Source organism: Canis lupus, chromosome 26 (assembly GCF_048164855.1).
Source record: "Canis lupus baileyi chromosome 26, mCanLup2.hap1, whole genome shotgun sequence".
In the NCBI taxonomy this organism is placed as follows: Eukaryota; Metazoa; Chordata; class Mammalia; order Carnivora; family Canidae; genus Canis; species Canis lupus.
Genome location: NC_132863.1, coordinates 38269464 through 38403463, shown reverse-complemented (window position 1 = coordinate 38403463; position 134000 = coordinate 38269464). Strand labels below are relative to the sequence as shown.

The 134000-nt window shown below is 42.8% G+C and overlaps 1 protein-coding gene and 1 pseudogene across 2 annotated transcripts; one reads left to right on the top strand and one right to left on the bottom strand.

The window, feature by feature from the left end:
* Positions 1-14233: 14233 nt before the first annotated feature.
* LOC140617799 (glutathione S-transferase P pseudogene) lies at positions 14234-18296 on the bottom strand (annotated as a pseudogene).
* A 39223-nt stretch (positions 18297-57519) lies between these two features.
* Positions 57520-133479, top strand: B4GALT5 (beta-1,4-galactosyltransferase 5). 2 transcript variants are annotated; one of them, XM_072801427.1, is made up of 9 exons: positions 57520-57679; positions 113358-113492; positions 123060-123173; positions 123991-124115; positions 125133-125249; positions 125880-126067; positions 126767-126889; positions 129280-129381; positions 130274-133479. In XM_072801427.1, exons 1-9 carry the CDS (start codon positions 57565-57567, stop codon positions 130419-130421), a joined length of 1167 nt encoding a protein of 388 aa, XP_072657528.1. In that variant the 5' UTR covers positions 57520-57564; the 3' UTR covers positions 130422-133479. The 2 variants fall into 2 exon arrangements, with proteins under 2 accessions (XP_072657528.1, XP_072657529.1); XM_072801428.1 differs by lacking the exon at positions 57520-57679 and adding an exon at positions 71801-71825.
* The last annotated feature ends 521 nt before the right edge of the window (positions 133480-134000 follow it).

Genomic DNA, 134000 nt, shown 5'->3' with positions numbered 1-134000 from the left:
AGACGTATCAAATAACCATGGCCTTGACTTCTTGTTTTTAAATAAATATGACAAGCTGGCATATTGCTAATTTATGAAAGCTGACTGGCAGTTCCTGAGTGTTTCCAGTCTTGGGCACAGTGTCAAAGGGCTTTGCTTACATTTTCTGCCTCTATTCTCACTTGTCTGCTATTTACTTTACGTAGCTGTCCTTTGGAAGCATTTATCAGATCAAGTTACTCTCCTGCTCGAACCATTCCATGGCTCCTCATTTTACTGGGAACAAAACCCAAACTCTTCTTAGTGGCTCTCAGGGCCTGGTTTGGCCTGCTTCCTGGCCCTGCAGGAGTCTCTGATACCCCCTCTTATACCCTTTCTACCAAACCCAACTCACTGGGCTCCAGCTCCACTCGCTCAGCTGCTCCTTGAACATGCCAAACTTGTCCCTGCCTCAGGACCTTTGCACAAACTGATCCTTCACCTATCTTCTTCCAGATACTTTTAGAACTGCCTCCTAGTCATAATTCAGGTCCCATCACCACTGTCACTCCCTCAAAGGGGCCTTCAGCAACCACCTTGCCACCTTGCCCCAACCAGTTATTATTTTTCTCTCTTGGCCTCATTGCACATAGCACTATGCATCATATATGCTGCTTCTTTCACTTTTTAAAAATGTTTTAAGGGCAGCCCAGGTGGCTCAATGATTTAGCGCCACCTTTGGCTCAGGGCGTGATCCTGGAGACCCGGGATCAAGTCCCACGTCGGGCTCCCTGCATGGAGCCTGCTTCTTCTCCCTCTGTCTGTCTCTGCCTCTCTTTCTCTTTGTGTCTCTCATGAATAAATAAATAAAATCTTTTTTAAAAATTAAAATGTTTTAAGAATTATTATTTTGACATAATTCGCTTAGTGTAAACTTTACCCTTTACAAGTGTACAATTCAATGGCATTTACTATATTTGTTATATTGTGCGTTCACAATGTTATCTGATTCCCAAATGTTTCCACTGCCCCATCAATAAATCCTGTGCCCGTTAGCAGTCATCCTCACTCCCCAATTCCTGTGGCAAGCACTAATCTATTTCTGTCTGTATGGATTTGCCTGTCTGAACATTTCATAGAAATGGAATCATGTATGTGGCATTTTGTGTCTGGCTTCTTTCTCTTAGCATAAGATTCTGTTTCTTTTTAAAAACTTACTTCCTTATTCATCCCCATTAAACTCTCAGGAGCTCTAATACCTAGAAGAGTGTCCAGCATAAGTCATTAAATATGGATTAAGCATCTCTTATGGGCTATGCACACAGTTGCACAAAAAATCCTCTCCAGGGAAACTTTCTCTACCCTCTGTTTATCTCCCAGTAATCTTCAAGTCTCCCCTAGTACCTCCCCAGGGTGGGTGATGGGCTAAGGGTTAGTGGGCTGGTTTGGGGAAAGTCTACCCTTTCCTGGCTCGGGAGACATGGTCGAGCTCTTCTAGAAAGCAACACTTCACACCAGCACGGTGGTCCCCACCAAGACTGAAACAAAAGAAAAATCCCATTGAATACCTGTTTCTAAGGGGGTTCCCTGTCCTTTTGGTTCTTATTCAAGACAAATCTGTGCAGTTAAGATACTCATCTCCACCAACAGCAAGCAAGGAAACGTCTCGGATCTTGGTCCTATGATCACAGGAAATTGAATTTTCCCAACCACCTGGATGAACCTGGAAGAGGATTCTTCCCAGAGCTTCCAGATGAGGAACAGACAGACAGAAAGCTGCCATCTTGACCTCAGCCTGTGAGACCCAAGGCATAGAACACAGCAGAGCCTGCATGGGCTTAGGACCTAAGAATTCTGGGCTGGATGTTTAAGGAAAAAATCTGCCTTGTGCTTCCAGTCCCCAGCTGAAGGCAGGCTTGCTTTGAGGACCCCAGGACTGGCTGGCTGAGATGGACCAATGGGTAGATAGAGAGGACCATTAGAATAAGAGCGGAGAATCCAGACAGTGCAGCTGGTTCAAATCCCAGCACTGAGGCTTATGACCTCACCTTGTCATCTTGGGCAAGTTAGCCCTCTAGTGCCTCAGTTTCCCCAGGTATGTATTTCAGGATATCATTTTGGATTAAGTCAGCCTCCTATTCATAGTGTTTAGAAGCATGCCTGGCATATGATAAATACTTTATAGATGTTTTGCAAATAAAAGTAACCCCCTAGACCAATATTTGTGTACATAATGGGGTGACTACTTCCAAGTGGTGCTGGAACCCTTTACTGCTTCTCTTTGATTAGAAATACTGGTTGGGAGGGGCACCTGGGTGGCTCAGTTGGTTAAGCCTCCAACTCTTGATTTCAGCTCAGGTCATGATCTCAGGGTTGTGAGATCAAGCCCTGTGTTGAGCTCCCCGTTTAGTAGGGAGCCTGCTTAAAAATTCTCTCTCCCTCTCCTGCCCCTCTCCCTGCTTCTCTCTCTCTCTTCTTCTCTCAAAATAACTACACCTTTAAGAAAAGAAAAGAAAGAAATGCTGGTTGTGGTGATATCTTACCTCATTTGAAGACCAAAAGGGAAATTCTTCTCTATTTCCTAAATAGGGGAGAATTAGAAAAATCCCAATTATCCATTAATAGACAGTAAATACAGATACTGAAAATGATGATTCATATCATCATCAGTGATGATGTTGAAAGAAGCCTGCCCTCTGCCTTGACCATGTAGTGTAGTAGTTAGATTCACAGGCCTTGAAGCTAGACCCCAGCTTGGCCACCTACAGCTGTGTGAACTTGGCTGAATCACTTAATTGCTCTGTGTTTCAGTTTCCCCCTCTGTAAAATGGGGTTGATCATAGTGCTTATCACACAGAACTATTAGGATAACATGAGTTAATACACAGAGAGCAATGAAAACATTCATTGTAGATACTTAATAAATTTTAGTGATTACTGTTGAATAAGAATAGCACAAATTCACACTAGTGTTTAAATATATGTCTGAGTTGAAAAAAATCTACGAGATAATTTATAAAATGCTCTAAGATCGACTGTTTATCACTTTTCATGCTTTTCTGTATTGTCTGAAATTGTAAAATAATAACAATTCAATACTACTTTTGTAATTAGAAAAAAAAGCTTTTAATTCCATTTGGGAGTGGAGCGCTTAATTAACAACTCCGCACTCCAGAGTTGAGGTGATCACTGCATTATTATTATTTATTTATTTTTTTTGTCCTCACCTTTGTGTGTTTGAGGACTGTTTTCCTGGGAAATTCTTGCTAGAACATGAAGTCACCCATGTCTGCTCACATCCTCTCTCTGTGAATCGGGATGAACCTGTTAAAGCCTGGGAGGTTCTCCATCCCCATGCCCGACTCTGTGTCACGGGGGAGGAGGTACTGACCCACCCAAACCCTGGTTCATTTGGCCCACTTGCCCTTCCTTCCTTCCTTCCTTCCTTCCTTCCTTCCTTCCTTCCTTCCTTCCTTCCTTCCCCGCTTCCTCCCTTCCTTCCTTTCTTCCTTCCTTCCTTCTTTCCTTCCTTCCTCTCTCTCTCTCTCTTTTTTATAAATATTTTATATATGTATCTATTTGAGAGACAGAGTGGGGCAAGGGGCACAGGAAGAGAGAGATAGAGAGAGAGACAAGCAGACTCCCCCCCCGAGCCGTGAGTCCAATCCAGGCTCGACCTGGGGCTTGACTCCAGGACCCTGAGATGGTGACCTGAAGTCAGACGCTTAACCCAACTGAACCACCCAGGCAGCCCCATTTGGCTTTTTATTTCATTCACAATTATTCAACAGGGCTTGAAAGCAAACATGGCCCACCCAATCAATAGTATTCCATGCATTTGAATAAAAGATTGAGGCAGATTCATTATCTATTACCCTGAAAAGAAGTTTGTGATCAGACTGTTCAGTTAAATGAACCAACTATAGAATATTTATTCAACAAATAGATATTGAGTATTTAGCTACTCTGTTCAAGGCACTGGAGACACAGCACTTATAAGTAGAGAAAAGTCCCTGCTCTCATAGAGCTGACAATCTACAAGAAGAGAAAGACAGTGTACAAATAAACAAAATAAGTTAATTTGGGTAATGAAAAATGCTGTGATGCAAGAAAGTAGGACAAAGGTGGAACTACTAAGTGGGGTGATCATGGAAGGCCTCTCTGAGGAGGTGGCATTTGAATTGAAAATGTACAGTGTGATTCCATTTTCATAAAAGTATTCCTCTATGTATGTGTATATGTCTGTTTATTAAAACATAGGAAAAAATAGTCTGGAGGGACACTCACCAGACTGTTTGCACCTTTAGCTCATTACTTCTAGAGTTCTATTCTATTTGTTGACCTGAACAAAATTCTCAGGACACCAAGCTTATTTGGACAGGCATGGTCCTACCCTCAGAGGACTACCTCTTTCTCTGATTCTCCAACTTAACGGGGCTAGACTGCACTATGAACTCATCATTGCAAGTAACAGAACCTCCTAGTTTAAAGCAGAAATGGTGTACCTGGTTCAGGCATGGTTGGATTCAGGAGCTCTGCAGTGTCAACAGGCCTCTGCCTCTCTCATCTTCCATCTCTGCTCCCTCTTCTGTTGGTTTCAATTTCAGTCAGGCTCTTCCCAAAAGGTGACCAAGAATCTCCAGCACTTCCTAGCTTCTGCTCTAGCCCAGCAATCCTAGAGACAAAAGAGAGCACCCATTTCCTGGGCAAAACCATCAGAATTCTGGAGCTGCCTATCATTGATATATTTTGCATCACATGTGTTCCCTGAACCAATCACACTGGCCTGGTTGGGGGTGATGCAGGAATCTAGGTGAGGATAGCACATCTCCACCTGGAGTCAGAAGGAGGAATATCCCTCACTTGGACCACATCTACTGGAAGGAAAAGGTCTACCCAAATTGCTACTGGAAAGTCAAAAACAAAACACAACAAAACAAACAAAAAAACTCCAGCACAGATTGAGCATTAACTATTTGCCACACAATAATGACATGGCATAGGAGCTCTTATAATTTCCATTTTACATAGTACAATTGAAGGTCAGCAACTTTTATAAGGTCACACTGCTGAGAAGTGGAGAAACTGTTTAATTGAAATCTGTCTGATGTCCAAGACCTCAAATGGTGATGACGATAATTATAGTAATAAGGACTACTGTTTATTGAATATCCAGTGTGTGCTAAGCTTTGCAAGCATGATCTCATTCCATTCCCTCTGTAACTCTTTAAGGTTGGGAGGACTGTGCAGGTGATTCCTTGACCTCCGTTTCCACCCAACCTAGTACCCAATTAGTCTGAGCCAATCATAGAATTGCATCCCTTTGCCAGAGACAGGTTCAAAAATGGGCATGTGACCCAAATCTGGCCAATGCAAAACAAGGAGACGTCTGCCAGGAAAGTTCTTCCTTGTTCTTCCAGCAAAGGATCTGAAAGGGAACCTATTTTGCAACTGGACATGAAAGAGGATGCCTGCGACCCTGATAGCTCTTGGCAAGTCATCCTGTGCTCACGAGGCAGAGCAACCTTAGAATGATACCAACTTGGGTCAGCAGAACAAAGAGATGGAGAGAACCTGGGTCCTTGATGATAGCATTAGGCTGCTAGATCTATCACTGTCTTGTAGTTGGCCTGAGCTGGATATCCTGTAAGGAGTGGCAGGGTAGCCTGTCCTGGCTAGGATACTTTGAATTTAATTAGCTGCTTCTTTCTAGTGAAAGGCATTCTAATTGGTTTAGTATGGATTTTTATTTTTTATTTTTTTTTTTAATTTTTATTTATTCATGATAGGCACACAGTGAGAGAGAGAGAGGCAGAGACACAGGCAGAGGGAGAAGCAGGCTCCATGCACCGGGAGCCTGACGTGGGATTCGATCCCGGATCTCCAGGATTGCGCCCTGGGCCAAAGGCAGGCGCCAAACTGCTGCGCCACCCAAGGATCCCAGTATGGATTTTTAAAATCTGTATTAAACAGATGGGGAAACAGAGGCTAAGAGAGATCAAGTGAGTTGCCCAAGGTAGCACAGGGAGTAGGCTCTGAGCCAGGGTTTGTCTGATTCCAAACTCATCAAGCAGTCGTTTCCCATACAGTAGTAGCTTTCCTTCTGCTGGATGCTTTTTAAGTGCCCTAACACTGAATCCTCATAACCACCCTGTGAAGTAAGTGCTTTTATTATTCCCATTTTGCTGATCGGAAACATCCGTGGGAGAAGGGAGGCTGTTTAGCAGATAGGCTTTTGGATCTGAAGCTTTGCTTTTAGGTTTATGATTCAGAGCCAAGGGCAGACAGTAGTCAGGTGGAAGGGAATGGGGGTAGGAGTGGGGAGTAAGGAAATCCTGGAGGTTGCAAAATGCTGGGGTCTTGTTTCAATCCTGCTGAAGTGTTGAACCAGGAGGATTGGAAAATAGAGCCTCAAACTCACCTGTCCTCTCTCAGGGTTGGCTCCTAATTTTAAATTTGAGTAAAAAAAAAAAAAATACATGTAGGGAATACATCACCACTTCAGAAAAAATGGCAATATAGTCACATAGTAAGCTAACAAAATTCAAAAATCTTACCCATACTCCAGCTGTGTAAGCTGGATAGTCCATGGCTAGTCAGGAAAGCCTCTCTGAGGAGGTGGCATTTGAGCTGAGGCCTGAAGAATGAGATGGAGTTGCCATGGGAAGAGTGTTCCAGGCAGAGGTAATAGCACGTGCAAAGACCCTGAGATGAGAGTGAAGTTGGCTGACTAAAGGGACAGGAGGGCGCCCAGTGGAGTTCACAAGAAGCAAGGAGAGGATATAGGGGAGATAAACCATAGTTAGATCACAGAGGAGAAAGTGGGTTTGGGGCCAGGGAGCACACAGATGACAGGCCAATAATATAAGCAGATGTATTAGTAATCACCATGAAGCTTCTGGGAGGAGAAGAGGGTGTGGGACTCTGCCAGTTTGGTCCAGGACATTGTTACCAAGAGCCTATCCTCTGCCAAGCTCTGCCTGGAGTTCTGGACTCCAGGATCATCTGCTTCAAAGATCAGAAATTCAGGAGCAGCCAAGGCTAAAAAAGGCATTTTTTCCCCCAAAGAGGACACCTGACTCGCCAACAAATGGATGGAAAGATCCTCAAGGTCTCTCCAAAGTAGGCAATGAAAGTTCAAAAACTTACTGATGTTTCACAGCCAGAGACAAGAATTTGAAAATTAAAAAATACCAAAGGACAGAAGAGTGGTTAACGGCCTCTCTGGGTTCACACCACACTCTGGCCATTCCTAGCTGAGTGACTTGGGGCTAGTTACTCCACTTCTCTGTGCCTCCATTTCTCTATCTATCAAATGGGAATGATAATTGTTTTTACCTCAAAATTTCCTGGGAGGGTTACAGGAGTTATTTCATGTTAAATGCCAGAGAGTGTCTGGCACATAATCAGTGCCATATATGATAGTGGTGTATTATTATTGGTGAGGAAGTGGGGAAATGGGAACTCTCGTACACTGTGGTTTGGCACACTGAAATGCATGCTCTGTGTGAAAGTCACCCCATTTCCAGATATCCACCCTAGAGAAGCTCTAGAAGAAGATGGGTGTGGGTGTGGTAGCTTCACCCCATGATAGGCCAGAAGTGGAGTCAACTGGATAGGTGTCAGTGGGTAAGTAAACAGTGACATACTCCCGTAAAGGAATTCCAGTGAGCAGTAAAATGAATAATCTAGATTGAAATAGGTCTTTATGATGTTGAATGAGAAAAAAAACTTTCAAAAGCAAATTCTTAGTACAAGACTGTTTATGTAAATGGTAAAGCCACAAGACATTTTATTTCATGTCTATGTAATAGCAGGGGTGATTTTGAAAGATTTATCAATTGGCACGATCCAGGCACCCACCAGTCAGAACAGAGAGTGACCATGGGGATCCCGATGGGCAGGCCATGGTTCCCATTGGTCCTAGGATAAAGATGTAGCTCCTCTGTCCTCACCAGCTCTCCTATCCTCCTGTCCCTTTTCTGACCATTCTGTTGCTTATAAACTCTGTGACATCAGGCAAGTTGATTAATCTCTCTGGGCTTCAGCTTTTTCATGTGTACGATGAGAATAATGGTTGAAAAAGCATAGTTTCCCACGTGCCAAATATTCAGTATAATCCTCATAATAACACTTTGTGGTAAGTTCTCTTATTAGCCCCATTGTGCATATGTGGAAGCTGAGGCATAGAGAGAAGTCTGAGAAACTTGCTCTTGTTCCGTAGAGCTTGATTTATAGAATTGTTTCAAATAGATACTAAGTGATAATGTCAAGAGCTTAGAAAAAGGTCTGTCATGAATAAGTGTTCAATAAATGTTAGCAGTTGTTATTATGTCACTGCCCTGCTCATGTGTCTTTGGTGGGTCACATTGCCCTTAGAAGACAGTTGAACTTCTTGACATGGACTACAAAGTCAGGGGCTGTTCCCTTCTCACCCATCTACCTCTTACCCCCCTGTTTCCCCTTGTTCACTGTCCTCCAGCCATCTGGCCTTCTCTCAATTCCTCCCACAACTCTCACCTTTCCTGCCACTGGACCTTTGCACAAGATGTTGCCCCTTGCCTGAAATGCTGTTCCCTCCTGCTCTTCTTTTACCTGGTTAGCCCTTCACAAGTGACATACAGTGAGACCTCTTTCAGGAGACCCTACTGGAAAGGATTAAATCTTCCTAGTCTATGTTCTCATAATTTCTAAAATTTCCCTTAAATAATGCTTTCCCCTCCTGGAATTATTTCATTCATGTTGACTTTATCATTGTTGTGAGCCTATGACAGGCACTACAGACCTGCCTATCCTACTCTATCCCAATCCCATTCTAACATGGTTTCCTGTACTACAAAGGGTAAAAAGTGAAAAAATATATTTCCCAGACATCCTTGCAACAAACAGGAGTGATTTATGTGACCTAGGATACCCTGGTGAAGCCCTAGAGACAAACACAAGCTTTGGGATGCCAAGTTGTGACATCTTCAGGCAAGCACAATGGTAGGAGTATCTGGTCCTTCTAGGGAATAGTGGGGGGGGGGGGGGGTCCCATCAGCCAATCCCTAGCTGCTTGAGTCCTGAGTTGAGGTAGCAGGCAGTAGTGACATTTCTGTTGGAACAGCTCAGCAATGAGAGTGGGTATTTCTCCTGGCTCTGGTGCTTCTATCTATGCCATTTATGGTTGTTTGGCATCAGGGTACTTCTTGAAACCTTTAATAAATCCCTTTCTGCTTAAGCTGGCTCTAATTGATTCTATTGTTTTCAATTCAGTACATAAGCACTCCATGGATATTGGTTGAATGAATGAATGAATGAATGGTGACCTCTTAAGAACCTTCCTGTTCCCGTTGCTTTTATCCCCAGAGGTAACGTGACAGGCCTTGGATGTGTACTGTTCCTACAAAGGTCAGGGGCGTGAAGACCGTAGAATGTCTTATCACTGGCAGGACAGAACAGTGAGGTCTTACACATGAAAGAGAGTCTGCGAGGGAGCTGGGACCCTATCTGGGGCGGCGGGGAGGAGGGAGAGGAGGGGTGGGGGTGCGGGTGCGGTGGGGCTGGCTAGGGCCTCAGCATGCATGGGCTCAGGGAAAGGCTGAAGTGAGAAGGGAACAGGCGAGATGGGTCACTGAGCTGTCCCAGGGCCAGCCAGGGGCATTTTTTTTCTTCTCAGGGCCCTTTCTGCTTTGTATACCAGCAGGCCAGTGTGTGCGCTGCTTAACAGCTGAAAAAAGCAAGTTGTTAAGAGGCAAATGTGTCCAAAGAATGCTTGAACTATGTGTCAGCCAGAGCACTTTTGACTGTGAGTACAGAAAGTGATTTTTTTTTTAATTTTTTATTTATGATAGGCACACAGTGAGAGAGAGAGAGGCAGAGACACAGGCAGAGGGAGAAGCAGGCTCCATGCACCGGGAGCCCGACGTGGGACTCCATCCCGGGTCTCCAGGATCGCGCCCTGGGCCAAAGGCAGGCACTAAACCGCTGCGCCACCCAGGGATCCCCAGAAAGTGATTTTAGGAAATGCTGAGGTTGGGTTCCCACAGAAGCAGATCTGAGACAAGGATGTGTGTGCGAAGAATTTATTTACAACATGATCATCGCAGGTGGGATCCCTGGTGGGGGAAGCAGGGAGTGAGACAGGGCAGAGAAGAAGCAATAATGAGGTAGGTTACTGAAGCTCAAGCCCCTCTGTGGAACTCCAGGACTCAGAGTAGAATGGTCCTCAGAATCATCCACCCGAGGCTCAGGGGAATAGGGGTATTTATCCACCAGCTCCTGTCAGTCCTGGTAAGGCTGCTCATAGGGACAGTGGGCCCCCCGCATTCTTAGCCTGTTAATATTATTCTCATGTGGGAACAAAGGCCTCTGACAGAGAGCCCCGGGGTTGGAGATTGGCAGCCGCCAGGTCGTTGAGCATCACCATGACAAGTGCCAAGGGGATTTGGGCAGAGGACCAACATCATCTGCTATGCAACATCATCTGCCATGGTGACGTCAGCCAAAACAGAGCCATATGGACTCCGGGAGAATAACATGTACAAGGATGCTCTGGCTTCAGGTACAGCTAGCTAGACTCAGGGGTTCGTCAGTTCTCAGAGCTGAGTCTCACTGTCTCCCTAGTGGTCACCTTGAACTTCAGGCCCTCATCACACTCTTCCAGAACAGCAGAAAGAAAACAGGGCAATGCCAGTGATTCTAAAACCCGAGGACTGGCTTACTGGTCCACGTGGGGTGTGTGCCCATCCCTGAACCAATCCCTGTGGGCAGAGGGGTGAGGTGTTGTTTGGCCAGCTTAGGGCACCTGGCCTGCCCTGGAGCCAAGGATGGAGTTTGCCCCACATGCTTCACAGGGTTAGGGAGTAGAGAAGGGGGCTTTTGGGTGCTGTTACCAGAGATTGGGAATTTGATTCTGAGTAGATAACACCAAGAGGACAGATGTCGTCCAACACTCTCCCACCACCATGCAGAGATGAGAACCACACCCCAGACGGGTAGGAATTTGTCCAAGGTCACTCATTCTGACAACGGCAACCTGGCTTCTGTCTTTATTTATTTATTTGAAAGAGAGAGAGAGAGAGAGAGAAAGTGAGCACAAGCACCAGGGGAGTGGCAGAGGGAGGGGGAGACGCAGGCTCCCTGCTGAGCAGCGAGCCCAGCTCGGGGCTCAATCTTAGGACCCTGAGATCATGACCTGAACCAAAGGCAGACGGCTTAATCACTTAACTGATTGAGCCACCCAGGCGCCCTCTCAGTAGTTATATTTGAAAGATGCACATAAATGCTAGGTCCTGACACCACCCTGCACTGGACTTTGGAATCAATACAGTAAAGTTTGTTTTTTGCTTTTATTTTAAAGATTTCATTTATTTATTCACGAGAGACACACAGACAGAGGCAGACACAGGCAGAGGGAGAAGCAGGCTCCTCGCAGGGAGCCCGATGTGATGAGAGATGAGACTCCATCCCAGACCCGGATCATGCCCTGAGCCAAAGGTAGACACTCAAACACTGAGCCACCCAGGTGCCCTACCTGCACCTAGGAATAAAGTTTAAATCTTTATTCTCGTGCCTTCCTGGGCTGTGCAACTTTAGATAAGTTACTTAACCTCCCTGAATCCCGCCTTCATCATCTGTGAAGCAGGGATAAAGGTATATTCCTCATTCAAGGGCTGGGAAAATCAAATAAAGCACAAGCACAATGTTCAGCTTAAGCGAGTGTTCAATAAATGGTCATTTTATCAATAAGAAATGTGTAGGTAACATATAAGAAAATGACTCAGAGGTCAGATAGACCTGGGCTCAAATACAGACTCTTCACTTCGTAGCTGAACAAATTATTTAAGCTCTCCGTGCCTTAGTCTGTGACTTGGAAGCAATAACAGTTGCATCCCACAGAATGGTTTTGAGGCTTCAAGGAATGGCTGGTACGCTGAAACCAGCCAAACAGAGTTATTAGGTTCCCCTTTCACATGGAGTTTCTGGAGAAGAGGTGAGGTCAAAAGGCCATTGCTGCAAACATAATGTCATGCAAAGAAGTAATAAAAGAACTAGTGCTGGATGATGCCATTACGTGAAGTGAAAAAACAGGCAAAAATAACCATTGGTGTTGGAAATCAGGGTTATAGTTACTGTTGAGGGTGGTGGCAGAGACTGGAAAGGGTCTTCTAAGGAACCAGGTATATTCTGTTCCTTGGTCTAGGGACTGGTTACCTTAGTGCACTGCCTTTGTGAAGGTGTATTGAGCTATCACTTATGTGTGCATTTTTCTGTATGTATATTACATTTCAACAAAAAGTTTCTTCCATAAGGCATCTGTGGTCTATTGGAAGCCGTTGGTGGCTGAGGGGTCAAGGGGCAGAGGTGAAGGCATCCTTCCTTGCCAGCCACTGCAGTTTCTGTTTCGTTCCAAGGTACAGGCATCAGCTTCCCCAAATGCTCCACTCCTGGAACCTCTGGCCAAAAAATCCCCCTTCCCCCTGTGATGTGGCCTGATAACCACATCTGGGGCCAATCTGGTCCCAGCCAGCCTGACTGCCCATGTTATCAGCTCCTGGACTGTAGGACAGACTTATTTAGACAGGGAAATTTCAATAAGTCACTATGAACAGCAGCCTCAAATCACTGATCTCATAAGTGGGATTAATGCTATTCATTTTTTATTTCATGAATTCAAACTCATTTTGGGTGCCCACTATACATATAGCTCTAGGCAAGTTTGTGTTTGGTACAAAGATGCTACATTCTTCATTTATTCATTTAGGCAATAAATATTAACCGAGCACCTTCCAGGCACTGTGCTAGGTACTGGGGGTGCCCAGTGTAGAAACAGAGGTATTCTCCACTCTCTCTGAGCTGACTTGTTAGTGGAGGTTTAGATGGTGATCAGTGCTATGGAGAAAAATGAAGCAGAGATGGGGGTATGGAATGTAAGGCATGTTTGGGGAGGTTGCAATTTTTGTTCAGGGAATGCCTCCCTGAGGAGGGGATATTTAAGCAATGACCTGAAGAAGGAGAAGATATGGGCCATGTAGGAGAAAACATTCCAGCCAGAGAGGAGTGGTGAGCTCAGGTCAGAGAAGTTGCAGGGCATCAGATCCCTCAAGTCCTCGTGGGCCAAGGTGAGGATTTTGGCTTCTTCTCCAAGTGAGATGGCAGCTATTAGAGGGATTTAAGCAGGGAAGGGATGTGGCCTGGTTCTACCTTAATGTTGGCTTTTGATTTGAGAGTAAGTTACTGAGGAAAAAAAAGCAATGAGACTAGTGAGCAGGCTGCTGGAATAAATCCCGATGGAAAATGATAGTGGTTTGGCCAGAAATGGTGTCAGTAGAGACATGTTGATTCTGGATGTATTTTGAAGATGGTATCAAAAAGATGGGTTGGGATGGATGTGAGGGAAGAGAGACAGAGAGGAGTCCAGCATGGTGCTCAGATTTTTGGCCTGCCCAAATAGGATGAGACATTAAGAAGGGACTGGCCAGGTGAGAGAAGGTCAGAATTTGGATTTGGGGTGTGTTTTTTGAGATGGCTGCTAGATATCTAAGTGGAGATGTGGAAGAGGTAGATGAATATCTGATCCTGAAGTTCAGGAGAGAGGTTTGGGCTGAAAACATGCATCCCAGGATGTCATGTTGAGATGCCACTTGAAGCCAGGAGTCTGGCTGGGGGAAGGTGTCTGAGAACTGAGCTGTGGAACACGTTCAACATGATCAAGGTCAGAGAGATGAGGAGAAGCAGCAAAGGAGCTTGAGCAGCAGCAACCATCACTAAAATTATACTGACCCATCATTATAAGAATAAAAAATAACCTTGGAAAATATTGTACCAAGATGGGATGCAGCCTAAGATACTCCTTTACAAGAAAACAAAACAAACAAATGTGTATATTTCTATAAACAAAAATATATAGCATATATTTTTAAATTTTTATTTATTTGTTTATTTGAGAGACAGGGCATGTGCACACAAGTAGGGGGAGGGGCAGAGGGAGAAGCAGACTCCCCACCGAGCACAGAGCCTGCTGAGGGGCTCTGTTTCAGGACCTCGGGATCATGACCTAAGCCAAAGGCAGATGCCTAACCAACTGAGCCACCCAGGTGCCCCGAAAAGTATATATAATATTTTAAAAGCATCACAGACTGATTCAGGCAAAAAATTAACAATGAATGCTTAATCTTAGAGCTCAGAGAAATTTATGAGGAACAAAATATTTTATTGATCTTCTACATTTCCCCCCAACAGCTTATGTATCAATTTTTTTTTTCTCACTTGAAAATTTTATTGGTCAGGGAGAAAGGAAGTCAGGCAGCTCCCCCAGCTTCCTGCCCAGGGTTCCACAAGCTCTCACTGCTTCCTGTTGCCATTGATGGGGTGGTTCACGTGCTCGGGGGACAACAGGAATGCCTTGAGCTTGGGTCTGGCGCTGAGGTGCGCCACATAGGCCGAGAGCAGGGGGAAGGAGTCTAGGCAGCTGGGGGCCAGGACCTGGTGAATCAGCAGCAAGTCCAGCAGGTTGTAGTCCACGAAGGAGATCTGGTTGCCCACGATGAAGGCCTGGCCCCCCTCATTCTGGGACAACAGCATTTCAAAAGGCTTCAGGTAACCTGGTAGTGCCTTCACATACTCCTCCTTTCCTGCCTCATAATTAGTGTAGATGAGGAGGGCATATTTGCAGCGGAGATCCTCCACACCATCATTCACTACATCCAGCAAGGCCGCCTCCTGCTGGTCCTTCCCGTAGAGCCCAAGGGAGCGGCCCAGGTGTCGCAGGATGGCATTGGACTGGTACAGGGTGAGGTCTCCATCCTGGAACTTGGGGAGCTGCCCGTATAGACAGGAGGCCTTGAGTGAGCCGTTCATCCAGGTCTCCATGGTCACCACCTCCTCCTTCCAGCTCTGGCCCTGGTCAGCCAGCAGCATGTGCATGGCCTCACAGCGCCCTCGAACAGGGAAGTAGATGATGGTGTAGGGTGGCCTGGTTGCAGCGCGGGTGGCGGTGGCGGTGGTGGCGGCGGTAGCAGTGGCAGCGGCGGCGGCAGCAGAGCTCTTATGTATCAATTTTAACGAGAGCTATACCTTCACCAGGAGATCAAAAGCCACATCATCAAGGAGAGGTGAAGGACATGTCTCCCCAAATGTGACTCCCTGAGAAAGACACACCACTTAAGTCATATTTCAGTTGGGGATGCATAACCTGAATCAAACTGGAGCAGATTTTGCAAAAATGATCACACCAATCATTTGCAAAAATGATTTTGTATTTTGCAAAAATGATCACACCAGTATTTATCCCTCCCAAGTGCTTTTCTTACGCTGTGACATTGACATGCCTCCTGCAGAAGTGGAGTCCATGTTCCCTGCCCTTGAACCTGGGCCGAACACAATAATTTTCTCAACTAATAGAAGGCAGTGAAAGTGCTAGTGCATGACCTCCAAGACTAGGTCATAAAAGGCAATATAGCTCCTTCCATTCTTTCTCTCTTACTTGGATGCTTGCCTTTTCCAGCCCAGCCACCATATTGTGAGGAAGCTCAGGACACATGGAGATGCCCTATGTGGATGTTCAGACCAAAACCCAGCTAAGCCCCAGCCAGCAGCCAGCATCAACAGCTGGACAGATGAATGAATAAGCCTGATATTATTACAGGCTTCTCCACTATGCCCTTTCTGAATTCTTGTTCCGTAGGAATTTGGGGTAATTTGTTTCACAGCAATGTGAAGCAGACAAATCCTAAATGAGGAACATTCTATGCAATAATTGGACTGTATTCTTAAAACATGTTAATGTCATAGAAGACAAAGAAAAGCTGAGGAATCATTCCAGACTAAAGAAAACTGAAGAGACATAATAACACAGTGCAAAACATGGTCTTGAGCTGGATCCTGTCCTAGAGGGAAATAATCATGTAAAGGACATTATTGCATCAGTTGACAAAACTGGAATATGGGTGGTAGATTACAGGATTATATCAAGGTTAAATTTCTTGAATTTGGTAACCATGCTTAGTTATATAAAATAATACCTTGTTCTTAGGAAGTATTATGCTGAAATTTTAAGGGGTAAATGGTGCATGATATATGTAATCTATTTGCAAATGGAAAAAAATAAATACATTTTAAAAGATTTTATTTATTTATTTGAGAAAGAGATTGAGAATGAGTGGGGGGAAGAGCAGAGGGAAAGAGACAAGCAGACTCCCTGCTGAGTGCAGAGGCTGTTGAGGGGCTTGACCCCACTGCCCTGAGATCAAGACCTGAGCCCGAATCAAGAGTTGGACACCTGGGACACCTGGGTGGCTCAGTGCTTGAGTGCCTTGTCTTTGGCTCAGGGCATGATCCTGGGGTCCTGAGATCCAGTCCCGCATCAGGCTCCCTGCAGGGAGCCTGCTTCTCCCTCTGCCTATGTCTCTGTGACTCTCTCTGTGTCTTTCATGAATAAATAAAGTCTATTTAAAAAAAAAAGAGTTGGACACCTAACTGACTGACCCACCTTAGGCGCCCCCAGAAAAATAATTTTTTTCAGAAAAATAAATATTAATAATGAATACATATATTCACATGAAGAAAGAGAGGATGATAAAACACACATGGCAAAATATTTTCAAAATTGGTGAATGTGAATAATGGGTATACTGGAATTCTTAGAATTATTCTTGCAATGTTTCTGTAAATTTGAAACTATTTTGCAACCCACAATTGTGGTGTGTCTCGGGGAGAGGAGGTGGTTGGGGAAAGGAACAAGGGAAAGAGAGACTGATTTTTCAACCTTGTGTAGTTTTTATAAGTATGACCTAGCCCCATAAATAAGTGAAGAGTAAAAAAACAACAGAAGTTCATGTATTAGACACCTATTCTAGGCATTGTGTGAAACCACTTACATGGTTGAGATGATTCTCATTTATTCCTTTCAATGATGCCCATTGTGTAGAGGAGGAAACAGGCTCAGGGAAGGGAGGTAATTTGACCAGAACCAGACATTAATCCAGGTCATCTCATTTCAGAGGCCTCAAAATCAGGTGGGCGGGATCTTTGCCTTTAAGGAGAGGAGATTTCTCAAAACCTTTGTTGTTTAAAGGAAATAAAAAAGCATATGGCGTTTAGCCCTATGGGTGTGTATTGTCCGTCGTGAAGATTATTAATTTGGGGTGTAGTTATTTGACCAATTAGTCACTCAGCAGACATTTATTGAAAATCTTTACTGGGTCCAAAGGCAGGTTTACCATGATTTACCAGTACTGGGAGGTATTAGGAGTTCTAGAGTGCTTCAGGGTCAGTGAGGGGCAACAAGGGTACCATCCGGAAGCTTTTCTATGTAAATTGTCTAAAGAGATCTCAGAAGTAAGGGTCCTGACTCTCCAAGCATCCAGTAATTTGAGATGAGCTATTTTTTCCCCTCTGTCAATAAATACTTTAACTATTTAATATTTACAGCTTTGTATTCTTTTTCTAAAATTGCCTGAACTTCAGAACCCATAACCACCAAGAGTCAGAGACGGAGCTTATAGTGTGGGGTTGAGCAATTATAATTTAGTGACGGATGCTCTGATGGGAGAAGTAGAGGCACTGCGGATGTTCATGAGCTAGTCACCCGAGAAGACCCAGGGCTGTCTCTTCCTCTTCATGGTTGCTTCCACACTCCTGTTAGGCCAGCAATTCATGTTTTTATTATCTGTTTTCCTGCTGTCCCCAAAGTGGCATGGGTAACGAGATGGCTCAGCAGCACATGTGTGATCATAGTGGTAATTTAATGACTGCTGATGGTGCACTAGGCACCCCTCTAAGCACTTCACCAGATTCATCTCATTTACACCACTGAACAGCCCAGGGAGGGACATAGGACTGTTATTGTGATCAGTATAAAATGGAGGTTTTACATGTATTAAGACATGTGGAAAGGTTTAATACTTGGCCAAGGTCACAGAGCTAGCAAGTGAAGGAAGCAAGAATCAAACCTAGGCAGTTGGTCCATGGTCCCCCAATTGTGGCTTGCACCTGTCCAGAATTCCAACTATCTTTTGGGGACCGACTCACCCCCAGTTCTGACCATGTGGTTTGGGTGGAGCTGACCATATTTTTTGGTTCTAGGGTGAATCATGTCACACCCAGTCCTGGATCATCAGAACAACAACTTGTCCTGACATAGTGAGTAGTGCAAAGGCCATCCAGGCCAGGTCAATGAGGACTCTCCCCCAAGCCTTTGCTGAAACTCCGCAGTACTCCCCAGGGTGGCGGGGGTGTTTAAGAGTCAGGCAGCCTGGAGCAACAAGGCCATCTTTGTCACCTGCTTGAAAGGAAGGTAACACAGGCAAATCTGAGCATGACTCCATTGATAATTCTGGAGCTTCTGGTTCCGCCATGCCTGAAATGTCTGTGAGCCTTTCCATTCTGCTCCCTTCTCCTTCGGTTGGCTCAAGCTAGTTAAGCACAGAGTAGCAGATATTCAGCCTGTGGGCCGCCTGGGTGGCTCAGTGGTTGAGCCTCTGCCTTCAGCTCAGGTTGTGATCCTGGGGTCCTGAGATCCAGTCCCGCATCAGGCTCCCTGCAGGGAGCCTGCTTCTCCCTCTGTGTCTCTGCCTCTCTCTCTCTCTCATGAATAAATAAATAAAATCCTAAAAAAAAAAAAATTCAGTCTGTCCTCTCTTTTTTTTTTTTTTTAATTTTTATTTATTTATGATAGTCACACACAGAGAGAGAGAGGCAGAGACATAGGCAGAGGGAGAAGCAGGCTCCATGCACTGGGAGCCCCCCATGGGATTCGATTCCGGGTCTCCAGGATTACACCCGGGGCCAAAGGCAGGCGCTAAATAGCTGTGCCACCCAGGGATCCCTGTCCTCTCTTCTTAAAAAACATTTTCTTTAAAAGCTTTATTGAGATATAATGCACATGCAATATAATTCACTCATTTCAAGTGTACAATTCAAGGGTTTTCTATATATTCAGAGCTGCACAGCCACCACCCTAAGAAGAATATTTTCATCAACCTAAAAAGAAACCTTGTACCCATTATCAGTCACTCCCCATTCCCCTCTAACCCCCACCCCAGCCCAGCCCCTAGCAATCACTAATTTACTTTCTGTCTCTAGATGTGTCCATTCTGGACATTTCATATAAATGGAACCACAGAATATGTGCTTCTTTGGGGCTTGCTTTCACTTTGCACATCTTCAGGGGCCCTCCATGGTGTAGCTTTGTGTCACAATTTCATTCCTTCTCACGGCTGAATAGGATCCCTTTGTATGAATAAACCACATTTTTGTGGGGGTGGGGGGCATCCATCAGCTGTTGAACATTTGGGTTGTTTCTACCTTGGGCTATATATAATAAATAATGCCACTGTAAACCTACATGTGCATGTTTTTGTGTGGACATACAGTTTCCATTCTTGGGTTTATACCTGAGAGTGGAATTGCGGTGTGCTATTGTTGGTAATGCTATGTTTAACCTTTGCAGGAAATGCCAAACTGTTTCCCAAAGAGGCTGTGCCATTTTACATTCCTATACAGCAACAGATTCTTGCTGTGTGACTCACTTTTGCTGAGTGACCCTGGTTAAGTTGTATCAATTCTCTGGGTTTTGGTTTCCTCTTTTCTGAAATGGCATGCCCTATAGTGAGGATGAAAAAGAGATCGTGTGTGTATAGAGCAAGTGTCCTAAATCTGGGCCTCAGTTCTCATCTGTGAAATGGGGATAACCAAAGCACTTCTCATGGATTCTTCTCAGGAGGAAAGGAGACTCAGCTGCTAGGGACAGGACACACTCACCAAAAGGTGGTTGTAGATCTGGTTTTAAAGGGATTCCCTCTTCCCAATTGAACAAAACTCCCGAACATCTGTGTGCTATACACCCGGCTTGTGGCTTGTATTAATGCTCCTTTGATTTTCAAGTTGGAATTCCTTTGCCTTATGAAACTCTGGAAGAGTTGTTGTCTAATCTGTGACGATCAGCTGACATTCAGGAACCCACACAGTGGATCAGTGGGATGACATGATCTGCTGATGAATGACACATTCGCTGAGATATAGAAACTGTGCCAAGCTTGAAGCCAGAGAGTGTGAAAACCCCATGACTGAGTCATGATCCTGGGACTGGGATGGGGGTGGAGAGGTGGGGGTGGGGGTGGGGGTGGGGGTGGGGAGGAGCCTGGCTAAAATTGCAATTCCCTGAAGGCATTCCGCCTTTCTCTCTGACCTCATCACTTCCTCTCCCCTTCCCACAATACTTATGGGTCAAACTCAATCACTCACATTTTCTGGAAGCAATGTTCTTCAGACCTTTGTACATGCTGTTCCCTCTGCCAGGTGCTCCCTTTCTGTTCCTTTTCTCCCTGTCACCTGCATAGTCCCCGCCATTCTTGAGTTTTCAGGTTAGAGGTCAACTTCTCCAGGACGCTTTCTTTCTATCCTGGGGATCTTTTATCTTGCCTGTATTGATTTTCTCTGGATCCGAAAACAGCATCTCAATTTCCTGTTGGGGAACCAATACTCCGTCCCCCAGCGCTTACCCCTGGGGTTCAAGGAGTCCCTGGCTCTATGGGTGAGCCTGGCCAATCAGCATATCCCGCCCCTCACCCCCCAGGGATTGGTTCCTCAAGGGGCACAACATTCCTGCAACAAAGGACACTTGGGGGCACCTGGATGGTTCAGTGGGTGAGCATCTGCCTTTGGCTCTCAGGTCATGATCCCGGGGTCCTGGGATCAAGCTCCGCATTGGGTTCCCCATGGGGAGCCTGCTTCTCCCTCTGCCTACATCTGCCTCTATTGTTAGTAAATAAATAAAATCTTTAATAATAATTTTTAAAAAGGACCCTTGGAGGTTCCCCCTGGCTGTCTTTGCCAACAAGTGCAGAAAGCCTCTGGAGGAAGGCTGAGCAGAAAGATGGTGAGAGAGAATGAGAAAGAGATAGAAGAGATAGATACATATTTTGACATCATTTGAGCCCCTGGATCCAGTCACATGTGAAGGTAGTTTGGCATCATGATTTCTCATAAACCAATGACTCACTTTCCCCTTCTTTATTTCACTAGTTAGTGGAAATTCTGTCACTTATAAAGCCTAAGTCCACCTGACTAGCAGTCCCGGGCCCCCAGCACTCCCTGGGCCACAGTGGGTGCCCTTCTGGATTTTCTTTCTTTCTTTCTTTCTTTCTTTCTTTCTTTCTTTCTTTCTTTCTTTCTTTCTTTCTTTCTTTTCTTTCTTTCTTTCTTTCTTTCTTTTTAGATTTATTTATTTATTCATGAGAGACACACAGAGAGAGGCAGAGACACAGGCAGAGAGAGAGAGGCAGGCTCCATGCAGGGAGCCCGATGGGGGACTCGATCTTGGGACCCCAGGATCACACCCTGGACTGAAGGCAGGCGCTAAACCTCTGAGCTACCCAGGGATCCCCCTTCTGGATTTTCAAAACAGCCCCTGTTTCTCCATTTTCATTGCACTTACTAGATTATGTTCTAATGATCTCTTTGGTTGTAGTGCCCATGACACTCAAGGAGCAGCTGTCCCTTGTTTGCTGTTGTATCACTAGCACCTAGTCATGCCTGGCACATAACAGCATCTCAGTAAATTTGATTTTAATTCCTTTTTAAAAAATCGCAAACTAGTTCACGATGGCATACATGCAAATATGCACAAAACAATTCAAAACTTTTCTATGGATCTGCATGAATACGCACCGAAGAAGCCTGGAAAGAAACCACCCATGAGTCACAGTGTGAGTTACCTTGCATCTTGGTGGTTACCAGAGGAATGTACTTGGTATCACTCCTTATTAAAAATTAATTTAGGGCAGCCCGGGTGGCTCAGTGGTTTAGCGCCGCCTTGGGCCCAGGGTGTGGTCCTGGAGACCGGGGATCGAGTCCCACGTCGGGCTCCATGCTTGGAGCCTGCTTCTTCTCCCTCTGCCTGTATCTCTGCCTCTCTCTCTGTGTCTCTCATGAATAAATACATAAAATCTTTAAAAAATTTTTAATTTAAAAACAAAGCTGAACAAAGGAGCATGTGCTGTTTGCAATATTGAAGGTATACAATTCAAAAGGGTATTGTTGAAGAGTTACCTTGCCCCTCCCAATAATCTTTGTTGACTAAAGGAATCAAAAGCATAACTATAAATAGTTGATGAATAAACGATGGAATAAGAAAATGGTTCTGTTCAGATAAACCTCAGTTCAAGATGATCCTCCCTAGCCCCCAGCCCAGTGGGCCAGCTGGTTTCCCTGAAAGTCTGGGCCTTGGGCCAATGTTTTATTTCTTCCTGGGATGGGCCCCTGTCTGGGAGTCCTTTTTCCCTGGAGCTTTGAGAATGGCTCACAGGGTTTTGCACGGACAAGGAGTCCCCTAGCGACCCCGGAGGGTCGCTTTCCGTACCTTAAGCTGGTGGATTCTGGATAGAGGCTCCAGTGGGTGGGTTGTCAGGGGGAAGGAGGGCTCCTGTGTGTCTGTGTGGCCCGTGGCTGATTGCTGTTCCCCAGGAAACAGCCTCCAGCAGAGACATTCAGTCCCCAGCTGTAACAGTGTAGAGAGTCTGCTGGCCCAGACTATGGGCTCAAGGTCCAGTCTTGCCAATTAAGCTGCTGTGGGGCCTTTCCTATCTATAAAATGAGGGAGATATGTACAGACTCTGATGGGTACCTATCTACTAACCCATCCTGCCCCTTCTTTCTTGCTTAGAGAACCTCAATTTGAGAGTGGGAGCTTTGGATGGCCATGGGTTTAAGGGAGAAGGCTGGGTCTGTCTCCAGCCCTAATTTTCTGTGTCTGAATGCACATACATATGAATCTTATATAGCCTAAGAGAATCACAGTAATGCCAGGACACCTCCTTGCTAGTCATGGGTTTAATTAAACATGTAATAACATTCTTCTCATTCTCTGTGGCTTTGGGCTTAATTTCACTTAAATTTTTCCTGCATCAGTTTCTTCTTTAAAATGGGAATGGTTCTCACTCTAATGTTTGCTGTGGGCCTTAAAAATAACCCAGCTAGGGCAGCCCGGGTGGCTCAGTGGTTTAGCACCTGCCTTTGGCCCGGGTGTAATCCCGGAGACCCAGGATCGAGTCCCACGTCAGGCTCCCTGCATGGAGCCTGCTTCTCCCTCTACCTATGTCTCTGCCTCTCTCTCTCTCTCTCTCTGTCAAATAAGTAAATAAGATCTTAAAAAAAATAATAACCCAGCTAAAAGACCCAAGGTACAGCAAAAGTTAGAGTAACAGTTCTTAGACACACTGTCAGCTTCATTCTGTTTGAGGACACCTTGGATTTTTTCATAGGCACTCAGTGAGTGACAGTTTATTCACTCTATTTGCTAACCCAGCTAATTCCATCTGGAAAAGGTATGAATCATTATGATAAAAGCAGATTTTGTTTGATAAACAAGGTAATTTCAAAATGTTGGGGGTGCATATGAGGCAAAAAGCTATACAGACAGAGGACAGGACCTATGAGTTACTGAGAGCTGCTGGTGTCTGGAAGTTGTTGATATCTGGAAAGCCACCTTGTGGGAAATATGGAATTGCTGGCTCCATCTCTAAAGATTCGGACGCGAGGGATCCCTGGGTGGTGCAGCGGTTTGGCACCTGCCTTTGGCCCAGGGCACGATCCTGGAGACCCGGGATCGAATCCCACGTCGGGCTCCCGGTGCATGGCGCCTGCTTCTCCCTCTGCCTGTGTCTCTGCCTCTCTCTCTCTGTGTGTGACTATCATAAATAAATTAAAAAATTAAAAAAAAAAAAGATTCAGACGCGATGGGTCTGAGAAGGAGCTGAGACCTAACAAGGATTTTAACAGCTGGAGAGTTTGGGACTCACTGTTTTTAGTGAGTTTTTTTAGAAGACTTATTCATTTATTATTTTAGAGGTGGGGAGGAGTCAAGGGAGAGGAACGAAAGGGAATCTCAAGCACAGAGCATGACATGGGGTTTGATCTCATGACCCTGAGCTGAGATCATGACTTGAGCTGAAATCAAGAGCCGGGTGCTTAACCTACTGAGCCACCCACACACCCTGTGAATCACTTGTTTTGGACATTAACTCTAATCCCCGACTTTGCCCTTTACCATTTAGACAAATCCTCCTATTTCCATACCCTGGTTTTCTCATCCGTTAAATGATGGTGATATTACCAGCCTTAGGGGTTTGTAGGACAGATTAACAACTGTGGTTCTCAACTGGAGTGATTTTGTACCCCAAAGGACATACAGTGGTGTCTAGAAACAGTGTTGGTTGTCTTAATTGGGGGAGGGCACTACTAGTGGGTACAGGCCAGGGATGTTGCCAAACATCAGTGCACAGGATGGGCCCTACAACAGAGAATTATCCAGCCCTAAGTGTTAATAGTGCTAAGGTCAAGAAACTCAGGTTAAATATATTAATGTGCCATGAGTTGGAGGCCAAAGAGACTATTCTATTGCCTTAGCATAAACACAGTTGCCCGCAACATAAGAAGGCCTTCTCTAGTGCAGGAAAATAGAGTTAAGTGGGTGTGTGGAGAAGGTTGGAGAGCCAAAGAGAGATCTATTGTTCTGTGAGTGGTGTGTGTATGGGGAATAGTGACAGTGATGCCAGAATCCGTGTATGACCCACTGGGAGAAGCCAACTGGCTGGCAGAGGATGCCAGGGCCTTCACTGCAAGCTGCATTTGTGTGATGAACTTGAGGTTTTTATGTAGATGATATTTACAGCTCAATGAGAATGACTATATTTTCCAAATTGCTTATTGCTATGCTTTATATAATATTAAGAAAACATCAATGGTCTCTATCAGTGGACCTGAACCAGGGGTGATTTTGTCTCCTAGGGGACATGTGGCAGCGTCAGAAACATTTGCAATTGTCACAACCGTGGGGCAGGCTGCTGATGTTGAGTGGATAAAGGCCAAAGGACGCTGCTGAACATCCCACAATGCCCAGGATATGACCACCCCCACAATATTATTTGGCCTAATATGTCAATTGTGCAGATGTTGAGAAACCCTAGTTTATACTAGGATACTATTGTTATTGGGGTCTAAAAGCCATCCCCAGATATCAGGGGATGATGGGGGACAGGTTTAGGGGATGGAAGTGGTAACTTGTTTTCAGACAGGTCAAGCAGTCCCTGAAATCATTTGGGAGCTGGAAGGGAACCCTAGAGGTAGTTCAGAGTGTTTCTTGAGACCACAATACATGCCATGCCCTCTGCCCTCTGCTGACCATAAGAGTGAGTTAGAGGGAGTTTCTCTCAGCTCTGAAGAAATGTCCAGTTAGCTGCATGACAGACACTAAGGATTCTGAGGGGTCCAGAGTCCTGACTTTGTTCCTGTGAGACCAGCAAGTGCTTTCTCTACTCTGGTCCTTCATTTCTAGCTCTGTAAGCCCTGGACGCCCAGGGCTAAGATGATCAAGAAACAAGACAGTAAGACATGGGGGGATTCTGGGAGCAGGACAGTTCTGGCATCACTGGGGTTCCCAGTGGAGGACCAAGGAGGTCCAACAAGGAGGACAGAACATAGGCAGAAGGCCTGACCTCCTTTTATCCAAAGAGGAGGCGGTGAAGGGAAAGAGAAGGTTATTAGGAGGAGGAAACAGTACAGAGGATGCACTTCTCAAACTAGGGTCTCAAGTGACATGGGGGATGGAAGCATTGACCAGAACCCTTTTGACCCAAACCGGGATGGTCAGTTACTGTGCACAGTTACTGTGCTCGAACTGCCCATGTCCAATCTCCTGACCTGGCCATCGTCTGAACCTTCGATGTATGCTGGCCCAGACTTTATCTCTTTGAGGACTTAGGTCGCCAGGGACCAGACCAGTTTGCTTTTGCATACTTACTCCTGGGAGCAGCTCTCAGATGAGGATTAGCAGGAGCTGTGCCTTCAACCCTACAATGGGATAACTCCAAGATGCCTGTTCTACACTAGCTCCCAGAGACTCCTGATGGGATTAAGCTTCAATTGCCCACAGTGTTTCTTGTTCCAAGACACAATGACTGCTTTCCTTTCTCTGTTTCATTCCCTCATGCCCCTAATGGTGCTACCTGGGATCATCTCCCAAAGAATCTCCTTGCACTTGAAATTCTTGTCTTGGGGTCTCCTTGCAGGGGAGCCCAAGCTAAGGGATGCAACTAACTTCCCCATTCCCAGGTCTTGGTATATATGATTGAACTTCACTCCTGCAACTCCAGGGTGGGCATGTGACTCGAATCTGACCAGTAACACCACTGGATGTCTTTGGCTACAGTGGTTGGTTCAGGGATAGCCATGTAAACCCTACCCTTCCAACCCCCTCAGGCCAATGGCAGCTTCTTCCTGGACTTCTGGTGAAACAATGGAGAATGAGAACATTCTTCTGCTGTGGTTCCTAAATTGTTAGGGTACCGGCTTGGGGAGCTAACGTCCTCTGATGATGACGCCATCATAGAGAACAGTGGCACTAAGATGAGGAAGAGAAGTCAGATCCTGGTGGCCATGTGTGCATCCCTGGTTCTAGTGCCGTGTAGAAATAATTTTACATGTCATTTATAGCGTGGGGCATCCTGAGCCCTCCTGTTCCCCACAGGCAGGCCTGCTTCCCATTGCTTCACAGATTTGCTCTCCCTCTCTGGCCCCTCAAGTGACAGGGTTTGTAGTCCCTGGGTTTGGCTGGGAAATAGTTCTTGCCCGAATGTTCTGAGTTGCTTTAGCAACACTGTGGAGCAAGGGGAGTTACCAAAGTTTACAGTGGCAAATAACTTGATTGAGAAATCAACTACTTTTCATTTCCTCCACTCCAGAGTCATTGGGAAAGAATGAAAGGTATTTCCCCTACTCTTTGCCAAAAAGGTAGCTGGATTTTGTGATCGGAAGGTCTGGATTGCTTTTACCCCCAATTAGAATAACAGACCATCCTTCCCCAAGGTCCTAGAGTCTCAGATTGTGGGGGGTAGGACCACCTACACCGTGGGACTTGGAGGAACTTGTTCCAAAGTAGAGTCTCAGGCCCCAGGCCCAGGGGCCTCGGTCATAAATTTTTGGAGACCAGACCAAGGAATTTACCTTTCAAATATGCTTCTCCAAACATTGAGAAACTTAGAATTCTTTTATTTATAAATGACAGAAAACCCATTTGAAACTGGCTTTTGCAAAAGAGGCAATGTATTGGCATAAATAACTGAAAAAGGATTGGCTGAAGTAACTGAAGAGCTCTGGCTTTAGGCCTGGCTGGATCCATGAACTCAAATGGGGTTGCCAGACACAGTTTCTTGCCATCTCTTGCCTTTGCTCTTCAGTGTGTTGGCTCCATTCTCAGACTCCACTTGACAAGATGGCAACCAGTAGCTCTAGGCCTGCATTCTGTTGGGTACAAGTCTAATGGCAAAAAAGAGGGTTATTTCCTGAAAACTCTGCTGTAGTTCCAGCCTCCACTCTGATTGGACAAATTTAGGTCATGGTCTGTCTCTGAACATTGAAGGCAATGTTCTGATTGTCCAGGCCTGGTCACATGCCTATTGAGGTAGAGATAGCTCCACCTGAACTACAGGGACTAGACATTGGAAGGGAAAGTTCCCCAAAGAAATACTGAGTGCTGTGAGCAAACATGGGAGAATGAATACTGGACAGGCAAGACAATGGTGTCCAGTATAGAGTCCCTGGTATAGGCCATGTATCTCAAGGACTCTGGGCTTCTTGGTACTTTTTTTTAAAGATTCTACTTTTTTAAAGATTCACATATTTATTAGAGAGAGAGAGTGCTCACATAAGCAGGGGGAGGAGCAGAAGGAGAGGGAAACAAGCAGACTCTTAGCTAAGCGGGGAGCCCAATGCTGGCTCTGATCCCAGGACCCTGAGATTATGACCTGAGCTGAAATCAAGAGTTGGACACTCAACCAAATGGGCCACCCAGGCACCCCAAAAGATTGTATTTTTAAGTAATTTCTATACCTAATGCAGAGCTTGAACTCACGACCCTGAGATCAAGAGTTGCCCACTCCACTAACTAAGCCAATCGAGTACTCCTCAACCCTGATACTTTAACACTGATCAAGTCTTTTAGTCTAGGGTTGCCTGGGTGACTCAGCGGTTGGGCAGCTGCCTTCAGCTCAAGTCGTGATCCTGGAATCCGGGATCAAGTCCCCTCATAGGACTTCTCGTGGGGAGCCTGCTTCTCCCTCTACCTTTGTCTCTGCCTCTCTCTCTGTCTCTCATGAATAAACAAATAAATCTTAAAAAAAAAAGTTCTTTAGCCTATTTCTGCCATTTGTATTAAAATACAATAAAATACAAATTTTGCCAACTGCATACCAATTTTACTAATTGATCCAATAATGTCCTATAGTGTTCTTTTTCTCCTCCAGCGCAAGATCCTGTTAGTTTAGGGTCAGATATTCCATTTAGTTGTCACTCCTCTTCAGTTTCCTTTAATCTGGAACATTCAGTCTTTGTCTTTTATGACATTGACATTTTTTTTGACATTGACATTTTTGAATAATACTCACACCCCTTGTCTTTGTTTAAAAAAATAATATATTTTTTTGGAATTGTCTGATATTTTCTCATGATCAGATTCAGATTGTGCATTCTCGATCTAACAGAACCTGGCCATAAGACCCTGAGCAAGCTGTATTGCTTCTTTGAGCCTCAGTTGTTTCCCTATCTGTAATAAAAAAGGATTGGATTAAATGATGATTAGAACTCTTTCCTTGGGGATGCCTGAGTGGTTCAGTGGTTGAGTGTCCACTTTCAGCTCAGGTCATGATCCTGGGGTTCTGGGATCAAGTCCCATATCAGGCTCCCTGCGGGAAGCCTGCTTCTCTCTCTGCCATGTCTCTGCTTTTCTCTGTGTCTCTCATGAATGAATAAATAAATAAATCTTAAAAAAAGAGAGAGAGAGAGGAACCCCTTCCTAAGGAGTCTACTATCATTTTTATATGACACAAGCCCTCTAAATTCCTTTCTTGCTTCTTGGGGCATACAGGTGGCTCGGTCAGTTAAGCATTGGCTCTTGATCTCAGCTCAGGTCTTGACTTCAGTGTCTGAGTTCAAGCTGCACAAGAAAAATTCTTTTCTTGATTCTAAAAAGAAAAAAATTAATATGAAGAATAAATAGTAGCATAAATAGCCATTGTCAATTTGAGAGCTATTCATAGATATTTACTCTTCATCGATATTAGCCAAGACTCTTTCAGTTGGGAGTTTAGCTCAGACTTCTGCTGACTTGAGCTACAAAAGAAAAAATCCAGAGATAGGGTTAGCTTCAAGCAAAGCTAGATACAGATGCTCCAGTGATGATATATGGAATCTGTGCCTCTTTCTTTCTTCAACATGTCTTCCTCTCTGGTGGCCTCCTTCTTTGCCAGGCCCATTCCACATTATGGCAAGATGATCACCAGCAGCTCCAGGCGTCCAAACAAACAGCTCAATGACAGCAGTGGAAAGATTGCTTCCACTCACCACAATAGTCCAGCAAAAATCCTGGGGCAGGCTCTCATTGGCCAGGATGCATATGTCCATGCCTGTGGACAGGAAAGTAGAAATCTCTGGATAGGGGGTCTGGATCATGTCTCTACTTCCACAGCCAGGAGAAAGTGTGTGCCCCTGGACTGTGGGTGAGTCAGGGGAGCAGAGTCACTGTGGATGACTGTCCTATAGGATAAGACATATATTACAGGAAGTGGACCACCCACTGAGAGGAGTGTGTGTGTGTGTGTGTGTGTGTGTGTGTGTGTGTGTGTGTGTTGGGGGGCGGAGCGAAGGTTTGGAAGGGGACTTGAAGGATCAGAAAAGAGTCACCAGTCAAACTGAGAAAGTGTGTCTAGCTGCAGATGTAAAACTGATTTGGGTGGATCATGTGCCCATTCTGGACCAATCATTGCTGAAGGGGAATGGGATCACTGCTTCTAGCTTCTACTTAAGATGGGTCATTATTTATCGGCTGTGGCTGGAGAGCAACCCACCCTCCAAAGATCAAGGGATTTCTACCCCTCAGCTGAGCTCCAAATCAACAGAGTGAATGGAGAGGAGAGATCTATGGGAAGCAGTTGCCTCTGTGAATCTACAGCCAAGCATCTGGCCATTTCAGTCAATGAGACTAAAAGGAAAAAGAGCTGGAAGTGGCATTGTAAGGAGCAAAGGCAAATTCACCAGTCATGAGAACAGACAATTACAATCAAGTTTGATAAAGGTTTTTCTTTTTTAAATTTATTTGTTTTAGTAGTCTCTATATCCATTGTGGGGCTTGAACTCATGAGCTGGAGATCAAGCATCGCATGTTCTTCTGACTGAGCCAGCCAGGCTCCCCTTAAAAAGTGTTTTAATAGAGGCAAGCATACGGTACAATAAGACATGTAAGAAATCAAGGAAGTCTTCCTGGAGGAGACAATGTTTGAATTGAGACCTGAAGAGAAAGGGAGCCAGATGATGTGGGGAAGAGTAGAGGAATTAGCACACGCAAACACCTAGAGGTGAGATAGGATATTAGAGGACTAAAAGTAGGTCAGTCTGGCTGGGGCCTAAGTATGAGATAAAGAGGGTCAGAGTGATGGCAGGGTACTTGCAAGTCTTTATAATGAGGAGTTTCAACGCTGTCCTAAGAGCAATGGGAAGTCATGGAAGGATTTGAAGCAGGGGAGAGGTAAGTGTCATATGTAGGTGTTAGCAATTTGGAGACGGAAGGATTTTCTGAATGTCTCCCTTCCAGGAAAAGTCCAAATACCTCTACTGGAACTCTGAACTCTGCGCCTTCAAAGGTTTGCTAGCTGTGGTTTCCTTCCTTTCCTTCTATTCCCCCAGGCAATCTGGATAATAGAGAATCAGGAAAGTGACCACATTAGTTAAGATACTTTCAAACTGCAAGTGATAGCATGCCTGACTAATAGTGGCTTAAGCGAAGAAGAAATGTAATTATCTTTTATAACAAAAAGCCTGGAGGTCGGCTTCTCCGAAGCTGTTGAAGTGGCTCGATGGTGTTGTCATGGACCCAGGTAGGCTCTTCTTCTTCTTTCTGCTCTGTCATCTCCAGTGCTTGGCTTTGGCCTCAGACCCATTGCCCATCACACCTATGGCAGCATCGCCTGCCATTTGATCACAGGACACAGATCAAAGCAAGAAGGAAGGGACCGGGGCAAGAGGTTTTCACCCCCTGAAGCTCTATCTGATTAATGAAGTGAACCCCCAGATTTCCCTTGACCTTTCATTGGCTAAGAGCTGGATCATGTGCCCATTCTGGATCAATCACCGCCAAAGGGGAATGGGATCACTGCTTTTATTAAAGATGAATCATGATTTTATCTTCTGGGGCTGGAGAGCAACCTACGCTCCAAAGATCAAGGGATTTCTACTTCTTCATTTAGCCCCAAATCAAGTTCTTTGGGCAGGAAGATGTGGACGTGGGATGGGAATGCCAGTGGGGCAGGAAGGGGCAGTGTGTCAGTTCACACTCTCTTGGGAAGCAGATGCTAAGATGGAGTGAAGTTTATAGGGGGTAGGAGAGGTGTTATGCTTGTGAAAAATAAATATGAGAGAAAGCAGAATTGATAGAGGGAACCTCAGACTGCAATGTAGATCTGCAAAGTCTTTGTCAACTCTGTGGGGGCTCCAGAGCAAAGATTGTTGGTTAGAGGAGGCCCATGTTGGGCAGAGATGGCCAACCCTGGAACCGTACCATACTCAGTCATTGATCTGGGGCTACATGGCATTGCTTGGTAGGTGGGCCAGATCCCAGAGATGCTGCAGCTAGAGGCTGTCAGCTAATTGCATTCTTCATAGGAGGGCAGCATGTTCCTGAAGCTGTGCCCCTCCAGGACTGTCACAGAGTGTCTAGTGTCTGGCCTGGCTATGCCCAAGGAAGTCAATTTGAGGTGACAAATTCATGTTTGCCCCAGGGCCTGCATCGAGTTTAACAAAAGGAGTCAGAAGACTCTCTCTCAATTGAGAGATTAGGCTCAATTCAGAAATTGAATTTCATTTTTAGAAAAACATTTTTTCCCACACAGAATATTTTCATTACAGTAAAATTGGAAATTGCACATATGCTCAAAGAAGACAAAAATCAATCATAAATCTTCCACCATTGGTAAGGATGATATTATTAAGACAATAATAGCTGTTATTTATAAAATGGTAATTATGTGCCAGGCACTGTTATATACCATACATATTGATCCTCTCATTTAATCCCAGCTCTGCTCTGCTGCTTGACTGAGTTACTTACCCCCTCTATGCCTCAGTTTTCTCATCTGCCTAATGGGGAGATTCAATAGTATCTATCACTTGGGATTATTCTGTGGATTCAATGAAGTGAATCCATGTGAAGTGCTTGGAACGTTGCCTGGTTCAAATAAATGCTCAATAAATATTAGTTATTATTTTTATTACAAGCCCCCATTCCTTTATCTACAATTCTGAAAATTTTTTTAAAAAAGCTGTGAAAACCAACATTTTCCCAAAAGTCTGGCACCAAAACTCATTTAGGAGCAAACCCTGACTTGATCTGTGGTTATTTATAATCTTGTCAAACTCTCTTCATGTGAATCTACATTCATATGTTTCAAATCATCGTGTTTGATTACAGGATGCTATAAAATATATGGAATATAAACCACATTACTTTTCTAAAATCTATAAATTCCTGTATTTTGAAACACTGGTCATCCTCATGACAACTCTGAGACGGGCACTATTAATATCCTCGTTTTATTGATGAGGAAATCGAAGGTCCAAGTCACTGTGTGCTTTCCCCAGGGCCACTCAGCTGGGAGGTGGAAGAGCGAGGTTTTGAAACCAAGTAGACTGATTTCAGAGCTTCTGCTTGGGTTTTTTTTTTTTTTTTTTTAAGTAGTTTCCTTTAAAATAGGACTTTCCAGAGGCTTTGATCTGCTCACATGCTCTATAAATTTCCAGAAAGGGGTTATAGAATGCAGCATTCTCCAGACTCCTGGACTTTGAATGTCAAGGTCATTTTTTCACAGCGATCCTCCCATTGCAAACACGGGGAATCAGGAAAGCCCCTTCGAGGTGATAAGGAACCTCAGGCAGATCAGGAGCATGAAGTGGCCAAACTAAATACACTCAGGCAGGCAGTGGAATCCTTGTTACTCCCTCCCCGTCATCAGTTAGACCAAGTTGTGTGACCTTGAAAAAAATTTCCACCTCCTGACGTTTAAAGCGGATGGCAAAATCAGTTTGAGGTCCCTTAGCTCGTCAGCAACATTTTCTTTAAAGAGGAAGCAGGCGGATGCATTTGATAGTCATTCAAAAGAATTTCAAGGGGGTGTGGCTGGTGTTAGTTTCCTGGAAATCCTTTGGAACATCAGGCTGGGCTGCCTTGAGTGGCTCAGTGGTGGGGAAAAAGCAGGCAGGAAAAATTCTCAATGTCCCTCGAGCTCTACGTGCTTGGTCCCAGATCACCTTCTGACCCTTAAGTAACTGAACTTGCCAACATTTCTTCTTTTGCCATCCTAATGGCCTCTCAGAGACTATTTCAGCAAAGACCAAGCTTGCCAGATTACATTTATTTATTTCATGCACTTAAAAGGAATGTAAACCTCAATTGTTCCACTGACTTTTGAAGTTTTATTTTCTAGTTTTTGGAATAGGAAAAGCTGGCTCAAGGTAAACAAAATTCAAGTAGAATAAAAGTATCCAGAAAAAGTGAGTCTCCCTCTTACCGACTTCTCACTGCCTCGGATCCCCTTCCCAGGTGGCATCCACCAGTTCCACATCCCCTTCTAGGTAAACCTCAGATAAGCCTATATTGTTGTATCTGTTGAGATTCTTTTGACTTCAAGTACAACACAATACCCAAAGTACAAATGTATGCCTTAATTATATGCTGCCTGGATGTAGGGGCGCCTGGGTGGCTCAGTGGTTGAGCAGCTGCCTTTGGCTCAGGTTGTGATCCCGGGGTCCTGGGATGGAGTCCCACATTGAACTCTGCAGGGAGCCTGCTTCTCCCTCAGTCTATGTCTCTGCCACTCTCATGAATAAATAAAATCTTTTTTTTTCAATAAATAAAATCTTAAAAAAAAAAAAAGAAAGAAAAAGCCTGGATGTAGAACAGTTTCAGAGTTTGTTCCTTTAGGTGAGCAATGATATCATCAAAGATCCAGATTCTATCTTTCTCTCTGCTCCAGCCTCCTTAGCAATATGACCTTTATCTCTGCACCTTTGTGTCTCGATATTAGGTAAGTCAGTATGTGGGCTGTAGGAGTGTTCTGGAAGCCACTGCTATGCCAGAACAGCAGGCCGTAACTTCACTGTGCTTAGAAGAGATACACAGCTTTGTGTTCATACCCACTAAACACAAACTGAACGGATTCCCCAATTTAGCTTCTTTGGCTGATCCCTCCTAAGTGTCCATGGCTCCCCATTGTCACCTGACACCAAGGGAGGGGATGTAGGGGAGTTGGATTAGAGACAGCAGACTTGATGATTACAGTTAGAATAACTTACCTTGCAGGTAAGTTACAGGTGTTACAGGTGTTAACACCTACAGGTGTTAACCTTGCAGGTGTTACAGGACCATATACTCCTGTGGCCCCGTTGAAAGCGCTGTCCAAATGAGGGACCCTGGGTTTACAGGAAAGCCAAGCAGGACTGGATGATGGACTGGATATAACAAGTGAGTGAAAGAGAGAAATCAAGGGACTCTTGATTTCAGCTCCGGTCATGATCTCCAGGTATCGAGATCAAGCCCCAGCGTCAGTCTCTGTGATCAGTGGGGAGTCCACTTGGGGTTTTCTCTCTCCCCACCCATTCCTCTCCCCACTCACTCTCTCTAAAAATAAATAAATAAATCTTTAAAAAAATAAATCAAATATGGGACGCCTGAGTGGCTCAGTGGTTGGCTCAGGGAGTGATCCCAGGTCCCGGGATCAAGTCCCATCGGGCTCCCTGCATGGAGCCTCCTTCTCCCTCTGCCTGTGTCTCTGCCTCTCTCTGTGTCTCTCATGCATAAATAAATAAAATCTTAAAAAAATAAAATAATAAAATAAAATAAAATAAAATAAAATTTATCTGGAAGGTGATATATAAACCTAATAATGATGAATGCATTCTGGGGATGAGGTCACTGGGTGCAGTGGGGTGGCGGAGAGAGAGAATGATACTTTTCAGATACTTTAAGTCGCTTGTTGGAGGAAATGGAGGCTCAAATATATAACACACCTAAGGCCACACAGTGTGTGGGTGATGGAGCTGCCATTTGAAACAGGTTGGCCTAGCCCCAGAGTCCAAGCTCCTTCTATTCTAAGCAGACTCACTCCTAATGGAAAGGGAAATGAGCCACTCCAGGATGAATGCTGGTCTTCTCACCATCCTCTCCCTGGGCTGGCTCCTCCATGTGTCTCCCTGTGGCATCTCCTATAACTGAATATCAATAATTGCCTGAAAGGATTCCTGTCTGTGGCTGGGAAAGGCTGTGTGCACTCTTCTCACCTCTGTGATGGAAACCACAAATCCTGTGGCTATGGCCACAAGTACGAATAGTCCTGCAAGGCCCCCAGACTACACACCTGCCCCCAGTGGAATATTTCTTTCCTTTCCTTACCTGAGAATTAGAACTGCTTGGTATTCCAGTTGAAGAGGCCTGGGTTCCAACTCTAGTTCTACTACTGCTGATGGAGCTGTGTATCCTTGGGCAAGTTACTTACCTTCTCTGTACCTCAGTCTACTCATCTGAAAAAGTGATGTTAAAAATCTTGCAGGATTGTTATTTTTTTTTTTTAATTTTATTTATTCATAGAGACAGAGACACAGGCAGAAAGAGAAGCAGGCTCCATACAGGAAGCCCGACGTGGGACTTGATCCCGGGTCTCCAGGATCACACCCCAGGCTGCAGGCGGCGCTAAACCACTGTGCCACAGGGGCTGCCCTTGCAGGATTGTTATAAGGGTTCAATGAATCAGAAGATGTAAATTGCTTGTTTCTCTGTCTACCTGCATTGTCCGTGCATCACACACTCCCTCCCCCCTACAGGGCCCTTAGCACATGCTCTTCCCTCTACCTAGAATGCTGCTCCCTTCCCTCTTTGTCTAATTAATGGCAATCGGTCCTTCAGACCTCCAACCCTTGATTATAACCTTTGTGAGGGCAGGATCATTTTTGTTCTCCACAGTGGTCCCAACACCCAGCACACACATGTATGGCATACAGTTAGGGTTCATTAGTATTTGTTCAGGGAGTGAGTGAAAATGAACACATGAGATAAGTGATCTGTTAATGCTAAGTCATTCAACAAGTGTTCTGTAATGAGGATAATAAGTACCTACTTCATGGTATCATCGTGAGGATTAAAAACATTATGTATTTAAAATATCTGGAGTGAAGCCTGGTAGTACCACTGAATAAGGATTATGATGAGCACTCTTTCATATTATTATTATGATTGTTATTTCCTTCAGGTGTTCTCGTGGCTTCCTGGTGGGAGAAGGCTCTGCTGGTCTGGTCTGGCTGGATGCTCCTCCAGGGCCTGCAGAGCTCCACCCGACTTCCGGGTCTGCTTATTCATGGAAGCCTCAGCCTTCGTCCCCCAGAGGCAAGACTTGGTCCTGTCCTGAGGAAGCAGATTCCTGGCTTCTGGCACAGCTTCTACAACTTGGCTTTGGTCTCTTTGTAGATTACCTCATTCAGGTAGAGCTTCGGGGACACATTATGTGGGGCTTGGCCAGTCCATTGGTGACCCCATTCTTTGCAACAGGTGTGGACACTCTAGGAAGCCATGCTTACAACTACACAACCCAGCCAGAGTTGAGGGCCTGATTAAATGAGTCAAGCAGATCCTCTCTCCTGAGATTTTGGCATTATGCTCTAGTGATTTTTGTCAGCTTTTGCCTAAGGAAGGGGTTGCATGCTTAGGTGCTGTGAGGCAGCCATATTTGGTCAGGGGCTTGGGGAAGGAGAGAGAGACAGAGAAGAGAAGCAGAGATGAAGGAATCCGCGTGCAGAATGATAAAGGGACGCAGAATATGGATGCCACAATTCCAGGTGACTTTTCAAATGCTAGTTCCCAGAAATGTCTGAAGCGTCTGCACTTCCTGCCCTTGTGTTTGGCACGATAATAGCAGTTCTCACGTAAAGACAGCTGGGTGGTATGTGGACACCTACTATCTTTGCTTTTCAAGCATCCTGGCTTCTGAGTTCAGGGCGTGACCACTGGGCCAGAGCCCTTCCTGAGAACTGTCTCTGTGCCTGAGACTTGCCCTGGGAATCCCTGTCAGCCTGGCTACAGCAAAGGCTGGTCCAGCATGAGAGACTGCAGTGTCTCTCCTCAGATGGCCTCACAGGGCACCTTGCCAGGCCCTTTTTTCCTCTGGAGCCTGGCCTAGCTCACACAGGCCGCTCTGTGAGGCTGTGGGCAGGAGGCCTCTCTTGCCAGGAGTGTTCAGTTACCCCAGTGACATTCAATTGTTCCTAAGAGAAGAGGCCTGTTTTTGGCAGCTCCTAGACCTGGATTCCAGGAAGCTCTGCCTGACTCCTTTCCTGTTTGTTTCCAATCAGCCAGTCGGCCTATATCACTTTCCACTGCGTTGCGTAAGTCCGCCCACTGCTCACACTCTCTCTCTCTTGCTGTTGTCTCCCAACTGCTCTGAGCTCACACCAGCCTGGGAGGAAGACGCAGGGCAGATCAGCAGGAGTTTGGTGCTGCCCAGATGGACCCAAATAGCAGCCTGGCCCTGCCAAGTTTCCAGTTTCCAGGGATGTGTGACTTACCCTAGAACGAGGATCCCAGGGTCTCAGCCCAGAAAAGAGATCCCTAGGGTAGCATTTCAGCCCTGTGGGAGGGACCCATGGCTGAGCGTACACTGGCACAGTCCCTCCATCCTCTGCAGAATCGTTGGTCAGGAGCTAGGAAACCTGATATTGGACATGCAACTCTGGAAGCAACTGCTTGAGCTCACATCCTGGCTCTGCTACTTACGGCTATGCAACTTCAGGCAAATTACTGAACCTCTCTGTGCTCAGTGTCTGCATCTGTAGAGATATTATCATGGAGATAATAGCAAAACCTCCCTTATTAGACTATAATAAGTCTTAAACCATTTAACCCACGTAAAGGGCCCAGTACAATGGCTGGCACATAACAAAGGCTGAAGAAATTCAAGAAATTATTGTTATAACAATAACTATCGTTAATATTTATGAGAGAAAGGTCATACATATGACCAAGGAGATATGGATAGTAACATTCATTGCAGCACAATTTTTAATAGGGACAGATTGAAAACCATCTGAATATCTCTCAGTAGGAAATGGCTAAACCAATTATGATACATCCACACTACAGATTTCTGTGCAGCAGTTGAAAAGAATGGGACAGAGGCACCTGGGTGGCTCAGTTGGTTAAGGGTCTGCCTTTGGCTCAGGTCATGATCCCAGGGTCCTGGAATGGAGCCCTATATCAGGCTTCCTGCTCAGCAGGGGAGTCTGCTTCTCCCTCTCCCTCTGCCCCTGCTCATGTGCTCTCTCTCTCACAAATAAATATATAAATCTCTCTAAAAAAAAAACAAAAAACAAAACAAAACAAAAAAAATGGAGCAGAGCTATATGGACTGATATGAAAGGACTTCCAAAATATAGTGTTCAGCAAAAAAAAAAAAAAAAAAAAAGCAAGAAGCAGAAGGATACAAAGAGCATGAAAACTTATGTAAAATACAAAAATGCAAAACAGTCTTTCAGTAACATACATATGTAAATGCATAGGAAAAAAAACGTCTAGAACAGTACTGTCTGATACAGTTGTCACTAGCCATATGTAGCTATTTACATTTAAATGTAAATTCATTAACATTTAAAATTCAGTTCCTCAGTGGTATCAGCCACACTTCACATGCTCAGTAGCCACATGTGGCCAGTGGCTAGCAACTAGTGTATCGGACGGTGGAGATATAGCCTATCTCCATCATTATGGTACATTCTGTTGGATGGTGCTGGTCTGGTTGGGTAAAAAAATTGAGAAAAACTGCATAATAAAATAACTAACTTGGAACAAACAAACAAACAAAGCCAAATTGATAATAGCAATTCCTTTGGCATTGAGGGAGGAAGGATGGCACGATATCGTTTATTCTTTTAGCAGGTGTTTATTGAGCACTTGCTCTGTGCCAGGCACTGTCCTCAGTGCTCTGTGCCAGGCATGGGGACCTCAGCTGTGAATACAACAGACTTGACGCCCTGCCCTTTGGAAGTTTTTGTTCAGTGGATGGTATGCCTAGTGGAAACAGGAGCTTTGGTGAAAAATAGAGCAGAGGGTGTGGATAAAGAATGCTGGCTGATGGCACAGGGTGACCATTTTTTTTTTTAATTTATTTATTCATGATGGACACAGAGAGAGAGAGAGGCAGAGACACAGGCAGAGGGAGAAGCAGGCTCCATGCACCGGGAGCCCGACGTGGGATTCGATCCCAGGTCTCCAGGATCGCGCCCTGGGCCAAAGGCAGGCGCCAAACCGCTGCGCCACCCAGGGATCCCCCCAGGGTGACCATTAAAGACATTTTTTACACTTACCTGCATTTTTTTTTTAATGAGGAGACTGCCTTACTTGTGTAATTAAAAATTTATAAAGGGAAACAAAAGTACCTCAGCCCTGCAGAGAGGAAACCTGGAATCCTGCCCCGGTTCTGTTCCTGACTCATGCACCCCATGCCTAGCAGCTTGACCATTCCGATCCTCCGTTTCTTTACCTTGCTGCACAGCCGACCAGGGCTCTCAGCCCACCATCCTGTAAATGAATGCCTCCACCAGCACGTCCACCTGTCCAGAAAGCCCATGGATCACTGGATGGAGTTATTTGGAAGTGTTAACAGGTAAAAGACTCTGCAGGAACCTGTTGCAAGAATCACAACAAACTGGGATACCTGGGTGGCTAGGCCGGTTAAGCATCCACCTCTTAACTTTGGCTCAGGTCATGATCTCAGGGTCATGAGATCAAACCTCATGTCAGGGTTCTGGGCTCAGCGGGAGTCTGCTTGAGATTCTCTCTCTCCCTCTGCCCCTCCCCCTGCTAACATGCTCTCTCTCTCCGGCTCTAAAAAAGTAAATCTTAGAAAAAAAGAAAAAAAAGAATCACAACAAACCAAGGAAGATGGGTCAGAGGGGAAGACCTGCAGTGAGCAGGGGTTTGAAGCCCCACCAAACTTTACATGACAACTGACTCTGGGCACCCAGGCTAAATCAACGCAGAGATCTTGAGAAATTTTTGTTATAGTCATGCAGACAGACACTGTGTAATAATAACTAATATTTACTGAGCCCTAACCATGCTCTTGGCATCCTTCACGTAGATTAACTCATTTAATCCTCTCAACTCTGTGGAGGTTGGTGCAATTCATCAACCCCATTTTACAGAAAAAAACCCCTGAGATCCCAACAAAACTAAATCAACACTGGAGTGTTAGGTGTGGAGCCTGGGCTTCAACCAAAGGGCCAGCCTCCAGAGCCCTTGGTCTTAACCACTGTGCTTTGCACTTGCTTATAAATAGCTAGAATATAAAACAAAAGAAATAGGGGCTTTTGCTTGTCGAAAGCAGTTCATGTATGGGTTCTGGGTACACAGACCAAGTGGGCATTAATTCTGACTCCCAAGTTGGGTCTTCTTGCTTTTGCTCTCAACATCTATTCTCCAGAATCCAAGCATATCCTAAATCACTCTATGTCCCTCTGCTCAAAACACCCATGAAACTCATTTGGAGTAAAAGCCTTCCTATGATTGATAAGGCCTTCTGTGATCACACCCCCCTCCCTGCAGGACCTCGGATCTCTTTCCTCCAGCTCCCTCCCCCAACTCCACTCCTTCCTGCAGCCCCAACTCCCCCACCTTGGTCCCTCCCCTGGGCTCTTATGTGAGCTGGAACCTCTACCAAGGAGGCTTCCTGGGGGAGGTCAAGTCTGAGCTGAGCCTGGTAGGTGTGTAGGTGTATGTGAGCCTAAGAGAGTGGGAGGCGGGAGGATTTCAGGGAAACAGTGTGTGTGTGTGAGGGGGCGGGGAATAGAGAAAGAGAGACAGAGAGAGAGAGAGAGGAGGGGAAAGAGTCAATGAGAGAGAGAGAAAGGGAAATGTTTCATTCAAGCAACATAAAAGCAAACAACCAGTGAGATCTACGTTCCTGAGAAAAGAAACTGAGAGAAAAATAGAATCAGCTCCTCCAGAGCCTGGTAAACACAGGGCATTTGGATTTTCTCTTGCGGGCCAGTTGGGAGCTATGGAAGTTTTGAGCAAAGAAAGGACACATTTGGATTTGCTTTTCCCCAGCCCACTCAGTCTTTCCGGGGGCACTCTGCTAGTCTTGGTTGCCATCTGCTTTGGCTACAGGTGACCGTCAGCCTCATTCCCATCACTAACTCATTCAATAACTTTTAAAAAATTATGTCTTTTTCTGTTCTGGTGTGTGTGTGTGTGTGTGTGTGTGTGTGTGTGTGTGTTCTTAAAATCCTGTTTTTTCTTTTTTTTTTTTTTAAGATTTTATTTTTAAATAATGTCTACACTGCAGGGCTCAAACTCATGACCCCAAGGTCAAGAGTCACATACTTCACCAACTGAGCCAGCCAGGCACCCTAAGATCCTGTTTTTTTAAGAGCAGTTTTAGGTTTACAACAAAATTGAAAGGGAGGTACAGAGACTTCCATATATCTGCTCCTCCCTCTCATGCATAGCCTCTGCCATCATCAACATCTCTCACCAGAATGGCACATTTTTTAGCAAGGAGGAATCTGTACTGACACATCACAGTCACCCAGAGTCCCCAGTTTACCTCAGAGTTGTGTATTCACTCTTGGTGTTGTATATTCTATGGGTTTGGACAAGAGTATAATGGCCTATACCCATCATTAACATGCAGAGTATTTTCTCTGCCCTAAAAACCCTTCAGGGCAGCCCGGGTGGCTCAGTGGTTTAGCACTGCCTTCCTCCCAGGGTGTGATCCTGGAGACCTGGGATCGAGTCCCACGTCAGGCTCCCTGCATGGAGACTGCTTCTCCCTCTGCCTGTGTCTCTGCCTCTCTCTCTCTCTCTCTCTCTCTCTCTCTGTGTGTGTCTCCCATGAGTAAATAAATAAAATCTTAAAAACAAAAACAAAAAAACCCTCCACACTCTGCCTCTTCATCTCCCCTACTCCACGTCCCTGGCAACCACTGATCTTTATATTGTCTCCATAATTTTGCCTTTTCTGGAATGTCAGAAAAATGGAATCATATAGTATACAGGCCTTTTCAGATTGGCTTCTTTCACTTAGTAATTTCCACTTAAGGTTTCCACGCTGGGGCCCTTATGACTAATGCTGCTATGAACATCTGTGTACAAGTTTTTGTGTGCAGGCTTATTTCCAATCCTTTTGGGTATATTTGGGTATATACCTAGGAGTGAAATCTCTGGGTCATTTGGTAACTCAATCTTTAACCATCAGAGTAACTGCCACGTTGCTTACCAAAGTTACTGCACCATTTTATATTCCCACCAGCCATGTAGGAGGGTTCCAAGTCTTGGATACCTTCTTATATCTTTTGTATACCATGTGAGCATCTAGGAAGAAGGTGAAGAAAGGTGAGCATAGTGTGACAGGATGGGGTTGGAGGAGAAGGCTAGTACCTGATTATGCAGGGCTTATAGGCCTCCATCAGGTGTAGGGCTTTATTGTGATTTCAGGGGGCAGCTCTGGGAGCCTTTTGAGCAGAGAAGAAATACGAACTGATTTACATGTGTGTGTAATGTGTATTTTCATTGTTTTTACATTTAATCCCCAAATGGGTATATGATTCATATGTTTTCTTCTCCCTGAAAGAGGTAACTACTGTTCTAATTTCTTATGCGTTCATTTGGAGTTTCTTTTGGCATACATAAGCAAATACAAACATACGTTTTTGTTTTCCTACTGTTTCTATACAAGGTGGATACTACCATACTTGCTTTTCCACATGGCAGTGTATCTTAAAGACTTTTCTGTACCAATCTGTAGAAAACATTGTCATTCTTTTTTTTAAAAAAAGATTTTATTTATTTATTCATGAGATACAGAGAGAGAGAGAGGCAGAGACACAGGCAGAGGGAGAAGTAGGCTCCCAGGACCCTAGGATCACGACCTGAGCTGAAGGCAGATGCTCAACCACTGAACCATCCAGATGTCCAGAACATTGTCATTTCTTTTTTTTTTTTTAATTTTTATTTATTTATGACAGTCACACACACACACACACACACACACACACACACACACACAGAGGCAGAGAGAGGCAGAGACATAGGCAGAGGGAGAAGCAGGCTCCATGCACCGGGAGCCCAACGTGGGATTCGATCCCGGGTCTCCAGGATCGCGCCCTGGGCCAAAGGCAGGCGCCAAACCGCTGTGCCACCCAGGGATCCCCTCATTTCTTTTGACTACTGCTGCATACTATTCAGTGATTTGATGGATCACAATTTATGCTACCAGTCTCTTCATAGCAGACAATGGGGTTGTTTTCCTTTTTTTTATTTATTTATTTATTTTTTTTTTTAGCTATTACAACCTATGCTTTCCATAAACAATTGCATACAAATATCATCTCACACACAAGGAGGACAAATTCCCGGAAATGCTATGGCTGGATCAAAAGATCTATGCATTTATTATTTTGATAGATTTTGCCAAATTGCCATTCAGAGAGGTTGGGCCAATGTATACCCCACTGGGAATCCTGAAGGTGCCCTATGGCCTCAAACTCTTATCAGATTTCTGGAACTTTGCCAGCATGATAGATGGAGCAAGGTGGTTTGCATTTGCATTTCTTAGAATGAGATCAGAGGAGTGGTTTTTCCGTCTGTTTAACAGCCATTTGAGTCTCCTTATTTATGAACTGTCTGTTTGCATCCTTTGTCCGTTTTTCTATTGGCTGTTGTCCATTTTTCTTATCTGTCTCTAAGAGCTCTTCTTATATGAAGGAGAGTAGCTCTTTGTGGTATGAGCTGCAGGATTTTTTCTGTGGTTTGTCATGTGTGTTTTGACTTTGTATATGGTGGGTTTTTTTTCTCTCTTACTCTGTTTTTATCATAAAGGTTTTTTTAATGTAGTCAAATTTGTTAATCTTTTCTTTTATGGCTTCTGGATTTTTTTAAGATTTTATTTTATTTGAGAGAGAGAGAGAGAGTGTTGTGTGTGCACGTAAGTGCACAGGAGCAGGGCAGAAGGAGAGGGAGAGAAAATCTAAAGCAGACTCCCTGCTGAGTGCAGAGTCAGCCACTGGCTTGATCCCACCACCCTGAGATCATGACCTGAGCATCAATCAAGAATCTGACGCCTAACCAACTGAGCCACCCAGGTACCCTTATAGCTTCTGAACTTTTAATCATAGTTAGAAGGCCCTCTTTCATATTTTCTTGTAATATTTATGGTTCCATTGTTTATAAGTTTTACAATTAGGCCAAATGTTATCCTGCTGTATGTGTGATTCTGCAGCTTTGCTGTTTTCTCATATTGGTACATAGAGAAGCTTTAGTTCAGTCATTTTAACTGGTGTATAGTGTGTCATCATGTGACCAGTAAAACCATATTTTATTCGCCTACTCCTCTAATAACAGAATTTAGTTTGCCTGCAAATGTTCACAGTTAGACTGAATGCTGTAATGAACACCCTGTATACATGTCCTTATGCTCACTTGCCAAAATTTCTTTGGAGCACATACGTAGAAATAGAATTTCTGTCAATCTCTGGATGTAAAGCAGTATCTGATTCTGGTTTTAATTTGCATTTCCCTGGTTAATCTGGATATAGAGCATCTTTTCATGTTTCCCATTCTCACAGAAATGCCATTCAAATCCTTCAGTCCTTTTTCATTGGGATGATTATCTTTTCTTCCATATTGATCTATAAGAGTTCTTTAGAAATTCTGGATTTAATTCCTTTGTTATATTGGTTGTGATTATCTTCTTCCAGCTTGTCACTTGTTTTTCCCTTTTGTGAGGTCTTTTGCTGCAGAGGAAATATTCAATTTTGATGTACTCCTATATATTAATCTTTTCCTTTATAGTTTGTGCTTTTTAAAAAAATATATATATTTTTTTTATTTGACAGAGAGAACACAAGCAGAGGGAGTGGCAGGCACAGGGAAAGGGAGAAGCAGATTCCCTGCCCAGCATGGAGCCAGACTCAGGGCTTGAACCCAGGGTTCTGGGATCATGACCTGAGCCGAAGGTAGATGCTTGACCTACTGATCCACGCAGGCACCCCTAGTTTGTGCTTTTTGTGCCTGGTTTAGGAAATCTCTTTCTCTCTAAATAAAGATATTCTTCTATGTGTTCCTTTTATCATTGTAGAGTTTTGAAGAAAAAAAAATTTATAATCTAAAATGATGCCGAAGGAGACCAAGTTGCTTTCATGTTCATTGAAATGGGGTATAGGTTAAGAAAACTGAGAAACATAACTATAACCTCTGCCCATCCTGTGGCCTCTAGCTCAGGGCAATATAACATTTGCTGTCGTCTGGGTTGATTGATTATGGCCAGGCTCTGGGATATTAAGACCCTAGACTCAGATTTTCCCTCAATGTCTTTGATCAACACTCCTCTTTCCTGCCTGTGGCTCTGGAGTTTAGCTATGGCCTATGGCTGTAGCTCCTTGCTCTGGCCCTCATTATTCTGCTCCAAGTACTGCCACTAACTCAAAGCCCTCCCCTGAGAGGATGTGTAGTGGGAGGAAGGCGGAGAAACAGAAACAGCTGTTTTTCCTTCCTGAGACCATGACAGTATCTGATTCTTCCAGACACCTGCCACAATGTAATTTCCTTGGCTAATTGGCTTTCCCTGTTGTCGTCATGGGTGTCCTTTCCCCTAATCAGCGGTGATATTTGGAGCCCTGTCCATCTCTTGGGAGATTCCCAGCTTTGGAATGTTAGTGTTCTGTTCAGGAGCTGGGCTTGGAGATAGGAGTCCTCTGACCTTCCCATAGGAACTATCCAGCACCTTCCCCATCTAGGGCCATTTTAGGATCTTTCCGAGCTTCTGGCATTACTTTTTAAGGCCCACGCATATCCCATTAAGTATAACAAAATGCACTCCCATGGCCTACTAGATACAATTAAATGTAATTATGTGAATTCAGAGGCAGTTGACTAGTTGCCCTAATAGTATATTTTGTAGATATTTTAATTAAGCTGATTAATTTCAATTTTTGCAGTTTCCTTTTTATATTCTGTAGTCAACATTGTTTTTATATTCTGTAGTCAACATTGTTTTTATATTCTGTAGTCAACATTGTTTTTTAGGTCTAAAACATTTTTATGTGCACTTGAAATATTTTGAGCCTCTGGCCTCTGGAGTCCATTGATAAAACTGCCCAGCCCCCAGCTTTCCTTCATAAGACCAGATTTGCCAAGGCCCCTGCAGCCCACAAAATCCCCAAGCTTTTGCCAAGCACTCTCCTGTGTATTAAATCATGAACTGCTTCCAAATCTTCTTATATATAACACTGGAGGATATTTGCAGAGATTCTTTGTCCTCTTGGTCTAATCAAGGAGTGTTTGCTGGACCCTCTTCATCTGCATAAGATCTTGGAATGTGTTCTGAACCCTCTCCTACATATCAAATCATGAGTTATTTGCTGAATACCACTTTGTGCATAGTCATGGCCTCTGTGCACTGCTGCCTCCTCTGTGTGAAATTGAGAAATATTTTCACCTGCCTACCTGTAGCAGCACTAACTTCATGCAGAGTTTCCTCTGATTAGAACCTTTATAGAATCTTTATAGAGCACCTCTGTTCTAGGCAGGATCAGGGGAATAAACACTTTCCTCCATGTAGAATCATTAATTGTTTGCAGATCCCTCTCCAGGATCACTAACTGTTTGCAAAGCATATTGGGAAACCAAGGAAGATCTATGTGGCCTTATTCTTCCTACAGAATTATGAAATATTTATGGTCTCCTCCTAGGTATAAAATCCTAAAATGTTTACAGAGCACTCCTTGTATCTGGAATTTTAGGGTGTTTGAACAACTTTTCCTTCCTGTATATAGAATTATGAACTGTCTTTGAGGAATACCCTCATGTATACAGAATCATGAAATGTTTGCAGAGCTACTTTTTGTGGCTTGAATCTCATATTATTTACAGAACGCTTGTCTCTATAAAATCATTGAGTGTTTGCAGACCTCTTTGCTTGTCATTATGGAATGTCTATAGAGCTTCCTTGTCTGTAGAGACGTAGGAATGTTAGCTGAACCCCTTTCTTCTGTGTAGAATCATGGAATGTTGTCTGAGTATGCTACAGTATAGAATCATAGAATATTACTAAGCACACTCCTCACCCATAGAATGTTACTAAGCACACTCCTTGAGATGTTTACATCCTCGCTTACGTGTTGGAAAGAAGAGATACAAAGGGTCATGATCAGATCACAGAAGGTCTTAAAGGTCAAATGAAGATTAGACTTTATCCTATAAGTGATAAGGAGCCCCCAACGTTTTTTTGATAAGTAAAGTGATATGATGAATATAGTGTTCTCGAAGCTTAATATAGTGAAGGAAGTACATGGGATCGACCAAAGGGTAGTGGCTGAAGAATAATTTTTAAAACAAAGCAAAAATTAAGGTACTGATTGCTTTTACTAACTACAACAATCTGTAGTAAATACTTTGATAAAATGAAGACTCATTCTCTAGTGCAGGGGTTAGCACACGCAAGTCTGGCCCACTACTTGTCTGAAAATAACCTTTAACTGGAATACAGCCACGTTAGCTGTTGTACAATAGCAGCATGAAGTGGTTGTGACAGAGCCTGCAAAACCAAAAACATCTGGCCCTTTACAAAAGAAGTCTGCTTTTCTGTGCATTAGTGGGAGAAGAAACACCCTGATAACTTTTTTTTTTACTATTTGGATTTTTGGGAGAGATGTTTAAAATTTTTCCCATAGCAGGCTTAGTTGAATTCATAAAGTTTCATTCAAAGATCTACATTGTGCCAGGCCCTCATTTATGCACCGGGGTGCAAAGGTGAAAAAGAGACAACCCTTGCCCTCAAAGAAATGTGTAATATTTCTTTAATGTTATATTTAGCACTTAATCATATTATGTGTCACGTAATTTATAAGAAACCAGCTGTGTGACTTTGGGCAAGTTCCTTAATCTTTCTAGATTTCAGTTTCCTTATCCACACATCTGATAGTACACACCTTGAATGTTTTTGTAAGGATTAAGTAAGTTACTATGTATAAAGTGCTTAGAACAATGCTGGACACTGAGTAAGTACTATATAAGTGCGTCTTTAAGTCTTTAACTATATACATACACTCGAACATACGTCCTTGTGTACATATGTAAAATAGTGTAACTAGTGCTCTAATAGAAGTGTCTAGAGTTACTCTACATAGGAGAGCTATACACTTGTGATATGTGAATGTTTCTGTACTTAAACTATGCTTCAATTCAAAACAAAGCAGGGGCACCTGGGTGGCTCAGTCAGTTAAGTGTCCGACTCTTGATTTTGGCTCAGGTCATGAATCTCAGGGTCATGAGATCGAGCCTTGCTTTGGGCTCCACACTGGGTATAGAGACTGCTTAAGATTCTCTCTCCCTCTCCCTTCTTGCCTCCCCACTGCCCGTGCACTCTCTCTCTAAAATAAAACAAAACAGAAAATCTCAGCAGATACAAAACTGAGGGGTAAAATGATGGCCACCAGAACTAACTGGATTCAGGACTCAAATTATGTCATTAGGACTCAATTTCTCATTGTGGCTCACATCAATCTCTCTTCATATGTCAGTTTCATTCCCAGGTTCCACATGTTGATAAAATGGTTGCCTTGCTCCAGCCTCACAAGCCTTCATATTTATGTCTAGCACGACAGAGAAGGTTGGCTTCTCCATATGCACCCACTTAAATAACTGGGAGTTGAGTCTCATTGGCTCTGACCAGTCTGTCCAACCCCAAACCGATCACTATTACCAGAGGATTACTGTGTTCTGACTGACCAGACTGGCTCACATAACAAGTCTAAAGATGGAAATGGAGTCAGCAACCCCAGAGAACCACATGGAATGAAAGCAAGGGAAGGAAATTAGAGCTGTTGTGGAAGGTGAATGAAGTGGCTAAAGAAGTTTAATAAATGGGGACGCCTGGGTGGCTCATCGGTTGAGTGTCTGCCTTTTGCTCAGGGTGTGATCCTGGGGTCCTGGGATCGAGTCCCACATCGGGCTCCCTGCATGGAGTCTGCTTCTCCCTCTGCCTGTGTCTCTGCCTCTCTTTCTCTGCGTCTCTCATGAATAAATAAATAAAATCTTTAAAAAAAAAAAAGAAGCTTAATAAATGCCTGGTACCTAGACATCATCATCATCATTATTTCTGTTAGTTTTTAAATTTATAAAAATGCCTGGCACATAGTTTGGTACTTGATAAATATTTGTTGAATGAGAAAATTACTTCTTCGGGTGCCTGAGTGGCTAAGTCAGTTGAATGTCTGACTCTTGATCTCAGCTCACATCTTGATGTCAGGGTCATAAATTCAATTCCCACATTGGGCTCCATGCTGGGCATGGAGTCTACTTGAAAAGAAAAGAAAAGAAAAGAAAAGAAAAGAAAAGAAAAAAGAAAAGAAAAAAGAAAAGAAAGGAAAGAAGGAAAGGAAAGGAAAGGAAAGGAAAGGAAAGGAAAGGAAAGGAAAGAAAGGAAAGGAAAAGAAATAAAATAAAATTACTTCTATCAGTTAATACTCCCAGGAGCAGCCCTTACGCCTTAGGCTTTTCTGTCCAGGATAGAAAAACAGTGGTAGAGTTTTTATTTTTATTTTTTTAATTTTTAAAATTTAAATTCAATTTGCCAACATATAGTATGACAGCCAGTGCTTATCCCATCAGATGCCCTCCTTTAGTGCCCATCACCCAGTTAGTTCCCATGGTAGAATTTCTAAAAGAGTTGTAAATCAGTCTTTGACTGCAAAGACGTAGCCCTCTATAGAAATGGTGCTTTTAAAGGACTTTTTTTTTTTAAGATTTACTTATTTATTTATTTATTCATGATAGACACAGAGAGAGAGAGAGGCAGAGACACAGGCAGAGGGAGAAACAGGCTCCATGCTGGAGCCTGACGCGGGACTTGATCCCGGGACTCCAGGATCGCGCCCTGGCCCAAAGGCAGGTGCCAAACCGCCGAGCCACCCAGGGATCCCCCTCTTAGAGGACTTTTGCTGACTCTTTTATACAAGTTCCTCATATCTTTCTCTCTACAGAAGAGTTTCATGGCAGAGGGACAGAGCTTTGGAAAAATCAGATCATAGCAACTGTGGGCGAGGCAGGAAGTCATGGGAACCCTCATTCACTGCTGCAGGGAGTGTAAATCGGTATACCCATTTTGTAAAACAAATTAAAAACAGTTAAGCAGAAGATGTGCAAACCCTATTGGTCAGCAAATCCACTCTAGTATATATGTGCTCTGGAGAACCCTTTGCCCATATACACGTATATGTATATGATATGTATAGATATGGTGTTACAGTTAATATCTCTATGTAGCAAACCACTCTAAACTTAGTGTGTAAACAATAACTATTTTATTATGCTCATGGACTTGGAAAGGGCACAGTGGGGACAGCAAGTCTGGGGCTTCAACTGAGAAGACTGGAAGGGCTAGGATAACTTCACGGGGGCGGGGGTGGGTGGCTGGAATATCTAAGGGTTTGTCCTCTCTCATGTCTGGTGATTGATGCTGGCTGTTGGCTGAGGGATCTTCACTGGGGCTGTTGGCCAGAGCACCTGTATGTGGCTACTCCATATGGCTTCCTCATAGCATGATGGCTAAAGGTTCCAAAGGTGTGTGTCCCAACCAAAAAGTCAGACGCTCTGTAGTCACTTCCACATCTTTTTATCGGCTATAAATGATTCACAATCCCACCCAGATTCAAAGAAAAGGGAATTAAAGAAAGTTCTAGAAGAGCATGGAGATGGGAAATATTAGAGACCATCTTTGGAAAACATATTCCTCCACAGATGCTCATTGCAGCACTGTTTGTATTGGGCCACTGTCCCTTATCCAAATCCCTTGGGGCCAGATGTGTATTGAAATTGTGAAAATCACAGAATTTTGAAAGGTTACATGATACACTGAATATTTATATACTCTTGACAGGGATGGGTCACTTTTTTTTTGTTTTTTAAGATTTATTTATTTATTCATGATAGGCATAGAGAGAGAGAAAGAGGCAGAGACACAGGCAGAGGGAGAAGCAGGCTCCATGCCGGGAGCCCAACGTGGGACTGGATCCCGGGTCTCCAGGATCACGCCCTGGGCCAAAGGCAGGTGCCAAACCGCTGAGCCACCCAGGGATCCCCATCACTTTGTAAATAAAAATCTACACATTTCCTCAGTGGAACATATGAATATTCACAATGAGATAAAGATTATAGACAGCTTTCTGTCTATCAAGGTGAAGTTTTGTCACTAAAGTCGTTCAGGTCAGGTCAGGTGTTGCTGCCAAATAAATTACGAAAAAGCTTTTAGGTCTTAGGGGTTTTTTTTTGTTGTTGTTTGTTTGTTTGTTTGTTTTTGTTTTTTTAAATCTTAGCTAAGGATTGATGGACCAGCAATAACAAAAAAGGAAACAACCTGAATAGATATCATCAGGAAGGAAGACTTAAAAAGTGTGGCCTAGAAATGCCATATACCTTGAAAATGAATAAAGTCAAGCTACCTGCGTCACGGTGGATATAGCTCATGAAAATAATGTCGAGAGAAAGCATGTTGCAGAAATGTATATTCGTGATCGGTTAGGATAAGCCAGGTAGTGCCATAGTAACAAACAGTCCCTGCATCTCAGAGGCTTAAAACAAAGTTTTATTTCTTGATCATGATGGAATTGAGGAATTTTCTCACTCTGGAACTCAGCTGGTGGGGCATCAGCTCTGCAGAACATTGATGACCATTATGGCAGAGGGACAAGAGTGGCAAAGGATAGACTGGCTCTGAAAGCTGCTGGCAGAAAGGAATACCTGTCACTTCTGCTTCTGAACTTTGGTTGCCTCTAAAAGAGGCTGATTAACCACTGCCTGGCTAAAGGTTACCAGGGTGAACCTCCCCAGTTAATGTTTATCAACAAACATTCCTGGCACTGGAAGCATTCCATGCCAAGGTTCCTCGGACATGGAGAGCAGTTATGCACACGTCAAGAATCTTCATCTGCTCATGCCTCTGGGAGTTGGAACTGAGATAGTCATTGCTCTGTGATGTTATCACACTACTGGTGATTAGTGTTCTTGGATTGAGCAACAACTTCCTCAGGGAGGGTTTCTGGAACCTCCTCTAGTAGAGTAGGTGAGGGAAGGAAGGACATGGTGTCACTTGTGACCTTTTACTTGCGATCTTTTACCATAGGCTGTGGGGCCCTTTCTTGGGCAAGCCTGTTAATTGGGTGCTGACAAGCACACAGGAGGCCCAACTTGTGCTCTCTGGGATTTCTCCAGGGACCTCCCTTTCTTTAGGATACTCTCATCCTCTAAAACCTTCAATGGTTCCCTATGGCCTGCAGGAAAAAATGTGAGAACAGCAACAGTGATTGAATACCTGCTGTGTGCCAGATACTCTATTCATACTATCTCAAGTCTTCATAGAAACCCCTGGAAGAAGGAACCAAATGTGGAAATGGAAGCTCACAAAGGTGAAATGCCTTGCCCAGATCACAGGGTAAGAACAAGGAAGAGGCAGGACTGGCTGGCTGGTCTCCATATCTTTTTGACTCAGGGAGGGGTCCCCGCTGAGCCACAGGGTCAAGCCACCTCTAGCCTTGCCCTCTGTCATTTCCTTGTCCTTGGACTGACCGGCTGCTCCAGCCAAGCAGGCCTCCTCTCACTGCCGCTTGAGCAAGCCTATCTCAGCTCCCTTTCAAAGACCATCTCATAGGACGCCCCCCGCCCCCCTCCCCGACTGCTGGCACGGGAGTCCAGTCATTATTACCTTGTACCACAGTTACCCACTCTCCTGTCTGCTGTCTCCTGTGCTGCTGCTGCATTCCAAGAACCTCATCTTAAGCACCTGTGTATCTGCCATGCCCAGCACGCTCAGTGTGGACCTGCTATTTCTTCAGCATCTCTCCAACAATTATTGAGCACCTGTTGGGTCCTGGGCACTGTGCGAGAGGCAAGGATGCAGCAGAAAAGAAAACAAAATCCCTGACATCATAGAGCATATGTTCTGGTATGGGAGATGGAAAATGAACAAATAAACACATACATCTATAATATAATGTTGGGGATGAAAAGTACAATGAAGATAAGAAAAGCCAGGTAAGGAAAGAAAGAATTCTGGGGTGAGGAGAATTTTATTTTTATTTTGTTTTTCAACATCAAATTACCTTTACTCAGAAGAATGTATAAATAATACTTAAATTCTAGTTACTTTTTTTATAAATTTATTTTTTTATTGGTGTTCAATTTGCTAACATATAGAATAACACCCAGTGCTCATCCCTTCAAGTGCCCCCCCTCAGTGCCTGTCACCTAGTCACCCCCACCCCCTGCCCACCTCCCCTTCCCCCACCCCTAGTTCATTTCGGTGGGGAGAATTTTAAAGGAAATTTCTTTCAGAGGAGGTCACCTTTCAGTAGAGATCAGAGTGCAGTGACCTTGTTTGACTGAGGGGCTAATAGTAAATGAAGGATGAATGAATGGGTGCATGTTTGAGTGAGCTAGAAACCTAACATGAGCTGAAAAGGTTGAAAAAAAAATCCCAATTTCTTTCAATACATTGTTATTTCAGATGGGACAGGAGTAGAGTTTGGTCATCAGTACCTAGTCCAGATGTGGGAAGGCTTCTCTTTCTCTTTTCAGAAGGGAACAGCAGAATTCCTTGCCCACATAGGCTAGGGTGGAGGTGGATGGTGAGGGAATACAATTGTCAAGGACATTTGTTTTGAGTTGGTGAGATGGCCACCACCGCCTTCCTCCTTGGAGCCCATTTTCTGTCCTCCAGAGGGGCTAGACCCTCTTTTTCTTTGCCCCAGCATGTTCAGAAGAGCATAAATCCCTGAGGTATTTCCACACACCCTTGCCCCCCACACGCTGAGATAGTCGTCTCCTAGGAGTGCCATTTTACAGATGGGAAATGGTGGAGTGTGGATTCCAAAAGAGACATTCAAAACCGGATTGGCCTACTCACAAGGACAGAGGCACCTCTTCCCTTGCCTTCTAGAGTGCTCACTCCTGGCTTTGCCTCCTGCCTCTCTGTCTGCTTGGCCCAGAGTCATACTTTCATATTACTCTGCCGTTCAAAGTTTGACTTCCTCAAGCCTTGGCTGGAAGCTCTCCCTCTCTTCCTTGGAACCAACAGCCCACAGATGGTATAGAGGTGTGGTTTTCCTTTGCATTTTTCAGAAGATGTAATGCTTACGGGTGATTTAGGTACTTTCTTTTATGAAATGCTTGTTCAAGTCTTTTTTCCCCCTTATTTGATTGTTAATCTTTGTAAGTCCGTGGGTTTTTAAAAAATTCTGTATGAGTTCTTTATAAGCTATGTATTTCTATTTCTTCTTTTACTGTGCTCCTGTGATTTTCCTTATTCGTGTCTTTTGATGAAGACAAATTCTTTTTTTTTAAAGATTTTATTCATTTATTTGACAGAGAGCAAGAGAGCACAAGCAGGGGGAGCAGCAGAAGGAGAAGAAGCAGGCTCCCCGCTGAGCAGGGAACCCCATGACAGGAGGCTCAATCTGACGACTCCAGGATCGTGACCTGAGTGGAAGGTAGACACTTAACTGACTGAGCCACCCAGGGACCCCAGACATCCTTATTTTAATGCAGCCCGTTTTGTTAAAATTTCCCCTCTGCTTGGTGTTTGTGTCCTGACAAATCTCTGCCCATCCCAACATGAAGATACTCCTTTTAGTCTTCATCTAAAAGCTTTTTTGTGATCGTTCACACTTAGATTTACAATCCATCTTGAATTGATTTTGTGGATAGTGTGAGGTAGGAGTGAAGAGTCTTTTTTCTTTCCCCACGTAGAACTCCAATTGATCCAGCACTAGTTCAGTTAAACAAAACATTGTATGGTGGCACACAGGTTTGTTTTTTTTTTATTAAAAATGTTTTAAATAAAATGTTGAAAGAAATGATGAAAAGAAGGTACAGCTACTGTTGTAGGTAAATAAATACTATGGAAATAATTCTAAATGCAACGTATCAGCCTTGATTTTATACTGTGGAGAAAATGGCTATAAAAGATGTCCTTTAAGTAATTGAGGAGATTTGGGAATGCACTACCTATTATAACATTTTATAGTATAATTGTTCATTTTCTCAGGTGTGCTATTATTATTGTGGTTATATAGGAGAATGTAATTTTTCTTAGGATGTTTGCCAAAGGATTTCTGCATGAAGTACCACCAGTGAAGCAACAACTTACTTTTAAATAATTCGGAGCAAGAGGTAGGAACGTGGACTTAGGAATATAGAAAGATAAATCTGGAAAAATGATAACAATAGTTGAATCCAGGTGGAGAGTGTACAGGTGTCCCTTCTATTATTCTTTCAACTTTTCTGTATGTTTGAAATGTTTATTAGAGACATGGTGGGGGAGGTACCGTGGTGTGGGCCAAACAAAAAGTAGTTACAGGTCAGATTATTCCAACTATTATTCCTAGTTTGAGATTTCTGGTCAGGGCCTTAGCTCAGCTGTCTCATTAACTCCGAATCATATCCCTGTGGAGGTGGGCATCACTGGGTCCATTTTACAGACAGTGAATAGAATCTGAGGGGTAAGTGACTTGCCTAACATCACACAGCCAGCTGACACTAAGAAAAGATTTGAACCAAATCTGAGTAAAAATTCTCTGCTTTTCTTTTTAGTTGTTTATGCTTTTTCTGCCCCATACCATTTCCAAGGGGATTGGTCAGGTGAGAGCTAACATGCATTTACCATGTGCCTGGTTTTGCATATATTACTCAAATCCTTACAACAACCCATGCAGTTGTTACTAATAATATCCCCCATTTTACTGAGAGGCATAGAGACGTTAAGCAACTTGCCTAAAGTCACTTAGCTAAGAACAGGAAGAGATAGGAGTCAGGGAACATAGACAGTCTGGCTCTATGAGTGTCACTTGAAGGTTCTACACTGTAATAGAGTAGGAATGACTTTAGGAAGAGAAAGCAGGATTATTGTTGGTTCTCAAAGAATCCCTGCAAAGCCCTGTCTCTTCCTGACTGCTTCTGGTATTCCAAGACAGCCTCTCCAGGTTGAGATGTGTCCACACAGGGAACATTTTCCTCCCCAATTCAGCTGGTAACTTCTTGAAGCTGGGGCTGGTTCTTCTGGCCCTCACCGTGAGTCTACAGGGACTCTGGAGGTCTTCTGGCCTTGGGCTGATCTTAGAGTATGGTTTTGGTGGTGGTCGCACAGTATCCTATGAAGTAGGATACCAATTTGTCTACAGGAAGAGATTTAGGAGAGGGAGGGAATGCTGAGATAAGTTACCACCTAGTGGTCACAGATCTGCCTTGGGAGACAGGTCAGTTTTGATGTGAGCTTTTACCGTAAGGCTTGGGCAAACTGCTTCTCCATCGAGGAGCCTCAGTTTCCTCATTTGTACGACAGGAATAATAAGAGCACACATTTCAGGGCTGCTGGGGAAGTTTATTGAGATAAGTAAAGACCCGCATCTTTCAATGCACGTCTTCACATTGATAACCGTTATCAGTACACTCCTTATGGTTCTGTGGGATGTGGACCCTGCCTAGAGATCTAACCTCATTCCTGCTGTGCTCCTTGCCTCACTAGACTTTATCCGTACTGGTCTTGGATGACCTGGGCACAGAGGAGGCTTTTCAACCTCAGGGCCTTTGTGCCTGCTGTTCACCCTTTTATGTCTCATCTCCTGTCACCTGCTCAGAGGCCTTCCTTCACCACACCGGCCTGCCTCCGGTACATTCTCCTGTTTCTGTGTTCATATCATTCATCAGTACCCGGTACCATAAAGTGATTTGTCTCCTTTTCTCCTTCTATTTGAGTGTACGTTCATGAGGACTGTTTTTCATTTTGTCTGTTTTGTCCTCCGTAGCATCCCCGGCACCAAAACCCAGTGTCTGGTCTAGGTCTGGTCTTTAATAAATGGTGAATCGAATGAATGAGTTAACGAACGAATGAATGAATGAAGGAGTGAAGGTGTACGCCGCGCCCCTCTGCCCACAGTCTCCACTGTCGCAGTGGGCGACCAACCGCGTCAGACATTGCAGACGGCCCCTTGGCTCGCGGGCTGGGGGCGCCCTTGCGCGGATCCGACCGGCACTTGAGCGACGCTCCCCGGGAGCCGGGGCGGTGGCTGCGCCAGAAGAGGGGCTGTCGCCATTTAGCGACGTTCCCTGCGGGCCGCCGCTCCGCCGCGGGAGCCGGACCGGGGGGTCCGGCGGCGAGCGCGCGCGCGCCGTTCTTTTGCGACGGTGCCCGGCTGCGCTGGCCCCGCCCCCGCGCCGCCCCGCCCCGCCCCGCCCCCGCGCCGCCCGCCCCGCCCCGCCCAGGCTCTGCCGCGGCGCTAGCTCCGGGCCGCTCAGGCCCCCGCCCGCTTCATGTGGCCCGGCCCGCGGCGGCCGGCGGCTGGGAGCGGCGAGGCGGCGGCTGGGAGCGGCGGCCCGCGAGGCCCGGGAGGTGGTGGTGGCCGAGGCCCAGGCGGCGGCGGCGGCCCAGGAGGCGGCGGACGGGGAGCGGCGGGAGCAGGCCCGGCCCGGCTCTCCCGCGGCCGCCCGGCTGCAGCATGCGCGTCCGCCGGGGGCTGCTGCGGCTGCCGCGCCGCTCGCTGCTCGCCGCGCTCTTCTTCTTCTCGCTCTCGTCCTCGCTGCTCTACTTCGTCTATGTGGCGCCCGGCATAGGTAGGAAGGGGCCCCGCGGTCCCGCACGCCCGGGCTCGGGGGACGCCGGCACCTTCCCGCCCTCTGCACCGCGCCGCCGCCCACGCACCCCCGGCCCTCGGGACTCCATCCCCTCGGAGCCCGCCGTGCCCCCCCCCCCCCCCCCGGCCAGCGCCAGCGCCAGCGCCAGCGCCGGGACGCCCCCTTTCCCGCCCTTGCGGCTCGGCTCGCGGCCGCCCGCTCCCCCTGCCCGGGTCTCCCGAGGCCCCGGTTCCCGGCATTCCGCGCACCCCGCGCCCCCCGGCCCGCCGCTCCCCCTCGCGGAGCCCCGGCGCGCGCGCCCCACCTCCCCGGTTCCCATCCATCCTTCCTTCTCCCCTCCCGGTCGAGGCCCCCGTTTCCTGCTCCCCCTCCCTGCCCTTTCTTCCCTCCACTTTCCCGTTCCATCCACCTCCAGGCCCTCCTCCGCAGCATACACCTTCACCCCCCCGTGGCCCCTTCCTCACCGAGCGGCACCCCCATCATCTCCGTCTCCCCACCTCCCCCAAGGGCACACCCTTGTTGCTATCTCCGCCCCTGTACCTCTTTTCCTTCCCCAAATTCTTTCCCCTACCCCCTCCGGCCCTCGACCACAGTTTCCTTCTGAATGAAGACTTGGGGAAGGGTGCTGTCTGGACCTTTCCACGCTGTCAGGGCTGCCCTCTCCTAGTCTTGGGGTGGAAGATGGCCCTTCAGTATCCTGTGCTCTGCTCGGGACTGAGAGGACATGTAAATTGGCCCTAGAGGAGGATTTGTGATAAGAGCCTCGGGGAGATGGTGCCAGGTGGGAAGGAGGAGCATGGAGAAAAATTGGAATGGGTACTCATTCTTCTCAAAGGCATGTCCTTTAAAGGCAAGACCGTCTGGGGAAAACTGAGCACTGCCCAAGCATAGACTTTGTTAAGACCACAGAGCAGACATTTATTTAGGACATGAAGAAAGAGATTGGAAGGAAAGACAGCGTGAGAGTTAAGGTCAGAGGACACTGAGGTCAGACTTGGATTCAAATCCCTGCCCTTTATGACCTTGGGCAAGTTACTAAGCCTCAGCCTTTCTCCTCTGTAAAATGGGAGTATAAATCCACACCTCATAGTGTTTTAAGGAAGTAGGTAAATTCCCTTTTAAAGCACCTATGATGCATAGAGTTTTTTTTTTTTTTAAACAGTTATTATATGTAACTTTTGAGAAATAAAGGTTTAATGAATGTATTTGCCTGGCATAGCATCACCACGGGCTCTAGAGAAAACCTTGGTTCAGGGTGAAAAAAAGACCCGAAGCTGCCGTTGGGGCTGGGACAAGGAGAGTAAATTCTGCTGTAAAAAGTCTGGGTCATTTGGATGTTAGGAAAGGGTTGATGGTTTAACTATAGGGGAATGCCCTTTAGGATTGTAGTAATGACTAGTGCCATTCTCTGTTGACCTGTCAACACTGAACTAGCTGAATAGAGAAATTTCCAGATAGAGCAGGAGATTCTCTCCTGATTTTTTTTTTTTTTTTGGAGCATATTTCACATATTTCACTTTTTTTGGAGCATATTTCACTTATAATATTGATGATTTGTACTATAAAGTAGATCTGGGAAGATAGAATAGACAACATCAGATTGCCCTAACAGTTTATGAAGTATCTGAGGAAAAAGGATCCCTCTGGTGGAGTATATAGCATGTGGCCTGATGGATCAGATGAGGAGATAGGAATTTTGGCAGAACAAGAACAGGTGTGTAATTAGTGAAACTAATTGAGAAAAGAGGTCATTAGTATATTGGATATTAGACGTAATAACAATGGGTGTGAAAAGATAGATTTGGACCTAGATGCTGTCTTGAAGCCATAACCACTTCCAAGTGACTGGTTAGTTCTGTTGTTTGTACATAAATCAGCCATATCCAAATGGCAGAATGATCCCACTGGGATGGTGATCACCCTTTAGATTAGAAAGGTTTCAAGCCAGATTCCCCAGCAGAAATGGAATTTAGTAACTTCGTTAAAATTCCTGAAGGATAGTTTTTTTTTTTTTTTTTTTAGGTCAGTGGAACCCCAGTGTAAAGTAATGGGCATCTACAGATTCTTGTATCACTGATGAGTGAAAAAGATGCAAAGCTCTCAAGTTTTCACAAACAGAAGTCCCCTAAAGGGCAGATCTACTTAGGATTCAGATTCTGTTAGTGGGAAAGGCAAGCCATAAAAAAGATGTGGAATGGCTTTAGGGTTCCTGCATTCAGCAGTTTGGTGGGTCTTTTTGTTGTTGCTGTTGTTTTTTTTCTCTTAGCTTTCCTGCTAATAGACTTAAAATTTTCAAACGACCAGCCTTGGGCAGTGGGGTGGCAAATCTTTCCAAAGGTTAAGGCAATCTAGAGAAATAATAAGGGTTTATGTGCTTTGGGTTGCGAAGACCTTAATTTGAGACAATTATTAAAATGAGCTTAGAAAATAATACTAGGTTGAGCCATAGGAAATTTCTGTTTTTTTTTGCAGGTCGAAAACGGTTGTATAGAGGCAGCGTGATAATAGCTCAACCTAATTCATTTCAAATAATGACAACTCTGACTTCTGGCATATTGGAAAGTGTTAAACTTACATTTCCTTCTGGGTTTAATTTTTTCCAGTCCTGCTTTTGATTTGCTCTGTATACCCTGTGACCCTGTTTTGCTCAAGGGCCTAAAGAGAAATCAGTCCAAAGAGTATGTTATAGCTGTATTCAGAAATAGGTAGACTTGAATTTAATTTAAGAGAAAAATCATGTTTAGTTATAAATGTTATAAAGTTGTTCATATATGATATAATTCAGCCACAGTGTCAGCCTACCCATTCACTTAGTATTTTTCAGATCTGATGCCAGCTCTTAATATTGGTGATCTATAGTCTGAGAGCAAAGGGAAATTTTCCTGGACTTGAGGGTCATCTGAAATGGGGGTGATGGTGCCATTTGACTTAGAAAATTGGATGTGAGGAGTGTTACTAAATACAACTATAGTGTGTTTGTAACAAATACAGAGTGCTCTCAGTATCCTTGTCCCAAACCAGTTAGTGATTTCAAAATATGGCTTCACTGAACATTACATTTTTGTTACTAATTAAAAAGTAGTGTTTTACATCAGCAATTTGAAAGTGGAAATGAAAAGGATGGGTCAGAAGTGTGATGTGGATGGGTGTCTGGGTGGCTCAGTCAGTTAAACCTCTGACTCTTGATCTCTGTTCAGGGCTTGATCTCAGGGTGGGGAGTGCCTTGAACTCCCCACTCACTTAAAAAAAAGAAAAAGAAAGAGCAATGGAGATGGTAGATTTGAAATGGAGGAGGAAGCTGTATGGTGATGAAGATGCATCTGTGCCTCTTCTCTCTAGTTCTCTCTAGTTCTCTCCCAGCCACAGCCTGACCGATTCTCACTTAATCACTGTTTCACTTGTCCTGGTGAACTCTCCCTATTCCTTTTAGAGTTCTGAAGAAAACTTTGAACTTATTTATGATCCTTTAACTTAAAAAAAAAAAAAAAAAAGAAAGAAAGAAAGAAAGAAACCTAACAGCTCAGAGTATATCCATATTCCAGTCTGACCAGGTCTTTTAGAAGATAGAGAAGTGATATTATAGATATACATATGAAGTTCTGATTGAAAAACATCTTAATAAATTTATGGTGCCATCAGATGGGCAGGTTATAGAGAAGTTACTGATTTTGAGAGAGGTAGGTGCCTATGCCTGGTTAGAGGTACTAGTCTGTGGATTGATGAAAATTTATTAATTGAAGTTCTGTCGTTTAAATTGATTTTTCTTTTGCTCTTTGATTATTGAGGAAAGGAAATGGGGAGTGATTTTTCCCTTTGGCCTGCTTAGTTTGATTTACAACTGGCTTTTGGGAGGCAGGAACTAGTAATTCTAATCTTACCTGATTTGACCAAATGACCTTGAACAAGTCACTTGATTCCCTGATCTTAAACTTGGCAAAAACTCAAAGCTGTTTGAAAAACTAGAACTGCAATAATTAGCATCTTAGCCAAACTTTTAATGAGAAGTTTTTACATATAGAAAGTTGATAATTCATTCACATTCTGTGCAGATATTGGACCTATGATTTCGGATAAGATACATGTTTTTTGTAATCAAATACAACTTTTTCTAACTACAGGAAAATTTCAGATTCCCCACCGTTTAGTATGAAAACAGCCTCTTTTTTTTTTTTTTTCTTCCTCACATGAAAATGCCCTTTAAGTGCCTCAGTGCCAAAGTTCTTGAGCTTTGGTGGAAGGATATACAAGTGGTAGAATGTATTGTAAAAAAGTAAAAAAAAAAAACAAAAAACCTCATCCTGTTAAAGATCTTCACCTCCCACACGCTCGTGAGCACACACACTTGCTCAAACATTTTCTGAGTCGTGTTAGTCTTCTTAGAAGAAAACCATATTTAGGGAGCAAGTTGAAGTTTTAAAACCAAACAGCACACTTTTGACCAAGACTTCAGTGATGTTTTATGTCTTTCCTGCAGAATTTTGTTATGTTGGAAACAAGGTCTGGGTTTGCAGTGGAGGCTTCTTTAATGGTGAAAATATGCTAATCTTGGACAATCTTTAGAAGCAGTTTTCAAACAGTATCAGTTACTATTCCAGGCCATCAGTCGTGTAGCCAGTAGATGATTCTGCTCTAATCTCCTGACATTTTCCCCTCACCTCCGGAGCCCGAGCTCGACAGGCCAGTGGGAACAGCATATAATAAATTACCAGGAAAGAGGGTCTCTGTGTTGCGATGAGTCTTTAGAACTCTTCAGGAGAGTAGGCATTCCAAAGCACTAGAAGCCAAATACTGACTTCCCTAATTTTGCAGCTTTTTTGATCTTGGAAAATTTGTTGGATACATCCAGCCATATAAAACAGAACTTGAGCAAGCAAGAAATAAGGAATATGGTGCTGCTGAGACCTGTCAAAGAAATACAGAAAACTGGAAGTTAACACTGGTTAAGATAAAGGATAATCAGAAGCAAACAGGTTGGGTGTGGCTTAAAAGAGGTTAGTTAATAGGGCGGTCCTGAGAGGAGGCAGGGCTGCATGGCCTACTAGCATAAGGGCCGTTATTTAGGTTTCTGATAATATTAGCTAAGTAAAAGTGTGCCTGCCTTTGTACAATAGGTGTATTTTTGTAGAAAGTTGTGAGAAAATGGATTTGAGATCTATGGGTCAATAATTAGCATTTGAGTGTCTGCCTATTATGTTACTAGCTATGGGAGATACTTGAATTCTAGACTTCTGACTGCTTCTTTCATTTTATAGATGATCATATAAGCCCATGTTGTCATTAACTTGCCCAAACTTGAGAACTATAAGATATCACTGAGGCATGCACAATATGGTTGAAAAGACAAGATTAATCACAAGAAACAACTAGGGGAAAATAGAAGATAGTTTGTAGTAAGTTGCTAAATTATGTGATACTTGTTCTTAATGAGATGGGAGTTCAGAGAGGTATTCATTCCTTTATTCAACCAGTACTTCTTTTGAGTGTCTCCTCTTGTCTGATAGTCTTGGGTATTTAGCAGTCTAGAAATGAATAAGGCAGACCATTTCTGCCATCATTGTGCTTTTGTTTCAGTGAGAGGTTTTTGCCCTTATTGTGCCCCCATTATCCTAATGGGGGCACAGCCAATATGGAGGGCAATTTCAGATAGTGGTAGGAATGACTGAGTGTTTTAGATTGAGTGGTTAGGGAAAGACTTGTTGAAGAGATGATACTTGCCTTGAAGGTGTAGAATGAGTCACTCACAAGTTTGGGGGTGGTGGGCAGGGTAGGGATTGAGGGGGGCAGTGGTCATCCAGCACAGGTAAAAGTAGAGAGGCAAGGGTGATTTTGAGTGAAGGTTGACTGGATTTTTTAAGTGATGGAAGAGTGGGAGGAAATGGATTCCGAAAGGTGGGAGGGCTTAGGCTGTGTAGGACCCTGTAGCCATGGTAAGGACTGTGGAATAGGAGTGAACATTAGCTTTGAAACCAGCCAGACCTAGGTTCGAATCAACCCACTCAATGGACAGATTTTTTTTTTTTTTTTTATTCATTTGACAGAGCGAGTACATGAGTGGGGAGAGTGGCAGACTGGGCAGATTTTTTTTAAAGTGTTTTTTTACTTTTAAGTAGGCTCTACACCCAATGTGGGGCTAGAACTCGGCCACCCTGAGATCAAGAGTCACTTGCTCTACTGACTGAGCCAGCCAGGTCCATCGGGCAAGTTATTTTCAATTTTCTCACCTACCAAGTGGAAGATTTTCTCTTCTACACAGTCTGATACTGTGTAAAAGGGCTTAGCACAGAGCTTGACATCAAGCTCTGTGTTGATAATGATTATTTGTAAATGGGAGACATCCTCTGTGTTCTCATGCTCCTGCTCCCCAGAGCTGGGGGGACCAGGCCTCTGGTCCGACTTTACCAGGAACTAGATATGAAGCATTACCTCAGCTTTGCTCTCTATAAACGGAGGACACGGATGATAGTAGAGATTCTCCAGTTCCTTTTGGATTTGAGGTTATAGGAGTCTAATAAGCAAGTGTAGCGTGAACCTGAAAGTGGAAGAACTAACAACTTGTGTCAAGTAATAGTTCCCCATCTTTTTAAAATTCACATTTCCACTCACATGGTTTCCCACCTTTGGTGATTTGCTGAGCCGTGGCTTCTGTGACACTGCTGAAGTGGTGAAGTGTTGCCATGAATTGCCACATGGCCGGGTTGCATTCTTTGGGGTGATGGAGAAGTTCACACTGTACAATCTGTTGTTTTAGGACACTTGCCCTAAAAAGAATTTTTGTGCTGTTCTATAGGTTTGAAATTACTCTGACAAAACAAACAAACAAACAAAAAACACAACAAAACTGCAACAAAACTTGTATTGTCTTGGTCAAGGGAAAAAACTAAAAAAGAATTTTATATGAATATCTTTGGGATGTTAAAGCCATTTTTTCCTTCTTTTTCCTTTTCTTCTTTCTTCTTTCTTTTCTTTTCTTTTCTTTCTTTCTTTCTTTCTTTCTTTCTTTCTTTCTTTCTTTCTTTCCTTGGGGAAATCCTTTTAAGTTTTAATCTGCTAAATCCATTCTTTCCCTAGTGAAACTTGGCTTTTAAGTGTGAGGGAGAGCCCTGGACTCATTAGCTCCTGCCCCATCCTCAGTCCTCTAGGTAATTGGATGTTAAGTGAAAATGAATATTACATTTTGACCCAGTAAGTTCTTTTTTTAAATTGTGGCTTTATCCTGAAGAACACTCAGGCCTCCTGCTGATCCCCTGAATGCAGTGTTTTCCCAGGCACGGGAGTCCCACTGATCATTTAAAGTACCATCTCTTCTCCCATGCCCCTGTCCCCACTCCTTTCATTAGTTTGAGTAAGCAGTTATTAGACTCTAGGTATTATTACTCCTCCTTCCCAGGTTACAGACACCCAGGTACTTTGCAACGACTAGAAGGGAACCTGGTCATTGTTTCTGAGTTGCCTTAGTTACAGTCATCAATTATGAACAGTTCTCTGAGGCAATTCGTGGCCTAATTATGGTGATGAAAATGCTGTAGAGTGTCAGGCGCAGGCAGGCATGGATTGTAGGGAGGCTCAGTGTTGTGTTTTAAAACTTAAATTAATCTAGGCCATGCCAGTGAGCATGACTATTATTTTTTATTAAAGAGCTGTAAAACATGCAGGTATTGCAAGAAGGGAACTGTTTTCTTCACCTCCCAGGTGGTCCTAAAAGTATGATTAATAGATATTTAAACCTTTTGCTCAGGTCTCATTGTTGAAAAACCATTCGCTCAGAAAGATGGGAAAAGACTATTTTTTTTCCTCCTAAACCTGCTAATTATCCCATTTTTTTTTTTAATTTTTTTTTAATTTATTTATGATAGTCACAGAGAGAGAGAGAGAGAAGCAGAGACACAGGCAGAGGGAGAAGCAGGCTCCATGCACCGGGAGCCCGATGTGGGATTCGATCCCAGGTCTCCAGGATCGCGCCCTGGGCCAAAGGCAGGCACCAAACCGCTGCGCCACCCAGGGATCCCTAATTATCCCATTTTGAAGAGTTCTGCTTTTAGGCACCAGGCCTAAATTATACTCAGGCTTGTAATGTATCTATTTTCTTTTTTTTAAAAAAAAATTTTTATTTATTTATTTATTTGAGAAAAAGAGCGCGCACATGGAAGGAGGGGCAGAGGGAGAGAGAGAATCCCAAGCCGACTCCCCACTGAGCATGGATCCCAAATGTGGGGGCTTGATTCCATGACCCCAAGATCATGACCTGAGCCGAAACCAAGAGTTGGACACCCAACTGGGTGAGCCACCCAGGCACCCCTATATTTTCTGATTGTTAGACCATTGTCTTGTGAAGGTCAGAAAATAGCATTTTCTGGGGCACCTGAGTGGCTCAGTTGGTTAAGTGTCTGCCCTTGGCTCAGGTCATGATCTCAGGGTCCTGGGATCTAGCCCTGCATTGGGTTCCCTGCTCAGCGGGGGGCCTGCTTCTCCCTTTCCCTCTGCCTGCTGCTCCCCCTGCTTGTGCTCTCTGTCAAATAAATAAAATTGTTTATTTAAAAAAAAAAAAAAAGAGGAAAAAAATAGTATTTTCCCAAATGCTACACAGTGGTCGTTATAGTTAAAAAAAAGAGAAATCTTGTATTCCAGTTTAGAAAAAGACAAATTGGCAAGGAACTTTAAGGAAGTTAAACTATGTGGACCAATTCAGGATTTTTGGTGTGCTTATTACATGAAACTGTGTACATTAAAAGCATTTAATCTTTTAATTTATTAAGAAAAACTCATTTTATCCATATCCTCCTAGTCTATAGAGTAGTGATAGGAAAGTTTTCTGAATTATGATTTTCTTATGCCTAGAATAGTGCCTAGCACATTGTATGCACTTAAACATTTAATGGAATGAATGAAGGTACTATTGTCTTGATCTAACCAGACTCTTCGTTGTTGGATTGCATTTACTTTAGGGAAAGGATGGCTTCTTCTCTTAATCCTGATTTTGAAGTGACTTGGAATTCATTTTGCTCCACAATACTTTGTACTTGTTTTCCTTGCTGTTTCTTTGGGGGTAAATATACATAACATAAAGTTTGCTATGTATTAATTTAAATGTGTAATTCTGTGGCTTTAATTACATTCACAATGTTATGCAACTGTCACTGCTGTTTACAAAAATTTCATCACCCCAAGCAGAAGCTCTGTTCCCATTAAGCGATAATTCCTGATTCCCCTCTTTTCTCAGCCCTTGTTAGTATCTGATCTAATTTGTCTCTGAATTTGCCTTTTCTAGATGCTTTGTGTAAGTGGAATCATACTGTCCTTTGGTATCTAGCTTATTTTACTTCTTACAGTGTTTTCTTTTTTTTTTTTAAGATTTTATTTATTTATTCATGAGAGACACACAGAGAGAGAGGCAGAGACACAGGCAGAGGGAGAAGCAGGCTCCATGCAGGGAACCTGATGTGGGACTCGATCCTGGGACTCCAGGATCACGCCTTGCCTGGGCTGAAGGCAGATGCTTAACTGCTGAGCCACCCAGGCGACCCTCTCATAGTTTTTTCAAGGCTCATCCATGTGATAGCATGTATCAGAACTTTATTCTTTCTATGGCTGGATAATATTCCATCATATGTACCTGCCACCACATTTTGTTTATTCATCTGTTGATGAACACTTGAATTGTTTCCATCTTTTTGGGTATGTGAGTAATACTGCTCTGAACTTTTGTGTACAATTATCTGTTTGAGTCTCTGTTTTTAGTTCTTTCGGGTATATATTTAGGATTGGAATTGCTGGATAATATGGTAATTCTAGTTAATTTTTTGAGGAACTGCCTGACTTTTCCACAGTGGCTGCACGCCGTTTTCCCACCAGCAGTGGATGAGGGTTCCAATTTTCCACATCCTGGCCAACACTTGTTATTTTCCATTTTTTATGTTTGTTTTTTGTTTTTGTTTTTAATGTATAGGGATTTTAGTAGGTGTGAAATGATAGCTCATTGTGGTTTTGCTTTACATTTCTTAATGACAAATGATCAGCATCTTTTCATGTGTTTATTAGCCATTTGTGTATCTTGTTTGGAGAAATGTCTGTTCTGGTCCTTTGCCCATTTTTTAAATTGAATTGTCCATTGTTGAGTTGTGAGAAGCTGTCCATATATTCTGAATGTTAGACTGTTACCAGATGTATGGTTTGCAAATATCTCCTCCCCTTCTGTGGGTTGTCTTTTCACTCTCTTGATAGTGTCTTTTGATGTGCACAAGTTTTTAATTTTAATGAGTTTCAATTTATCTTTTTTTCTTTAGTTTGTACTTAAAAAAAAGAAAGTACTACTCCGTTAAGTATCACTTAACTTTTGCTCCCCTACAATGTGCTCATTACCACTTCTGCCCGTGAGGGTCTGATAGGCACTTCTAAATGCTTTAAGTTACCAAAAGGCATTTCCTGCGCAAGCTACTACTGATCTGATAATTAAGGAAGCAGGAATCAAGGGTTTTTGGTTTATCTTGCTCTTAAACCTCTTTAAGGTTGATGCTGGTTGCTTGGTTTCTGACTCTGTCTTTAAGATAGTTGCTCTTTGGGGCACCTGGGTGGCTGAGTCTAGCCTCTGACTCTTGGTTTCCGCTCAGGTCATGATCTCCAGGTTGTGAGATCCAGCCCTGAGTTGGGCTCTGCACTCAGCAGGGAGTCTCCCTTAGATGCTCTCCCTCTGCCCCCTCCCTGCTTGTGCCTTCTCTCTTTCTCTCAAACAAATAAAATCTTTAAAATGGATACTATTTTGCCACACTCACCTGGTCTGTGGATTGTGTTAACTGTTTCAAGTATTAGAATGGTCCTGTGATTTTTTTTTTCTTTTTCTGATGGAAGGGGGCCTGTCCAAATCTTGTTTTTTGTTTGTTAATTATGTTGTCTAATAGGACTGAAATATAACAAATATTTTCTGCTTTTAGTTGCAGTTCTCTGAAAGTCCACGTAAGGCAAGGCCAGATGTTGAGACACCAAATTTTTGGTGTTGGAGACAATACAGTATACTGATTAAACATATGTCATAGAAGAGAAATTTGGAAAATATTATAGATTGGTGAATGTAGTTAATGAAACACTGGACTCATTATTTTCCATATAGAAATTAAAGGGGCTGATGACTTTTAAGATAGGGAAAAGTAAGTTTCACTTGGCTTTTTTTTTTTTTTTTGGCATTTTTTTTTTTTTTTTTTTAATCTCAAATCTCCATTAACCAGCACCTTTTGTATTTTGTTACTGAGAATGAAAGACACGGAGGCTTGACTGAATTTGGTCTCAAGCGTGGGGTTTGTTTGTTTTTTTTCTGTCTTCTGATTTGGTGAAAATTGGTAATTCCTTATTCACCAGAGCATTCTGTTTCCCCATGCTTCCCGGTAAACGGCATAGGGTGGCAGGTGGAGGTGGAGGTGAGGAACAGGCTGCCAGGATGGTCTCTGCATGAAGTGGGAGATGTGTGATGCGAGCACAGGGTTTTTTCCCTATTTCCTTCATAACATTATCAGAAAATGAAAGAGTGCTAAAGAATGAGGAGTATAGAAAAATCTAATTTGTGAAATCTGCTGAACTCCTGTACTTCAAGGTAAAATATGGCAATTTATTATTATTTTTTGTCCTTGGTACCAGCTGAATTGTAAATGTATTTGTCTAAATGTGAGTAATAATGGTAGTGATTAAGGACAGGTGGGTACTTAGAAAATGTTTATGTTTTGAGGCTTGTGATAAAAGAAAAAATATATAAATTTGGCTTTTCATTTGCTTGATTTGGCTATTAGAGCTAACTTCATTAATTTAACCTCTGTATGTTACACCCCCTACAGTGTGGTAGGGTTGGGGGTTCAGTGATGAATGAAGTAAACACCATAGCTCTGTTGCTTTTAACTTTTCAGCTAGGGAGTACAGCTTCCCTGTAGTAAGAAATTTTCAATTTTGAGTGATTTTATACTCCTGGATGGGTGTGTTTAATTGAAGGTCAGTTCAGTCAGTTCAACCAGTGTTCACTTGGTGTTAACATTCCTTAATTTCTAGAAATAATAGTGAATATAATTTAACTGTAGATATTTATGACAACAAAAAAGCTTTTAAGAAATTCTTGAAAACACATTTAATCTCTAACCCCATTGGGCTCATTGGTTGTGCCTGTTTTTGGTGGTGGTCATATTTACAAGGAATGTGTCTGCTGTTTATCTCCTGAATGGAGTTATGGTGATGGTGGTAAGCAGTGACCTGAAGTTTCTTTATAACACCAGTGCTCTCTGGACCAGTGGAGGAGGGATGCATTTACATGCCTAGGCCTCTTCCACCCTGAAGAGTGTTGGTTTTAGAGTACAAGTCTGCACTGAATAGGTGCTCATAAGGCATTTGTCAGACATGCTCAATTGGTCTCCTACCCTTCAGTGACTTTCATTACTCTTGGGATAGAATCAGACCCCCTATTGTAACTTGTAAGGCCTTTCATGATCTGGCTTCTACCTGCCTCTTCAGCCTCATTTATGCCACTCCTCTCCTATCCCTCCAGCATTGACTAGGCTCTCTCCTTTTCCTTTTTACTGGCTAACTCCTATACTCGTGCCCATCATCAGACCTCTAATTCAGTGTTAAATGGGTGGGACTTATCTTCCTTGATCATTGTTGTATTCCTGCCTAGAACACTCTTGGCACACAGTAGGTGCTCAGTCAGTATTTATTTGTGAAGTCAAGAAGGTGAAGTAGAGATGGACAGATCTGAGGTGCTGAAAAGGACAACTAGCCAGTTCCGTTTCCGTATGTGAAAAGTTGCTGTGCTAACCATTAAGGTTTCAAGGTGAGGAACTAAAAGGATGAAGTAAAAACAATGGATTTGCAAATATGTTCGTTATAATTGAATCATAGCATAGTTTTAGATTAATTATGCTCAGCGCAGTCTGATGTTTTGTTATGTTGGGCCTGGTTTGCAGGTAGATGATAAGTAGGAGTTTTAAGTTTTGCCCGTTTTGTACTCAGCAAGGATTTTAACCCTTCTAAGCGCTTTGTATTTTATGTAGTATGAGTGTGATAATGCTTTGGAATTATAAGTCACAGAAGAATTTATTAATGGTTTGTCTTATACCTAAACTTGACAGTTAGATGAAAAAAAGGATAAACATAGGAAAACAATCAGTCCTGATTTAGGATGGGGCAGCTACAATAATTGTCATCTATTGAGAGGAACATTGTTTCTGTTTTTAATTAGGAAGGTATTTAGGTTAATGGCTTTGGTGTTTTCAAATTTATAAAAGTTATACCTTTATGCTGTGAATATGCTTGCCAGTCTTTAATTGGAGAGGTAGTTTTTGTCTAGGACCTGAGAAACTGTTTTATATTTTACTTCATCCAGGGAGAGGTGAAGATAAAACACTTTCTGAAACTGAAAGTCCATATGGATGGTGTGCCTGTTGTTCATGAATAACTAGCTCTTGTGCTTCATGCTACTGGGTGGAAGGTGGAAATAACCTTGTCTCTATTGCTAAAATGATGTTTTCAATAAAAGCTTGAGCTTGGGATGCCTGGGTGGCTCAACGGTTGGGCGCCTGCCTTCGGCTCAGGTCGCAATCCCGGAATCCGGGATCAAGTCCCTCATCGGGCTTCCTGCGAGGAGCCTGCTTCTCCCTCTGCCTGTGTCTCTGCCTCTGTCAGTCTGTGTCTCTCATGAATAAATAAATAAGATGTTTTTTTTTTTTAAAAAAGCTTGAGCCAATTAGTGCTAGGCCAACACCCATCAGTTGTTTTGTCTGGAAGGGACAACTAGAAACCTTCATTGTGCTATGTGTGTGTGCGCACGCGCGCGAGTGTGTGTGTATGTGACAGAGAGGGAGAGAGAATGTGAGAGGGGAAGTGAAATGTTTTTTTTGGTGTTGGCTTGATTTTCTGTTTCATTGTTGGCTTGCCTGGCTTTTTCATTCTGCTTTTAAGTATCGAGAAATCTTAAGATTTGCATGAATTAGAAAATTTGGATTTATTTGAATTCCATTTGGTAATTAACTTTAGATAAGAGCTACATTTTTGTTCAGCTTTAAATTTGAGATCTTTTCCTTAATTATTTTATCTTATAGAAAATTCCAAACCTACACAAAAGCAGAGTGAACAGTATAGTGGACCCCCATGAACAAAGGTAATTTTTTGATGTGACTTTTGTATTTATGAAGAATATAAAAGGTAAAAGGGCCCAAAGTCCCCCCCTTCCAAAAAAAGAAAACCCACAGGGGATCCCTGGGTGGCTCAATGGTTTAGTGCCTGCCTTCAGCCCAGGGCGTGATCCTGGAGTCCCGGGATCGAGTCCGCATCAGGCTCCCTGCATGGAGCCTGCTTCTCCCTCTGCTTGTGTGTGTGTCTGCCTCTCTCTCTGTGTGTCTCTCATGAATAAATAAATAAAATCTTTAAAAAAAAGAAAAAAAAGAAAAAAGAAAAGAAAACCCACAAAAAAACAAGAATAGGGTTAGGTTAATTAGTAACCGAATTTCTAAAGCTTTTGGATAATTCAATTTAATTTTTGTTTGATGCCAGTTACTTAAATGAGTGTGTTTCTTAATATGTAAAAAGGGAAGATGAGCAGTATATAAATGCAGGATTATTGCAACGATAAAGGAGATATAGCGTCATATGTTTGCAAGTCTTGGTACTTACTAGTTAGATATTCACCAGATCACTATGCCCTTCCCCTTCCCTAGTCCCTTGATCACAGTGCTCAGTTGGAGTAGAGACTGGAGAGGAAAGAGGAAATTTCCTGCTGGGTTACCAGCTCCCCTGAACAGGTATGTACTAGACCAGGGCTGAAGCAGTTGATTGTGGTGAAGTTTCTGGAGGATTTAATTTTTTCTGTGACCCTGTTCATTAGAACAGAATTTAGAGCTAGAAGAACAAGGGTCAGCATGTTTGCAAAGGATAAATCTTCCCATGTTGTGGTGTTACCTGGAAGTTCTGCTGAGCTTCAAGAGCAGGTGCTGTGGCTAAGGATGCTGAAGCCGGAGGCGTGGGGGTGGGGGAGCCAGGAGTGCTGGGAACAGAACAATACTGCTAGCTTGTCTACCACCTGTGCTCTTTTGGCTTCCATGGCCTTTTTTCCTGAGAAATATATTGCTAATTTCTGTAGCTATTTATGTTAGCTTTGACCAAAGCCAAGTACAAAGCTTGCAAGGGAAAATGGGAAAAATACCTCTTTTAAAGAGGACTTGTTTTGGCATAGATTTTGTGGTTTGTGCTTAGTAACATTCCCCAGTATCCACGAATTAAACATTACTACTACTGATTTAATTTTAGTATTATTCTGTTAATTTAATAGTTTTATAATTAAAATAGTTAAACAGACTGCATAGATTAGAGCTATAGTTTTGGGTTGTATTGTATGTGTGAAAAACTGACTCTTTTCATTGTGATAGCTGAATAAACTTACCAGTAGATTATTTATGTAAGTTTGTGTCATCAGAAACATTCCGGAATGAATCATGCATGTGTAATTAGAATCTCACAAATGTTACCACCCTTGTTCTGTTGAACAGTATTTTTAAACTATTAAATGAACTTCAACAATGATAAAATTACAATAATTTATTTGTAATCATGTTTTCATCACAAGTGTTTTCATTTCTTCGTCTCCTTTTCATCTTTAGATGCACTCAGATATTTGAAAATTTTGCTGCTTAGGAATTGTTAGTCTGAGAGAATTGATTTTTAGAAGAGTGGTAGCAATTTAGTCAGTGCCGTTTTGTGCTGGAATAACCTTTTGCAGTTTCTCTGCTGTAACATCTTTTTCTGGTTAGTTCTGTGTTTCCCCTCACTATAACTAAACATAATCTCTTGCTATAAGATTATTTCTAGCAAGGGAATTCTTGAAAGGAAGGCTATAAAGAAAACATACTTGCTGTGTTTACTGATAGGCAAAAAACCTGATAGGAAATTGCAGCCCCTTTGGTGTCAAGTTGATTTAATCTTGTTCCTAAATATTATTAATAAAATTAAGTAGAAGATTTAAAATTTCGTGAAATTGTACACCAGGGTGGCTAACTTAATGTGAAAGTGTAATATTTGATCTGGTTTCTCCATTGATTGGATTCTGCAAAGTAGAAATCAAGGCTTTCTTGGAAATCTTGTACTTCGCGATTATTTTTCTCCAGTGTGGTATTTTTTCTTTAGTTTGTCAGAAGTAACTAAAGTTTGAATAGCTGAGAAGTCAAAGGTAAGTCAGAGCAGATCAAAACAAAAGGAGTTGGTTGGGTTGCTGTGGCCACATTAAACATACACATTGCTGTCATTATTTCCCTAGTGTTTTCAAATGTAGCTATGTGACACAGTGTGCCCTCTATAGCTAAAGGAATTAAATATATAGTTAATTTTGTATGGCTTTCTCTAGGCTGACTGGGTTTTTCTAGTTTTTTTTTGAAACATTAGGATGAAAATTCAGAATCTTACTTTCTGAATTGCTGGAAATTTAGGTTGCAACTGAATGTCATCTTTTCTTTTTCTACCCTCTTTTTTTAAGGTACCTAATACATACAGAATAGGGACACCATGAATGTCATGCAAGTCATTCTTTGTAAAGGTGGCTAAATTAAATACAATTAGTTCTGCTGTAATGTGACTTAGGCATTCCTAAAAATCACCATGTCCACAAAATTGGTAAATAAAAGCTATAGAACTTATGGAAAAAGTGAATTTAGGTACACAACCCTCAAAAACTTTATTAGTGACTCATTAAAAAAAAGGAACCCAATGAAAAAGGATACTAACGAAAACTGAGCACAGGTTTATACCTGTTTAAATGGTTAAGAAAAACCATAAATAGGGCACTTTAGGGGCTCTTGGGTGGCTTAATCAGTTAACCGGCTACCTTCGGCTCAGGTCATGATCTCAGCGTTCTAGGATTGAGCCCTACATTGGGCTCCCTGCTCAGTGGGGAATCTGCTTCTCTGCCCCTCCCTGGCTCATGCTTGTGCTCTCTCTTTCTTTGAAATAAATAAATAACATTTAAAAAAATGGATACTTTACTTTGAAAAAGACCTGAAATTTGCTCTTGGATGTGGGCATCAAGACAGCCAACTTGTGAGTTATTATGTAGTGGGTGAAAGGAGGATTGATACAGTACCAAACATTGTAATGTCAGATGTGTATAGGGCACTTGCTTGATGAAGTGAGGTAGCTGGTAGATGTTTGGGGTATGTGCATGTGCATGAGTGTGTGTGTGTGTGTGTGTGTGTGTGTAGCGGGGTGTAGTTTTCTGCATGTTCCTTATGGGTGAAATTGCACATAAGTAAATGTGAAATTCCAGTTATGCTCATTGTTGTCATATATCACTTGTCTTGGAACAAATGTGCATTTTCAAAATAAGCATCATAGCAGAACTGTCTATAAGACAAAATTGTGACGTAATTTGGTTAAATGTATGAGACTTTTTAAAAATGATTTTTAAAAAGTTTTGGGGATTCCTGGGTGGCGCAGCAGTTTGGTGCCTGCCTTTGGCTCAGGGCGCGATCCTGGAGACCAGGGATCGAATCCCACATCGGGCTCCCGGTGCATGGAGCCTGCTTCTCTCTCTGCCTGTGTCTCTGCCTCTCTCTCTCTCTCTCTCTCTCTGTGTGACTATCGTAAATAAAAAAATAAAAAAAAAAAAGTTTTGTGCGATTATAGTACATCGACTTTTTCTTGAACCATTTGGTGACATGATTTCGTATCACCCCTAAAATACTAGACTATGTTTTTCAACAAACAAGGTTATTTCAACAAAAGACCAGCCAACCATTAAAGTTAAGAAATTAACATTGATACTTTATGGCCTTTTAATCCTTCAGCCCCCATCAGAGTGTTGCCAGTTGCCCCAGTAATGTCTTTTAGACTAAAAAAATAATTAAATTCAGAGTCACATTTTTACTTTCTGGCATAACAGCTTGTTCTAAGTGCATTGTGCCTTCCTTATCCCAGACCTGGAATCAGCTATTTTCCAAAGAATTTTGATTCTTTTCAATGAAGAATGGATATTCAGAAGCCAAGAGCTGGATACTGGGGGCACTCATTGCTATTGGAGTGTTAAGGCTTCTTGCCTCAATATATAAAGCTATGCACATCGACATCTGTATTTCTACATGTAAATGGGAAATTGTGGAGTTCACATCAATACCTGCAATTTAAATCTAACACCTCAGGGTTCAGTCTAGTTTTCTCTCTTTCCATATTTGTAATTCCTTTCTCTCGCAGTGAGAATCTTAGCTCCCATTTTTCTTAATACACTTACCTAGTTGATCAATCCCTTGTATGCTTTATATCCCCAGTCTCTATTTGGACATCCTTCTCACCCCAAACAGTTCAGTTCCCTTTGCTGGGCTCTCCTCCCTCCTGATCGCACTTAACTCCCACACCCTGCACCAGCCCATTTGTCAGCATGAGTGTCCTCCCCATGCTGCTTGGGCTCACACACCTTGGACCAGGTTGCTCCTCTTCCCAGGCAGGCACTCCTCTCACCCCTGCTTGGGCTGTGGCACCCCGACCTTGGCACCCCCCTCTTTCCTGCTGGATGCCCTCCTCACCCTTCCTGGCTCTGACACTGCATGCAGGGCAGCCCTCATCCTGCCGTGCTTAGGCATCCCCTTGTGACCCATTGTGTCTTCCCTGGACACCTCAGCACAGACACCTCCCTTGCTTTACCCCACCTAATGGCTTTAGGACTGAATTGTTTTGGAAAAGGAAGGGGACTATATAAAACTTTTTGATAAGTAAATTCACGTTTTTGGAGGAAAAATTACCTGGGCCATGTCACCTAGTTTTATATTCTGAATATTGATAGAGTCACCATACCTGTCTTAAATTCTTTTTAGGTTATTTTCTGTGTCTTTCAATGCACAAGGTAATTCTTGATTTCTTCCAGTAGGCTGCACATTTTTAGCTAACCAGAGGGTGACAAAGTGAAACATTTAACCCACATAATTCTATGAGTCTCCCCCCACCACCACCTCTTCTTCAGTCCTGTGACATAGATAGGAACTGTAGTGTCTGAGAAAGCCTGCTTCCCAGAATTGACTATATTGGTCAGTAGTTTGCATTTCTGGGTGTAGAAACAGAAGTGTAGAAATAGAAAGCTGGCTAGCTTTCTCTCTCTCTCTGTCTTTGTCTCTCTCACTCTGTCTCTCTCTTTTTAAAAGATTTTATTTATTCATGAGAGACACGGAGAGAGGCAGAGACACAGGCAGAGGGAGAAGCAGGCTCCATGCAAGGAGTCCTATGTGGAACTTGATCCCAGGACTCCAGGATCATGCACTGGGCCGAAAGCAGGCGCTAAACCACTGAGGCACCCAGGCGTCCCTTTCTCTGTCTCTCTCTCCTTTTACTCTTCCCTTCTAGTTCAGCGGCCTTTCTGTGTCCCAACTTGACAGTGGCAGCAGGTGCTGCTTCCATTAGTTGAGCCTTTTCTGTAAGTTTGTTTTACATGTTATCCTTTTTTTTTTTTTTTAATTATTTATGATAGTCACAGAGAGAGAGAGGCAGAGACACAGGCAGAGGGAGAAGCAGGCTCCATGCACCGGGAGCCCGACGTGGGATTCGATCCCGGGTCTCCAGGATCGTGGGCCCTGGGCCAAAGGCAGGCGCCAAACTGCTGAGCCACCCAGGGATCCCTACATATTATCCTATTAAAACACCCTACTTCCGTGACATGCAGTTGTTTTACAGATGAGGAAATCAAGGCTGGGAGGGGTTAAATAATTTATTCAAGGTCACAGAACTTATGAGACGTTTGAGGTATAATTTGAATCCAAGCCTGCTTTTTTTTTTTTTTTTTTTTTTTTAAGTTTCCCTAGAGCCTGTGTTCTTGACTATGTCTAGGTTGCTTCTGTAAAATTAGGATACATTTGGCCATACTGAGATTTTGAGTCACAGTTTTTTATTCCTTTTGATTTAGGAAGAGGAAGTGTAAGCTTCCTTGAAAGTGACAGAAGAATAGTTGTCCGGAAACAGTGCCACTTAAGTGTTTCTGGAATGGACCCACAGGAGTGGTCGGAGTGGGGCTGGATAAGCCCACTTCTCCTGTGATCTGGGCACAATTTTGCTCTTTCTACAGAAAGGGCGCTTTGAAGTACAAGGATCAAAACTTTTCTAACTTCTCTTTGGAAGTCAATGTGAATATTAAGGTCTTTCACAAAGTGTATTTAAGCTGTTTGATGTTCATAAGGAAGAGCAGCTTTGAGTTGACTCAGTTTATCCCCCATCTCAGTCTTGTTATTTCTCTCTGAATGGAATAATGTGGCTAATTGTTGTGTTGAAAGTGGGTGTTCATATGTGGTTTCGAGTTATTTTCTAGGTGCAGAGGTAATTGTTTTGTGCTTTTGCCCCTCTTCAGGACAGCTCTCCCTGGTGACTGGTATCAGAACCCTTGAGGTAGCTGACAGGACTGGGGAACTTCTGCCAGGCTACTCATTATGCAAAGAGCTGTTCTTGATGCAAAGCTGCAGGCCTGCCCTGGAGTCGAACTGGCACTGTATCCTCATTTGCACTGCTCTCTAACCATGGAGCTGAGCTAATCATATCTGAGAATAAACACACTGTCAGCCAGGCTTTGGGGAAGTGGCGAGGAAAGTAAGCTTGTTTCTTAATGATGTACAACCATGAGAAGAATAGGAATATTTGTACTCAACCTCTAGACTTACTGAAAACAGAGGTGTAGAAAGCTGGCTAGCTCTGTCTCTCTCTCTCTCTCTCTCTCTCTCTCTCTTTACTCTTCCAGTTTATCTGTTAGTCACTCTGCCTTACAGACCTTTAGAAACACTTCCCTGAGGTTCCTCAAAGAGTTAAAAATAGAACTACCCTACGACCCAGCAATTGCACTGCTGGGGATTTACCCCAAAGATACAGATGCAGTGAAACGGCAGGACACCTGCACCCCAATGTTTATAGCAGCAATGTCCACAATGGCCAAACTGCGGAAGGAGCCTCGGTGTCCATCGGAAGATGAATGGATAAAGAAGATGTGGTCTATATATACAATGGAATATTACTCAGCCATTAGTAATGACAAATACCCACCATTTGCTTCAATGTGGATAGAACTGGAGGGTATTATGCTGAGTGAAGTAAGTCAATCAGAGGACAAACATTATATGGTCTCATTCATTTGGGGAATATAAAAAATAGTGAAAGGGAATAAAGGGGAAAAGAGAGAAAATAAGTGGGAAGTATCAGAGAGGGAGACAGAACATGAGAGACTCCAACTCTGGGAAACGAGCAAGGGGTAGTGGAAAGGGAGGTGGGCAGGGGGATGGGGTGATGGGTGATCAGCAAGCACTGAGGGGGGCACTTGACGGGATGAGCACTGGGTGTTATGCTATATGTTGGCAAATCGAACTCCAATAAAAAAATACACACACACACACAAAAAAACACTTTCCCAAGTTATACAAGTACTGTGTTTGGTATGTTCAGGGCAGAGAGAATTTGCCTGCCCATGGGAGATAAGAACTGCATTGAGCTTTGGAGCCACACCTTCTGAGTTTATGTCCCAGCTCTGCAATTTGCTGGTTTTGTGACTTGGGGCAAGTTACTGAACCATTTAGTTCCTACTTCAGCTTTCTCATGGGATGATAATAGTTCTAGTTTACAGTGAAGTGCTTAGCGAGGTTCCTGGCAGTGGTAAGCAGACCCAGTAAATGTTAGCTGCTACTATGATTGATAGTCTGCCTTCTGGGAGATTACAATCTTAGATGTGTTTTGGGGACTAGGTTACATGCACAGGATATAACAGGCTCGAGGAATTACAACATAAAAGAGTGGGAGAGTATATTCAAGATTACTGGAATGACCTCTGTATTTTACAGATGGGGGAATGGAATTTTAGAGATGGTGAAGGATTTACTGTCTCCTGGGCAGTACCAAGACTAGAGCTCATTCCCAGTCTAGTTGTTAAACCAAGGATTTTCATGAAGTTGGCATTGAATGATGATGATGATGGTGATGATATGATGATACCAGGATTTTTCTTGTTGTTGGGGGTGAGGCAGAGAGAGGCTTGTGTATAAATAGAAAAAGCACACTCAACATACCTATTGTTTTTATAATGCAGACTACAGTGAATAAGTTAAAAAAAAAAACTTGGCAGATGGGAATATACTGAAGATAGGGAGAAAGCATGATTGTGGGGACATAGGTTTAAAACGGTTCAAGTACTCTCTTGCAGACATGGGGTCCGTAGGATTTTAGGGTGTTTTGTGGTTGGGAAAACCAGCTTATGTGCATCTTTGAGGTGAGCAGCAAGGATCAAACAGGTACAAAGGGCATTGTAGCTCCATAATCAGAGTAGGATGGGGATCATTACAGGTCAGTTACCGCTAGGGTTTCGGTTTTTTCCCCAGTAATTAATATTTATTTTGGATTATAAAAGTAATACATTGAAAGTATAAAATTTGGAAAATACATCCAAGCATAAAATAAAGATAGCATAAAATCTCATAACCCAAAGATAATATACTATTAATATTTTTTTAGTATGTATAATTTTTCAAAAACATAATTGAGCTCATATTGTATGTATGGTTTTATATATTAAAATATTAAAGTGTAATCTAGAGGCAAAGTGTCAGCTTTTCAATCCTCTATGAAAATGTGGACTTTATCATACATATGCCATAAAAGCACATTCTTTGTGTGTGTTTTTTATAGTAGTAATGAATCAGGCTATTGGTGCTGCACCTTTGTTTTTATCAGAATGACTCATAATTCCCCATCTATAGGCAGTCTCAGAAATTAAAATAATAAACTAATCCTCAAGGAAATTTTGCCTGACTCAACAAGCACTGTTTTTATCATTATAGCTCTTATCTATTGTTAAATAATATTCTAGGACCAGAACTTGGTGTAGTCTGCTAATTTAATGTTAAATTAACCGGTTGCCAGATAAAGCCAGGTAACTATAGTTCACAGCAGAGAGAACAGTCCATTATTGCCAAGAAAGATTTGGTTGGGTCATAGGCAGAAAGGAAATCTAAGTATTAAAAGAAATGTAAATTATAGATAAAATTGAAATCCATAGCTGAGGATTCTTCCGTAGAATACTTTATGCTTCCATGAATTAATAACAATAGAATTTCAACAAACAAGAGTAGTTGTTAAATAAAAAGGTTTATATGTTGGGCATACCAATCAGTGTGCCTTCTTTGGGGCTAAATATTATTACATTGAAAGATACTGGCAGCAAATTAACTGTTAGATTAATAATATCACTTAACGTGGAATTCAAAGGAATTATAGGAATCTAAAGATGCCACTTTTCCCCTACTTTACATATATAAGCATATAAATTTGACTTCAGTAATGTGCTTTCATTGAATACTTTATGATTAAAATGATTGTTCTTTTTTTAAAGTTTTTAAATTTTTAAAAAATATTTTATTTATTGATTCATGAGAGACGCAGAGAGAGAGAGGCAGGCTCCATGCAGGGAGCCCGACACGGGACTCGATCCCAGGACTTGATCCCGGGACTCCAGGATCACGACCTGGGTGGAAGGCAGGCTCTAAACCGCTGAGCCACCCAGGCGTCCCTGATTGTTTTTTTTTAAACATTGTTTTTCTTTTCTTTTCTTTTCTTTTCTTTTCTTTTCTTTTCTTTTCTTTTCTTTTCTTTTCTTTTCTTTTCTTTTTTCTTTTTTCTTTTTTCTTTTTTCTTTTTTCTTTTCTTTCTTTTTTTTAAGATTTTTAACTTATTTTTATTAGATACAGAGAGAGCGAGAGAGAGAGGCAGAGACACAGGCGGAGGGAGAAGCAAGCTCCATGCAAGGAGTCGGACGTGGGACTGGATCCCGGGTCTCCAGGATCACACCCTGGGCTGAATGAAGGTGGTGCTAAACTGCTGAGCCACCCGGGCTGCCCCAAAACATTTGTTTTTCTAAGATTGATTCCTCACACTATAGACTTGAAGGTTGTTCAAAATGCATTTCTGAAAAAGTGGGTAGAAATGACACTTGTTCTGGGAGAGGGAAATGAGCATTGGCATTGACCAGAAAGGGGCTGAGGAAACTTTCAGAGATGATGGTATGTTTCATACCTTGATAGAGATTTGGATTACACAGGTATGCAGTCATCAAAACTCAGCAAATGCACACTTTCATTTTATGAAACTTTATATCTAAAGGGCAAAAATTATACAAATATTGAACTCTTACTAATGATATGCTGAAGTATTTAGAGAGCAGTTTACTCATGTCTGTAATACTTGGAAATGCATGAAAAAAATGAGGTGGATGGATGGCTGGCTAGATGGATATATTTATAGTAAAAGAAAAAGTTAAGCATAGAATCAAGATGGTGAGTATATTCTGTAAAATTCTTTCAACTTTGCTATGTATTTGAAATTTTCCATGATAAAATGTTGGTGTAAATAATGTCATAAATTAGTATCTGTGATTCTGTCCCCATGGAGCAGAAATGGAGCCGTTTGAATCTGACCACTGCCTTGATCATTTTAACTTTGAGATTGAAAGAGAACGAGATTCTTGATCTTTACTATGTTAAGAATCTCTGGGCACTTGAATGGTACACTCAGTTGAGTGTCCAGCTCTTGGTCTCAGCTCACATCTGATCTCAGGGTTGTGAGATCAAGCCCCATGTTGGGCTCCGCATTCAGTGGCTCACTGAGGAGTCTGCTGAAGTTTCTCTCTCCCTCTGCCTCCCACCCTACCCCACGTGCTCCCTTGCTGTCTCTCTCTCTCTCTCAAATAAATCTGAAAAAAAAAAAAAAATTCAGCATCTTTTTCATTGAGTCCCAAGATTATTGTTCTGATTATTGTACTGTTCTGGAAATGACCAAGTAACAAAAACTATAATTGTCAAAGAGGTAGTACCACCTGTGTTCATTTCCACATACAATATCCAGTGGACACATAAACCCTGTTTGCCAAGACACTTTCTACGGCTAATGCTCAGTATAAATCTGTGTTTTTCTATTCTCCTTTCCTACTCTCCAGACTTTAGTCCGGATATTTTGTATTGCCCTGACATCTAGTTCACCAATTCTCTTTTTGCTGTATCTAATCCAATTTAAACTCATCTATTAACTTCTTAGTTTCAGTTACTATATTTCTTAGTCCTAGAATGTTTACTTGATACTTTTTTATAGATTCTAATTTTAATATGAAATTCTTCATTCTCTTTCCATCTTTATTTTTTTTCATCAGTAAATACAAATTTTAAAAGGCACAATTTCATAGAGTTTCTTCACAGTGCATCTTAGAAATGAAGCAAATTTTGACTTGCTAGTATACAGTAACATTAATAGATTACAGTTTCTGTGCAGGAACTGTATTCCTTATTTTTTCTATTTTTTTAATGTAATTACTTTTTTGAAGTAGGCTCTGTGCCCAGCATGGATCCCAACACACAGGGCTTGAGCTCACAACCCTGAGATCAAGACCTGAGCTGAAATCAAGAGTTGGACGCTTAACCGACTGAGCTGCCCAGGTGCCCTGAATGTAGTTTTTTTTTTTTTTTTTTTTGAATGTAGTTATTTTTAAAGCCCATGAGTAATAACTTCAATATTTGTATCACTTGTGGATCTTTTCCTGTTGTCTGGTTCTTCTCTTGATATTCAGTTGTTTGGTCCTATCTCTTGGCATGCTTGGTAATTTTGATTGAAAACTGGATGTTGTGTATAAAAAATTAGAGTAGTCCTGTATGTTTCACCCTCCTTTAGAGTGGGCTCACTCCATTTGCCGGGCAAATAGGGTAGGGACTGATCCCATTTATCCTATCAGGGAATGAGCCACCAAGGGTAGGGTGTGGCTGTGGTAAGGCTCCACTGACCTCTGGTTTACCTGTACTCTTAGGGAGCAGCCCTGTGGGAGTTCTGAGAACCTGGGTGTTTACCATGATGTGTCCTGGACTTGAGTCTGTCTCCTCAGCACACAGAGTGATGAACTCTCCGATGTTCTTCAGAGGCTTTCTGTTTGGTGCCTTAGCCTTCTAACCTCTGCAGTTGTGGGATTCTACAAATTGCTTAAGGGGAAAACTGGCTCAATTCTTTTCACTAGGATTCTGGTCCATTAAATCTCTATTTTTGTTTCTTCAGCCAAGGAGGTATTGCCAAAGTTCTGCTGGTTTCTCTGCCTCTCAGTAGTGGCTCCAGTCCTGTGCCAGGACTGTTTGCGTGCTCCCTCCATCTTATTCTTTTTTTTTTTTTAATGTTTTATTTATTAGAGAGAGAGCACATACACACAAGGTGGGGGAGTGGCAGAGGGAGAGGGATAAGCAGGCTCCCTGCGGAGCAGAGAGCCTGATGTGGGGCTGATCCCAGGACCCTGGGATTATGACTTGAGCCCAAGGCAAATGCCTAACCAACTGAGCCACCCAGGTGCCCCCCTTAGCCTTATTCTTGGTACCCTGAATGATAAACCCACTGCAGTAAGCTGGCTCACTTCTAAGGGTTTCACCCTTCTCCAAGATCTTGGTTCCCTGAATTCTTAATTGCTTCAGCAGCTCTACAAAATCTTTACACCTCTTTTTTTTTTTTTTTAATCTGGCTTTTCTAGTTGTTCTCTGAGAGATCCATGATCTATCCTTGATCTATAGCAAGCTACTCAGTCAGAAGTAGATACTACTTTATATAATTCCTGTTGATGTGTTTTCTTTTTTTTTTTTTTTTGTTTTCTTTCTTAAGTGTAGAAAAGATGATAATAGTCTATACTGCGTTTATTAAATAAAACACATTCAGTTCAAAGGAAATTGAGATAAGTATGATCTGTTTATTGCTCTAACCACCATTATAAATTATCCATACATCACTACTATGCTTTTTGTGTAACAATATCAACAGTTAATTTAAAAATAAGTCTTAGCACAAACAAGTTAGATACAACATTTCTCAATCCCAGCACTAGTGACATTTTGGGCTGTTGGGGGCTGTCCTGCACATTGCAGAATTCTAGCAGCATCTCTGGCCTCTTACCCATTAGATCCAATAGCACTTCTTTCCCTGAGTTGCAACAACCAAAAATGCCTCCAGGTGTTGCAACATGTCCCCTGGGGAGCAGAAGCCCCCCTGGTTGAGAACCATTCCTCTAAGAGGAAGGATTAGTTTTCTATTTTTCATCCTCCTTTAGAGCGGTATCTGGTATAGTGCCAAAGAAGGAGAATGAACCCTGAGTTATGCAGGTCATTGACTTTTATCATTGGACAGCTTTCCAGCTTCATTTTTGCCTGATTATTTGATGGTAGATACTGGGGTCCTAAAATGGTATTAAGAATATTTGAATTCGGTCACCATTCACTTATGTGCTGTGAATGGGGAGTTGAGGTCACTTGTTCACTTGTCCTAGGGTTGAGAGGACAGATTCTTGATTTCTAGGTGATGGGGGCTGTTGGAACCCGTATGTGGTGGTGTCTCCTCAGGCTTCTGCAGAACAGTATTGTTGCAGTCTCTTCTCAGTGTGATCTGACGCATGTACATCCTTTGAGCTGACAGGAGCAAATGAACACAGAGAAATCTGCTCAGAGACTGTAAATAACATTTGGAATTTCAGGTAGGAAGGACAGAGAGACCCAAATTGGGGCTAAAACTAAGGGTTAAAAAAGAAAAAGCCGGCTTAAGAGAAATGACTTCAAGTGGATGTTTCTGAATGGTATGATGCTGCCAAAAGGGATTTAAGCTGTTTGTTACTCTTTTTCTTACTCTGCAGACATTTTCCTGTTTTCCAAATTGTTCTGCTTTGATGCCAAGGCTCTTATTAATAATGCATGGCTTTTTTATGGTACTCCCTTCCCATCATGCCTTTTAGCCTTTTAGGTGCTGAGTCAGAGAAGATTGCAGAGCAGCATCACAGCACCGATGAAGAGGAGAAATCATACATAGATCTTGTAGCGAGCATTCCACACGAATCATTCTAATGACTCAGTTCAGACGATGCTTTCTTCTTACTCTTAAAAAATGAGGCTTTAGAGGTGCCTGGGTGGCTCAATTGGTTAAGTGTCCGACTCTTGATTTTGGCTCAGGTCAAGATCTCAGGGCTATGATATCAAGCCCCATGGGCTCCATGCTCAACCCGGAGTCGGCTTAAGATTCTCTCTTGACCTTTACCTCTGCCCCTGCCTGCCCCCCACTTGCCCTCCTGCTCTCTCTTTCAAATAAATTGATTTTTTTTAAAAAAAAGAATACCTTAAAAAAAAAAAAAAAGAATGAGGCTTTAAAAACTTATCCAGACGAGTCTTTGACGGAAAGCTTTTGAGAGCTCTTCAAAGTATGTCTGAGAAAAGGGAAAAAAGTTGGTCCAAATGTTAGTGTGAATCATATTCAATTTCTGGGGACAATAACTGTTATTTTCCCACTTTTCTAGCTGTTGTCTGCACATGTCTCTTCTGAGTCTCTGATTTCTACTTTGTAAAATGTAAAATGATATTTTCACATTACCTTTACCATAGGCAGGTGCCAGGAGTCAAACAGATAGGAGGGAATGGGACTAGTAATTAATTGTTCAGCCAGTGCTCAGATCCAGGCTCACATCCAACATTTTCCCCCCTACCTTTGCCAGCCCACAGCATCCTGGATCACTACTCAGAGTCTGACCTTCGAGAGTCCAGCAGCTGCTATTCCTGCTGCTTTCAGTGCAGGCCTGTCTGGACCCCAGAGTTTTTCATTTTCTGGTTGGTTAGGAAATACTGTGTTGTGATGGGCCCTGCAGGGCATAAAAGGCATTTTCGAAGCCTCTGGGTTTGTGGTGTGAGTTGAGGAGATACTGCCACACCTGCTGAAGCTCCTGCCAGAAATGGTAGCATGTAGAAGGTGTTGCTGCATCTGTGATGAGCATCATAGCCTCTTCGTGTCTGCCTTGAAATGTATCTTATAACACATCTATCAGACCTGTTAAATCAACTTGCTGGTGTGGTCTGGTGTGTTTAAGTGCTTCAAGCAGGATTTTCCCAGAGTGACAGTCTTCACCTTTGTCATGTGTCTTCAGAGTAGCTTAGAAATCATTTCTGAGTCTTCACAACCAGAATAACAGTGTGGATACAAGTCATAATTGTAGGGAACTCTTTGCAATATATTCACCATTTTTCTGTAAATCTGACATTATTCTAAAATAGAAGGCCTATAAAAAGAATAGGAACTGTGACTTCCTGAAGACCCACTCTATTCTAATCACTAACTCAGGGGTCTGACATTTGCTATCTCTAAGCCCCACAGGACTGTAAGAAGTTCAGTCGTGAGCTTAGGACCACAGGGTCCTGACTCAGACCTTCATTTGAGCTAATCGCACCCCATTTAGCTTCCTCTCTGTCTGCTGGGGAGAGGGGACAGAATTATTTGAACAAGTGGCTCTTTAGCATGTCTATTAAGCCTACACGTATGCCTCGATTTCTATTAAAGTACCAATAATAGGGCAGCCTGGGTGGCTCAGTGGTTTAGCGCTGCCTTCGGCCCAGGTCTTGGTCCTAGAGACCCAGGATCGAGTCCCCCGTCGGGCTCCCTGCATGGAGCCTGCTTGTGTCTCTGCCTCCCTGTCTCTCATGAATAAATAAATGAAATTAAAAAAAAAAAGTACCAATAATAGCACGTGGCACTTAGTGATTTGTACACTTGTACTTGTGTTCTTGCCTTGTGGCATATGTCAGTTCAGGGATCAACTTTTTCTCTTCTTTTTTTTTCCCCCCATTAGTTTTAAAAGAATATTTATTTATTTATTTATTTATTTATTTATTTATTTTAGAATTTTTATTTAAATTCCAGTTAGTTAACATACAGTGTAATATTAGTTTCAGGTGTACAATTTAGTGATTTCTTTCAATAAATTTTGAACTAACACATGAATGTTAACAATGTACAAAGCCCTGGTCCTCAAACTTTGCATGTGTTGTCTATCTTCCTAGCCCATTGAGTTAGGTGTTAATATTTGCTTCATTTTATAGGTGAGGAAAGTGAAGTTCAGAGAGGCTAAATAACTTGACCAAGTCACACAGTTAATATGTGACAAAGCTTGTATTAAGTCCAGGGGGTTTGCTGTGGAGGCCATTTATTTATTTATTTATTTATTTTTAAGATTTTATTTATTTATTCATGGGAGACACAGAGAGAGGCAGAGAGGCAGAGGGAGATACAGACTCCCTACTGGGTGTCTGATGTGGGATTCTATCCCAGGACCCCAGGATCACGACCTGAGCTGAAGGCAGACGGTCAACCACTGTGCCACCCAGGTGCCCCTGGAGGTCAGCTCTTAACCACTAAACTGTAGTTCTGTTTTAGTGTCTTTGGATCCTTATTGTTCCATAGTAGACACTCATGTGTTGAAGGATGGTTAGTGGAGTGCCTCTCCGGTTCGTTTGGGACCCCCAAATGTGGGGTGACTCGATCGGGTGGAAGCCTGTGGTACAGATGGTGAAAGGATTCAGCTGAGGCAGGACAAAGAAAATAGAAGTTTATCAAATACACAGCAAAGGAGTGGCTGTCTGCAAGCAGGCAGTGGGTGGGGGGGCCCTGTTTAAAGAGGGAAGGTGAGGACAGGAAGGGGACAGAAGGCATATTCCCTGTTTTGGTAACTGTGCCTGGTTTTAAGTAGCCCATTGGTCAGTTAGGGCCTGACCAATGGGTATTTTGAGGTGGGTCACCTGATGGACTGATTTGTATTCAGCTCAGTGGGGCCCTTCTGGGTTAATCATCTTTCCATTGCTCAGGCTTGTTGCCTAAAAGCAGCCTCTAGTTAGATATTAATAACATAAAAGTAACTCTTTGGAGGGTAGAAACAATGAAATTTTGATTTTATAAAATATTTTCCTTTTTCACTTTAGATCAGAGGGTGTAAATGGGTGATTAGGGTCAACTAAAAAGATTGTATTCTGTTAGAAGGAGACAGCCACCAGCCTCTCAGCACCTGATGATTGCATCAAAGTGGCTAGATCTTCCAATATTTGGAGAGACTAGAAATCTGGATTTTTTTTTTTAAAGATTGTATTTATTTATTAATGAGAGAGAGAGAGAGAAAGAGGCAGAGACACAGGCAGAGGGAGAAGCAGGCTCCAAGCAGGGAGCCCAACGTGGGACTCCATCCCAGGACTCCAGGATCACGCCTTGGGCTGAAGGCAGCGCTAAACCGCTGAGCCACCCAGGGATCTAAGCTTTTTTCTAAACATAAACAAATAGTAGTTTTTGAGTTCATTTCAGGTATATTATTCTTAAATATCAAAATTGTATTTAGTAAGCTGTCTGGCCGTAAGACTAGTTTCTTAGAAATTTCCTTGTTCTTGATTGTGGGACAGAGAATTTACTACCATTCTTCCATCTTTGACTTATATATTTTTCTTCTTTTAAATATTGCTTATAGAAACTAGAGTTATCCATTTTCTCAGCTCCAAGTTTTTTTTTCTTTTTTTTCTAACATATCTTTTCTTTAACCTTCTTCGTCAAAATGGAAGCATTTCTTTTCCCCCCAGTTCTGGTCATTTTAGCTAAGAAGGTGGAATGGAAAGCTGTATTAATGGGAACTGGGATGGAATGATAGGATATATATAAATTAAGATGTTGACTTTGAAGATTAAAAATAAAGTTCAGTAGGATATGAATAAATTGGAGAGCTAGGGCTTGAAACAGGTTTCAAATTAGGAGCACAGATGGTATTTATTACTTAATTGCAACTTGAACTGTATTTGATTTTTTTAATTGAAAAATTTATCTTTAATTTTAGAGGTATTTGTCTATATTTGGAATGTGTCATGAGTCAAAATTGTATTTTGAGATTCTTTTTAAGTATGGATCCTAATTTTTCCCATCTATTCTGTTAATCATTTGACCCTTCTCCCTCACCATTAGAATAGAAATCTTGAATTTTTGCCTTAGGCTCGTTAGCCATACCACACCTACTCTTTCAGCTCTAAGTAACATTTACTTATTTATTGGGCTGCTACTGTATACCAGCTACTGTACGGTGGGAACTGGGATAAGCAAATGAAATCACAAAAATCTCTGTTCTCCTTGAGCTAATGTTCTAGTGCGTAGGGGTCAAGTCAGATGAAAAAGAAAATTATATGTCATATTAAATGATTAGTGCCATGGAGAAAGATAAGCAGGAAAAGGGAAAGTGAGGATGTGTGTTTTTTTTGTTTTGTTTTGTTTTGTTTTGCTGGACGAGGGTTGCACAACATTTTAAATATAGTGTGGTTAGGGAAGATCTCACTGAAGTGACAACTGAATACTTTGAGTAGTTGTGTGAGTAAGCCTTGCAGATGCACAAGAGGAAAGGAGAGCCCCTTGGGCAGTGGCCTTGAGCTTGCAAGGGGTATCTGGGAACAGCAGGATACTGGAGCAAAGTAAAAGGAGCTGCCCTCAGAGAAGGGAGGACAAGGCGCAAATCATTTGGAGCTGGGGGCAGACTTCACACATGTAAAGGGCCAGCTGTAACTGTTGCAGGCTGTGTAGGCCTTGTAGCTTGGAGAGGTGGAAGCAGCCATAGACAACAACAGTGGGCAGGATTTGCCTCCCCAGCTCCCCCAAGCTCTGCTGACTTCTGATTTATGAAACAGCCATAGTCCAGAGTTTGACTTTTTCTCCAAGAGAAATGAGAATTCATTGGGAATTTTGGAATAGAGAGGACTGAGGTCATTTGACTTCTGTTTAAAAGGATGCCTTGGGTGCCTGGTTGAGAATGGCTGTTAAGGGGTGAGATTGCAGGGTAGGGTTTATCTTTAAACCAGGACAGGAAGGATGTTGGCAGAGCAGGTAGTGGGTGAGGACAGTGATTTGGTTGAGGACAAGTTAAATTTGGGGAAACTGTCAGACATCCAAGTGGAGACGTCAAGGATGCCTTTGGCCTTTGGACCAGTGTGCAGGAGAGGTCAAGGCAGGACTCATTCTGGGAGCCTTCAGCGTGCATATGGCATTCAGTCATGAGACTGAATGGAGAAGAGTGGGAGTGGTTGTAGCTTTGTCTGGATTGTTTCTACACTTTGGGAGTGTTGATTCTTTTCATTCTTTCTTTTTTTAAGTGGGGGAGGGGCAGAGGGAGAGAGAAAGAATCTTAGTCTCCATACCCAGCACAGAGCTGGACTCCGGGCTCCATCTCATGACCCTGAGATCATGGACTGGGCCACCCAGGCACCCTAGTTCTTTTCACTCTTAAGTAGAGTTTAAGTACAAAACCTTCATGCCCTTGGGTTAGGCTTTTAATATATCCACCCCTTATCTTACTAATTCTAGTTCTTACATGCAGCTTTTAAAAAATCCTGGTAAAATACACATAACATTGATCATTGTAAGCATGCAGTCAAGTGGCATTAAGTTCATTGCGAATATTGTGCAGCCATCACCACTGTGCATTCCTGGAACTTTTTCCTCATCCCAAACAAAAACTCAGCACCTGTTAAACAACAACTCCCCAGTCCTCCTTTCCCCTGTCCCTTGCTAATCAGATTTCTACTTTATGTCTCTATGAATGTGCCTGTTATAGGTCCCTCATATAAATGGAATCATGCAGTATTTGTGCTTTTGTGTCTGGCTTATTTCACTTAGGATAACATCCTCAAGGTTCATCCATGTTGTAGCCTGCCAGTGTTTCAATATTTTTTTAAAACTCCTTTGCATAATTAATTAATACAAACTCTTTTACTGAGTCCTGTTTCGAAGTGGAGTTCCTTGCTTCTGAGAGGTCTCAATGACTCAGCCTTGTCTTCCAGAACATTCCTGATCTGTGGATCTGGGAAGCTGTAAGAGCTTGGGGCAGTGCCCCTTCAGCCTTTCTTATTTGTGCAACTAGTAACATCATAACAGTGATAATAAGTAGCTGGATGGTTGACTCTATAATGTAATCTGATGGGTTTTCTGATATTACATGGCATTTTTTTAAAAAGATTTTATTTATTCATGATAGTCACACAGAGAGAGAGAGAGAGGCAGAGACACAGGCAGAGGGAGAAGCAGGCTCCACGCAGGGAGCCCGACGTGGGATTCGATCCCGGGTCTCCAGGATCGCGCCCCAGGCCAAAGGCAGGCGCCAAACCGCTGCGCCACCCAGGGATCCCTTACATGGCATTTTAAATCAAAGGCTAAGCTATCCTCATTTGAAATAGAAAAACTTAAAAAGTGACAGCGTATAGGTAGAAGTCGTGTCAGAATAGTTCCTTTTGGAAATGGGATGAGAGGTCTTTCTGGAGAGCATAATTTTATAGCTTGCTCATTTGACAAATTGCTAAGATTGGGGGCAAGTCCTATGTTTGCCTGTTGCTTCAAGGCATTTGTGGCATTATTCACCGTATCTCCTAAATAAGCTCTTGGCTCTGTGCTAGATAAGAGCAGTATTTATGGCTGGGAGTGCATTGACGGAGAACCTGGCCCTCCTTTGGGGTTCAGGAGTTAAGTCCACCAAAAGTTCAGTTGACTTGTGAACAAGGCATTGTTTGTTTAACCAACATTCAGTCTCCTAGGCGAGGCTCAGTAATGTTCTTTACTGTAGTGGCAGAGAATGATGAGGAGTAGAACGAAATTAGTTTTTACTTTCACTTGAAGACTGGCAATTGGCCAAGAAAAACCCCACCTTTGTTGTGTTTTTTTGTTTGTTTGTTTTGAGAAGAAAATTAGAGGCAAGAGATTGTTTTCAGGATGCAGCCCTGGTGTAGTCGTTTCCGGTAGAGCTTTCAGGTCACTTCCCAAAGCTCCTTGAGTCATCCCACCAGTGCTGAAAACAGTCCACTATAAGGAGTTGAAAAAGAAGATCAAAAGTATCCATTGTTCTCTCCTTTTGAACTGTGGGTCTGGCCCCCGGTTTTTAAATTTCCCTTTTTTTCTTTCTCTTTTCATGTAACCATCTAGTGGGCAAGGGATGAAATGAATATACCTCCCATAATTTTGGGCAGACTTTGCTTTGGGCTCCAGGAACCCTGAGAACTTTTCATTTTTGCCCGTTAGCCCTAAGAGCCATGGCAGCCTGTATTGAAGTACTTCCAGAGGCCAAGGATCACCAAGGGTCTTAGTAGCAAGCTTGATGGGTGCTCATAGGCCACATCAGAGCCATGATTGCCTCTCAGCTTATTTTTCTATAAAATGGAAATAATAATACTTCATCAAAATTAAATGAAACCCCTTAACTCTGAAGTTTCTTCTTGATGAGGCTGTGCAAGGAGGAAGTTTGGAAAGAATGCGCCCTTGCTACCTATCTGCCTCACTTTGTCCTGCTAAAGTCCCATGAGCCCCTGGATGGCTTCTAGGGTTTCGTGATTATGTATCTTATCAAGCATGCATTGCTAGGCTTTTTTCTAGACCTCATGGCCAGCTAATTGTAAGTCTTGCCCTTACAGAGGCTGTGTCCACACCTGGGTGTATCCGCTTAAGTACTCATGGCTAGTGCCTAGCTTGTGGCTACAATAGGAAAGCACCTACATTCTTTGAACAGTAGGTGAATCAGCTAGGAAAGGGCCTAAACTCTTGTCCAGCCAAATCATTATCTACTTATTCTGCACTATAAATAATGTTGTGACATGCATTTAATCCCATTTGAGTTCCAGGGTTGGTTCTGCTTTTCTATCTTAATTCCCTTGGGCTATCTCTGGGAAATTAGTAACCAAGTTGACCTTCATCTTTTAATTTAGCTCAGGAGCCCTAGGCTGTATCTGATTGGCATATCAGGAGGGGTGAGATCTAGGCTCCCTTCCAATGTCATCTGATTCTCTACCTTGCCATTTTCCTATGCTCTGAAGAAATAAAATTTGTTTACTGTGTCTTAAGGTGGAAAATAGCTCTTTTGAAAAAATTACTGTTTTTAAAATTTATTTACTTTTAAGTAATCTTCTATGCCCAATCTAGGGCTTGAACTCACAACACCAACAGCAAGAGTGGTACGCTCTTCCAACTGAGCCAGCCAGGCACCCCAATATAGAAAATATCTTTTAGAACACCCACTAACATAGGACTTAAAAGATATTTCACAGGGCACCTGGGTGGCTCAGTCAGTTAAGCATCTGCCTTCAGCTCAGGTCACGATCCTGGGGTCCTGGGATCAAGCCCTGTATCAGGCTCCTTGTTAGCGGGGAGTCTGCTTCTCCCTCTCCCTCTGTGCTCTTTCTCTCTCAAGTAAACAAATAAAATCTTTAAAAAAGAACACTAAAAGATATTTCACTTATGTTAGCCAAATCTATATGTAATTTTGGAAGGCGTGACTCTTACTTTGTATTGCATTCTGGTTATATTTAAATTTTGTTCTATCCATTCAGCTGCATAATAAAAAAGCAGTCCTCTCCCCCTTTCTCTATGCAGACAGTTCCACTTCAGAAATCAGAAGTAGATTGAGTAGAATCAAGGAAGCTTGATTTTAACATAATTGCCAAGAAGTATATGCACCTAGCATTTGGGATCAGAGATTGATGTTTACAGTCTAAGTGGTATGACAGGGGAGTAAAAAAAAGAAATAATAGTACATGTTAGCCCGAGTTGTCAGTGGACTGAAGAGCAGTGCTGTCCTGGAAGTGCTTCCTTGGGAAACTGCTCTTGGGTGCTGTGCTGGGGCAGTGGGGAGGCGAGGTGGAAGGAGAAGGAGATGATGCACATTTTACCAGAGTAGTGTCTGTGGTGTTACCTTGGGGCTGGACTTTGGGGAGGGAAGTTACTTTAAGACTTCATTCTCAGGAGAAACTTGCATTTCAGTTGAGTGTGGGTCATCTTTGCACGGCAGCTCAGCTTGTGTGGTTGTGACCACCTTTAAAGCCCTGTGATTTCTTTCTAACCCATGCTCACCACATGACATCAGAAAGCCATAGTGCTCTCTGGCTAACACTCCAGGGTTCTTCTGAAAGAGCTGCAGACAAAGAAGTCAGCAAAACTCCAGCACTTCTTAAAAGATAGGCACACACACCTCATTGGGTGGTATTTGGATGCCCTAGTCCCATAATTTTGGGATGATTATGCCTTTCTGTAGGTAGAGGAATACAGAAGTAACTCTTTGCTTCTCAGAATGACTCCCCTTCATTATTACTCACCAGAAAGCAGCAGGTACTAGGCTTTGTAAACACAGGGGACGAATGCCATTTAACCTTGTGCTTTTAAAGAGCGAGAACACTTGTTGAGTACTGTTTCCTTTTCCTCCCCCAACTGGACCAGGACAGCTGCTCAACTGTTTTGTATCCGGTTGTGTCTCTCCTCGGTCAGCTGGCTTCTTACTAGTTCTGTTGTGTGCTGCTCTAGCCCTGGCATTGTGGGGCCTTCAGAGACTTTGCAGTCAGTATGTACCTGCCAAGGACAAACAGTGTCACCCGGAAGAACGATGGGCCTTCTTCAAGGAGGAGGAGCTCACGGGCGCCTGGGTGGCTCAGTTGGTAAATGGACCCATAGAAAGATTTTCTTGAAGTGTCTTTTGCTAATTTGTGGTTAAAGCACAACACACTCAGGAAAATGATGCTCCCAGCAGGACACTAACACCAAGTAATTTTATGAGATTATGTCTGTGTTCAGGCTTAAATAATTTATGCTGGAAGCGGTAATAAAAATAGATATGAAGTTAAGCTATTGATTGAAGATGCTACCCTTGTCAGAGAGGGAGAGAAAAAAGGATGAATGGGTGCCTTCCAGACCCAGAACAGAGGGACCCACCAAACGATCTTTTTTTTTTTTTTTTTTAAGATTTTATATATACATATGTATGTATGAGAGAGAGAGAGAGCCAGAAAGCATGCACTAGTAGCGGTAGGGGCAGAGGGAAAGGGAGAGAGCAAGGTTCCATGAGCAGAGAGCCCGACTTGGGGATCAATTCCAAGATGACGACTTGAGCCGGAAGGCAGATGCTCAACTGACTGAGCCACCCAGGCACACCCCCTAATTTAAATCTTATATAGTTCTTGACCTTTCTAGAACAATTTTTTTTTTACCTGATAATATCTTAATCCCTCAAAAATTTCTCACTCTATCAGTGGACAGGTCATTTTATGAGCAGGGATCCAGAAAGTGCCAAGCTTTGTTTGGGAGCTGGATTTAAGAGGTGGGGGGCTCTTTTCTAACCAGAAGACTCAGGGCCTGCGAGCCTTAAGAATTGAGGTTTTTTTAGGGTGGCCTCATAGTACGATGACCCTGCTCTAAAGATAAAATAACTCGCCCCCTTACTGATTTGCCAGATTGTTTAAGTAAAGTCTAGAGCTAAAAATTTTGCTCCTTTTTAACAGTGATCTAATTGTGAAAATCACAGATGGCTACTGACAGTTTATGAATGTTTAGGCATTTGCTGATTTTCAAAATAACTGTGGGAGAGGAATCCAAGGTGAGAAGAAAAACTAAAAATCATACCGCCACGTTATTGGGTCTTCAGACAGCAAAAGAAGCAGAACCAAGTCCAGGTGTAGGAAATTGGCTCACGTGGTTGTAATAATTCAGATTTGGCCTCCCTGTGCACAGAGCCCCTAGAGCATCGATTGTAGTAGGTTATTGGTCAGGGGCCTCTGCTCACAAAGCCCCAGAGTCCTAAAGCAACTTGGAAGGCCTGGAGAGTCTAGGTGTTGGGCGTGGTGGGAAATGTTAATTGGCCTCTGAGTGAACTAGGAGTCCTGCTAGGATTCTTATTCGTGATAAACTTACTCCCTCAGGCAACCTTGTTAATATTTAAAAATAAAGTACTCAATCTATTACAAAGCACGGTAATTTAATTTTTGTGGCATTTCAGTGCTCTGTAGTTGTCAGCAGAGGGTCATTTTCCTAAAATCTTTGGGCATACTGAGTTTTTACTCTTAACCTATACAGGTTTTTTTTTTTTTTTAATTGTGGGATGTGCAATCCAAGAAGTTTTGTCTGAGAGTAAGGTCAGTCTCAGGAATTTTAGTCACTTTTCTTTCGGTAGACCGCAAATGTAATTTTGAAAGGGAGCAGCAGACAAGTCAACCTAGGAATGCTACTTGCAAAGAGAGGAAAGTACACTGGGTTTGGCATTCACTGGCATCTTCTCCATTCCCCCTCCCTTTTCATCCTGAGCACTTGCTTCTGTTGTGATGGTTGATTTTTCCTAGGACTTTTTCCTTTTCTTCATCTTGGGTTTTGTGTCTTTAAATTCCAGACAAGAGGAGGAGCAGTGTTGTCTGAGATCTTGGCTGGTTCCAGAGAGTTGTTTGTGTCCATTGAGGGTGGAATTGGGGAGTGGCAAGATAAGAAATTGCAGAGACAGGCCAGGTTTCATGGACTCTTACAAGTCATGCTATGCATGAGGAATTTGAACTTGACCTTGAAGGCCTTGGAAAGCCATTCAAATATAAATTGAGGGAACATCAAGAAAATTTATTTGTAGTTTCTCTTCTGTTCCTTGGAATTATGTGTAAAGAGTAAATGCAACTATTGGTTTCAGAAAGAAAAGAATTTTTGTTGGCATAGAATAGCCACTGAATGCTTTAACTACTTATGTACATTACTTAGGTATTTACTCCCTGTATTATAATTTTTGATCCATTTACAGGATTTTTAGTATGGTATTAATATACTTTAGATTTAGTTGGCAATTTAGGTACATCCAAAATCAAACTTCTCCTCCAGCTTTTTATTATGAAAAAATTGAGACCTACAAAAAAGTTAAAAGAATAATACAGCGTACACATTACCCTTCATCCAGGGTCAACAATTATTACCATTTTTCTTTATTTTAACTCTAGCTTTTTTCTTTTTTTTCCCCCTGGCCATGTGAAATTAAACTTTAGATACTCCAAGATACCTCTAAATGCATCTCTTAAAAATGACAAGGATAGGGATCCCTGGGTGGCGCAGTGGCTTAGTGCCTGCCTTTGGCCCAGGGCGCGATCCTGGAGACCCGGGATCAAATCCCGCGTCGGGCTCCCGGTGCATGGAGCCTGCTTCTCCCTCTGCCTATGTCTCTGCACCTCTCTCTCTCTCTCTGTGTGTGACTATCATAAATAAATAAAAAATTAAAAAAAAATGACAAGGATAGGGGTGCCTGACTCGCTCAGTCAGTGGAACATGCAACTGTTTATCTCGAGGTTGTAAGTTCAAGCCCCACTTTGGTCTCAGTCTGGCCGCCTTCCCTCCCCTGCCCCTATTGCTCATTATAGCAACTTTTCAAAGAGTCCAGGCCAGTTGTTTGTAGAACGTTCTACATTCTGGAATTGCTTGGTGTTCAATTTGATGTGTTTTTTCATCCTCTGAATTTTTATAAACAGTTCTGGAATACAATTGTGAAAGCTTGATTAGATTTAGGTTACAAGGGCAGCCTGGGTGGCTCAGCGGTTTAAGCGCCTGCCTTTGGCTCAGGGCGTGATCCTGGAGACCCAGGATCGAGTCCCACGTCAGGCTCCCTGCATGGAGCCTGCTTCTCCCTCTGCCTGTGTCTCTGCCTCTCTCTCTCTCTATCATGAATAAATAAATAAAAATCTTTAAAAAAAAAAGATTTAGGTTACAAGTTTCTGGCAAGAATATTCTGAAGGTAATGAATGTTAGCTTGTTCCATTGTTAGGGATGCCCAGCCTGATCCCTTGGTCAAGAGGTGCCTGTCTGAACTCTACATTGTAAATGTACATTTTCCCCTTTGCAATCAAATAATCTGTGGGAAGGATTTTTTTTTTTAATGTTCCAGAGTAGTCTTACAAGTTTTGTTTTGTTTTAGATTTTATGTATTTATTCATGAGAGACACAAACACACACACGCACAGAGAAAGAGAGAGAGAGAGCTGAAGGCGGCGCTAAACCGCTGAGCCACCCGGGCTGCCCTAGTCTTACAAGTTTTGAGCACACATTACACTTTCCAGCATTCTCTTGGTTGGCCCTTCTGTTTCGGTGGACTTGATGGGTCTTGCAGTGCTAAACCATGTGAATGTCATTTAGCTAAAAAAAAGCAATGCTAATGTCTGATCATTGTGGATCAAGTGAAAGACAAAGCAATACAATAGATGAGAGAAAATGAGTCCAGTGTTTTGCATGGCTCATAGGATCCCTTTCTAGGACTATAGTTTCAAGTCTGCTCAAGACAAACCATCTGGTCTGGACAAACAATCTGGTCTGGACAAAGGGTTCATACCTATAGGGTGTCAAGGGAAGATCTTTCTTTGCTGTTTATGCCTGGAGTCAAGACATTTTCAAGTTCTTTCTCCGATAGTTTTTGCTTTTCTCTTTTTAAAAGATTTTATTTATTTATTCGAGAGAGAGACAGAGAGGCAGACACACAGGCTTATGCAGGGAGCCTGACGTGGGACTCATCCCGGGTCTCCAGGATCAGGCCCTGGGCTGAAGGCGGTGCTAAACTAAGGAGCCACCTGGGCTGCCCAGTTTTTGCCTTTCTATAGAAATGGAAATGATGGCTCTGGTTTCATGTGTCTGACAGTGTGAGTGTTAATGTCAGCTAGAATGATGCCTTTTGGAAACACTTAAATTCCTAAAGAGTAGATAACCCTATTAGTCTGTTATAGTCTTCCAGGCTAACAGTAATATGATTACAATATATTATCCCCATAGGACATGGAGAATAATCTCCTTTCCAAAAGAGGATCAGGAGGGAGGCCAAAAGAACAGTCTGTGGAAGAATACTTTGGTATTGTAGGCTGGGTAGAGGAAGCTTGCTTGGTGAAGTTATAACTAGAAGGATCAGAAGTTTTAGGATAATTACAAATCATTTGGGTATATGTGAAGTTGGGATAATGGTTTAGTATTGGGGAAATTGTTGGGTCAGGAGCAATGAAGAGTGGGGAGCTAATAAGGCAGAAGCTAACAAGGCAAAGGCTTGGCTGTGTTTTTGTACCCTTGGACACCCCCCACGACCCATTAAAATGTATGATTGTTTTTTTTTTTTTTTTTTTTAATGTAAAGAAAGGGGCACCTGGATGGTTTAGTCGGTTAAGCATCCGACTCTTGGTTTGGGTTCAGGTTATGATCTGAGTCATGAGATCGAGCCCTGCACTGGGCTCTGCACTGGGTATGGAGCCTGCTTAAGATTCTCTTCCCTCTACCCCTTACCCATTGTGCACATGCATGTGTGCTCTCTCAAATAACTAAATCTTTTAAAAAAATGAAAAGAAAGAGAAAGACCACGTTCGTAGATATTCAGTGGGTGCTAATGTGCAAAAGGCACTCTCAGTAATTCTGGAAACTTTGAAATTTGGGGTCAATTCTAACAGATTTGGTTACTGTAAGAACTTTCACTGTTGGAACAGAGAACTTCTTTATATAAGGATTTTTCTGATGGCCATGGAAATGCTGCATTGTAACATAGAAAAGAAAGTGCAGATGACCCCATAATCCTAAGCAGAGATGGCACTGAATATTTGATGTACAAATTTTAAAAATCGTTTTATGCATATATTTTCCTGTCTTTTTCTTTATTTTTTTTTTTTAAGATTATTTATTTATTTATTCATGAGAGAAACAGAGAGAGAGGCAGAGACATAGGCAGAGGGAGAAGCAGGCTCCCTGTGGGGGGAGCCGAGTGCTGGACTCAATCCCAGGATCCCAGGATCACGACCTGAGCCAAAGGCAAATGCTCAACCACTGAGCTACCCAGGTGCCCCCTGTCTTTTTCCTTTAATACGAATGTGGTATACTATATGCATTGTTCTAAGTATGATTTTGTTTTTAGATGAAATAATGATTGCTTAGTTTTCCATGGCATGACTTTGCCATAATTTTTTGTCCCTGGTCTTTTTTGTTGCACATTTAGGTAGGTTTTGGTTTTGGTTTTATTAATAGCACCAAGATAAACATCCTTGAACACACTTACTTATCCAATTATTTCTTTATGACGAATACCTGGAAGTGGCAACTGTTGGGTTGGAGTGTGAACATTTCATTTAAATATATATAGATTTAGAGGTTGCCCTCTAAGGGTTATCCCAGTTTATGTTCCTTTCAACAGGCCTAAGATACCTATTTCCCTGCATCCTCACCAACATTCATTATTATCAGTTCATTTTTATTTTTTATTAAGTAGGCTCCATGCCCAGTTTGGAGCCCAGCTCAGGGCTTGAACTCAATGATCCTGAGATCAAGACCTGAGCTAAGATGAAGAGTCAGAAGCCTAACTGACTGAACCACCCAGATGCTCCCATTATTATCAGTCTTTTGAAAATGCAAGCAACTTCTAGCTTTATCCTAAAATCTTATGTTTCATATTTGCAAAAAATAGGAAAAACTTAGTTGTAGGCAGATAGTATTTCAGAGGTAAAGAGATTCAACTCCTTGCTATAGAATTGCATTCTTTTAAATCATCACTAAAATGTAATTTTTCAGCAGGATGAGAGAGGAAATCAGAAAATCAGGAGCCCTTTTATGACCCTTGTTTGTTGTAAGGAACTCCAGTATTATGTCCTGACTGGCATGTATGGAGAAGGAAGTGGCTCTGGGAATGTGCTTTCCCATCCATTTAGGGGCCCTCCAGCTTTATCATGAAGGGAGCTGAAGCACCATTGTTCTAGAAATGAAGGCCAACAGTGTAAGGCAGTCAAACCCTAACCAGCTATAGACAGGGAGAGGAAGGAAGGCAAACAAATGGAAATCTGTCCATTTGTGAAAAAAGGAGAAAACACTTAAAATTGTGAGATTTTGAATGTGAGGAGGCTTTGCAGTTCAGTGACCTTCAAGGTCCAAAGGGAAGTGAGAAGAATCAGAATTTTTCAATATGATATCACCTTATATTTTGAATGCTTGTGATGTAATTTTATCTATGGACCTCCTGTGTATCCATGATGGGATCAAGGCTTGTTTGGACAGATTGAGAAAAGCAACCACAGAGCCAACCAGGGACAGGACTCAAACCAGTGTTGCTGGCCTCTCCAGTCAGAGTTTCCCCTCTACCTTCTTCCTTAGAAGGAAGATTTTCACGATTGCTTTCTTACTTTTCCAATCATATCTGTCATGTGTGCAGTAGATGTATGCTTCACTCCCAAAGACCGAAAACTAGAACCCCTTGTCAATATGTAGATTCTTGGTTTCTGTAGACATTTCTGATTTTGAGAAGCTCTTCTGGGCCTCAAGGTAGGGAGAACTTGACAAGTGGCCTTTTTTTTTTTTTTTTAAATTTTATTTACTTATGATAGTCATACAGAGAGAGAGAGAGGCAGAGACATAGGCAGAGGGAGAAGCAGGCTCCATGCACCGGGAGCCCGATGTGGGATTTGATCCCGGGTCTCTAGGATCGCACCCTGGGCCAAAGGCAGGTGCCAAACTGCTGCACCACCCAGGGATCCCTTTTTTTTTTTTTTTTTTTAAGATTTTATTTATTTATTCATGAGAGACACAGAGAGGTAGAGACACAGGCAGAGGGAGAAACAGGCTCCCCACAGAGAGCTCAATGAAGGACTCGATCCCAGATCCCAGGATCATGACCTGAGCCGAAGGCAGGCGCCCAACCACTGAGCCACCCAGACGTCCCGACGAGTGGCCATTATTGACAACCTTTCTAGAATAGAATGTTGATGTGGAGAGAATTCAAGTATGACAGCTGCATACTTTATGAACCTGCTCCCGCCCCCCCGCCCAGCCTGACAAAGAATGAAATTGTGAATGTTTTGTTTATTAATGTCTTTTGTCAGATAAATTATCCAATCTTGCTAGAGGAGTCTTTTTTTTGTATAATTAAATCTATATAGATATAGATATCTATATAGATATATATAAACTGTTGTAGAGAAAAGCTGTGGAGACAGAAGAAAGTAAAAGTCAATTCACATACTACTAACACCTAAGCACATGAGTAACCTTGCTTCCAGCCTCATGCATATGCTTATTATTTAGCACTAATTACCATAATGTAACAGAATTCTTTTCATGTTAAGTGTGGTAGTCTGTGCTAGGTGTTGTACATTTGTTGTGTTTATAAAGTTTCATAGCTTTTTAAAGCTATATAAGATCCTGTCAAGTGTATGAATCACAGTTAAATTCTCCATTATTTTACTGTTGCTTTTGAGTTGTTTTCCAAATTTTTGCCTTTAGAAATAATTTAATAAGACTTTGTGCAAAGAATGTCCTCATATTTGGAATAGTTTACTGAAATTGTGAGATCAGAGGATATGAGCATTTTTATGGCTCTTTGTTGAACTTGCAAATAGTTTTTCCAAAAGGTTATACCAATTTGCACTTACACCAGCGAAGTTAGTTAAGTGTAGTAAGTTTCACTCTGCCCTTTTCTGGCTGAATCTTTGTGGTGTGGTTGCAGAAAAGCCGGTATATATCTGGCTTTAGAAAACAGGTCACCTCCACCAAATGGCCATAACAGCGTGCTGTGTGCTGGGCTGTAATTCATTAATTTAATAGCCAAGTGTCTAATGTCTATCAGACATTATAGATTGAAGAAAAAAAAAAAGACAGTCTGTACTCATAAGATGCATTCAGCCTGCTGGAAGAGCCCTGCTCAGATGTATGGGGTCATGGATAAGAGTTTATGTATTAATTAGAAAAGAGCCAAGACCATTCTAATCCGGGGGTGGGTGGGTGGGATGATATCGGGAAAAGCTGTGAAAGGGGCCATGAAAGCTTTAGTATGAGCAAGTATCACCAGAGCACATTCAGACGGAAGAGTGGTCCTGCCTGGCCATGAGGTGAGGCCCGAGAGGTGGGCAGAACCTTTGCCTGGAGTCAGCTGCCATGTTGCCCTATTGGTCCCTCTCTACCGCTTTACCCCCAGGGCAGGGCCAGGGTGGCTGCAGTGCCAGAAGGGTAATGTATAGTTTTCTCTGACCCAGGATTTCATGCAGGTTACACAGTGCAGGACTGGGGCCTCTGTGTCGGCTGAGCCCCTCCTGTGGGTATGTACTTGCAGAGGTTGGTAATCATGCTGTTAAGAATCTGGGGGAGGGCAGCCCGGGTGGCTCAGCAGTTTAGCGCTGCCTTCAGCCCAGGGCATGATCCTGGAGACCCAGGATCGAGTCCCACGTCAGGCTCCCTGCATGGAGCCTGCTTCTCCCTCTGCCTGTCTCTGCCTCTCTCTCTCTGTGTCTCTCATGAATAAATAAATAAAATCTTAAAAAAAAAAATCTGGGGGAAGAAGACAAAGCTGAAGCTGAAGTGATTGCCTTAGGCTACTCGGCTAGTTAATATCTGTTTAGGCAGAATTTTCATTTCTAATCTCATGTACAGTTTAATAATTTAACAGACAATAGACTAACAGGTCAGTGGAAATGTTTACAGAGTTTTTCATAGTTGTTAATTTTTACCACTTGGGTTTTTTTTTTTTTTTTTCAATAGCTGGGAATAATAACTAGGGAGGGTGGAAAACAGAACTCTCTGTGATTGACTTGGTGGTTTTTCTGCCTCAGATGGGAAGAACTAGGAAAGCAAAAGACTTGTTGAGTGAAATTTTCCCCCAAATGATTTTGAGGGTTCTTCGCTCTCTTAATGTCTTCCCCCAAAACACAGTTTTCTTTAAATACTTTACTGTTTGAAAATTGCCACACAGTTGCTCCTGAACATTAATATAGATATGCCAAAGGCTGTAAATTTTTTGTCAAAAAAATTCCTTGATTTTCTTTTTTTTCTTTTTTTTTTTTTAAAGATTTATTTATTCATTCATGAGAGACACAGAGAGAGGGAGAGGCAGAGACACAGGCAGAGGGAGAAGCAGGCTCCATGCAGGGAGCCCTATGGGGGACTCCATCCCAGGACTCCAGGATTATACCCTGGGCCGAAGGCAGGCGATAAACCACTGAGCCACCCAGGGATCTCTTAATTAAGCAGGCTCCACGCTCAGTGTGGAGGCCCATGCCAGGCTCTATCTCACAACCCCAAGATTATGACCTGAGCTGAAATCAAGAGTTGGAGGCTTAACCATTGGAGTCACCCAGGTGCCCTGAAAAAATGCCTTGCATCTTAAAAAAAAAAAAGACAAAACAAAGCACGTTTATTTTCTTTCTTAAATATGTATCACTGTGCACTTGCAAACATGGATCTTAATATCTCTCAGTGTAGAGTATAAGCCGCCAACATTTTAAGTAGATCTGAAATGCAAAAAATTCAGGATTCATAGTACAGCCTCAGACTTACTACATTTTTATAAAACTTAATAAAATGTTAGGGGTGCACTATACCATATATGATAAGCATTGGCACCCACTATGGAAGTGTGATATTGGGAGCCAGTCAAGTATAAGATATTGACACTGAGGATCCAAATAAAAGGAATCAGTAAGCAAAGTATGGGAACAATAGCTGTGCAGTCAAGGGACTTCTAGACATTTGAGAATCTGAGAAGTTGATAGAACATAGTATTTTTTTAAAAAACTTGGACTCTGGAGACAGATCTTGGCTATACACAGGTTCCTTTTCCAGGCCTGAGTCCCCCCATCTATAAAATGAGGGTGTGAAAAAAAATTAAAATAAATAAATAATTTAAAAATGAGGGTGCAGTTACCTACCTGGATTTAGTGTGAGGAGGAAATGAAGTGACAGGTATTTGAGAAAGTGCTGACACACAGGTGCTGGGGAAGTGTATTACTTCTCCCAGGGAGCCATCTCTTTATAAGCAGAATAAGTGACTGCATTTTTTACAGAGCACCTCTGTGCAGAGCAGTGAACACTGTTAATCTCTGTTTTTGCTGGTAGAAATGAGTTGTTTTTCAGGCTCTGGTTTTTCTCGGAAAATATTGGTCAAAAATGGTAGTGCAGGTTTTGCAGATACTCTGGCACGGCAAAACTCAAGTCCAAAACGCCTATGTCTGTTCTTTGTTTCTTTCCCCTTAATTTGTATCCTTTCTTGTCTGTGGGGGAAGGGAGAGGAAGTGAGCAGCCTTCCTGTTCTCTAGTTATTCCTTTTCTGCTTCTCTTCTCTTTACATTCTCTCTCTCTCCCCATCCTTTATTTTATTTTGAGAGCGTGGACATGGCATACAACCCTAGCTCATGGATATGTTGCAGTGTTTTCCTGGAATGTACTTGACAACTGTTATAGATCACACCTTGCGTGGTCTGTAGGGGTGGGCAGAACAGAGAAGCCTGGTGTGAGCTCATCCAGGGGAAGGACAGGGCGGTTGGCAGCCCACTCAAATGTGAAGCAGCACCTTTGCTGCCTGTCAAAAGCCCTCCCTCCACCCCAGCTCTCCCACTGTAGTTGGTATGAATGGTCCCTGGCTTTCAATCTTGACATCTTTACTCCATCTGCTGGCTCCAAATTTGGCAGACAGGATATTCCTCCTGCTGCTTCACGTAGATCGAAAATAGGGCTTTTGGTAAGATTCGGACACCCAGCTTTTAGTAACCAAGTGGGATTCTACACACACACACAGCCTCAGTTCATCCAAAGAACTTTCTTCCTTTGCTTAAGGAACTTAGGTCTAGATACTAAAAATGTCAGCTGAATATCTGAAGCCATGAAAGTGCATAGGGGTGAATTTGCTTGTTTTGATTGATACCTACTAGTTGGCCCACCTGAAATCTGATCCTAGACTATTTCTTCAATGTCAAGCCCCTAAATATAGCACACAAAGCCCTTTGTAATCTTGGCACCCTTTGTTTTTCTAGCCTCATCTCACATTTTCGCTATACATACCCTCAGTCCAGCGTACTGAACTGCTTTTCAGTCCTCAAGTGCGCTTTCTCCCTTGATGCCCGTTCATCCTCATGGGTGCTGTTCCCCAGCCTGTTCTGCACTCTTCTTTTAAGACCTACTCTAGACTCTTCTTCTTCTTGAGAGTGTTTTTCCAACCTTGCCCTCACAGTATGATATAGTAGCCACTCTCCTGTCCCTTGGAAACATGACTAGTTGTTGGTTTCCTTGTCTGGGTCCTGCACTGCAGATAATCACAAGGACTGTATCTTATTTATAGTTAACTTTTTATCCACAGAGCAGAGGGCAGTTCTTGGCACATAACAGATGTATAATGAGTGTTTTACCTGGTTTGCCTTTTGTATGCTTCTTTTTATAAAAATGTGTGAGTGTATAAAATTTCACCTTGTTGCTGAAACAGCACACACATGTGTGTGCACACTATTAGCGCTCTTTGCTTTTTTTCATTTAAAAAGATAACCTTGGAATTTGGTTCGCAGATTTTCTTCATTCTTTTTGGGGTTTTTTGGAGGGGGTAAATTTTATGGAAATATAACATACTTATTAAAATGTTCACAAATAAGTGAACAGCTTGATGAATTCTTATGAAATGAACACGCTTGTGTAACCAGTGCCCAGGTCAAGAAATAAAAAAAAAAATGCCAAAGCCCTCTTTCTCCACTGCCCACTCCAGAGATACCTATTCTCCTGACTTCTTACACTGTAGACTAGTTGTTTAGACTTTATGTAAATGGAATAATACCATGTGTTTTTTGATGTCTTTGTTCTACAGGATGTATGAGAGATCAGTGTGGTTGCATACAGACTGTTCATTCTGGTTGCTATATAGTATTCCAAGATTCACATAAGCTACACGTTTTTAATTTGTTCTACTGTAGATGGACTTGTAGGTTCTTTCCAGTTTGGAGCTATTTTTAATGGTTCCTCACTCTTTATGGCCTCATAGTGCTTTATCATATGAATGTACAGTAATTTTTTCAACCAGTCTTTTCTGGATGAACATTTAGGTTTTTCCCAGTGTTTTTTTTTATTATTATTATAAATAATGTTGTACAAAGTTTTGTTGTGTTTTTTTAAAGATTTGTTTATTTTTGAGAGAGTGTGTGTGCATGCAAGTGGGGAGAGGGGCAGGGGGAGAATCTTCAAGCAGACTCCCTGCTGAACAAGAAGCCCCATGGAGGGCTTGATCTCTACCTATGAGATCATAATTTGAGCTGAAACCAAGAGTCGGACGCTTAACTGACAGAGCCACTCAGGTGTCCCTGTCGTATAAGGTTTTGAATAAACTTGTGCATTATATTAAGGAACATGAAAAAAAACTTTGTGAGGAGGGAGAGTACCAGAGAACACATTTGGGGGGAAAATTAATCTATGTAGTGGGTATGCTGAATTAATAAAAAGGAATTGCTTAACTTTTCTTAGGAATAGGTTGGGGAACGACATTTTGGATTTCTCCCATAAAGGAGAAGGAGCTAATATAAGAGAAGGACTTGGAATCCCAAACCTATGTCTTCTTGGGCACAGCTTAGTTCAGAAGACTCAATTGTTTAGTGTCCTGACTAACTCACTTATTCACATATTGGTTGTACATCTTCTATGTTCCAGACACACTGTTCTAGCCACCAGGGGCATAGCTCCTTGCACTCATGGAACTCACATTCTAGTGAGGAAATAACAGTAGAATGGCAAATAATAAGAAAATGTGTAGTATGTCAAGTGGGAAAATAAAGAAGGGACGTTAGATTGGGCTGTGTGTGTGTGTACATGCATGTGTGCATGTTGGGGTGTTTGTGTATTTGAGGGTAAGACACAGATCTTTAAGAGTGGTCAGGAAAAGAATGACTTTCTTTTTCTGCTTTTAGCGTACCAAGCCAGATGTAACAAACATTAAGAATACACATTTTTAGGTTAAAAAATTATGAAATCTTTAAGTATAGAGAATCTTGTAATTTTGTCTTTTCCTCAAATTATTTTGCCCTTAATCTGGAATGTTAGGTCCCATTATCTTGCGAGGAATTTTATAAGTCAGAGTCTTTTATTACTATGTGTGTTCAAGTGAAAATCATTTACCTGATTCATATGGATATGGAGGCTGACCGGAATTCTAATGGAAAGTAGAGTATGTCTTCCGGTTAGGAGACCCAGTGCTTTGCTCCCAGAAACGCTCCAGTTAATGCCATGGCCCAAGGCTGCTTACATTGGCACCTGGATGGAAATTTCCAATTATGTAAACCTGAATGGAGCTTATTTTTCTCCACTGCATTATGGTCATGAGAGGTCCCTCAACCTAGATACTGGGGCTGGATAGTAATTACGGTTTCTTGTGGAAGTGTAAGAAAGTAATTAGTAAGCCTGAATTTGTAGTAAATGTTATTTTAGCATTTATCGCCCTGCTTTATAATTTCATATTTGTGTCTGTACCTTATTCTGTGTTGTCTTACTTATACTTGGCCCCCTGTGGCCAGTACTGCCTGTAAAAAGTACCCAGGAAAACAGGTGCTCGGTAGATACTTGTTGACACAATGAAGGACTTAACAAGTGTGTGCCAATTTAAATTAGGTTGTTTTTTTTTTCAGCTGTGATTCAGCTACCAATGATAGAGACCATATTATTGGAAAGTACTGTTTTCCCAAAAACTTCAAAATGATGTCACCTCTGGTTTTTTTTTTTTTTTTTTTTTTTTTTTACTTCACTGACCATGTGACCTTGGGTAAATGACTTATGGAGGACTTGGCTTCCTTATCTAAAATAAAAAATCAAGATGATATCTACCTTACAAAGATGTGAATTTTAAATGAGATAATTTAGATCAAAAGCAATGTGTGTGCATATGAACTTCCTAGCTTAGGCCGGATCCACATGCCAATTTCGTAACAGGACTTTTAATGGGGACATTTGTAAGGTCCTGCGGTTTGATCTGTATAACCAAGTGCCTGAGCACAAAAGACGAAAGAGGCAGCTTTAGCAGCCCATATTTAGAAAGAATGGAGGATTTTTGCCTCCAGCAAGCTTAATATGATTCGGTGTGACTGCTGTTTATCCATGACATTCAGCAATTATCAGTTGATTACCCACAAATAATGGCAACTTCTAAATTCTGTTAATAGAAATGTCTAAAACAGAATTTCCCAAAGTTCTGCAGGGAATCACTTGATGTTGCTTAATCATCTGGAGGAAGTAGGGCTGGTTTGGGACATGGCTGGTTTTAGATAGTTGAACATCTCTGGTGTAGAATTTCTTTAGCCTTGTATTATCCTGCATTGTGAATCACCAAGAGGAGGTCTAGTGGACCACTCTGTAACAGATGGAAGAGGGTTGCTGGTGGTCCTGCTTGTTTCTGGGCGCATCAGCCTGCACCTGGACTGCTCTGTGAGCATGGCACCACTTCTTGTCAAGTGAAGACTGCTGGGCCAGTATCTCCAGGCCAGCAGCCAGGATGTGGAGGAGGGGCACACAAAGGACAAGGGGCTGCCTAGCCTTGGGAGGCGGGGCCGGGTTAGGTGGGTGGAGGGAAATTGAAAATGCTGTCTTGGGCTATCCCAGGCAGGAGAAAGGGATTTGACTGTTCTGTCAAGAGGTGGAATGAGAACCAGTGGGTAAAAGTGATTGGGAAACATTTTGGAACCAACCCAAAGTAGGATTTTCTTCGAAGACGGCTGTGTTTTACATACTGACTCAGTCTTCTTGGAAGGCACGGTTGTGGGGTTGGTGTGGAAGCATTAAAGGTGTTGAAAAGTATTCTTCACAATCCCGTCCAATCCTGAGGCTATGAATTTGTGTTTATTTTCTTCCTCACCCTTTTATTTTTTTCAGCATTGTGCTAATTCCTGTAGATAATCAGAAAGAGCATAAATAGGTGATTTATGTACATTTGTTAATTGAATGACAACCCTAACGTGAGACAGCCACCTAAGGCAAAATATAAACAAAAGGCACATTTTTAAATAATCTGTAACAGTACTGCAGAAATTTGAGGAGGACCGAAGATATATGTAAACTGGGGGTTGAAGAATTAATGAGATTTGCATGGCAGACAGGGGAGCGGAAGCCCCTGGATGGAAGGCTTTTGAGCAGGAGCAGCATGGATAAATCTGTAATTAAGAAAGATCCATCTGGTACCTTTGTGGAGGAGATAAAGACTGCCTTCTTAGCAATAATCGTGTAAACCATGTGGGTACCTGAAATCTTTGAGGGATGAGCGAGGTCTTAGAGCTTAGTCCTTTGAGCATAAATATACCTGGTGCGGGATCCCTGGGTGGCGCAGCGGTTTAGCGCCTGCCTTTGGCCCAGGGCGCGATCCTGGAGACCCGGGATTGAATCCCACATTGGGCTCCCGGTGCATGGAGCCTGCTTCTCTCTCTGCCTATGTCTCCGCCTCTCTCTCTCTCTCTCTCAATGTGTGACTATCACAAATAAATAAAAATTAAAAAAAAAAAAAAGATATACCTGGTGCAAGGTCCATTGCTCAGCTGACCTTGGTGAAGCTGCATGGAGAACCTGAGATCTAGAAATTGTAAATTGAATAGTATTACTGGCCTCTTAGGATAATTATGAGGATTAAATGAAATAAAGAATTACATAATTAAGGGCTCAATGTTACTCATTATTTATTATGTAGCTGAAGTTCTCTAGAGCCATCATTCTGGAAATGTCCTCAGACCCTCCACATTGGTATCACTTATGAGCTTGATGCAAGTGCAAATTCATGGGCCCCACTTGGGATTCCAGAATAGAGGGAGGGAGCGCCTGGATGGCTCTTGGCCTCATCTCAGGTCATGATCTCGGGGGTCCTGGAATTGTGCCCTGTGTTTGTCTTCGTGCTCAGTGGGGAATCTGCTTTTCCCACTCCTTCTGCCCCTCCCCCTGCTTGCTCGCTGGCTCTCTCAAATAAATGAATAAATCTTCAAAAAGTAGGGTAGGGGTGGAGAATTTAAAAGAGGAGCCAACAGCAGTGTCCTTTGCAGTGCAGAAGATAAAAGTATGAAGAAGACTGAAATTTAGAGGAAGGGAAGTGGTATATTTTTTGCAGTGCCCAGCTAACAGCCTTACATGAAATGTTTAGTATTTGTTTCGGGGATCCCTGGGTGGTTCAGAGGTTTAGCACCTGCCTTCAGCCCAGCGCGTGATCCTGGAGACCCGGGATCGAGTCCCACATCGGGCTCCCTGCATGGAGGCTGCTTCTCCCTCTGCCTGTGTCTCTGCCTCTCTCTGTCTCTCATGAATAAATAAATACAATCTTAAATAAATAAATAAATAAATAAATAAATAAATAAATAAATAAATAAATATTTCCATATTCTTTCTTTTAAAGCCCGATGTGGGACTCGATCCCGGGTCTCCAGGATCACGTGCTGGGCTGAAGGCAGGTGCTAAACCTCTGAACCACCCAGGCTGCCCTTGTTTTCATATTCTTGAAGACAGCTAGTTTAGTATTATGTTGGGGTTAGAAGGAAGATTTCAGGGCAGTTATATGTAATATGTGTAATGTACTTACTTTGTAGCCCAAATGTTAAAAAAAAGAAAAAAAGAAAAAGAAAACATGAAACCACATTAGAAATTCGATACTGGATGGAGTTTAAATCTTCTGTTTAGGGATATTTCTAGACTGTCTTACCCCTGTGACCAGGCACTGTGCTATCTGCTGTAGATAAAAACTGAGATGTGACTCTTGCTTTTTACTGGCTTCACAGAATTTTTTTTTTTTTTTAAGCATTTGGAGCTATCTTTTCCCGTAACTTTCCTGGCCATAGAGAATAAATACTCTTATCTGATCTCTACTCTGCCCCTGCCAGAAATTGACCTATGGTTGTCTTCCAGTTGCTGCAAGGCCTACTTTGAAACTACCTTGGTTCTGAGAGCATTATGAACATTGACTTGTCTTTTATTATTTTATGGCTCAGGATATACCTTAGAGATCATTGATATCCTTAGGTTTATGTCCCTGTTTAATGTGGGCCACCTGGGGTTTTCATGGAGCGTTTTGCCAGTTGGTCTGTCCCCATCCCCACCCCTGTCACCAGTACAAGCACCAAACACAGTAGCTTGAAATAAAGTAAATTGACATCTAGGGTTCATCCATTTAGTCATTATTTACTGCGCATTGTGTACAGGACACTGTGATAATAATGATGAAGTGGTGACAATAAAATATGTTTCGTGGAAGAGCCAGGACAGCCTGAGGCCATGTGTATCAAGTCTGGCAGAGTGGCCCAGGCTGTTGGTAGCATATCTGCCTGAGGCCTGGTTGGAGGGCAGCCAACCATCCAGATGATCTCCAGCGCACACCAGAGTTTGGATTTGTAAATGTGCCACCCCTGTAAGACACGCCCCCTTCTACAGTGGTGAAGAGAAAAGTGGGTAGATTAGAATGGCTGGTTAGGAAGCCGTCTTTTAAAACCTTACAGCTCCTTGAAAATGGATGGCACGGTGTTTGAGATTGGAAGGGGGAATACAGGAACTCTACTGAGTCATCTTTTTGACTCCCTCATTTCACATCTCAGAGACACTTCAGAAAAACTCAAGTGGAGATCCTTCCCTAGGGATGACAGTGATTGGACTGTTAAGCTGAATAATCATGTGTTTAAGAATGAATTTTTTGTTCTGTTTTGCTTTTATTGAAGTATAGTTGATGTATTTGTCTCAGGTGTGCAACGTAATAGTTCAGTATTTGTATATATTATAAAGGGAGTGTGTTTCAATTGACACTGGGACCAAACTGTCTGTTCTCTTCCCGTTGCTTTGGATTTTAGGGCCAAGACCAGATCTGGACCTAGATGTTTCTAGTAGGCAGAACAATCATTGCTTTCCTTTCTCTGAGGATAGCCAGTGAGCACTGGGGAAGTAAACTTAAAGTGAGATGAGATTGTTTTTAATACTTGTTTTAATCAATCCATAAAGGTTTTGTGATCATCACAGTGCTGGGATACAGACTGGATATTTGAATACTTGGTGGAATGTAGCTTTTTTAATTTATGGGTTTTGTTTGGGTTTTTTTCCTAAAACTGCCGAATACTGACAGAAATTCCCCTTAGTCCTACTGAGCTACCCAGGAAATGTTGTTATCCTGGAAACATAGAGCCCAGTATGAAAAATAGAGGTAAGGCATTTTGGGATTTTAGAACTGAAATAAGTTTTTTGTTTTTTTTTTTTAAGAGAGAAACAAGGAAAGCCCAAATATGTTTGTTTTCTTGTTTTGTTTTAATGATTGCTTTTGAATTCATGTCTTTTTCCCCTTCCCTTCTGTCTTCTGCAGTGAACACCTACCTCTTCATGATGCAAGCTCAAGGCATTCTGATCCGGGACAACATGAGAACTATTGGCGCTCAGGTTTATGAGCAGGTGGTTCGCAGTGCTTATGCGAAGAGGAATAGCAGTGTGAATGACTCAGGTATATTGTTAGTAGAAAAGTGGCCTGATTAGAATGTCTCCTCCCCGGGCAGCCCGGGTGGCTCAGCGGTTTAGTACTACCTTTGGTCCAGGGCAGGATCCTGGAGACTGGGGATCGAGTCCCACGTCGCGCTCCCTGCATGGAGCCTGCTTCTCCCTCTGCCTGTGTCTCTGCCTCTCTCTCTCTCTCTCTGTATCTCTAATAAAAAAATAAAATCTTAAAAAAAAAAAAAAAGAATGTCTCCTCCCCACAAAGGTAAATTTGGTTCGGATAATTATTTTTGATGGGAAAAAATACATTATAAAAGAGAAGGTTTGGCCAGTCATATTACCTCATTACTAAAAAAGAGACTTGCAAAATGAATCCTTGTTCATGTTGCTGACAGTATAATAAGGGTGGCTGGATAGCTGCAGTTTCACTCCTAAGACTTTTCAGGGTAGAGGAGGCAAGGAGTATCTTTTAAGACCCCCCTCCCCTTTTTTTTCAGTGGTCTAGCCTCCAAGAGAGTACCAAAATGAAGTATATATTTAGGACACCAGCAAAACAGGAGCAACCAAAAGCTGTTTCTGGAAAGAATTTGATTTCAAAATATGTTCCCATACAACCAGACTTCCTTATACTTACTTATTTAACAGCTCAACATTGTGGGGTTGGTTTGTTTTGTTGCATATGGTGGTGTTAGTGGTGGTCCATTTTATTTTCTTTTTTATGGATTACTTGTTTATTTATTTGACAGAGCGAGAGAGCAAGAACACAAGTAGGGGGGACGGGCAGAAGGTGAGGGAGAAGCAGGCTCTCCGCTGAGCAGGGAGCCCAACAATATGGACTTGACAATGTGGACTCATATCCCAGGACTCTGGGATCATGACCTGAGCCAAAGACAGATGTCTAACCAACCGAGCCACCCAGGTGCCTCTCCATGGTATTTTCAAAGCAAATCTGGCTCTGCTTGCCGCACTGTAAGAGCTGCTCCAACTCTTTTCTTCCTGTTGGACTGTACTTGAGTTTGGTCAGCCCAGTAGGACTTGTGTACCTTGTTTATGAATGCTTTGAGACTTTAACAACTTTCCATTTCCTAATAATCACATAATCTAGGACAGTCTCCACAAATTTAAAAAGCAATTTCTGGAAAAAGTTTCATTGTTCACCTGGTTTACCTTCCCTTGTCAGGTGTAGTTTTCATCCTGTGGTTTACTGCTAGCTACATGGCTGAGTTTGGTGGTTAGAATCATTCAGCTTTGCAGAAGGCTTTTCAGACTGTTAAGCTAAAGATAGCAATGACAGACACAAGAATGAACATTTCTGCCTTCTCGATCTTTGGAACTTTTACCTGTGGCTTTTATTATCTTGTAAGCAGTAATTATATAAAGAGGAAGAAAGAACACAGAGGTTAGATGGCTTGCCTAACATTATATTAAAAGAACTTGCTCCTGAATCATAGTTTTGACTCTTAACTATTTTTATAAACGCTAAACACAGCAAGTTCTTCACCTTTGAAAGCTGTCTTTTTTGTCTCTCTTTTTAACTCTTCCAAAAATTGAACGTAGAAAGTATTTCCAGATGGTTAAATGGGACGATCGTGAGGCTTCTCCTATCTGGCCAGGGGCGATTTTTATTTAAAAAATAGATTCTGAGATTTTATTTTGCTAAGCATTTGTGATTTGCCTTTTATTCCTTTAACTGAGAACTAGTGTGCTTTCCTCACTTCACTCAAGCCTGGTGCAGTATTCTGAGCATCGTTTAAGAAATATTCTTTTCTCCAAATCAGCCCTCTTTTCTTCGGTAGTGAGTCCTGCGATTGTCCAGAGCTCACTGTAGAATGTGAAATTGCTTTGCAAACATTGCAAATGAGAATTCTGTGGTGCTTGGGATCTAGGAGAAAGCATTGCCTCTCAGAGAGCAGTGAAATTCTTAAAAGAATTGACCACATCCTCGTTTATCTTCAGTCTGCCCTGCTGGCCACCTTAGCAACAAAGGAGTAGAGTTAGCAAACTGAAGCTTTGATACTTCCTCTCTTCGTGTTTGCAAAGAGCAAGTGATGGACTTTTCAGAGTTTTTCAGCCAAATTGTGGTTTCAGGGGACAATTACCTGAGCTCTGAACCAGACCTGGAAGAGGAACCAGTAGAGTGCCTGAGGTCTTGGGAGAAGACTGAGCACACTTCTGTTTCCTAATTCATCGTGTGTGGCGTTAGACTTTGCAAATAATCCCCACACACTATGTCTCCCTTGACTCAAGCGTGGCCCTGTCCGGTAGGCAGGATTTTATGTGACTTCTACTTCTGTGTAATACAAATAACTTGGGGGTGTTGGAGTGATGGGTCATATGACTTTTCCTGAATCCCGCCCCAAACCTGCTTCTCATCGTGTGATGAAACTAGGGAGTTCTTTGCTTCTCCAGAGCTCTTTCCCGTGATGAATCAGTGAGGAAAAAGGAACATTTGTGCTGCCATGACATTTATCCAGTCCAAGTGTTCATGCCTGGCCAAGGTCAGATGATGCTAGGACTTCCATCTGGGCATTTGGCGAAGTAGTCTGTTTTATCTCTGAAGTTAGCAGGGCACAAGCAGGATTCCTGTCCCTTCACAAGCACAGAATCTCACTGACTCCCTCAGGGCTTATTGTCCTTGAAAACCAGGTACTGAGTGACTTGCACCCTTGGAAGGCATATCCTGGGACTCGTTATTTGACTTTACATGTGTTTATTTTCAGATTATAATACACCAAAATACTTCTTGCCAGCATCCCTCTGGTTGGAGTAATAATCCATTTTGTGTTCATGGTATCTATTTCCCTTATAAATTGGAAGTCTTTGCTATCAGGGGCTGTCTTACTATGTGCTAGACAGTTTACTTGCATTGCCTTGTGGACTTGTCATAGGAACTCAGTGTGGTAAATGCTGTGTTCCCACTTTAGGGATGAGAGGGCAGAAGCACCCAGGAGTTATAGGACTTGATGTGGCTGTGGGGTTGGGCTTGCTGACCTCTAGGAACCCACAGTGCCTTCATTGCCTCTCCAGTCTGTGTAGCCCCAGCACAATTATACTGCCTAGCATATAGGCCCCTCAGGAAGTGGTTTTTGAGTGCATGAGTGAATAGATTTAACAAGAAAACATTTTATGTGTAACCTAATTCCGAGATTACCATCTTAATTGGCTTCTGTGTTGTTGGCACATCCTTGGGGAGTGGAAGTATTAAAAAGGAAGTAGTATTTCACTGGCAGTGAATCCAGTGAAAACCCACCATTTTTATTCATTCCAAAATAGTTCTCTGTCTGTCACGGTCAGAGGGAAGACTCTGGGCCTGAAGCTGCTGAGAAGGTTGGGTGACTGTCATTTCTGACCTGACCACTCCCTCCGGGAGCCATTGGGAGGCTTGACAAAGGTAGCAGGACTGTGGTGGTCGCAGGACTGAGGTGGTTCTGTGAGCTCTGCAGCTGCATGCACCCTGGACACAGTGCTAGGGCATGCACCTACGATCTGCAGCCTTCATTAGGCCAAGTGTAGCTGAAAGCCCTTGTGTGACGTTTAAGTAATGCTAGCTTTCTTTACCTTTGAAAGCTAAAATGGTGATTGTCTAATAAGAATGCACTTAAGGGAATGAGGACTGTAAGCCAGGAAATACACCTGATGTGGTAAATTAGAGAAGCAGTTTCTTGTCACCAAAAGCCATGTGTGTGTGAGATTGGGAATCCTGCAGAGCTTCCTGTGAGTAGTGGCAGAGATGCTCAAAAGAACATTGGCATCAGAATAAAATTCTCTGGGTTCATCTTGTCCAGCCACTTAGGGTTTTTTTTTTTTTTTTTTTCTTTTTAAAGTTATTTCTGTTCTGGGGTAATCTCTACTCCCACAGTGGGGCTCAAACCCACCACCTGAGATCAAGAGTCTTACATCTATTGAGCCAGCCGGCAGCCCCCCTCCCCCCCACTTAGTCTTATAGATAAGGTGAGTGGTTGAGTGACCTGTCCTTTCTCATTCTTAAATATGAGTTTGGAAGTGTCATTCTACCTGTAACTTTCACCCAGCGGGACATTTCTTACCTCTATATATACGTGCATACACACATAGACACAAACCTCCTCACACCTCTGGCCCGGACCCTCTTACAGTCACATACTCAGAAGAATGTTCTCTTGCCCACATCCTTGGAAACAGGTCTGTTGCCATAAGCAAATAACGTGAATAAAGTCATTGCCGGGGTGTTTGGTAATATATTCAGTGAGCTAGATATTCTTATTCTTTCCAGTTTTTAGATGCTCAGCCCATGAGCATTCCAATGTCTGCTCACTGAGCAGGTGCAGGGTCATCCTTAGGCATGCTAAGTTGTGAAAAATGCTAATTCTTTATATTGTACAGATATTCATTCTGATGACATTTTTCTAGTATATAAAATTTCCACATTTTTCAAGCAGAGAGGTAAGTGTTTGGTCTTTTCTCAAATGGAAAGGGAAAGTGGTGGTTCTTCCTGGAATCTATTGGTCAGTATTTCCCAGTCCCTGCTCAACTGGGTTTGGTAAGATAAGGGAGAAGGCAGATTTTTGCCACTCCTATGTATTAGGGTAGCCATCAGCCCGAGTACACATGGAAAAACCCTTCCAAGACGGGGCTTTAAAAAATACCAATGCATGTACCCCAAAGATTCTTATTTAATTAATCTGGAAAATAGCCTGGGCATTATTAGGATTTTTTAAAGTCTCATAGATGATCTAATGTGCAGGCGTGGCTGCTGAACCACTGGTATAAAGCAAAGTTGAATAATCAGGCCATCTGAATTTGTAGGTAGGAAGGATATCTGTTGTTTTTCCATTTTATAAATGTAGAAGCGGTGCCTTCTTTGCCCTTCCTGCCTCCCATGCTGGGAGAACATGTCCTGATATAAAATAGATTACACTTAAATTAAAAAATAAAGCCATGGCCATAGAAATTCATCAGGCTTGTTTTATCCTGCCAGCCCCTTCCTTGTTCGGGAGGGATGCTCTGTAGAAGAGGAAGAGGAAGGGGCGCCTGGCTGACTCAGCCAAGGGAGCTTGTGACTTGGCATCTCCGGGTTGTGAGCTCAAGCCCCTCACTGGGTGTAGGGATTACTTTAAAAATCAAAATCTAAAAAAAAAAAAAAAAAGAGGAAGAGGAAAAAGCTGTCATTTGGAAGTGCCCATTTCTGGGCAGCTGGAAAGGAGACCTGGCACCCCACAGTAGTCAGGCAGCTTTACCAGCTCACAAGCCGTTAATTTCCTCTGCCTCTTCCACTTCTTTAAAAGGTTTCTACTGGTGAGAAAGCAGGTTTCAATTAAATTTTTTTTAAAGATTTATTTATTTATTTATTCAGAGAGAGCGAGAGAGAGGCAGAGACACAGGCAGAGGGAGAAGCAGGCTCCATGCAGGAAGCCCGACGTGGGACTCTATCCCGGGTCTCCAGGATCACACCCCGGGCTGCAGGCGGTGCTAAACCGCTGTGCCACCGGGGCTGCCCTCAATTAAATTTTTATGTAAAGAATTTAAAATTAGAAATTTTAGGTTTAAAATTAGAAATTTTAGGTGGAAATGAAGGTTTTTGAGGGGGGAGGTTTCTCCTCAAGGTGTAGGGCACGTTTACTTCCACTTAGCAGTTGTATATTTGGAGGCACCTGGGTGGCTCAGTCAGTGAGTCGTCTGCCTTCGGCTCAGTTCATGATCCCAGGGTCTGTTTCTCTGTCTCTCTCTGCCACTCTGCCTACTGGTGATATCTCTCTCTCTCTCTCTCTGTCAAATAAATAAATGGAATCTTTAAAAAAAAAAAGTATATTTGTGGGGTCTTTAAAAAATTACTATTAATTTAGTAATCAGAAGAAAAAATAAGTGGTGCTGATTTTTGTCTTTTGTTTTGCTGGTTGCTATGGGGCTTATTAGTGTTTGAAGGGAGTAGAAACGGCTTTATCTGTATCTTCTCACAAACCCTCAAGGTAGGATTGCTAAGGCTAGAAAGTGTCTTGTCTCTTCTACATGTTAGTTTTGTTTTCATTTATTTCCTGTTTAGGTTATAGTTCTAAGGCTTGGTTCTGTCATTGCTCGGAATTACTATTCTCTTCTGTGATTTTTTTTAATTTGCTTATGAAAATGCTATTATAATGCCTCTGGGAATTTCTTCTCCTTCAGAGAAGCAAATGTAATTACCGTGATGCTGTTTCGAAGCGGCTTTTCCCTCTACACATGTGCATATCACAAAATACACATTGTCTGGTACATGTGAAAACTTTTCTTAAAGAAAATCATTTATATATTTATACACACACACATATAATTAAGCAAAATCAGAATTATCCAGAGTAATGATTAGTATTGGAGGTTCTTGACATAGCTTTTTGAAGTGTTAATACCTTCAAAAAAGATCAATTTAGGACAGGTTTGCATGTACAAACTGAGGACTTGGGGCTAATTTCTGTGTAAATGTAATTTTGCCTTTAAGGTTCATGTTGGTTTTGTTTATGCCCATTAATGCAGGCTTGGTGTTTTTCAGGAAAGCTGTTAAGAAAAAGGATAGAAAGCATTCTGTGTCCTCCCCTGTCCTCCCACCCCCACCTCACCCCCGTTAAGAGACTGAATTCTCTTCAAGTCGACTCTGAGTTGTGTCCTGTGGGCACTTATAGAGCAGATAGTGTGTGCCTATATAAAGGATTCACTGATTTTATTAGCTGTTGATTCTTGGAAACCCTCTCACAATGTTGTTTAAAAAATATCTGAGTCGAAGATTGTAGAATTCTCCAGCGCAAAAGCGAGTTTGAATAGGAAGTTTTAATTTTCATAGAACCTGCCTGAATCCCAAAGGGGATTGGTGAGTAAGATGTTAGTACTCTGAAAAAATAGTACAGTGTAATGGAAAGATCACTAACCCAGAGTTTCTCTGTCGTGCACTAGCCAAGTCTCCTTGTACCAGTCGTGTATATGGTGCCTTGGTTTCTTTATCTGTAAAAACAGAAGTTGGAGGTCCTCTTTCACGCAGATTCCCTAGGGACGACAAGAAGATGTGTGTGTGTGTGTGTGTGTGTGTGTGAGAGAGAGAGAGAGAGTTCAATGGCATAAACCCTGAAGAATGAAGAGAGCAAGAAGTTGGAAGTCGGAAAGCAGATGGACCAGTGATACAGGGCTCAACAGACCTGGGAAGACAGACTGTTAATGTGGCCTCGGGGAAAGCTGCTAACCACTGCAAAATCCCCCAGAAGCTCAGGAATTAGCAATATCAAGTACTTTTGCAGATAAGAATAAAAGTGGCAGCTAAGATAAAAATTAGTTGAAAGCTATTTAAAAAGCAGTCAGATACCCAGATCCTTTCCCCATCCCGGCAAAAGACTAGAGACTTGATCACCCTCAGGGATGGCAAAACGGGCCCCTCAACTTGGGGCACCTGGCTTGGCTTAGGTGCGCCCAGCTCCTTTTTCCTCTTCTGTCCCAGTGTGCCTGTAAAAAGGACTACACCCTTCTGGCAAGAGATTAGAGTGCTCTGGGGGCTCCTGGCTGGCTCAGTCAGAGAGCATATGATTCTTGGTCTCAGGATTGTGAGTTCAAGCCCCACGATGGGGGTAGAGATTACTTAAAAAAAAAAAATCTTAAAAAAGAATAGCACTCTCTGGGCAATCTGATTAGACCAAAAAGAAAGAACCTAAGATATTGATGCTGGAGGCTTCCAAACCAGACTTCTGACCAGAACACCCTACAATGAAGAACCTCAGTCAGAGCCCTTCCAGTTAGCTGATTGGTACCCCATTCTTAAATATTAGCAGGTGACCAAGGAGCACTGTTCTAGAGATGAAAACAAATAAGCAGCAGCAAACTGGGAGAAGCAGGCTATGCTGGTGAAAGAAAATGCCAAACAGCTATCACATATGTGATATGTGAGGGTAAAAGGATTGCAAACATGAAAAAAGTATATTGTAAGAAATGAATATTCAGGAAAAAAAAAGGACTTTTTAAAATAAAAAAAATAACAAATCATAATTAAAAGAAGGACTAGAAGGTGCCTGGGTGGCTCAGTCAGTTAAACGTTTGCCTTCAGCTCAAGTCATGATCCCAGAGGTCCTGGGACCAAGCCCCGAGTCCAGCTCTCTGCACAGCAGGGATCCTGTTTCTCCCTCTCCCTCTGCCCCTCTGCCCACTCGTGCACTGTCTCTTTTGTTCTCTCTCTCTCTCAAATAAATAAAATCTTTCTTAAAAAGATTGAAAAAAATGAGAAAATCAGAGGACGAGGAAGTCCAATATCTAACTCATGTTTTCTGTTCTCCAGAAAGAGCGTAGGATACAGAAGGAAGAGAATCTTCCCCACAGAGGTACCTCTAGTCCTGCCCCCAGATTCTAGAACAGGGAGGACATGAATTTCTAGACTGTAAAGGTCAAATGGTCAACACAGTGGGTAAGAATAGACCTTAAAATAGAAATGTGACATTTCTTGAACCGAGAGAGAGTTCATCACACTTTTAGAAATACCCAGTCACTTGCACAAAGACCTGGAATTGGCTTCAGATTTAACAGGTAGGTGTAGGTGGAATCTAGAAAGTAGTGGATAGCACTTCCACAATCCTTAGGGAGAATTGTTTCCAGCCTAGCATTCTGTAAACCCAGCTAACCTATGAATCAAGTAAGAAAGAACAAAAAGAGTCAGGTGTACAAAGGTTTCAAAAACCACTCCCCATCATCTGCTTAGGGAGCTACTTGGAAGATGTGTTCCAGCAAGAAAAAGGGAAACATTGAACCCAGGCAGAGTGAGGGTTCACACTGGTGAGCAGTGAAGGGAGTCTCCAGGATGCTGAGGGAGGGAGGCTGATGGATGACATCTGTACAGCAGGTGCAAGGGAGAGCCAGTGGGCCTGGAGTGGGTCGGATGGTGTGGGACCTGCTTTGGGAAACTAAAGTGAGAGAATCCCTGATGCTTGTGGATGTCCTAAGAGGGATGGTGGTGGCAGTTAGGTCAGACTCCATATAAAACAAAGCCCACAGACCAAATTGTGCAGGAAAAGTAAAGGAATCATAACTTCCCACATTTCTCAACTACAAATAGTATCTATAGAATAAATACTTCAGTGTAGATGCTAAAGACGGGCTGAACCACAGCAGTCATAGATGTTTGGAGACAAGAGGATGAAAGGGTGTGTGTATGGTAGGGGCAGGGCAGGGAAGGGAGCAAAAATCCACAGGCCCCACAGTGGGAAGTCACAACAGAATTATCTGGAACAGCTATACAGGAAGTAAATGCTAAAGCAGTTGGCTAAAAGAAGTGAAACTAGTTCCTGTAGAGAGGAAGACATGGGGCGGGGGGCTGCTGGTTGTTTTTTGTGTGCTTGTTTTTAATTACGTTGTAGGGTTTTTTGGACACAGCATATAAAGCTATAATAACAGTAAGAATAGAGACACTGCTTAAAATGGTGTCATCTGGTTAACCTTTTTATTGATGGGTTCAAATTTTTAGCTGCAGTGAAGAGCTAGTCTAGAGTCCTGATTCTGCAAAAGATGATATCTAAGAAAAATGCTTCTTTGGTATTCCTCTGAGACTTGCAGAATTGATGACTTGTGCCGGTCTGAGCTGCCTTTTTTCTTACCTCTCTAGATTACCCTCTTGACTTGAACCACAGTGAAACCTTCCTACAAACCACAACGTTTCTTCCTGAAGACTTCACCTACTTTGCAAACCATACCTGCCCCGAGAGGCTCCCTTCCATGAGTGAGTAGAGCGTACCCTGCTTTTCAAACTGACGTGTCTGTTTATTTGATTAAAGTGAAAGGGAGATGCTCGTCAGGGAGCCTGCTTCTCCCTCTTCCTCTCCCCCTGCTTGTGCATGCTCGCTCGCGCTCTCACTCTCTCTCTGTCAAATAAATAAATCTTCAAAAAAATTAAATGAAAGGGAGAGAGTTCTCCATCTCTCAGTACGCCTCCGCTATGTGGAGACTAGAAATGTCTCCCCGCCATTGGAAGCAGGAGATGAAAGCTCCATGTGTCCTGGCCCCCTTCAGCCCCTCCTGCAGAGTTGCCTATGTTCCTGGTGCCATGTTCTACCATGTTTTTCACTCTTTGCTTTGCATATCCCCCCTGTCTGGTGACTTGGGATCTGTTAGGATGTCCTAGAGAAAGTACAGGCAACCAGCTTTATCTTTCAGTATAAATCCCACACTGATTATAACTTGTTTGATAATATGACGAATGTCACTGAGTAAGGACCCTGTGTCTGTGCTTGCCTCAAAGTGTGCAGAGAGGCTCCAAGCTCAGCCTCTTTCTTCCCTCCTTCCCCTTGGAGAAGTTCAGCTGCCACTCCCCTCAGTCTTAATTTCTTGACTTGCTGCTTAACCCAGTAATAGTGATGAACTGAAATGCAGGGAGTTGCAAAGCAGGGGAAGGGCCTCACATCTCTGTGACAAACACAGTCAGCTGAAGAAAGCATTGAACCTCTCTAGACAGTGAAACCCCAGTCATAGGGGGAAAACATTCTGTCACTTTCTGGCCTCTTAATTCTTTTTCTTCCCCTCACCCCATCTCTGTTCAGAGGGCCCAATAGACATAAACATGAGTGAAATCGCAATGGATGACATCCATGAAATCTTCTCTAAAGACCCAGCCATCAAGCTCGGAGGTCACTGGAAGCCTTCAGATTGCCTGCCTCGATGGAAGGTAGGGTGTGAAATCAGGCCTGAGGTGCTGGGAAGGGCATCTGGCCTTGCCATCATTCCAGGACACCATGGGATTCACGGACTATGATAATTCTTAATTTGTACCCTACGACCCGATGCAAAGTATCTGCATTCGATGGAAACACTCTGGAGGTGTGGGTTTCCCTAAGGATACTGTCTAGTTCCAGAAACGTGCATCAGTCCTATGACTAAGCAGGACCCTTTTGTCTCCTTTTAAGAATACTGGTTCAACAAGGGGGAGTGTTGGTGGGTCTCTCATGCCACATTTGTAAAAGCCATCTTCACAAATTCAGTACTTGGTGCCTTGTTTGGCATTGTTACCATGAGTTTAGTACAACAAAGAGTGGAGCTTCCAGCCTGACGCTTAGAATTGCTTAGTGGCTTTCTACAGGACTACAATCAGGAAGCATCAGTGTGTGGATCTGGCTCACTTCTGTTCTTTCAGCAAGTATTTGCTCAAGTGCTGCTTCTGTGCCAGTCCTGCAATGAACAAAGCAGATCTGGACTAGATGGGTGTTTCCAGCCTGTCACTGGGATATAATATCAATTTAATGACCAGCATTCTTTTAAAAATTCATATATATGTATGGATCATACATACATATAGATCCCTCTATACATAATCTCAAAGTGCGCTACCTGTCATAAGGGGAAGTACTATTTTGTGGAGTGCATTTTAGTTGTATGCTTATATATGGACATGTTTGTGTGCCGGGTCATGCTGTAGAATGAATATCTTCCTCTGGGTTGTGGTCTAGAGTGAATTCATTCAGTGGGCCCACTATGTACAAAGTATGGTGCGTGTAAGAACAAAGTCCACTCATGTACAGGGGCCTACCTGCCAACATAGCTCTTTGTTTAGTTGAGGTTGAGGACAAGGCAACCTTCCAGAACACCCCAGAAACTAGCTGGTTACTGATTCCATGGCTGTGTCCTGCTACAAAGCAGAAGTCGAGGGGATTAACCAGGCGGCTTCTTCTGCTGTGACCCTCTCCAGGTGGCAATCCTCATCCCTTTCCGGAACCGCCACGAGCACCTCCCAGTCCTGCTCAGACACCTGATTCCCATGCTTCAGCGCCAGCGCCTGCGATTTGCATTTTATGTGGTTGAGCAAGTGAGTGGCCCATCCTTTCCTCTTCTTTCTGTTCTGAGATAGCAGTTTAGAGCACTTTCAGCCAATCCACCTTTGGAGTGCAGAGCCAGCGAAACTGCAATCTTAGGATTGAGCCACCCAGAGCTGAAAGGGGGAGCAGAGAGCAATTCTATGCTTCTGGTTTGGGATGTTTCTCAACACTGGCTGACTTGAGTCCAGGAGGGAACTTTGTTTACCCTTGAACAAAGGCCCCTTGTATGGTGTTTTAGTCAGAGCTGTTTTGGGTGGTGTTTTTGGTCTTCCGACCCAGGAAATTCCCCTTAAGATAAGGAGCCATGGGTAAAAATGGCTGTATTGTTCTTTCTTCCCTTTATGAGGCTGGATACTCCTCCAGATGCTGTTAGAGATCGAATGCTTGCTTTTATGACAGTCTTAGGAGAGAGGAGCTTGGGCTTGTTACCCTTCTTATTTCTAAGGAAATTGAGGCCAGATGTCAAGTGGTTTGTGAGGCAGTGATGAGTGTGCTGGCCAAGCCATCTCTGGCTCAGTAACCTGTCCTAATCAGGTTCAGTAAGCTCTCCTATAGGCCGGGAGGCAGTGAAGATTTTGCTTGTTGAGTCCTTTTAAAAAATAAAGTCCTGCTTCTTATAGGTTGGCACCCAACCTTTTAATCGAGCCATGCTTTTCAACGTCGGTTTTCAAGAAGCAATGAAGGATTTGGACTGGGACTGTCTTATTTTTCATGATGTGGATCATATACCAGAAAGCGATCGGAACTACTATGGGTGTGGGCAGATGCCAAGGCACTTTGCAACGAAGTTGGACAAGTATATGTATCTGTGAGTATCATTTCCTCTGGAAGAGGTTAAATCTAAAAGGATGCTGAGAGATGCAAAGATGGCAAAATCCAATTAGCTCCTCCCCAGCATGCGTTGGCTATCAAATGGATAAACAAAATGGAGTGCAGCCACAGCATGGAAACACTATTAGGCAGTAAAAAGGAATGGAGTCCTGATACATGTGACCAGATTAATGAACCTTGAAAACACTCCTGTGTGAAAGAAGCTAGTTACCAAAGGCCACATGTTGCATGATTGTACTCCCATGACTTGTCCAGAATAAGCAAATCCATAGAGACCGAGCAGTGGTTGCAGGGAGGAGGGGGAACGAGGAGTGACTGCTAATGGGTACAAGGTTTCTTTTTGGGGTGATGAAAGGTATTTAAATGGATTGGGGTTCATGGTTGCACAACTCCGTGAATAGCCTAAAAACTATGGAATTATACACTTTAGGTGAATCATTTGGAATGTCAGTTATGTTTCAATAAAGCTGTTATGAAACATAGCAATTAGAGAAACACGTAGTTAGCTACAAAGATCTCTGCGTCTCAGCACGAGGAAATGGCTGCAGGTGGTTCAGGGTAGTAGCACAGAGTGCACTGTGTCACAAAAGAGTTCTCCAGTGAAATGGTGACTCTTCCCAGGGGAAGAAACCATCCTTGGATTCCCAGATGATCGAAGCTGTATGTCTCCTTCTAGGCTTCCTTACACTGAGTTCTTTGGTGGAGTGAGCGGCTTAACAGTGGAACAGTTTCGGAAGATCAATGGCTTTCCAAACGCTTTCTGGGGTTGGGGTGGAGAAGATGACGACCTGTGGAACAGGTACTCCCCTCTTCTGGTTTCGGTGCCATCTAAAAATGCTACCTTAGGCTCCTCAGACCAGTGCTGTGCATGAGATGTAGGGTACAAGCCATCTAGGTAATGTGAAACATCCTAGTTAGCCACGTTTAAAAAGGTTAAAAAAGGGCAGCCCCGGTGGCGTGCAGTTTAGCGCCGCCTGCAGCTCAGGGTGTGATCCTGGAGACCCCAGATCGAGTCCCACATCAGGCTCCTTGCATGGAGCCTGCTCCTCTCTCTGCCTGTGTCTCTGCCACTCTCTCTCTCTCTTTCTCTCTTTCTCTCATGAATAAATAAACAAAATCTTTAAAAAAAGAAAAAGAGATGAAATTAATTTTAATGTATTTAATACATGCCAATAGATTTATCACAATATATTAAAAATAATATCCTTCTGACATATAATCAGTATGAAGAATTAATGGGATGCTTCACATTTATTTTTTCTCTCACTATACCTTTGAAATCTGATATCTGTTTTATATTCATAGCACATTTCACTAAAACTTCCCCAAGCCAGAGGTCACATATTCGTGATGAGTGTACACAGATTTGCCTCTACTATCAGATAAGACTTGGATTATACAAGTTTGCAAGAATGATGTTATATTTGAGTAGTGTAAACTGATCTTTTTGCAGAGTAATAAGTAAACAGTAACCTAATAAGGAACAAATAAGCAAAAGAATCTCCACCTCTTATCTGTTGACTTTATAGATGGGCTTTAAAAAAAAAGTTAGGTGTTGTTTTTAATTACAATGTAATACTTGCTGGTAAAAAGTCAGATAATACAAGGCGTATAAACCAAACAGCATAATGGTTTTGTCCTATTTCGTTCCCAGGAAGTAGTCATTTTAACAGGGCTCTTTCTCTACATCTTTATATCCATATACAAACAACCCAGACCCATCCTGTCTCTCTTTCCAACCATGTTAATACGGAGAGAGCCGCTTCATTATCTCTAACAATTGCATGGTATTCCTTTATGTAGATACATGATATTTTATTTTAATCCTCTCCTGTCAAGGAACATTGTTTACAATTCTGAATATCCTTGTTCACCTATGCAAGTATTTCTTCAAATTAAATCCCTAGTTGTAGAACTACAGAGTCAAATAAATGCTCTTTCAAATTTGGAAAGTTATGGTCAGGATTTTTCTCCAAAAGAGGTTGCAGAAGAGTCTGAGCAGTGGTGCATCAACATTCCTACTTTCTTATATTACTGGTTATAAACCACCTTTTACATTTTGCCACACTTCAGCCCTTTAGTAGTCACATGTGGCTCGGGGCTGCTGTACTGGACAGAGGAGGTCCAGACATAATCTTTCTCAGTTTGAGAGGTAAAAATGGCATCTCTTCCTTTTAATCCATCCATTTGGATTTCTTAGGAACCTAGTGAGGATGAACAGTTTTCCATGAACGTAACTGGTTGAGCTCTCCCAGGACATCTGTCATAATTCTCAGCTTGCACTGTCCCCAGCTCAGCAGGAGCCCCCAGGCACAGGAACAGGAGCTGGTTCACCCCAGTACCCTGCACAATTCCCAAGCACACAGTAGACATTCTCTATGCACTTACCAAATCAAGAGCAAGAATGCATTTCCCAATATCAAAAGGAGAGTGTAACTTGGAGTTAAAAGGAGGATGTTGAAATAATATTCTCCCACAGTTTTAAAATATGAAGACAACCATAAGTTTCACATAGATATCCAAAGTCTACCTCCACGTATTATTTCTTACAGCCCTATCTAGTTTCCAGTAAACCCAACTTGGGAAATCCTGTCTTTATCTTTATCTTTTTACCAAAGACAGGTTTGGATTAATAACCAAACACCTCCTTAGTTCTGCTTTCCTCATAGTGTTGTGAAGTTTTACATCTAGATCAGAGGGTGTCATACAAATTAGTTCATCTCCCTGGTGATGGGGGAGGTGGGCAGAGTAATTAAGTTCATAAGCAGGGAAAACACAGTGCTACTCTGGCTTTACTGACTTGCTTTATAGTAGTTTATGGACAGGAAAGATGCTGTCTACCAGTGAGAAAAACATTTTTGATAGGTCCCAAAGAAGCCGGCAGGGAGAGAGTGTGTGTGCACTCGTCTCCTGGGGAATGCTCCCTGTTGGACTATCGCTGAGAACCTGCATCATGCCTTACTCCCAAAATTTTGAATTTCGAATTTCTTTTCTTTTTCAACACTCTTTTGTATTGTAGACCTACTTTTCTAAAGCCATGAACTTAATCCAGAGGGTAAGCAATTGAATATTTGAATGCAGAAGAAGTTCTGTTGTTTATCTTGGGATTTCTCAACCTCGGCACAGGTGTGGTCATCTGTGGTACTTGATCATTTTATCTATCTAGCCCAACGTTTTTGTCTCGGACAGAGTACAGAATGCAGGCTACTCTGTGAGCCGGCCAGAAGGTGACACGGGGAAGTACAAGTCTATTCCTCATCACCATCGAGGAGAAGTCCAGTTTCTTGGAAGGTTGGTAGTTTATTTACTCTTGTAGAGGATACTCTACAAATATCCTCTATATTTTGCATTTCCAGATGTCCCAGAGCATATCATATTGCAGCCCCCTTTTCTTACTTCCCACCTCCTCTCCATGGTCCTGTTTTGGCTGCCTTATAGTTCCTAGATAGATTTTCGTGTTTCCATGAGGCAGGCATTTGTGTGAAATCAGATTATCGGTGAAAAATATGATCATAGATCTCATTTGGAGATTGCTCATTTGACATCCTAAGCTTCATGGTCTTCTCTGTAGCCGGTAGGGCGTTGGAGAAAAATCCACTCAGTTAAAGGTCTCTGTGTAACTTGCACTGACATGACAAAGCAGGGTTGGCACCCATTCTGCGAGCTCCAGTTTGGAAGGGCACCCCAAACTTCTGTTTGTGTGGGTGCACTCGATAAGGAAGTTCCATCCTGGCCTAATTGAGGCATGTCAGTAGAATGACATCTCCACGTGTTCAAAAGTGCATTTTGGTCTCGTTTACTGGGAGGAGGACTGTTCTCTGGAGCACCAGCTCTGATTGCGTGAACTCCACTGTCATAGGAGTGGGGAGGTACTGAATGCAGACCCAGACCGTGCTCATCTGATGTATGTGTAATATCTTACCTCCCACTCCCCCTACCTTGGGCAGGTCATTGAACACCAGGAGCCTTGGTTGCCTCATTTACTTAAGGAGTGGGTGCATTAAATGAAATGATATCATAACTGAAGTACTCAGCATGTAAGAGAAGGTGTTTCTAATACTAACCACCTTCGGTGTGGTGCAGCTGACCGGGGCAGGCCGGTCCCCTGCCATGTGAGGCAGGAGCACCACCCTGGGCTTTGGCCCCTCACTCAGAGCCACCCCTCTGCTCTCTGCTTAAACAGGTATGCTCTGCTGCGGAAGTCCAAAGAACGACAAGGGCTGGACGGCCTCAACAACTTGAACTACTTTGCAAACATCACATACGACGCCTTGTATAAAAACATTACTGTCAACTTGACACCCGAGCTGGCTCAGGTGACCGAGTACTGAGATGAGGAGAGAACATGTGTTTGCTTTACCCACCACCACCAAGAAAGCAACCTGGGGAGTGAGGTCTTGGGGCTCCACCCAGGAAGAGAATAGAAATACAGTGTCTGATGAAGGATCACAGGGTTTGAGGAGAAAATGTGAACAGTATACACGCACAAAACGCCTTCACTGTGGATGGGGAGCTTCCTTCATCAGGACTGGCTTTCTATTTTCACAAGACGGATGTCTGTCCTGCTGCTCTCCTCCCCCCGGTCGCCTACCCCAGCGTCCCGTCTCAGCCAGGATCTCCAGACCCGGAACTGAGCTCTGCTGTGGTCCTGGCGCCGAGCCTGTTCCTACGAATGGCCTTTGAAGCTTCTTGGCCTTCAGAGCAAAGAGGCAACCCCACCACAGGGCAGCTGCGTTTTAGGAAGAGCAAATGAAACTCCACACACCATTCTTCTCCATCTCTGGTGTTCTCTTTGGTTTCATTTTCTTTCTTTCTTTCTTTCTTTTTCTTTCTTTCTTTCTTTCTTTCTTTCTTTCTTTCTTTCTTTCTTTCTTTTTCTTTCTTTCTTTCTTTACCTGCTTTGGGTGGGGATGGAGGGTGGGGGGAGGGATTGGGGAAGATAAATAGACCTATAATAATCACTTCTTGAAGAAGTATAATTGTAAATAAGCCATGTAAAATGCCTTTTTTAAATTTAATTTTATAGCTGGCTCCAATTCAAACCAAGGATTTATATATTAGATCACTTATTTGGTTGGCAAATGCGGAACTCAGTTAAAATGCAGTGGAGGGCTATCACCTCCCAAATTGCTATCGCTTTGGAAGGGAGTGGACGTAGGGCATGTCGCAAACAGATCGAGACAGTCCAGCCTATCACTGGTAGCTCACTCCTGCCCCCTCCCATCCTCCTCTTCCAGAAGTCTTGCTCTTGACTTTTGCTGTGGACTCTCTTCCCAGTTGGGCATGTACAGTCTCATCCCCGTCTTCTGCTAAACAGGAGCCCTCCTGCTCAAAGCGGACCCTTTGGGGGGCCTCTGTGTCCACACACCCCTGGATCTCTAAACTTTGTTCTTTGTTCTTTCATCACTGAGAGTGGTGGGGTAGGGTGGGTGGGTCAGTTTTCTGCCTCTTTTTTATTTTATTTTGCTCTTTTGGAACTTGGCCACAATTCCTGAAATCTGTGCCTAAATTATCAGCTAGCTTCAGTGATTCCTCTGAATATTTCCCTTTTCAGTTTCTGGAAAGATTCTTTGTCAACATTATGAACCAGTTCCTAGAACTAAAGAGCAGTGGACTGAAGAAGCCAGGGAGCAAGTGACATTTGTGTGCTGTGGGTCAGCTGGGGGCCAGGGTAGACCCATCTGAGTTTTGCAGGTGGACAGACAATGCCAGGACCCAAGCCTGTGTGCTGGGTTCACACCCCATGCACTTCTTGAAGTTAGATTCTGAATTGCCCTTGAAGTTGTGCCTCTGTTTCTCCCTGAGCCAAATCCCTCGATTCTGGTCCCTCTTGCCTTCTGCAGGATTCTGAAAAATGCCAGTCTTTTCCTCTCCTTTTCCATAAAACATATTTATATATTGTGATTAGGAGTACTTTCTGAAAAGTACTTCATATTTTTTTTAATTGCCTTGTTTGCCTTCAACTTCCTTAATTTTCATGGTTTACATGGATGTGTGTGTAGGGGAGTGTATTTGTGTAGATATGTGTGGGTTGGGGTTTTCTCCGTTGCATGTGTCGCTTCCATGGACATATGATCCCCACAAGCTGTGGGAGTGATTGGCCAGGCCTTGTTTTTTGTTCGTGCTTTTGTTCTTTTGAAGAATAGAGTGGTATTTTAGAAAAGCAACTGCATTACAAAGCTCTTATCGGCTCATATGAGAGAGCAGGCTGCTGCCCTTGAAAATGCTGGTAAGTTGTATCATATGTTTTAAAAGAATGTTGAGCATCTCATGCTTTAAAAGACCTTCACAACAGAACATTACACACAGGAGCTCACTTGGTTTTCCTTTGAAGTCTGGTGCCCAGAGCAATAAAGATTTCTTTCTCCCTTTTCTCCTGCCTCCCCCTAGGCCGGTGTGCTGGTCTTGACTCTCCTCATCCTTTTCCTTCTCCTGTCCTCTCTCATCACTGAAGGCTGTGAGCCACTTTCAGGGTGATACAGCCATGATGTCATTTGGAAGAATTTGCTAGGTTGGGCCAGTCCTTAGTTAAAGATGATATGTGTGTACACAGCAGTGTTGTAAAATGGTCCCATGCAAAGCTTTTCACAAACGTATTTACCCACCAAGAACAAAACATTGGCAAAAGGCTCAACACTTGATCTTAAAAAGAAAATGCTTGATTGGAGGATAAAAGGAAAGGTGTCTTTTCACTGCTTGAAGTAAGGTCACTGAAATTATTTTGCGATCATGTGTGAGTTTGTTTTATTAGTGTGAAATCTCTTACTGCACACCGCTTAGTCATTTACCCACCAGGTCGAGGATCATGTGGGAAACAAAAGTTAAGAACATACAGCCAGGCCCGTGAGCTATTAATGGTGTGAGATTCTCAAGTTAAAAAAAAGAAAAAAAGAACAATAAGAACCAAATGTGACCTTGTGCATATTTTGGCAGCTGAAATTCTTTTAAGGCTACTGATGGGTGACCCCTTAAATCAGTCTGGTCTTAGCTGCTTGCAGGGAAATGTTTCTCCTTTCATGCTGTTTTGCTGGGCGAAGAGTTATTGCAAAAATATTCCTTTTGACATTACAGGGATTCTTGTTGGAGCTCCTCTACCACAGAAGTTAATAATTGAGCAACAGCCACAAGTATTGATTGTGTCCACTCACCGTTGACAATGGCATTGAAGGTAGCTAGCTTCCTTCCATCACTACGTTTTTTTTGAGCTTGCTCTTATGTTTTAAGAGGTGCCAGGGGTACGTTTTTGCACTGAAATCTAAAGATGTTTTAAAAACACTTTTCACAAAAATAGTCCTTTGTCATTACATTATTTACTCATGTGTTTGTACATTTTTGTATGTTAATTTATGAATGATTTTTTCAGTAAAAAATACATACTCAAGAACCAAACCTTGGTGATTGTTTGTCTTTGCCTAGAACAATTTGGCTATTTGGAAGCCATTCCTCTCTTTTTCTCATGGGAGTTCAGCTCCTCTGGGTTCCTTCAAGCAGCTTGGCTTCCAGGTTGCTCAGCTGACCTCTGGGTACTCCTGAGAGAAAGACAGCCCCCACCCCCGACCCCTGCAACCAGACCAGCTGGTGGAAAGACTCAGCCAATGTAGCAAAAGCACTAAACCCCACCATGCTACCCAGGCATCCACCCACACTTAGTTTTCCTTCTCGAATTGGCCCAGGTGACCCTCATCAAGTCGAACAAGACACGTGGGCAAAGAGGGGGTGAGAGTGGATGGAGTTTGGATCCAGAGGTCCTCTGGGGTCAGTCCAGAGTTTGCTGTCTCCCTGGTTCTGCTTGGAGATTGTAATCGTAGCTTCTATTTGTTGAACATTTATTCACTATATTTAATGAGTGTAAAGTTCTGTGTCCAGGTGCTAGGAATATAATGATAAGCACAAAGGACAGGGTGAGTGGC

Excerpts from the sequence above, each read along its gene's own strand:
- B4GALT5 (XM_072801427.1), top strand. The coding sequence starts at position 57,565 with ATGCGCGTCCGCCGGGGGCTGCTGCGGCTGCCGCGCCGCTCGCTGCTC. Across the intron at positions 125,250-125,879 it reads CATTTTATGTGGTTGAGCAA|GTTGGCACCCAACCTTTTAA; the intron begins GTGAGTGGCCCA and ends TGCTTCTTATAG. Across the intron at positions 126,068-126,766 it reads TTGGACAAGTATATGTATCT|GCTTCCTTACACTGAGTTCT; the intron begins GTGAGTATCATT and ends GTCTCCTTCTAG.